At 29.1% G+C, this 144,179-nt stretch overlaps 35 protein-coding genes across 35 annotated transcripts in view; 15 read left to right on the top strand and 20 right to left on the bottom strand.

The window, feature by feature from the left end:
• Positions 1–1,278: 1,278 nt before the first annotated feature.
• On the bottom strand, positions 1,279–4,515 carry PGO_080300 (E3 ubiquitin-protein ligase; the record flags this gene model as incomplete). The annotated part of the gene is made up of 1 exon (XM_028687254.1): positions 1,279–4,515. The coding sequence occupies one exon, from the start codon at positions 4,513–4,515 to the stop codon at positions 1,279–1,281; it is 3,237 nt and encodes a 1,078-aa protein (XP_028543055.1).
• Positions 4,516–8,474: 3,959 nt separating this feature from the next.
• PGO_080310 (RNA-binding protein) lies at positions 8,475–11,123 on the bottom strand (the record flags this gene model as incomplete). The annotated part of the gene is made up of 1 exon (XM_028687255.1): positions 8,475–11,123. The coding sequence occupies one exon, from the start codon at positions 11,121–11,123 to the stop codon at positions 8,475–8,477; it is 2,649 nt and encodes an 882-aa protein (XP_028543056.1).
• Positions 11,124–17,251: 6,128 nt separating this feature from the next.
• PGO_080320 (hypothetical protein, conserved) lies at positions 17,252–17,863 on the bottom strand (the record flags this gene model as incomplete). The annotated part of the gene is made up of 1 exon (XM_028687256.1): positions 17,252–17,863. One exon carries the CDS (start codon positions 17,861–17,863, stop codon positions 17,252–17,254), a length of 612 nt encoding a protein of 203 aa, XP_028543057.1.
• Positions 17,864–20,615: 2,752 nt separating this feature from the next.
• PGO_080330 (hypothetical protein, conserved) lies at positions 20,616–25,099 on the top strand (the record flags this gene model as incomplete). Its single annotated transcript, XM_028687257.1, has 6 exons — positions 20,616–20,704; positions 20,874–23,571; positions 23,892–24,049; positions 24,194–24,298; positions 24,529–24,744; positions 24,928–25,099. The coding sequence occupies 6 exons, from the start codon at positions 20,616–20,618 to the stop codon at positions 25,097–25,099; spliced, it is 3,438 nt and encodes a 1,145-aa protein (XP_028543058.1).
• A 412-nt stretch (positions 25,100–25,511) lies between these two features.
• PGO_080340 (hypothetical protein, conserved) lies at positions 25,512–27,082 on the bottom strand (the record flags this gene model as incomplete). Its single annotated transcript, XM_028687258.1, has 4 exons — positions 25,512–25,844; positions 26,157–26,257; positions 26,443–26,679; positions 26,947–27,082. The coding sequence occupies 4 exons, from the start codon at positions 27,080–27,082 to the stop codon at positions 25,512–25,514; spliced, it is 807 nt and encodes a 268-aa protein (XP_028543059.1).
• Positions 27,083–28,046: 964 nt separating this feature from the next.
• Positions 28,047–29,769, top strand: PGO_080350 (ADP/ATP carrier protein; the record flags this gene model as incomplete). The annotated part of the gene is made up of 3 exons (XM_028687259.1): positions 28,047–28,254; positions 28,467–28,781; positions 29,270–29,769. 3 exons carry the CDS (start codon positions 28,047–28,049, stop codon positions 29,767–29,769), a joined length of 1,023 nt encoding a protein of 340 aa, XP_028543060.1.
• A 1,086-nt stretch (positions 29,770–30,855) lies between these two features.
• PGO_080360 (hypothetical protein, conserved) lies at positions 30,856–31,845 on the top strand (the record flags this gene model as incomplete). The annotated part of the gene is made up of 1 exon (XM_028687260.1): positions 30,856–31,845. One exon carries the CDS (start codon positions 30,856–30,858, stop codon positions 31,843–31,845), a length of 990 nt encoding a protein of 329 aa, XP_028543061.1.
• A 141-nt stretch (positions 31,846–31,986) lies between these two features.
• PGO_080370 (methionine--tRNA ligase) lies at positions 31,987–34,332 on the bottom strand (the record flags this gene model as incomplete). Its single annotated transcript, XM_028687261.1, has 1 exon — positions 31,987–34,332. The coding sequence occupies one exon, from the start codon at positions 34,330–34,332 to the stop codon at positions 31,987–31,989; it is 2,346 nt and encodes a 781-aa protein (XP_028543062.1).
• Positions 34,333–35,660: 1,328 nt separating this feature from the next.
• On the top strand, positions 35,661–39,302 carry PGO_080380 (hypothetical protein, conserved; the record flags this gene model as incomplete). The annotated part of the gene is made up of 1 exon (XM_028687262.1): positions 35,661–39,302. One exon carries the CDS (start codon positions 35,661–35,663, stop codon positions 39,300–39,302), a length of 3,642 nt encoding a protein of 1,213 aa, XP_028543063.1.
• A 331-nt stretch (positions 39,303–39,633) lies between these two features.
• PGO_080390 (hypothetical protein) lies at positions 39,634–40,184 on the bottom strand (the record flags this gene model as incomplete). Its single annotated transcript, XM_028687263.1, has 3 exons — positions 39,634–39,675; positions 39,952–39,999; positions 40,116–40,184. The coding sequence occupies 3 exons, from the start codon at positions 40,182–40,184 to the stop codon at positions 39,634–39,636; spliced, it is 159 nt and encodes a 52-aa protein (XP_028543064.1).
• Positions 40,185–40,806: 622 nt separating this feature from the next.
• Positions 40,807–42,397, bottom strand: PGO_080400 (hypothetical protein, conserved; the record flags this gene model as incomplete). The annotated part of the gene is made up of 2 exons (XM_028687264.1): positions 40,807–41,683; positions 42,318–42,397. The coding sequence occupies 2 exons, from the start codon at positions 42,395–42,397 to the stop codon at positions 40,807–40,809; spliced, it is 957 nt and encodes a 318-aa protein (XP_028543065.1).
• Positions 42,398–43,078: 681 nt separating this feature from the next.
• PGO_080410 (conserved Plasmodium protein, unknown function) lies at positions 43,079–45,343 on the bottom strand (the record flags this gene model as incomplete). The annotated part of the gene is made up of 2 exons (XM_028687265.1): positions 43,079–43,950; positions 45,334–45,343. The coding sequence occupies 2 exons, from the start codon at positions 45,341–45,343 to the stop codon at positions 43,079–43,081; spliced, it is 882 nt and encodes a 293-aa protein (XP_028543066.1).
• Positions 45,344–46,692: 1,349 nt separating this feature from the next.
• On the bottom strand, positions 46,693–51,393 carry PGO_080420 (regulator of nonsense transcripts; the record flags this gene model as incomplete). The annotated part of the gene is made up of 1 exon (XM_028687266.1): positions 46,693–51,393. One exon carries the CDS (start codon positions 51,391–51,393, stop codon positions 46,693–46,695), a length of 4,701 nt encoding a protein of 1,566 aa, XP_028543067.1.
• A 4,288-nt stretch (positions 51,394–55,681) lies between these two features.
• On the bottom strand, positions 55,682–57,763 carry PGO_080430 (hypothetical protein; the record flags this gene model as incomplete). The annotated part of the gene is made up of 1 exon (XM_028687267.1): positions 55,682–57,763. The coding sequence occupies one exon, from the start codon at positions 57,761–57,763 to the stop codon at positions 55,682–55,684; it is 2,082 nt and encodes a 693-aa protein (XP_028543068.1).
• Positions 57,764–59,454: 1,691 nt separating this feature from the next.
• PGO_080440 (Plasmodium exported protein, unknown function) lies at positions 59,455–61,817 on the bottom strand (the record flags this gene model as incomplete). The annotated part of the gene is made up of 2 exons (XM_028687268.1): positions 59,455–61,108; positions 61,297–61,817. 2 exons carry the CDS (start codon positions 61,815–61,817, stop codon positions 59,455–59,457), a joined length of 2,175 nt encoding a protein of 724 aa, XP_028543069.1.
• Positions 61,818–64,985: 3,168 nt separating this feature from the next.
• On the top strand, positions 64,986–65,882 carry PGO_080450 (hypothetical protein, conserved; the record flags this gene model as incomplete). The annotated part of the gene is made up of 2 exons (XM_028687269.1): positions 64,986–65,532; positions 65,743–65,882. The coding sequence occupies 2 exons, from the start codon at positions 64,986–64,988 to the stop codon at positions 65,880–65,882; spliced, it is 687 nt and encodes a 228-aa protein (XP_028543070.1).
• A 1,317-nt stretch (positions 65,883–67,199) lies between these two features.
• PGO_080460 (hypothetical protein, conserved) lies at positions 67,200–69,080 on the top strand (the record flags this gene model as incomplete). The annotated part of the gene is made up of 1 exon (XM_028687270.1): positions 67,200–69,080. The coding sequence occupies one exon, from the start codon at positions 67,200–67,202 to the stop codon at positions 69,078–69,080; it is 1,881 nt and encodes a 626-aa protein (XP_028543071.1).
• An 857-nt stretch (positions 69,081–69,937) lies between these two features.
• PGO_080470 (hypothetical protein, conserved) lies at positions 69,938–71,925 on the bottom strand (the record flags this gene model as incomplete). The annotated part of the gene is made up of 2 exons (XM_028687271.1): positions 69,938–70,087; positions 70,744–71,925. 2 exons carry the CDS (start codon positions 71,923–71,925, stop codon positions 69,938–69,940), a joined length of 1,332 nt encoding a protein of 443 aa, XP_028543072.1.
• A 1,867-nt stretch (positions 71,926–73,792) lies between these two features.
• Positions 73,793–75,448, bottom strand: PGO_080480 (CCR4-NOT transcription complex subunit 5; the record flags this gene model as incomplete). Its single annotated transcript, XM_028687272.1, has 5 exons — positions 73,793–73,863; positions 74,064–74,223; positions 74,353–74,413; positions 74,593–74,740; positions 75,322–75,448. 5 exons carry the CDS (start codon positions 75,446–75,448, stop codon positions 73,793–73,795), a joined length of 567 nt encoding a protein of 188 aa, XP_028543073.1.
• Positions 75,449–78,020: 2,572 nt separating this feature from the next.
• On the bottom strand, positions 78,021–79,464 carry PGO_080490 (DNA/RNA-binding protein Alba 3; the record flags this gene model as incomplete). The annotated part of the gene is made up of 3 exons (XM_028687273.1): positions 78,021–78,130; positions 78,386–78,548; positions 79,414–79,464. The coding sequence occupies 3 exons, from the start codon at positions 79,462–79,464 to the stop codon at positions 78,021–78,023; spliced, it is 324 nt and encodes a 107-aa protein (XP_028543074.1).
• Positions 79,465–83,425: 3,961 nt separating this feature from the next.
• Positions 83,426–85,083, bottom strand: PGO_080500 (hypothetical protein; the record flags this gene model as incomplete). Its single annotated transcript, XM_028687274.1, has 6 exons — positions 83,426–83,482; positions 83,651–83,677; positions 83,840–83,883; positions 84,159–84,225; positions 84,492–84,583; positions 84,948–85,083. The coding sequence occupies 6 exons, from the start codon at positions 85,081–85,083 to the stop codon at positions 83,426–83,428; spliced, it is 423 nt and encodes a 140-aa protein (XP_028543075.1).
• Positions 85,084–86,075: 992 nt separating this feature from the next.
• PGO_080510 (hypothetical protein, conserved) lies at positions 86,076–88,667 on the bottom strand (the record flags this gene model as incomplete). The annotated part of the gene is made up of 1 exon (XM_028687275.1): positions 86,076–88,667. One exon carries the CDS (start codon positions 88,665–88,667, stop codon positions 86,076–86,078), a length of 2,592 nt encoding a protein of 863 aa, XP_028543076.1.
• An 875-nt stretch (positions 88,668–89,542) lies between these two features.
• Positions 89,543–90,361, top strand: PGO_080520 (hypothetical protein, conserved; the record flags this gene model as incomplete). Its single annotated transcript, XM_028687276.1, has 1 exon — positions 89,543–90,361. The coding sequence occupies one exon, from the start codon at positions 89,543–89,545 to the stop codon at positions 90,359–90,361; it is 819 nt and encodes a 272-aa protein (XP_028543077.1).
• A 1,011-nt stretch (positions 90,362–91,372) lies between these two features.
• On the bottom strand, positions 91,373–91,954 carry PGO_080530 (phosducin-like protein; the record flags this gene model as incomplete). The annotated part of the gene is made up of 1 exon (XM_028687277.1): positions 91,373–91,954. The coding sequence occupies one exon, from the start codon at positions 91,952–91,954 to the stop codon at positions 91,373–91,375; it is 582 nt and encodes a 193-aa protein (XP_028543078.1).
• A 1,984-nt stretch (positions 91,955–93,938) lies between these two features.
• PGO_080540 (hypothetical protein) lies at positions 93,939–95,280 on the top strand (the record flags this gene model as incomplete). Its single annotated transcript, XM_028687278.1, has 2 exons — positions 93,939–94,049; positions 94,306–95,280. The coding sequence occupies 2 exons, from the start codon at positions 93,939–93,941 to the stop codon at positions 95,278–95,280; spliced, it is 1,086 nt and encodes a 361-aa protein (XP_028543079.1).
• A 3,637-nt stretch (positions 95,281–98,917) lies between these two features.
• PGO_080550 (RNA-binding protein) lies at positions 98,918–101,051 on the top strand (the record flags this gene model as incomplete). Its single annotated transcript, XM_028687279.1, has 4 exons — positions 98,918–98,935; positions 99,772–99,909; positions 100,321–100,399; positions 100,561–101,051. The coding sequence occupies 4 exons, from the start codon at positions 98,918–98,920 to the stop codon at positions 101,049–101,051; spliced, it is 726 nt and encodes a 241-aa protein (XP_028543080.1).
• Positions 101,052–115,067: 14,016 nt separating this feature from the next.
• PGO_080560 (PPPDE peptidase) lies at positions 115,068–117,020 on the top strand (the record flags this gene model as incomplete). Its single annotated transcript, XM_028687280.1, has 8 exons — positions 115,068–115,266; positions 115,457–115,516; positions 115,744–115,837; positions 115,971–116,008; positions 116,126–116,147; positions 116,340–116,380; positions 116,543–116,634; positions 116,934–117,020. The coding sequence occupies 8 exons, from the start codon at positions 115,068–115,070 to the stop codon at positions 117,018–117,020; spliced, it is 633 nt and encodes a 210-aa protein (XP_028543081.1).
• Positions 117,021–118,885: 1,865 nt separating this feature from the next.
• Positions 118,886–121,158, top strand: PGO_080570 (conserved membrane protein, unknown function; the record flags this gene model as incomplete). The annotated part of the gene is made up of 8 exons (XM_028687281.1): positions 118,886–118,962; positions 119,232–119,304; positions 119,552–119,608; positions 119,829–119,893; positions 120,063–120,163; positions 120,374–120,438; positions 120,638–120,762; positions 120,912–121,158. The coding sequence occupies 8 exons, from the start codon at positions 118,886–118,888 to the stop codon at positions 121,156–121,158; spliced, it is 810 nt and encodes a 269-aa protein (XP_028543082.1).
• A 372-nt stretch (positions 121,159–121,530) lies between these two features.
• On the bottom strand, positions 121,531–122,938 carry PGO_080580 (dynein light chain 2B, cytoplasmic; the record flags this gene model as incomplete). Its single annotated transcript, XM_028687282.1, has 4 exons — positions 121,531–121,659; positions 122,015–122,066; positions 122,198–122,264; positions 122,845–122,938. 4 exons carry the CDS (start codon positions 122,936–122,938, stop codon positions 121,531–121,533), a joined length of 342 nt encoding a protein of 113 aa, XP_028543083.1.
• A 1,812-nt stretch (positions 122,939–124,750) lies between these two features.
• Positions 124,751–127,314, bottom strand: PGO_080590 (Rho-GTPase-activating protein 1; the record flags this gene model as incomplete). The annotated part of the gene is made up of 5 exons (XM_028687283.1): positions 124,751–125,188; positions 125,472–126,319; positions 126,561–126,673; positions 126,908–127,021; positions 127,226–127,314. 5 exons carry the CDS (start codon positions 127,312–127,314, stop codon positions 124,751–124,753), a joined length of 1,602 nt encoding a protein of 533 aa, XP_028543084.1.
• A 4,572-nt stretch (positions 127,315–131,886) lies between these two features.
• On the top strand, positions 131,887–133,918 carry PGO_080600 (RING zinc finger protein; the record flags this gene model as incomplete). Its single annotated transcript, XM_028687284.1, has 2 exons — positions 131,887–132,966; positions 133,151–133,918. 2 exons carry the CDS (start codon positions 131,887–131,889, stop codon positions 133,916–133,918), a joined length of 1,848 nt encoding a protein of 615 aa, XP_028543085.1.
• A 1,737-nt stretch (positions 133,919–135,655) lies between these two features.
• On the top strand, positions 135,656–136,303 carry PGO_080610 (hypothetical protein, conserved; the record flags this gene model as incomplete). The annotated part of the gene is made up of 1 exon (XM_028687285.1): positions 135,656–136,303. The coding sequence occupies one exon, from the start codon at positions 135,656–135,658 to the stop codon at positions 136,301–136,303; it is 648 nt and encodes a 215-aa protein (XP_028543086.1).
• Positions 136,304–137,635: 1,332 nt separating this feature from the next.
• On the top strand, positions 137,636–137,983 carry PGO_080620 (hypothetical protein; the record flags this gene model as incomplete). The annotated part of the gene is made up of 1 exon (XM_028687286.1): positions 137,636–137,983. The coding sequence occupies one exon, from the start codon at positions 137,636–137,638 to the stop codon at positions 137,981–137,983; it is 348 nt and encodes a 115-aa protein (XP_028543087.1).
• A 493-nt stretch (positions 137,984–138,476) lies between these two features.
• Positions 138,477–138,806, top strand: PGO_080630 (hypothetical protein, conserved; the record flags this gene model as incomplete). The annotated part of the gene is made up of 1 exon (XM_028687287.1): positions 138,477–138,806. The coding sequence occupies one exon, from the start codon at positions 138,477–138,479 to the stop codon at positions 138,804–138,806; it is 330 nt and encodes a 109-aa protein (XP_028543088.1).
• A 2,088-nt stretch (positions 138,807–140,894) lies between these two features.
• Positions 140,895–144,179, bottom strand: part of PGO_080640 (transcription factor with AP2 domain(s)) — a gene marked incomplete at both ends in the record, with an annotated part of 4,596 nt that continues 1,311 nt past the window's right edge. The window contains one exon of the mRNA XM_028687288.1: positions 140,895–144,179. This exon is cut by the window's right edge and continues 1,311 nt beyond it. Coding sequence (XP_028543089.1) covers positions 140,895–144,179 — 3,285 coding nt within the window.

Consider the following 144,179-nt stretch of genomic DNA (forward strand, 5'->3'; position numbering starts at 1 on the left):
AATACTCCAGTACAATTTAAACAATTAAAAAAATAAAGCAGTAAAACATGTCAAAATAAAAAATCGTGAACTAATTGAGTATGAAAGTATCAAGGGAAGGGAGGATATATCATTTCAAACAAACTTTAAAAAAAAAAAAAAGCAAGCTCTTATATAAATATATATGCATATTGTATATATATATATATATATATATATATATATATATATATAGAAGTAGTAGCACACACGCATATGGAAATGTTTTTATATTATCATATATCCAACTTCAAACATGTTTTTAAAAGAAAAACAAGTAAAAATAGGGGAAAAAAAAAAAAAAAACAATAATTATGTCATATAATACAATAAAATTAAATTGCACTATTTTTTTCACAGCTTCCAATAGTTTTCATATGTTTAAATATGGGTTTTGTTTTATGTAAAAAAAATAAAATAAAAAAAAAAAAAATTCACATATTTAAAAATATAAACAAAATGAGTTCATTTTTATTTTATAAAAATGAAGGTTGCAGTTTTTAAATGTGTGGAAAGTGATAAAAATATCGAAAGAACAAATTCACAAGACGTACGCCTACATATAGGTATGCACAAATGTATATATATACACATACATACATGAACATACACATACATACATACATGAACATACACATACATACATAAACATACGCATTTGACACTGCGAGTCTATGCAAATGCATCATTGCTGACCGTATACTTATCTCATACTGAGTAAAATATGGTAAAAACAGAGGACTTAAAAAAGAAGTGTGCATAAAACGTACCAAAAAACCTCTATGAACTATCTATCTGTCTATATCTACATATGTATATATGTATGTATTGCATGAATGTACGTATATATTGCATGAATGTACGTATGTATTGCATGCATGTATGTATGCATGTATATTTTAAAATAGAATTATAAACAAACAACATGAGTACTTTTTCTATCCCTTTTTCATTCCTATGGAGTACCAAAAATAAGGAAAAATTATGGTTCTCATTTTGCCCGTCCTCTCTCCAAGTATATGCTAAATGTGCATGTAACAAATTCTTTTCACTACCCCAAACACCAAACACCAAACACGTATACACGATGTATGTTTTGTAAACTTAATATATATATATTTATATAATTCTTGATGAACAATTTGCTTTTAAGCAAAAAAAAAAAAAAAAAAAAAAAATATTCACACATTCACACATTCACATATTCACATATATATGGATCGATATATAGATATATCTCTGTATGGATTACCCTTGGCACTAATCTTCCTTCGTGCTATGAGCATGTTCACTCTTCTGTTCATCACAATTACTACTTTTCCTTTTTCCACTTCCACTCCCACTTCCATTCTCGTTGAGATAGAGGTAGTCCCGCTTTATATTATTTTTTGAAAAATTTGGCACACTAGAACTATCATTTTTTCCAGTGCCTTCAGAATTCATTGAACTCTCATTTTTGTCCTCATTCTCCTCCGTTTGAGGGATATTATTATCGTCTGTATTATTTCCACTGTGATTTGAGTTTTCATTGTTGTCATTTTTTGCTTTATCTTTACTATCATAACCTTTTAGCCAATTAAATTTATCAAATAGATATTTTTTTACAGTGCTTTGTTTTTTCTGGGCATTTTTATTGACATCACTCGTTTCGTCCTTCGTTACATCATCATTACCACCAGCATCAATATTATCATCATCTTTGTTATTGCTTGTCGTTTTATTTGATATTCCAAGAAGGGTAGATACATTGTTCACATCCGTATCATTACACGTGTTGCAATTATTTGGTGGACTTTCATCACTTTCATTGTTTTTGGATTTCTTTCGAATAACTTCTTTTTCAATGTCACTATTATCTCTGCAGTTTCCTCTACTGCTGTTGTTGCTATTACATCCATTACTGTATGATAAATTCACCTTTTCATAAATCCGTTTTTCGTTCTTCTTAGATGTACTCCTCGTGCTTCTACTTTGCAGTTCCTTAGAATCATTTCTTTCATTTTGGCTATTTCCTATCACACTACCATTACCATTTGCACTTGGACTTATGGAATAATTTTCACTTTTGTTACAGGAATCTCCATCAACATTACCCCTTGGACACTCCTTATTTTCGTTACCAAAACTGGTATCACTTGTTCTGCTTATACTATTTACAACGTTTGTACTGCTGAACCCATTTGTACTACTCATTATGCGATTCAACTCGCCATCGTTATCTGTTCTTTCACATAATTCATTAATGTTGCTAATTATATTTGGAGTTAATTCCATTTCCCTTCCATTTACATCCCTATTCATCATATTTCTTATATGTGCATTTGCAACATCAATAAATGCAGATGCCTCAATTCTGTTGGGACCTGTACCAAATGTCGCTGATGTGACAAATCCTGTGGTAGGAGAGAATCCGTTTCCTGTAGAAAACATGCTAGATGTTCCAAATATATTCACAGGGTCGAATACATTTTCTGTTATGTTAAATACATTGGGCATGGTTCCATAAAATCTTCCCCTCATATGAGCATGGTTGAAATTTCCAACTCCAGATGGGTTCTCATTTATGGTACCTCCGCTTGAGTTCTGCCCTGCATTACTACCATTCGGGTTCTGGCCTATGGTACTGCCATTCGGGTTCTGCTCCACGTTACTTCCATTCGGGTTCTGGCCTATGGTACTGCCATTCGGGTTCACATTGACGTGATCATTATTGCCTTTATCATTTTCCTCATTTTTGTTGGATTCGCTACCCTCACCACCCATGGTAGCCGATACATCTGTGTTATTTTCTTCGACTTTCACCTGTCCCTGTTCAGGTATATTTGGACGGCTATTCGCATCCCGGTTGCTACTTACAGGAAATGTTTGTGGAGTACTGATAACTTGATTTACTCTATTTGTTTCATTATTACCAAATATAAATGTGTTAAAAATATTTTGTAAAATGCTTTGTGTTTGAGCTGACCCAAGTCCCTCCTCAACTACATTTACATCGTACTCTTCTGAGAGAGCAACATTGGTAATTCCTTCATCTACACCTCTACTACTGTTGTATTCAATTGAATTCACATTTGGTTGTGTTGTACAACCATTTGATTGAGAATGTGGATCACTGTTCTGATTTTCTATCTCGTGATTATCATTCCTACATGGGGTTGTGGTGGCATCATCATTTCCAGAGATTCTCTCTTCATTAAGATTAGAACTTGCTGCAGCACCATTACTAATATAAGTACTGCCATCAACCTCATTTACTGTATCGGAATTATTAACGGTATTGTTATTCCTAGAAATTTCAGAATTTATTCTTTCTCTTAGTTCCTCTCTCTTACAATTATATTCATGATCGTCTGTTGGGAGTTCAAAGCGACAAGTAGGACAAGAGTTTCTTTCTTTTAACCATGGAATAATACATGAAGTATGAAAAACATGTCTACATCTTTCATTATCTGTTATTCTATGAACTTCGTCATTTTCTTTATATTCTTCTCTGCATATAGCACAGGAATCTAATTCTTCTGCTCTTTCTTTTGTTAATACTTCTAATTTTAAATTCTTTATAACAGCTTCAGATGCTGGTGGAGGGCCATTTCTTGATGGGTCACTTTCCATAATTATTGTTAATACTTGATCCAGAGATATGTTATCAAATGAATTTGTTAAAATATTATCTATCAAGTCATGGAAATTTAATCTTAATGGAGAATTCAATGGAATGTTTGTGATATCAATAGCTCTAGTGATAATTCTTGGGCTTCTTCTCTGGTTTCTGTTCGCTCCACTGTTATTACCATCCCCGGTTCTACTACCATCCCCGGTTCTATTACCATCCCCGGTTCTATTACCATCCCCGGTTCTATTACTATCCCCAGATCTATTAGCACCGCTGCTCGTACTGCCAATGTTTCCATTGTTGTATATATAATTTCTTCCAAAAAAAACTCTACTACCGTGTGCATCATTTCTAGATGTAGGGTCACTATTTGCTCCTGCTGCTTCTCCTTCTGAGGCGAAGGGTGAACCAAAATTCGCAGTAAAATGGATATCTGTATCAGCTGGTCTTAAATTGGTATTGAACATTTGCTGATATATATTTCTAAACATCATCAAATCGCTAAAAAAATTTTCATTCGTTCCAAAAAAATTGTTATTGTTGCTTGTATTCCCTTGTCTATTCCTGTCATTGTTACCTGTATTGACATCAACATTATTTCCAGAATTATAGGTTCTACTGCTAGCACTATCATTTCCATATAGAGTATTTAAATTACTCACAAAAACACTGTTTGCATTTTCTTCATGATTATTTCGTCTATCCCTGCTTGAATTCATGGAATGAAAACTTAGTGGATCATCTTCGTCAATTTTTTCTACAAATCCCACATTATTGCAGCTCTTACATTTTATCTCTCCTCCAGATATAATTTCAATATCTCTTGTTCGTTTCACATTTTCACAACTATGACAAAAGTATTCATAATCGTCAACTTGATTCATAATAATATGAACGTTTTTCTTTCAACAAAATGGATGCTATACATACATACATATATATGTACATATGTTAGACAAAAAAAAAAAAAAAAAAAAAAAAAAAAAAGGACACGAGGTGGAAATGGATCAACAAGAGGCATGTGTCAAGCGCCCCCCCCCAAAAAAAAAAAAAAAAAAAAAAAAAAAAAAAAAAAAAAAGCGAGAAAGACTTGGCCAATATGGTACAATTAATATATTTTTTTACAATTTAACCATGCGATGAGTATATCCTATGGGTACGAGTATGTACACATATGCATTTCGAATTTTCCTCTTCACATATTGCGTTAACATTTTACGTTAACATTTTGCATTAATATTTCGCATTCACATTTCACGTTTTTCACTTTCTGTTGCTACAGTGTCTGCTGAAGCAAAAAAAAAAAAAAAAAAAAAAATACTTGCATATTCGTCAGCGAAGGGGTATAATCACATGAGCAATTTATATTTTCTCCACAATATGTACATATATATATTTATATATGTTCCAAATTTTTCTTAATTAAAAAAAAAAAAAAAAAAATTTACATGAAACAAAAAAAAAAAAATAAAATAATAAAATAATAAAATAAAAATGGGGGAGGAATGTGCGTTGTTTCATTGAATTCTTATCTGTGTACATTCGGAGGTGAGTGTTATGGAAGTGGAAAAACATATGCACCTGTTCGTGTATGCATATATGTTTGTAAAATGTCATACACATATAAAATGCATATATACACGCAACCCGCATGCGTAAGCATGCTTAAGTTCATGTACAATTGGTCAATTGGTCGTATATACAAATACAAACATCAGGATGAAATATACGACATGTTAGTGTTTGTGTTCATATTCAGGAGATGATAGGAAGAGGAAAGAGGGGCGGGGGGGGAGAAGTGAACAGATTTTATATATATATATATATATATATATATGTATATATATATATATATATGTATATATATATATATATATGTATATATATATATATATATATGTGTGGAACCTCTATGCTTAACATGAAAAATCCACAGTATTAGGAATTAATTATTTTGATGTATAAAGTTATATAAAAGCTTTACATAACGTAAAAATGTATATGATCAATTAAATAAGCACATTTGTTTTCCTGTTTTTTTTTTTTTTTTACTTTTGCTCTTTAAAAAAAAAAAAAAAAAAAACAAAAAAAGAAAAAGAAAAAGAAAAAAAAAAAGAAAAAAACAATTAACTTAAATATAACATTATGAAATATTTCTACATATTAATATGTATTATTAACATGCTCACGTAATCTTCATATGTTATTATTTTCTCTAAAAAATGGAAAAAAAAAAAAAAAACAATGCTATAAATAAAATGGAAACAAAAAGGAAACAGAAAAAAAAAAAAAAAAAAAACATATAGGAAAGAAAGAAAAGAACTTAGCGCGTAGAAGTGCAAACGGATTTTTTTTTTTTTTTTTTTTTTTTTTTTTTTTCTTTCACATGTATATGTAATTTATAAGATGCTTTCCTTTTGTCCATATTTTATGCATAACATATATTAGTGTATACATGGACATATATGAATTTTGTATATTATAAGATATGTTTGGATATTTATAAATATTTGCGTTCATGTATGTTTGCATTCACGTATAAGTGTCATATTCATCACACTCACAAATCCATAGCGTCTATGTTGTTCGTGGGGCTGTAAGGCGAGGCTATGTTCAATTCCACTAATGTTAATGTCAACTGAACATTTGACAGAAAAAAGGAAAGGACGATTACTTGCTTTGAGGTTTTCCAGAAATACATATATTCACATAGGTTAGAGGTATTGTACAAATTTTGCTTTTGCTTTTGCTTTTGCTTTTGCTTTTTTTTTTTTTTTTTTTTTTTAATCCTTAAGATGTATCTTATCTTTAATTTTTTTTTTTTTTTTCTACATTCCTTTTCCCCACCCCCTTTGTACCAATTACTCAAGTTCAGAATTGTTTAATATTATACGTGTTAAAATATACATGTTCTTAGACTTTTTACATTTTGTATATACATATTATTCTTCACTTAACGTTTGATTCGATTCTATTTGTCCTTGCCCCACCCCTCACCCCTATATAACCTCATTTCTTATATGGTTCATACAATGTGAGTACATATACTATAGAGAACATATTTTTTACAGAGAAATCAACTCATTATAAATTATATAGACCGAATTGTATTTATACACAAAGCAGGCGTTGTAACTGTCTTCTATGCATAACAGTTATAAATTTTTTTTTTTTTTTTTTTTTTTTCCCTTACAATTACATGTTTTTAATATAATTATACAAATATTTTTGTGTATTCTTCTGGCTTCCTTTCCATGTATTTCTTCCATGCATGAATAGACGACTCATCCACTGTGTATATTATTTCATAAAAAAATATCATATGAACATATAGAAAATTTGTATATCCTTCTTAAAACAAACGAAATGAGAAAAAGAGTCAAAATGCTCATTTTACCACCCATCCACAACCATCTCCACATGCTCATTTGTCACTTTACAAAATTTCCCATGTACACCATGTTCATGCAAATTAAAATATTCATCTTTTATGTATGAATACATTTGCAAGTATCCATGCAATCATTGTGAAGAATTGTAGATATTACGTGCAAATGAAAACAAATTCGACACAAAAAACTCATGATTCTATATGTTATGTACACAAATTGAAAGATGCACTTTTGCACACGATTTTGACATTTCAGCAGTGGTGTATAATATATATATATATATATATGTGTGTGATCCACAACATTTTTCGTCAGCTTTGAGCTATATTTTAGACTCCTGCTGCAACAGTGGATGATGAACACACAGATGTTAACATGTAAGATGGTATTCACAAAAGGAGATCCCAAAAGACACCCTTATCAAAATATTTTTAAAAAATACAAACAATATATATAGCTAGAAAAATAATATAAAAATAAAACTCCACTAAAATTGAGAATTTCCCATACCCATTTGAATGCAGTTTAAGACGCACTTAACCATTATACCTAGCGTGCCTCCATTAAAATGGTTAACAAAAGATTTGAAGCAAAAGAATTTCCAACCTGTTTATGCAGATCTATTTTTGGCAACGTTTATTGTGTTTGAGCCCATATGCCGATTTTTTCTCATTATGTGTGACTGTTAATCAAATATTGTAAAAATTAAAAGGCCCATTTCTTTTCTTCCTCTTTCAGCTTCTTCGTAATGATATGTGCATTTAAAATTTCACACCATAAAAAATGCATATCCATTTTTTTGCATTCTTATTTTCACGTTAGTGTGAATGGATGGAATAGGAAATTTAACTTACTTCTCCCCACCCCCACCCCATCAGGGCCATATGCTGCCATTTTATTTCCTCTCTTTTTTGTGTTCTTTTATTTTTTTTTTTTCATTTCGAAGAAAATGAACCATTGATTTATTTGCAAAGAATGTGGCAAAATGAGTGTGTAATGGTGTGAAAAATTAATTTATTCTTGCACACTTGAAAACTGCATGCATGCATGTGGATTTTTTTTCTGTGAGATTGTGTATGTAACGATCCTTAAAAGGCGTGTAAAAAAAAAAAAGAGGGTAAAAATGAAATAAATGTACATTTAACACATTTCATGCGTAGTACCATACGAGTTGGTAAATACATTTTAATTAATTAAAATTTGTGAAAAAAAAAAAAAAAAAAGAATAAATAAATGACCGAACGAACAAATGAATTAAGTACACACAGCTGCTTCCATTGTCCAAGTGGCACAATAGTAAAAATCTGATTGTAAAAAAAAAAAAAAAAAAAAAAAAAAAAATCAACATAAGTTGTGTACACGACAGAGAAGCAATGCAGAACTGTTTCGTTTTTGTTTGTTTTTTTTTTTTTTTTTTTTTTTTTTGTCTACTCTTGTAGTAATCCCAGGAATTAAGAACCGCTTTCGGTGGAATTTCCCTTATTTATGCATGCCTTTTTCGAAGTTGACCATTTGTCATTGTTCACTTTGTCATCATAATAATTATCTCTTAAATTTCGTGTGGTGCTAGAACCCTGTGAAGCTCTATTAGACCTTTTTCCTCCTCCTTTTCCTCCTTTCTTGCTTCGCTTATGAGACGATACCTGTTTCACTTTCACACTCAAACTTCTACTCTTGCTACCACCTCTGCTTTTGCTCCTGGCTTCGCTTCTGCTTCTGCTTCTACTTCTACTTCTATAGCGGTCAATGCCATCCTTTGAACTGGGACCTGAGTTATTTTCACTCTTACCTATTGCATTTGTCGAGCCAAGCATACTTCCTTCATCATCACTCTTATACATATTTTCTTCTTCATCATCATCACCACGTGTACTTAATTCCCTATCATTCTTAAGTGCATCTTCTCTTTCATTCTCCATCAAATAATCATCTTTTTTGTCTTTTCCTTTTACAAACATTTGTTGATCTCCTACTATCTCAGCTTCACATTCTCTCTCACTTTCATTTTCACCACTTATGCTATTCCTTTCTTGTCTTGCACTAGTCGAAGATCCCTTTCCTCCACCTGTTCTGTATTTGTTCCTCTTTTTGCTACTTCCACGTTGTTCGTTACGTCTCTCGCTTCTCTCACTTCTTCCGCTTCTCTCACTTCTTTCACTTCTCTCACTTCTCTCGCTTCTCCTTTTGGTTCTCAATTTTTCCACCTCATCTAACCCCTTTTTTTCCTCTACTTCTACTTCTCCTTCTTCATCCTTACCATTGTCATTTGACTTCTTATCACTTAACTGGCTCTGCCTAACCATACCTTCATCCTCTTTCTTGTATTCTCGATTTTGCGTACTCATTTCTTCATTTCTTTCCTTTTCTTTCTCTTTTTCTTTATCCTTTGAGTTCCCTTCCCTTCTCTTGTCGTTCACTCCCGATCCTCGTCTGTGTTCTGTGTTCACTTTTCCATTTGGTTGATCACTGTTTCCATCACTAAATCTATCAAGAAAACGATCCTTTCTCCTCTGACCATTCTTATCAACATCATAACCATCTCGATCATACATTCTGTCTTTATCAGAAACATGGTGAGTAGGATAATTTGTGTCTTTCTTGTTAAACTTCATATATAGAGGGGAATCTAAAAATTTCATTACTTCTACAGTAATTCCATTGAACTTTCTACCATTTAAAACTTCTACTGCTTTTTTCACACTTTCATAATTGTAATATTCTATGATTCCAAATTTTTTCCTGTTATCATCTTGAATAATATTTGCATAATTAACTGATCCTACTTCTCTCCCAAAATCTTTCAAATCCTGCCAGCTTGCCTTTTCATCCACATTTTTCACAACAATTCGTAAGGAATTCTTTTTCTCTCGATTTTCATATCTATTAGGGGAATAATTATTTCCATATTTGTGAAAATAATATCGATTGTCATTTCTGTTGTTATGAAAATAACTACCTGCATGGTGTGCTTGAACACTTAATTCTTCTCCCATAAAAAAATGTCCATTTTCTTCTTTTATAGCATCTTGTGCATGTGATGCTTTGGCATATTCTATAAATGCAAATCTTATTTTCCATTGCATATTTACAATGTCTCCATACTTTGAAAATTTTCTTCTTATATCATCTTCTCTTGCATCTGCTGATATATTTCCTACAAAAATCTTACATGGATCTGCTTTCTTATAATAAAAATTTCTCATATCTCTCCCTTTTTCCCTCCTCATCATGCCTATATTGTTGTTGTTCATTCTATAGAAATCATTATCATGTCTATATCTTTGTCTTTCTCCAACTGGTGAATATTTTCTAAAATGCATTCTTTCCTCTTGGTACTCATAAGCCTTGTTATTATTCTGTTCTGCATCTCTCCTATATGCTAACTCCTGTGGGTAGCGATCATTTGGATAGCGATCATTTGGATAGCGATCATTTGGATAGCGCTCATTTGGATAGCGCTCATTTGGAAAACGCTCTCTTGTGTGTCGATCATTCCCATATCTATCATGTTCATATCTATCCTGTGCATTTCTACCCTGTGCATATCTATCTTGTGCATTTCTATCCTGTGCGTGCCTACCTTGATGATTGTAATAATCGCCACTCTTGGGGTCCCATTTCATTTTGTCCTCCTTCTCATACTTCTGCCTCTCCAGACGCTTTCGTTCACCATCTCGATCATCATACACGGTTGCGTTTCTATTTCTCTCTTTCGAAAAATTCCTCTTGGGTGATTTATTATGATATTTGTCACGTGAAATTTTGTGATGATATGGACTAAGACTATGAGTACGACTTCGACTATGACCTCCACGATGATTACCTTCATTCACATGTTCACGATTATGTTGACGATGTGAATGTTGTGCATAATCTTTCCTGTCTCTTGAATAATTTCTACTTCTTTCCATATTTTGCATTTCATTTCTTTTGTTATTATAATTGTCTTGGGAAAATTTCCTATTTCCGCTGTAGTTACGTTCATTCTTTCGATGATCTCCACCACCAATGCCTCCTCTTCCACCAATCATCTTTTCTCTACTTCTAGATGTGTATCTTCTATTTTCTCCCATGTAGTAAGAGTCCTTATTATGCTTCATGTAATAATCTGATTTATCCAAATGATTCTTATTTTCAACTTTCTTCTCGTGTCTATCTTCTTTTTGATAATATTTCTCAGCTGTTTCTTCTTTTCGTTTGGAATTGTTATGTTTACCCATCCTATGTCACACGTGCCTATACACAATCAAACTCTTTTTAAATGAACTGATTGATTCAATTTTTCCTTCCACGGAAGTAAAAAAAAAAGTATGCGATGGGATCAATTAATTCGTATGGCTAAGTAGTAACAAATGTGCGATAATTCTGCGCACCAAATAGGGGCTCAAAATGGGGACCCAAAAAAGGTGCGCAAAAAATGTTCCTTATATATATATATGTGCAAATACTACTAATTTCCCTAGATTCCCTTTGGGTAGCTTTAGAAACTTTGGGGGAATATAAAAGGAAAGAATTATACTACCAATGCAAAGTGAAAAGAGAAGATGCGTTTAAAAATTAGCTTTAAAATAATCTCTTCCTCTAATGGGGTAGAGTTATATGTTTAAAAAAAGGGAAAAAAAAAAAAAAAAAAAAAAAAGAAAAAGAAATAATGTATTATGCTTGCGTCATACATAAATTATGATCCATACATTTATAAGCATGAATTATAGCTTATCCATTTTTACGCATAAATTAGGGCCTCTCCATTTTTACGCATAAATTAAGGCCTATACATTTATTAGCCCTCAGAGAATTTTTTTTTTTTTTTTCCCTCACTCTTATGGCTCAGTGTACAAAAAGTATGTACTGTTTTTTTTTTTTTTTTTTTTTTTTTTTATTTTTTATTTCCTCAAAATGGTGATATTTCTTTATATATTATTTTGTATAAAACTTCCAAATAAAATTTTACACAGGCAAAAAAGGTAAATAAATGAAATAACCAAAAAAAAAGAGAGGGGTAATGAAACATACAAATGTATATAGTATATATACATGTATAAGTATACATATATATATATATATAATGCATATATGCAAATTCTTAATTCAATTGAAACATGTTTTGCTTTTAAATGTTTATCCAAATAAGAAAATAAAATAAAAGTGATTTATATAGGAAAAAAAAAAATAAATAAATAAATAAATAAAAATATTGTATAATAGTAAAAAAAAATAAAATAAAATAAAATAAAGAATAAAAATAAAATCCCTATTGTGCGATTTTTATCCTGCTTCTTCTACTTCATTCTCAATTAAATAAAAAAATAAAAAGTGGTGGGGGTTGGTCCTTGATGTGAAAAAATGGTATTTTATAAAGTGAGCTGATAATATATGTATATATGTGGCAGGTTTTAAAACTGTTTTGAATAACAACGTGCACCATATGAAGATTCCCACACGTATAAAATTACATACACGATAATGCACATGTGGAGAAGGGTATATAATTCTGCACGTACATAATATACGCAGTGTAATTATAACTACACAATAAGGAGTGCTACATCATATTACATGTATGTGTATTATGGATGCTATAATTATATATATATGCACAAAGATTTTTGCTTAGATCCCTATATATGTTCTTTTCCTCCCGTTTTTCTTCCGATATCAGCAAAAAATACATGGCAATAGAATGGATACCAATCCCATACCCATACTTATATGCATGTAAAAAATGTATCAACTTGTGATATGATGAAGCTTATAGCTTTGCAAAATTCTGATCTCTGATAAGTGAGGGTTCTTCTTTCATTTCATTTCATTCCTTTTTTTTTTTTTTTTTTTTTTTTTTTTTTTTTTCCACTTTAATATTTTCTTAATTGCGCTAATTATTTTCATATATAGCTTATTTTTTATTTTACCATTTTTTTCTTTTCTTTTGACTCTTTTCGATGTTTCAGGGGATATGGGGTTATATTTTATGTATGAAACTAGGACGTTCGGACACTACTTTCATGAGCTCATATATCATTTATTGCTTTTTTGTTTGTGTCGTTATCTGGTTGGATTGGGTGAAATTACAAATTATTTCTTCTTTTCTTCTTTCCTTCTTTTCTCACTTTATTACTCACTTTTTTGGTTTTCTCAAAATGGGCCAATAGTGAGAAAACATAGGTATCAGTAAAATAATCCGACGTTATGGACCCCAAAACTTCACCAGTAAGTATTCGACATGTTTCTCTCTCCACATGTACATACATACGTACTACATATATATACTTAGAGCAGCAGGGATGTGTGTTGATTTTTTTTTTTTTTTCTTCTCGTCACTTGCTTAACTTTTTTGTTCATGCCAACCAACCCCTCCGACATACTACCATGTCATGTGGAAAGGCAACTCCAATTAGGGAAAATTGATGATTGAACAATATTTATGCTCATATATATAAAACAATGTGATCGATATATATCTATATACATATTGCACGATGTATATATATGCATAATACATAATTCTGTGCTTGTCATGCATATACATATGAATTCATAAAATAAGATAAAGTTTTCTTTTATTCCTAAATGCAAAAATGTAAAAGGGTAAATAAAAAAAAACCAGTACTCACACTTTTACTACTTCCGTTCCATTGTAACTTTATAAATTATTAACCGTTTATACATAACATATTTGTACATGTATATATAATTACGTTTTGATTATTTTTATTTTATTTTTTTTTTTTTTCTATTTACACCTTGGTTCCCTGCAAAAATAATTTTTTTTTTTTTTTTTTTTTTTTTTTTTATTTATTTTCCCTGATCCATGCATGGTATAATAGAATGTATAATGAATAAATTTTTACACAACTCATCGTGTAACTGTTTTTTTTATCTTCCTTTAGAATTGGCACTTTTTTAAAAATATTTTGCTAAAGGGGTATGTATGCTATATTTGTTACTCTTTCTTCGAGTGTCCTATCCATTTAAATATGTATATGTAAAGCTGAGCACAGTGTTGATGAATTATGTTCATGCGTCTAAGTCTTCCAATTTGTGGTCCAATTTGTGGTCCAAATTTTAGCAACTACAATGCGTTTATGCATACCGTTATTTGCTGCCCAGAATTATTTCAAAAAACTTGGACTTGTAGGCGATAGGTTTGTGCAGGATTGACATGTGTTGTGCATCATCGTACGTACAGAACAGCCATTATTACTTGAATTTCCTTTTGGTATCTCCATCTACCAATGAACACACAGAGTCAGCAAGGAGCTCAATTGAAACTTGTAACTTAAAAAAAAACGTGTTTTACATTCGAAGATTACATAAATGTATATTCTTATACACTCCATTTATAGTATTACACAAATGAATTAAAATAAAAGTATACACTTTGTACCATAGCTTCATACCGAAGTAAAACCACCTTTCACAATGCATTTGCTGTTCCACCTAACTGCACATGAGCACACATGTGTATTGTCATTTTTCATGTCTCATGCCACTTTTTCCCTTATCCGTATTGCATTAACATGTCTGAAATGTTCATATTTTCTGCGCATATTTTCTACTCCTATATATGTTTACATTTTCTACTCCTATTTATGCTTATATTTATGTTTATATCTGTTTCCACACACATGTATGAATTACTTTATGTACGCACTGGCGTTCTAATGCAAAACAGTCTCACATGGGGTGCAAGGGCGTGTAAATAAATGAACAATACTTTTCAATTATATTGCAAAATCATATCAATATCCAACTATCCCAAGCATGATTGGCACGTGTGAGAAAAATTAAAAGAATTAATAATCCTTACATGACTCTAATATTGTGTACTTCAATTCCACACGATTAACTAATTCCGTTTCATTTTTCAGATATGCAATTTTATCACCATTGCAGTTACTTCTGCTACAAACATTTTTCAGTGTTTATTATTCTTAATGTTGCAGAAATGCACTGTAAAATATTTATCAGCTTCTATCGTCTGTTCTTAAATATTCCACTTTTTAAGCAATGTTTTGTTATAATGAAAAATGGATAAACATACGTGTTTTAATACCCCACATGCTTAGTTAGAATAGTAAAACATGTTTAAAACCTTTTTTATGCACAAATTATTCCCAAAAAGAATGATGCATATATATATACATATATATATATATATATATCAGATTTATATCCATCTTGGATTTTACTCAAGTCAATGTCTGTTGCATATTCAATCTGGAAGGGTTGTCTAAGTGAACATCAAAATGCTTACGTGAACGTATGTATATGTATATATCTATGTATGCAATTCTTTTGCACTTTCCATGTACTTCATTATCTGTATCCTTATTTTTTTTTACTTTTATTATACTTATATTTTTTTTTTTTTTTTTTTTTTTTGTGCTTTACTCATATGGTGTCATACATTTTTGGCTTATAATTCTGAACCATTCAGGTAAAGTAAAAAATAAAATAAAATAACAAAATAAAAAAAACTGTACCAGATAAAGTAAAAATATAACCGTAGTTTTTTAGCAAAATAAATAGCTTCTTAAATATAGCCCTTTTTTTTATCCCACTTTCTTTGTCCCCCTTTTTTTTAACATTACCCAGTAAACTCCCATTGCCTACGTATAAAAATACATACACAAACTTCTTACATAGCCATATAAATAAAATACACAATTGTATTCCTTTATATTTGTTCTGTTTTCCTTTATTTTGTCATCATTTTTTTTTCATATACTTTTTTTAATTAACAAAGAAAAACAAAGTAATTCCATTCAAATTTATATGTATCATTTTTCTAAAACGTGTGTGTGATATTGTGCAAATATATAAGTTCATCATCTCCCTTATTTTAAAATTTATATAGCTTTTTCCCCATTACATTTTTAAAATAAACAACATGTTTGAAAAAAAAAAAAAAAAATAAATAAATAAAATAAAATTGAGTATCCATAAATTGTCCCCTCATTACTATACATGTACATATTTGTCTGTATAAACTAAAAAAAACAAAGATTAAAATAGTAATCTCTCCACCCACCCCATCTCATTTTGTGTGTTGTAAAAATTTTCAAATTTACAATAATAAATATATACTGACCTCTTAATAAGTCTTGCAGGTACATATATTAACTTATGTAAATGTGTGTGTATACTGTATATGTTCTTTTATATATTAATGCACAAATGCTTTCTTGTGAGTGTACAATATTCAACTGAATTTCCCCCCCCCCTCCCCTCCTTTTTTTTTTTCCTCAACAAGCTATCATTTATATGTGTCTAAATCTATTTCCTTACTTTTTCCCCTATTTACATATCATCCCATATATTATTAAAAAGAAAAAAAATAAAATATTCCATTATATATTTCCTTATAATAATAATTTCCGTTCCTTTTATCTTTTCAAAAATGTGACCATTTTACAAAAAAAAAAAAAAAAATAAAATAAAAAATAAAAAAGATTTGAAAAGGAAGAAAATTAAAAAAAAGAAAAAAAAAAAAAAAAAAACGCACCCAACAAATTCGTTAAATAAAAAAAAGATAATTGTCTGTTTCTTTAATTAAATATTTCACAACCACCCTATTATGTGCTCTTAAATAACTCTTTAATAAACAGTAAAAGGGAAAGAAGAAATTATAATATTTATAATAACAACATGACAGCAATATAACAAATCCGAAGTAATAACATAAAGGAAGTAAAAAATTAAATCACTGTATTTTTCCAATAACGCCGTATGATTTTTTTTTTCCAAAAAAATTATAATCATAAAAAATATGGTTACGTCAATATCCAATGGGTGAAATTTTCTTTTTTTTTTTTTGAGGGGGGGAAGTGGGTAGGTTTTTTTTTTTTTTTTTCTCATTAAATCCTTTTCCATATTAAATAAAAAAACGTATTTGAAAAAAAAAAAAAAAATCCAATACTTTTATAATTATCAATTCAATAACCTCAAATATATTATATATCAACTAACTAATTAAAATTTTTAATAATCCTAAACACCAAGAAAAATTTATATGCAATTCATGCATAATGAGCTGCACACGCATCCATACTCCCGAAACAATGACTAGGTGGAGTTACTGTAAGCAAGTATCCTCTATTTTATAATACATTTTGTCATATGATATGTACAATACATATAATATAAGATACTAAAATATTTGGCATTTCCCATATTACTGAACTTGTTTTTTTCTTTTCTAGTGTACATTTCAACAACACTAGAATTTTTACGATTTTTCCTCCTCAGCATTGTTCAAAAATTTTTGAACTTCATAAATTTTGACATCTAGAAATTTATCCATTTCTGTTAAATTGTTATAGTGGTTTTCGTGTTCCTTCATTTGTATTAATAGTTTACTTAAAATATCCTTTAGAGAGTTAAACTTCAAGCTTGCATTTAGTTGATTTTCAAAATCTTCCGTTCCTAAGCATTTGTTCATATTAATGTAATCTAAATTGTAATTATTACTCACATTTTGTAGTTTATAATTTAAATCTTGCTTTATTAATTCATTTCTTCTGTAACTTATTTTGTCATTTATTTGAATTTCGTCTGCTACATTTTCAAAGGATTCCTTTAAAAATACTAAAAATTTGTTTGCATATTCATTCAACGTATCTTCATATTTAATATCTTTTACTTCTTTTAATTTTTCTAAAATGTTTGATGCGTTATATTTTTGTTCAAACTTTATATTCTCAGTTCTCATTAACTTTTTCAATAAAATAATATTCTCTTCGTATTTTTTTTCTTCCTCTATTTCTTCTACTTTTTTTTCTGAAGTAATATTCGAAAATAAAAAATTCCAAATGAACTTTAACTCCTCAACAGTTGACATGTTCGTTTATTAATGGAGGAAAAAAAAAAAAAAAAAAAAAAAAATTACATCAAAATCGAAACTGTATAAAATTTCGCAAACTGGCTGTTCCACCGTTTTCAGTCCTTTAAAATTATAAAGGAATTTTTTTCTTCCAAAAGAGCAGTAAAAATGTAAAAAAAATTCAATACATATATGTGTATATATATATATGTATATATATATATATATATATATATATACATATACATAGCATATATACATTCACTCATTGCACACATGATGCTGTAGTGGAAATACTTATTGACGCGTCAGGTGGCAGTTTGTTAAAGGAACCTTTTAAAAGCAATTTTACCACATGCATTTTGCACTGTATATATTTAATTCATGCCACACTGTGTACATACATATGAATTTATATATTAGTAAGCAACACAAATACATAATATATCAAACGTTCTAACATATGTAAGCATATCATATATACTAATGGTAGCACACTTATGCATCATCCTCAATTACAAAGTGTATCTGACTTTTACTTCTCCTTAAATGCCTAATTCATCAAAACAAAAATTACTTTTCCACGGCTTTGCCCATTTTGGAGTGGATATATAGGTGAGAAAAACAAAAGTGAAAATTTTCCCTTCGTTTATATTTTTCCTGCGAAACGATAAAAATATTAAAATTTTCAAATTCTTAGAAAATTTTAAAAACGTCATTCAATATAATTCCAGCAATTTTGTTAAAAAATTGGGGTAATATCAAAGTGGGGAAAAATCCCCAAGTGGCTATATGTGTGACTGCGTCGAAACTTTAGGTAATTTTTATTAACACTGTGTTCATGCTTCTTTTCCTCTCTTGCAAATAAGGGGATCACATATATGTATGTACGTATGTATATATATATATATATATATGTGTTTTTTTTTGTTTTTTTTTTTTTTTTGTCTGCACACATGTATTTATTTGCTTAATTATCGCTTGAGCGACAATAAAAAAATATGATAAGCCCCCACCCCAGTGGACGTCCCAAAATATTTGATAATTAAATTAATAGATTTCTTTTCTTTTTTTTATTTTTTCCAAATGGGTAAAGGGATGCAGGTTTCTATGTTATTAATTAATCACACGTTTCATGTTGTCCCCTTCCACTTACATGACTATGCACAATTTAAAGAGATTTTTTAAATAATGAAGACAAGTTTATTTAAAAATTTCTGTGAAAATGCTGTAATACAAACTTTTACAAATGGGGGAATATATAATCCGTTTTAAAAAAAGAAAAAAAAAAAACAAAAAAAAACAAAACTGTATATGCGTTAATTCATTTAAAAGCTGGGTATATATTTATATATGTGTCCTTGCTAAAGAAACCCAAACTGTGTATTTTTTATATAATAAAAACATATCACAAACACAGGTGAAATAATTTATATATATATATATATATATACAAAATAGTTCTCTTATTCTCCCCATCAGGTTCATTTTTTTGGGAATTACGTAAGATATTATATATACCCATTGGTATGCTCACTTTAGAATTATTGCACCTTTTGCACACAAAATGGCTATTTTTTTTTTTTTTTTTTTTTTTTATAAAACCCATCAATAATATGCACGGTTAATATATTTTTTTCAACCTTTCCTTGTAACCATATGTACGGTTATAGCATATATATTTATTTTATTTTTTTTTTTTTTCTTGTGCTCAAAAATAGCACTTAAATATTTTACGACTTTTTTCCTTAGAATGTTTGATATATATCCTTTTTGTTTTTTCACCAAAGTAGCACAGAACAAAAAGTAAAAGAGCAATTATTACAAACTCATTTTTATTCGAACATATATTTAAATTTTTGTGCATATATTTTTCCGCACACACCACACTCCATTCACATTTATCGTTATCCCAAATCTCCACTTTTGCATAAACACATTATCGTATATTTCTCCCAACCTGTCAATAAGAAAAAGAGATAGGACATATCTCTCTAGCTCAATATATAAAGGATATTATTTTTTTTTTTTTTTTTTTAAAATGAAAACTCTATGTATAGTATGGGGAGGTATGATTATTCTTATAATCTGCACACTTTGGATATATTTCTTTGAATTGTAAAAGAAAAATGAAACTTATTTATATAAGTTCAAATGACCTACAGAACGTATGCGCAGACCTGATAAAATCTATGTGTATTTTTGTATATCACACATCCAAATATGCACATGAATTAATTTCTGACCAGGTCATAATTATTAACTATTTTTTACCCCCCCCCCTTTCTGGTGTTGTTAACACTCGCACACTTTTGCAAAAATGAAAAAAAGGGAAAAGGTCGAGCCACTCATCACGTTTTATAAAACTTAAGCCATTATTTAAGATTTGCATTTATATATATTCTTACGCACATGTAACCATACACATTCTGCATAAAACATAAAATGAAAAGTTTTTCTTTTTAAAAAGTTTATCTCATTAAAAAAAAAAAATAAAACAACCTGCACAACAAAGACAAATTAGTTACAAGTCACTGTGCTTAAGCTTTTCTCTTCATTCTATGAGTAAACTCCCCAAAGTGAAAAACACCCAAGCGGTATAGTAGGAAAAGAAAACAAAATTTTAATATTTGGCGTATACTTTTTTTCTTGCATAAGAAAAATTCCCTTTTTTATGATAACAACGTATTTTTTACATAAATCTACTGTATTTAATTATATGATCTGTACACTAATTTAGAACTTTATTTTTTTTTAATTTTTTTCAAACATGTTGAAATATTTTACGAATGAGTATTATTCTTACTTATCGAGCGGCAAGAAGAAATCTTTCATGGTTGAGAAGGACATTAAAACGAGGTACTAATTATGAAAAAAAAAAAAAAAAAAAAAATGTCGTGTACTGTCTTATCAATCAAATGGCATCATGCAAGAATCACGTAAAGTGTAAACAGGCAATACATCGCCATATTTTACTTTTTCAATTAAATAAATGTTCATGTTGATATCACCCTCTTTTTATACGAAGGACTACGTTCTTCAATAGAGAAGACCTGAAAAATGTATTTGTGTTAGACCCCCAAGACACAACGGCAGGATTGTGTCTGTTAAACATTTCGTTATTTCTTCTAGGGGGATTATCAAAACATAAAGTAAAAGGAGATCTAGCAACAAATTTACAAGGAGGTCTTTTTATTATAAGTTTAATAATTTTTTCAATACAAAAAGCATTTGAGCGATATATCCTGTCCGATATTTTATTTGTTGTACTTTTGTTCATATCTTGTATGTTACCATTTTTATTGTTAGAATTAAATGGATGTTTTAATAATATTGTCTTTTTTCCCATATGTGTAATGTTCTACTTCACTAGATATCACCTACGAAATTTATTCATTTTAGACTCTTTTTTAATTCTTACCATTCTTATAATAAATGTTTCGATAAATTCAAGTACTATAGATATTTACATTTTTTTATTTTTATTAATTGCCTTTAGTCTCAGTATCCTATTTTACAGATATTTGTATTATTTTTCAAAAGTTATATATAACTCTTCAACAAGCCAAAAAAGTATGATTCTAATGTTCCCTTATATAACTGAATATCAAGAAATTTGTTTCTTAAAGCTAGCTGATATTTTACTAGACTTAAACAATTACATGTATATAAAATGGAATATTTTTTGTGAAAATATTCCAAAAGTTCATTTAAGAAATGAAAAAGAAACTCAAAATTTGAGAATGATTTCTAGCAGATTATCAAATAAATTCTACACACTAAAGAACCAAAAAATGTTCTCTATATACCCACCATATTATTGTCTCAAAGTGTTGTATCATAAAAAATTATACTTAATCACTTCTGCTATTGAAAAAAAGAAAAAGGAATTTATGAAATTATATTCTAATGAAAATAAAAGAAATATTCATTTTCTAATCGAAATTATCAACTTGCAAAGAAAGTCACTCGACTCTGACTCTCATCCAGATCTAGCTCATCATCCTAAATCAATAAAACGAGATGAAAAAAGCAAAGAAAAAAAAAAAATACACACGTATCAAAAAAAAGGGATCAACTATAAAGAATTTTCTTCTTTTCAAAACATTACACGGGATAAGCTAAATCAAAATGATAATATTAAAAACGGTACAACTTGCACAAAGGGTTCAGACATGGGAAGGAAAAAGAAAAAAAAAAAAAAAAAAAAAACAGAGAACATCCCACAATCGTATGAACAAATGGGAATTTCCAAACAACATAATCAGGATGTCAGTGCTGTTCACCGCCTAACTCATGGCCATAAAAATAATATTCATAAAAGTGAAAAAAAAAAAGTGGAAGAACGAAAATGTCTAAACGAAGCCAATGAATCAGTGAAAATGTCGCAAAGGGGAAGAAGAGAAAAGAAAAAAATTATAAAAACATATCATAGACAAAATAATTTTGTAGAGGGCCATTTAAAAAAAAAAGCTGATAGTGATGATGAAAAAAAGAAGCAGATGGGGAAAAGCCAAAGCAACGTTGACAACGATTTTATGAATAAAAATTCTAAAACAAATAAGATAAATGTTGAAAATTTAATGGGTCCTTCGGAGAGAAATGTGCGCACTGATATAGATAACCTACAAATGGACACTTCCATTGGTGGAATATTTAGCAATATCATTGCCAAAAAGGAAGCAAAAAATATCACTCCTTATAGGGAAAAAATAAAAAAGAGAAAAGAAAAAAAAAAAAAAATTACTCAGAAAAATGTTAAAGCATGTGAACAAATGTTTGAATCCAAATATGAAGCAGATAGACAGAATGGACATGTTCAAGGAAGCGTAATCTTGCAATGTGACAACATGAAAGTTTTTAAAAATAAAAAGGATAAGAAAAAGACCATAGATAATATCACACAAATGGTGAACAAACATAAGGTCCACACTAAAAATGATATGGAAGCAAAAAATGTAAAGAAAAAATTCATAAAGAAAAAGGAACATGGTTTCGAATTTTTCTTTGCAAAAAAAAATGTAAGAATGGAACATAAAATATGTGATAAGGACATCACAAAGGAGGTAAAAGAAAATGTGAACTGTAATGAGAGGAATGATGACCCTAGTTGTCCTTCCTTCACTGCTAGCGCAAAACATAGACTTAATGTACAACTTGGCGCAAAATTCCGCTCCCACTTAAACGATAAAAAAGTGTATCGTCCAAACAATCAAAATAATTATATGAACATGTACATGAGCAAACAAAACGGGAAAAACGAACGAAACGAGCAAAGCAAAAGTTACAGTGACCAAAGTGCAAATTACTCAAGCAAACCAATGCCAAAAAAAATGGACTACTCAGAAGAAAATTTTTCTTCATCATCTCTCAAATATTATCATGATAACGAATTAGCACCTGAAGAAAAAATAGTTTTTATAAATTTTTCCTGCTTGTTTTATGTGTGCATATATAAAATTAAATTGCTCTTAAAATATATAGAAAATGTCAACTCAGTTGTTCAGGGCAATTATTTCAGACAGGGAATATCACCAAAACAAGACCATCTTTTAGCTTTTGTCGACCAAAAAATTGAACGATACTATATACTTTGGTCTAATTCTGTTGATTTTGTGTACCACGTGGAAAATTACATTTCACATATTATCTTAATTTTTATTTTCCACCTTTCCTCCGTTTTCGTGAGAATCGCTCCTATACAACTTAGCGCATCCTATTCCTTAGTAAGAAATACAGCAGATCAAAATGGGGAAAACACAAAAAAAAAAAAAAAAAAATGAGCCAGTACAAATATTGACCGTGTACCGTCCTTAAAACCTTAACTAATTGGTTCATATATAATTCCATGTAGAAGGCAACTCAAGTAGCTTCTTCTCGAAACGTGAATTTGGAGGCCTTTCCAAAATGCATAAATTGTGCGCAGCTATGTGTGTACCTATGTGTATGTACATGTATATGCTATGTATATATATATATATATATATATATTTATGTATTTTTTTTTTTTTTTTTTTTTTTTTTTTTTTTAAATACCCTTTTTCAGTTCAAAATGGCTAGCTTCTCAACAATTTTTATGACCAGATTTCTACTCACGCCACCAATTTTTGCTCTCATTATTTGGCCGATAATAAAGACCAGATCATTAAATCCGAGAACTATTTTCAAAATTAAAATGCGTTTTTCCCTTTTGTCCCTTTTTATGTAATGAAAAATAACATTCATCAATGGGAACCACCATCAATTGGTCAAAATCCTCACTATACTTACCTGCGTTGTTTATAGGCATCATGTACATGCGTAAATTTTTTTTTTCCTTTTTTTATCCACCTGTTGTTCACTTTCCAGTTTGGTCTTGTCTATATTTGATTACCTTTGGACGATATTTCTAGTTTACAAGAATTTTTGGAGATTAGATAAAAATGTTCTGATGAATCTAGAAAGGACATACAAGTTCGAAATTGTCATTAATTATTAAAACGATTTTTTGAATTTTCCTTCTAGCTGTTATTGTTGCAATGTTGAGCAAGGTTTTGCATTGCGTTACCTGAACTGTTCATATGTTTTTTTTTTTTTTTTTTTTTTTTTTTTTTTTTTCGATCCTGTCACACACACCGACAAGCACATATACATACATAAAAATACACAAATGGTCTCCTCCTCATGTTCCCCAATCTACACAGTTGCAGCATGTTTTCCCTATCTGGGCTATTTTTTTTTGTTCCAATTTTCTACTTTCTAATTATGCAACGCTTAAAATCTATGTGGTATATGTACATCATTTGGTTATCCATAATAAATGTTATATACTGGAGTTTCATGGATGCCTGGCTCTCTGGTTTAAAAATGAATATTTCCCTCATGACTTTAATTGTAATGTGTATTGTATTTATTATAAGGTCAGTGGGGAACATATGCCACCGCGAAATGCATCATAGCACATGCACGGATGTTGTTTTCATTTGTGAAGATTTAATTTCGATCTTTTCATGTCACAATATCTCATTTACGTAATAATTTTCTAATCTGCACACACTTTTTTGCCTTCCCCTTTTTCCCCTTTTCCCCATTTCATTTTACAGACCCTTCGAAATGGTAAAACGGGATATATTTTGCAGGTGTGTTTTACCGTACATTTTATTTCTGGATGATGTTTTATGCACGATCGATTCTGAGAAAAGGCTTAAATATTTGTACTTCCAGAAAGTAGGTGTTCAAGCCAGATCAAATAATTTTGATACTTTTCACGGATAGTCCATGTTAAATATGGGGTTCTACATTTATCTATATGAGTGGTGTACATACACTAGGGAATCTGTTTTTTTTTAAAATAATTTTTAATTTAAAATAACGGGTTGGTCATTAACAAAGAGGAACGAAATGTAAGTGACGTTTGAAGGGTAAAAATAGAGAACAGGTGAAGGATAAAAAATAAGCGATAAAAAATAAGAGGTAAAAAATGAGCGATAAAAAATAAGAGGTAAAAAATATATGATAAAAAAATTACTGATAAAAAATAGTAAACCTTGGAATGAACAAAACAGTGGAAATCCATCAAATGTATAACTGAACTCATTGCTGACACTGATACTGTGGGACACATTGGACTGGATGAGACATAATTCAGCTCATTCAAAATTTTGGAATCAGTGTAAAAAAGGGAATACTAACTCAGTAAGCTTGGGTCATTCTTTAAGTTCTTCAAAATAACAGTATTGTAAACTGGCGCTGAATTGAAGAAGGAATCCACATTTGGATCTACAGAACATTTGCAAGAAAATATCAATTCATACTTTTTTTCATTATGCACTGTCCTGAATGCATTCGATATATATAAATCTTCAAGTCTTATCGAAAAATACAACTTATTAAATCGTTTGCAATCATTGTATAATGGTTGTATTTCTCTTTTATGCTCGTTTGTTATTGCGTAACCCAGATGCAATGGAACTTTATGTAAAACATTTGACGCCTTTATCAGGGTGTATTTTACTCCAATCTACAAAATTGGAATAATCCCACATAACAGAGAGGAGTGGAAAAGAGAGATACGTATGCATATGTTTATATGCGTGCATCTGTGTGTGGGTGGGGGAATATTTACAGGTACACACGCTGTGGGTCTCACAGAATAATTTAAATTTTATTGCTCATGAATTAATGTTAATCAATCTCTACTCATCTGTCACTGCTTTGTTCATTAGGAGTATTCTTGTTCGTGCAATGATATATATATATATATATATATATATATATATATATATTTTTTTTTTTTTTTTTTTTTTTTGTAATTTTATCCTCTCGCTCATACAGTTAACTTGGTGGGAAAGTCACTTTCATCTTTATTTGAGGGAACGCTTATTTCACTCTTGTGCATGAGAGGACTTTGATTGGCTGAGTTTTCCTCCAGCCCTGCATATTATAATAGAAAAAAAAAAAAAAAAAAACAAATATTCATATGAACATGCACATAAAAATTATTCACACAAGTGTGTAAAATAATCCTATGGTTCATTCGAAACTGTAGGGGATAGATGTGTATATCCATGCATATATATCTATGTATGTATCCACGCTTATTTTTTTGGTGTGATTACCAGCGTTGTATAAGAGACAAGTGTGACTCGTTCCCACAGGGTAGTAGAAATATTTTACACTTTCTGCTGAAAGGGTGTATGACAGTATTGTGCTATTGATGATTTTTAATTTTATGTTAAACTTTCCTCCAATTATGATTTTATTATTTTTGGATAAAAATTCAAAAGTGGTAGTATTCTCTTGGATTATATTTATCTCGGGTGTGTACGACGTAGTCCAGAATCCTAATAATACTCCTGTAAGTTTTACGATAACGAGATAATAAAACTGATAAGTGCTATTTATATACATATCTAGAAAAATTTATAAATAAATGGGGAAATTATTATACAAACATATGTAGTATGTAATGTGTACACACGTGTGCTTGTATATTCAAACGCAACTTGTATAAAAAAAAAAAAAAAAAGGATAGAAGTATTAAATACCCCTAATGTGCATAAGCAAATTGGTCATTTTCTCTATTATTGTATGTCTTTCTCCCTTAAGTGTATATTAGAGACCTCCAAAAAAACAAGCCACAAAAAGTAGCGTCAAGTAAACCATATGAAAAAATAGGATTTTCCTCTTCGGTCTATTCTTTTCTGATAGTTCATTTCCATGTGCTCTTTTCCTCTTGTATCTCACTTCTCCTTCCATGCGTGTGTAACCACAAATTCGATGATTAAAAATGTGAAATTTGGATTGGCAAAATAAGGAATGTTCACTGTATCGATCGGTCGTCGATTTGGCCTCGTATTTTGACCACTTATTTTGGCCGCTTATTTTGGCCACTCCTTCGTCTGTTAGTTCGATTGTGTGAGCCTATCATTCATTCTCAAAGCAGGAATGGGGAACATCAAATTTTAGTACCCTTGGTGGATACAGAGATCTAGGAAGGGTATGAACAAATTAGTGGAATTAAAAAAGTTCTGCATGTTCATGTAACAAATCAATCACGCACGTTCTTCAAATGCGTGGGATAAATGGAAAACGAAATAACTGAATTTAGAACAAATGAGCGCAAAAAGTTTTATACATGTATATTTTTGACGGGGAAGTGTGTAAACCTTTAAAGTTGGGATGAAAAAAAAAAAAAAAAAAAAAAAAAAAAAAAAAAGTGATTAAGAGAGGACGCTATACATGCTTGCATACGGAAATATTTTTAAACAGAAAATTTCAAAAATGAGCAGGCATTTAAAACTTTTTACACGTATGTAATGAGTGCTAATCATGTTATTCAAATGCACCATTCCTCATTTTTAATTCACTAAACCTTTGACAACTCCCACAGCTACCCATCACTTGACTGAAAAAACTAAGCACCACTGCATAATTGTAGTATCAGAATGGGAAGAAAATAATAAATAAGGTAAAATAAGGTAAAATAAGGTAAAATAAAGTAAAATGATGTAAAATAATGTAAAATAATAAAAATTGTTAATAAGGAAAATATGGAATGATTATTATAATTTCCTCTTTGCGAAAGAAAATTAGAGACTACGTACCCCCCGAACTGTTTTTTTAACCATTTTAAATTATTATTTTCTGACAATTATTACATTTTTTTCTATAACAGAATAGTTAATAACTTTTTTTTTTTTTTTTTTTTTTTCTTATTGATATGGAAAATTACTATTTAAAAAAAAAAAAAAAAATTAAATATAAAGAATTATTTATAACAACTTTTTTAACTCATGGGGGATCAAATATCATTTCGAAACTTCTCGTTTCTCCCTTGGAGCGAATTGTAATCATTAGACAAACACAGCCTTTTTTTTTTAGAAACATTTTGCTTCATTCTTCTTTTACATACACAAATATAATAAGAAGTAAGTCCTAATAATAACATGTAGTTGTGCAACATTTATTATTTTATATCCTTCATACCATTTTGTATGTGTGTAAAAGGATGTTAGGTCAAATTATATTTCTCCTTTTGACCACATATGACAGATTATATATAAAATACAGCAACTTATTGTATTTGTTCCTTTTTTTTTTTTTTTTTTTTTTTTTTTTTTCCCCCACACCCACACACAAGGTATATATGTCAACCAAGGCTTTACATCCCTTTGGTGGGGATACCACGCAAGCATATGGAACTTTTTGTCATTCAGTTTTTTCAGAATACTTTTTCATGATAAAATAAAGTACAATCTAGCAATAGAAAACAATAAAAATAATTATGTAATGACATTTTCCTTACTATACACCTCAAGTTGTTTTGCAACTCTGATTTCATATCCATTAGATACTATTCATAATTGCATGGCTTTAAATCATGAAGAGATTAAGAATAAAAAGATTACCAACAGGAGCATTTTTTTGTTCATATATGATTTAATACTAAAAAAAAGTAAGAATCACGGGGAATCAGATAAAAATATAAAATAAATAATGAGATAAAAAAAATAAAATAAATAAAGAGATAAACATATAAAATAAATAATGAGATAAAAAAAATAAAATAAATAAAGAGATAAACATATAAAATAAATAATGAGATAAAATAATAATCCCAGGAAAGGGGACATATAAGACATTTTCATTCACCTATCTTACGTGCACGTGTGTGGAATACTACCGAATGGCATCTTCTCAACGTTTGTGCAACACACACATCCGTGTGAATTATATGTGCTCATTTATATCTATCCATATATATATATATGTGTATATACAATCTTTCGCTGCCCATTTCCCCAGGGGGGCGGAGGCTAATGTGTTCGTGCCCTCATATTCAATTTATTATTTTATATATTTATTTATTTACTTATTTACGTATTTATTTTATGTTTTAGTTATTTTATTTATTTTTTTTTTTTCTTCTCTACCACACGGCAGAAATTAAGCAACTGTACGCTGGATATAGCTTTTGTCTGGTAAACTTCATTCCCTATTTACTCATATCTATAAAGTTGAATGAAATTTTTACAAAATACTTTATTGAATTCAATTATTATTCAAAAAATGACGATTCAAAAAAGGATGAAGAGCAAAATTCATATAACAATATGCATGAAGAATATCAAAAATTGTTTAAAAAAACTCCAAACGTTTTTTCTTATATTTTCTTGGGTGTGCTGACAGGATACATATCACAAATGATCACATACCCCCTAGAGACAATACGAAGAAAATATCAGTATCATGTGATATATGAAAAAAATTTTCCCCAAATATTAATGTATCATAAAAACTGGAATAATAAAAAGCCACAAAATTTTATTACAAAATTTTCTAATATGTATAGAGGTTTTTCCTTGCACACTTTTAAATTAATTCCAGAATATTTAATATTCAGTTGTTTTTTTTACTATGTTAAGAATAATATACCTATATGAGTTTGGAACACTAGTGGTACTTCGACAAAGAATGAAAAAAAAAAAAAAAAAAAATGGGTTGTTTAATTTACCTGAACTGTTCATATTTTTTTTTTTTTTTTTTTTTTTTCCCCGTAATTTATGGCAAGTAATAAAAAATTGCTCGTTTGGCTACAAAATCATGTTTGTTCCAGATTTACTATATGTATGTTACATGGTTTTACATAATTCTGATTCTTTTTTTTTTTTTTTTATTTTATTTCCGCTTCTTTACTTCAAATAAATTTAAGTCTTCCTTTTTTTCCTTATTCTTTCCCCCTTTTTTTTGTTTGTTTGTTGATACGTTTTTGCTTATAACATTTTTGCACATAACATTTTGGCAAGTGCTTTTTATGAGTCCCAAAAAAAGTGAGGTAATAAAATTACACATAACATATTGGTTTTTTTTTTTTTTTTTTTTTTTTTTTTTTTTAAATTACCTTTGCATATTCAATATTCCCATAAGGAAGAACAACATTTTTTATGTTTATGCTATCTAGGACAAAATTTCACATTTTTTTGAACATGGCAACAAATTGTAGAGTTCCATGGAGGGATAAACATATAATAAAATATGTTATCTGCTAGTTCCCATGAGAAAAGTAAAAGTGCATAAAAAAAAAAAAAAATGTGCTTATATTTTTGTTCATTTTCGTGGGTCTTTAAGAAAAGAAGAAACGAAACATGTAATTGGGAAAAGGGTTAGAATTAGGGAGGTGTAGAAGAGCCAAAAGAATGTGGCTTTTATATTTTTTCGTGCTGTACTGCACTACACTGTAATGTACTTTTTTTTTTTTTTTTTTTTTTTTTATTCTACTATATTTTTCTCCATTTTTTTCATGTTTACATATCATTCGGTATATTGTAACAAAACAAGGGACACATCATTTCCGTGAGTGTTATGTGAATAACCTTCTTTGTGATATACATACCTGAACGTTCCTCCCCCTCCCCCTTCCAATTTTTTTTTGTAACCTTGTGTGTATCATTGGGAAATGCGTTAAATTCTGTATAATTTTTTTTACATTTTTTTGTTTTCCCGGGTTTCAAATAAATCTATAGAAAAATATGCAGAGGGTCGTTTTCACAAAGGCACGAATATGCAATCTCTTAAAAATGCAAAGGAGACATGGGGGTGGAACTTCTCTGCTAACAAAAATTGGACAATCATTCAATCAAGAGAGTTTAAGAAATGCAAAAATAAAACTAAGCAATTACGGAATGAGTAATTCATATAACCCGATTGGAAAGACAAGTACGAGTGGTGGAGACTGGGGTAGTAGCAGCAGTAGGAGCAACATTTTCCAACAGTTTATCGACATTTTTAAAAAGAAAACAGATAGAGAAGAGGATAACCTCAAAAGTAACGATAAAAATGAGAAAAAGGAAAAAGAATTTTTTGAATATTACATAAAATGCTTAATGAAATATGAAGGGATTTTCACATATCGAAAATTTCAACTATTTCTGAAAGATTTGTGTAACTATTTTAACCTCTTTGGATTGACATATAAATATAAAAAAAAAATGAATCCACAAATGGAAAAATTAAAAAAGCAATATGAAGTTATGAATTCATTTCTACCCTACGAATTGGATTCAGATGATTACAAAATATTTCATGAAGAAAGTAAAAAATATATAGCTGAGTCTTGTAATGTAGATATGAAATTTATTGACGAATTGTTACTTTTTCATGATTCATTGAAAACTGATAGAACATGGTTCTACAGGAGAATAATTCTGAAAAGAGAACTGCCCAAAAGTTTTGAAGAAAGAGAAATTGAAGCTCCTTATGATAGACCCATAACAAAAACTTTTAATTATGGTATTAAAGAATCTTCTTTAGAATATGAACAATATATGCGTAAAAATGGAAGAAAAATCAAATTTAAAAAATGGATATCTAAAAAACATCCATGGTTCAGGAAAAATACTTCTGGCAAAAATAGATGGGCCACACGACCTTACACAAAAAAATTCCCCTATTTATACTATTCCCGAACTCCCAAACATTTGTATCTATCTGTGAATAAACCTAAAGTTAGAATTTCATGATGCTTGAAAAAATCATACAAAAATTTTATATAGAAGAATGCTTCTCCAACAGTTTCTTCTGCTATGGTATTGGGTTGGGTAACGATAATCTGCATTGCATTCTGTTCTAAATATGGGGGAATGAAGAAATGTAATAAATTCTCAAACAATCTTTATCAATTTAGTTAACACAAATTTCTCGGTTGGGTTATCCAACATGTCCAAAGTAATAATCCCTTGGGGAGAGATATTCAAACCAATATTCTGAAAAATGGCTACAGAGGTACGAGGTATAATGGGGTGTAAGAAAACGGAAAAAAATTTTATGCATTCCAAAGTTTCATAAATGATTTTATTAAACTTAATTGAATCTTTTGTATAATTCCATGGCTCCCTATGAACGAAAAATTTATTCACCTTCTTTATGAGTGTCATTAAATTTTCAAGAAAAAGAGGATATTCGAAATTATGAATTAAAGTGATTAATTTCGTTTTGACATTTTCACATTCACGTAAAATGGTATAATGAAAAAAATCATTTTCTTCAATTTTGAAAATATATTCATAACTATTATCAAGACAAAGGGAAACAACTCGGTATAGTAAATTCCCGATATTATTTCGAACAAAAAGTTGAAAAGATTCTAAATGTGTTTCTTTAAAATTTTTATCTTCATAAATGTTTCCACTACCAAAGAAGTAAAGGCGAATAATATCTGGTTCATATTTTTTTAAAATATCAAATGGACTAATCACATTACCTACACTTTTTGACATTTTGACATTCTCGCTTTTTAATAACCCATGACATAATATTTTTTGTGGAAATTTTAAATTCAAACTTTTCAATAAACAAATATAAAAAATTGCATGAAATTTTAAAATATCTTTTCCAATAATTTGCACAAATGGATTCCATTCCTTTTCAAAAATGTTAGAAACAGTGCAATCACTTTTATTTATTTTGTTGGAATGATGCCACCCATTATTCCCATTTGTGTCATTGCAATGGTTTGAACCACGCATCTCGTCGTGAACACTATCATCATCATCCTCCTCCTCACTACACTGTTGCTTTTTCTCCACCATACTGAGAATATCTTCGTGTGAACACACAATTTCTTCATCTTCCATATCTAGCTGGTTGGAAGCGAGAGAAGATTTGTAAGAGGATGCGGGTTTACATGCCGATACTGAACTGCACGTACTTCTGGCATCATCTGACTCGAGCTGAATATGTTCGCTTTTTCTAACTAGCCTTTTCTTCTTAACTTTGTATAGAACAGAAGATACATAAGACAGAAGTGCATCAAACCATACATATATAGTGCCCTTCTGTTCATTCGGTATATTTATTCCCCATTTAGTGTTATACCTACTTATACAAATATTTTTCAAATCATTTTTTATGAAATGAAGAATATCTTTCTGTAAGTAGGTGGGGTAGATAACCGATTTATTATGTTGATAAAAATGAATTAAAAAATTTTGAAACTTTAGAATATTAAAAAAGTAGCAATTTTCTTCTTCAATGTATATAACATTAGGATTATTTATTTTATTTTTTTTTTTTAATTCGAAATCGTTCAGATATTTTTCTTCATTAATGTCGTAATATCCTTTATATACATCTTTGTATATATAGCCATTTTGAATTAAATAATTCCAAACACACTGTACAAAACTTTTGTGGAATTTGTTTGATGTTCTATAAAATATGTCAGTATGCACATATAACTTCTCATTCATCATTTTGTAATAATTACACATATTATTAATATGTTCAATACTTCTTATATTCATTTCTTTTGATTTTTTTTCAATTTTTAAGCCATGTTCATCCATTCCAGAAAATAAAACAACTTTGAACTTGTCTCTTTTCTTACATTCCCATTTTAAGAATCGACATATTGTATCACTCAGGATGTTGCAGTATGCATGTCCTATGTGTGGCTTGTCATTTCCGTAGTACACGGGCGTGCTAACAAAGGCTACTCCGTTTGCTTTTCCACCATTTACCTCTCCAACATTTGCTTCTCCACCATTTGCTTTCCCACCATTTGCCTCTCCACCCTTGTCACATTTATTCGGTGTATTAATCAAACCCTTTGTATCTTTCTCCGTGCTATCACTCAGATTAAGTTCTACTGATGATGCCTCACAAAGATTATTCAATTGTGTGTATTTCTTCTTTAAGTACCCTTTTTCTGTATTTCCAAATGTTAGTTTCTTATCTTGCACATGGGCATTGCTGTATCCAAAAGGTATGTAATCTTTGCCAATCCTTACGTATGCATCACGATATTTACATCTTCTCTTCAGATTTACTTTTCTCAATTTTTTTGTTGCTTCTTTCAATGGGATGTGTTTTAAAGACCATGGTGAAAGGTCAATTTGGTTCACGTTGATAAACGAATAGCAGAAATGTTTATTACTTGTCTTGAATGTATTTATGAGTAACACACTTATGAGGATTATTATTTTAATGGTGGATGGGATCGATTTCATAATTCTGTTCAGAAGTTTAAATGGGCGTATTAATGGTAACAAAAAAAAAAAAAAAAAAGGAACACCTTGCACTCTTAGCACCACACGAAACCGCACATTCGGTTACCTTGTTATATCACTTTGTTATTTTGCTTCTACATCTATTTGCTTCGCTTCTACATCTACTTCCTTCGCTTCTACATCTATTTGCTTCGCTTCTACATCTACTTCCTTCGCTTCTACTTCTATTTGTTTTGCTTCTATTTTGTTTTGGCTTTTTCAAGCGTTCCCTCAAAATCGGGGGTTTCCAATATACCGTGGTGCTTCATGCCTGTGGAGAAGAAATACAAAAATAAAAACTACCAGCTAGCCAAACTCAGAAAATAAAATATATAGAAATAATTGTGCATGCTGTGAGCTATGAACTATGTATTGCAAAAAAGGTATGGGGTTAGAAGTGGGTTTTTCGCCTTTTCCTCTTCTTGCCATAAAAGCTGTTGAAACTACTCTTCTGTCATGTATTTATTCAAAAATAAGTTCTCCCCTCTTGAGCGTTTTTTTTTTTTTTTTCCATTTTTTTATACAAATATGCTCTGAAAAAAAAAAAAAAAAAAAAAAAATCTTTTTTAATTTTGTTTTTTTTTTTTTTTTTTTTTTTTTTTTTTTTTTTTTTTTTTTTTTTTTTTTTTTTTTTTTTTTTTTTTTTTTTTTTTTTTCTTTTTTTTCTCCTTCCCTTTTCTTTTTATTTTTTTTTTTATTTTTTTCTTCTTTTTTTTTTTCTTTTTTTTTTTTTTCTCCGTTTTTGCTATTTTGTTCACCATTGTTTTTCCATATATTTCTCCCTTTTTTTGGGAGACGTCACTATGTTTGTTCATTTTTCCGATAAAATGGAAATCATAAACACTGTAATGTAAATAAAAATATATGCAAAAACTAGCCAAAGGATTGATTCTCAATTTTTGTTGTGGGGGTGAGAAATATATATATGTATATACCACCTTTTGCTATTTCCACATTTAAAACGTTTTCATGATATTTTTTTTTTTTATGAACATTTTTCTACAAATTTTTTTTTTTGTGCATCCCCTTAGCCGTTTCTACCATGCAGTTGTGTTAGGTCACAAATATCCAGAAGCAATTGCAAACGATGTAACAAATCCTGTATACATATGTGAATACATGCACATGTACATACGTACTGCATACATAATACACAGATATATACCTGCAGGGAGCACGCATAGTGACACGTACAGATCGTCACACAGACCTATCTACATTCAGAAAACACAACGGCTTCTTCTTCATAGGGCCTGGGCCTTGCCAAATTTCTCCAAATTTATGAAAAAATGAAAATTCGAAATCCAAAAGGGAAAAGAAAAATAACCTCACTAAACGAACTATATGAACTGGAATATGTAAAAAAAGAAAAAAAAAAAAAACTAAAACAACTGAGTACATTTAGAAGGAAAAAGAGTGAAGAACAAGTGGAAGAAACACATAAAGAAAACAATAAAAAAAAAGAAAAAGTTAACTACTTATTACTTGAAGAGTACAAAAAATTGAAGAAACTCGAGGAGCCGCTTCAAAAAAAGGATAAATTATTAAATCCCCCGGAGACAAAAAATAATTCAGCACATGCAACTTTTTTGGACATTTTGAAAAAAAAAGAACAACAATATGAGGAAAGTGATTCTAAAAATGGACTCATAAATGGACGTATAAATGGATGCATAAATGGATGCATAAATGGATGCAAAAATGGATGCAAAAATGGATGCAAAAATGGATGCAAAAATTCCCATGTGGGCAGTGCCCATTCCTGTGGATACCCTCCTTTAGATAATTCCAAAGAGGGAAAATTTGCCGAAGAAGACATTGTGAAGAATATCCAAAAAAAAAAAAAACCTACAGAAATGACTTCACACTCTGGAAACACAAATTTAAAAGCAGATACACAAAATAATGTGGACTATATTTATATGTCTTTTTTAATAAAAGCTATAAAAAATCAAAGGAAAAGAGAAAGCAAAAGAAGAAGCAATTTCCATATGTCAGACAATTACGGATTTGCAAAAAATGCAAATCCATGGGGAAACACACGGGATGATAAAATAGTTAGCAATCGCGAAGGTTCGAGGCATAGTAATAGCCATGTGGATCCCAATTCGAGCCGTTCCAATTCGCGCAGTTCCAGTTCGAGCCGTTCCAACCAGAATAACCCCCATGTGGAAAGAACCGATCACAATTTGAGCTACTGCATCCTGTACAAAGCTAAAAGCATTTTTAAAAATTACTCAAACGAGTCATACAAATTGTGTGAAAATAAAATGGACTATTTTTTCACCTTTTGCAAAAATGTAGACGATAATTTTATGCACAAATTTTTTGAAAAAAAAGTAAATAGAATTGAAAAGGCCGATGAATTAAGAAAGAAAAAGAAAAACGAAACCATTGAAGAGTCCTATGTGACTTCCAATTTATTTTTGGAAACCAACATTTTCAGAGTTCAACATTCGACAGAGGATAATGAAAGAAGAGAAGAAAAAAAAAAAAAAAACACACACGAATTATTTACAAACAAAGATGTCGAAGTGGATGGAGAGTTTTTTTGCAATGTCCAAATTAAACCCTTTTTCTTTTCAACTTATCATGAAAGAAATTACATAACCAATTATCTCTTGCACATACTTGACACAACCCCACATTCCATTCTGCACAGTGAGAACTACTATAATCTATACGAACCTATAGTCTTGCATTTGAAAAATTATCTTGAATCCTTTGAACACCCCATTGCATACTTTAACAAAGACATATACAGATACCTCAGGGAGTATTACGATGGTGGAACAATGCAGATTGGAATTCCAGAAATTGGGGACTATGATCCAAGCGTGCAGCATAGGGAAAATGACAAAAAGCCTCCAATTGACACAAAGTCTCCAATTGACACAAAGTCTCCAATTGACACAAAGCCTCCAATTGACACAAAGCCTCCAATTGACACAAAGCCTCCATTTGACAAAATTTTGAGTAACGAGTGCAAAGAAGAATCGAAGAAGAAGCATGAGAACAAAAAAAAAAAAACGTGGGACTTGTCAAATATCATGCATGATGAAGAACTTAAGAGCTACTTTCACTATATCAATTCCTATGTCGATGTTTTGTACTCGAATCAAAATATTCTGAACAACCATTTTATAAGGTTGCTAAATAGTGTACACTATTTAAACCACTTAAAGAAAAGGATGAAAAGAAAAAAATATATAAAAAAAAAAATTGAAAAATTAGAAAAATCACAACACGTGGAAAAAGAAAACGTTCAAATAAAAGAAGAATTGTGTGATGAAAGTTTTGCGAAGCCCAAAATTCTCATCCTATGTGGGCTCAGACACATAGCCAAAGAGTACATCGAATTAATTATTAACTTGTTGACCCCTACGGAGATCAGAAATAAAAATAGATTTATTGACGAATATGATATAACCATAGATGAAAAAAAAAACATGAAAGAAATTTTTTTGAAAAAAAAAAAAAACATTGATTATATAAATTTGTATAAAGGTAATAACGATGATTGTTTCAGGTTAGGGATTAAGCTACTTGATGATGAAAAAAAAATACAACTCTACAGTCCATTTTATGACAGTGATATTTTAGTATGTTCACCCCTAGGTTTGGATATAATAATCAAGGAAAATCATGAAGCTATGCATGACAATAACACTGCTGGTCTATCAAGTGATGAATATTCTTCCGATGAAAATGCATGGGGATATGCAGGAAAAAGTAACAATCGAAGAAAAAATAATCGTACCAAAGATAATGCTACTACACACAAGTCTCAAAAATATACAAATCAGAAAAATAAAAAAAAAAAACTTTACGAATACGATTTTTTATCATCCATCGAAATTTTAGTTATAGACCAAGCTGATATCATATTAATGCAAAATATATTGACATTAAAAAATGTGCTCAATTTTGTGAACAAACCATTGCTAAGATGGGGAAATGCAAATATTAACCGAATCCCCAAATATGTAATAAATGGATATGTGAAGAATTATAGACAAACTATAATTACTGCCAGTATATTAGACACAAATTTTATTTCTTTAATTCAGGGGGGATGTAATTACAGGGGGTTCCTAAAACTTTTTATCGGTGGTGGAGAAATGGAAACAGAGAAAGGAGACCAAACGGGCAGAGAGAAAGGAGACCAAACGGGCAGAGAGAAAGGAGACCAAACGGGTAGAGATAAAGAATTCCAAACGGGTAGAGATAAAGAATTCCAAACGGGTAGAGATAAAGAAATCCAAACGGATATAAATAAAGGAGTCGAAAAGGAAATAAAAATGTGGAACGAAAAACCAATTGGCAATGGAATCGACACAAACCATCACGGTGGAAGTAATTTAAATCCCCTAAGTGGGAACGTCTTGCTAAGCATAAGAAATCATTATAACACAAATCAGTATTTTAAAAAAATCGAATGTGATAACATTGTCCAAATGGAAGAGAGCATCATACAATTTTTTTCAACAAACGTAATTGATATCCTGATGAATATTAAGCAGCTCCTTATTTTTTTACCTACCTATATTGAATACATTCGAATATATGAAATTTTAAAAAAAAATGATATTTCTTTTAAAGGTGTTAATGAATATACAAATGAAAAAAAAATTGTAAAAATTCAGAAATTATTTAAATTTGGAAGAATAAATATTCTATTAGTTACAGGACGTTTAATGTTTTATGAAAGGTGCACCTTCAAAGGGGCTAACCATGTCATCTTCTTTTCTCCCCCCAAATTTATTTTTATGTATTATGAATTAATTAAAAATTTAACACCCTCATCTAATTCTTCATCCATTTGTTATTATACAAAATATCACACGTATGAGTTGGAACGAATTGTAGGACAAAAACTTGCTGTGCAGTTGATGAGAGAAAAATCGGGGAAAATTACACTCTTTAAGTGATCAGATAAACAATAGGACGCAGGTTTGCAAGGGCATAGGAAAGTTCTACGTGCACGGAACAGTGTGCATAAAGATATAAAGAGAAAGGAGAATATATGGAAAAAAAATGAAAGAACGGAAGAAAAAAAAAAAAAAAAAAGGCAGAAAAAATGAAGGAAAAAAAAGCATATCTGCCTTAGCCACACCCCTACGAGGTTTCGTTCACACTTTATCCACTTGAAAGGTCCATTTTTTTTGCACCATAAGGTGAACTATTCATTTTGGTTGATTTTAGGCAGATTTTACAAAAAAAAGGGGGGGGGGGGAAAGGAAAAAAAAAACGCTCTACATTTCATTGATTATTTTCCAGTGAATATCCATACTTAGACTTTTTCTGTAACAAAAAGGAAAGGTGAAAATTTTAATAATTTTAAATATGTGCAGTGTGTTGTTCTTCATTGTGACTTGACCGGAATATACATATATATGTACATTAACATGTACAGGCATATGATTTTTTTTTTTTTTTTTTTTTTTTTTTTTTTTTCGCAATGTTAAGTCTCTTTCCACCTTCAGCTCTTTCCTTTTTTTTTTCCTTTTCCTTTTCTTTTTTTTTTTTTTTTTTTTTTTTTGTTTACATTTGCACCTACCCCAAAATGTTCCATTTTACCAATTCACCATAGAACTCAATTTCCAGATCTTCAAGTTTGGACACCATCTTAAAGATAAAAAATGTGCACACATGTGTGAGTGTTAATTAAGACAAATTAAGGGATGAAGGAAAAAAAAAAAAAAAAAAAAAAAAAAAGAATTAGCTATTTCTCCTTTACATACCTTTTGCGCTTTCGCTAGCTGCAGATCATAATCTGACAATATTACTTTTTCACCTGAACGTTCATTCATTTTGTATATTTCAATGATTGTGTATATAAAAAACCAGAAAATAAAAAAAAGTAAAATAAAATAAAATGGAAAAATAAGAATAAGAGTAGGAATAATAAATGGTCCTATTCCACAAAAAGAGGTAATATATTAGGTATATCCAAAATGAAAGATAAAAAAAAAAAAAAAAAAAAAAAAAAAAAAAAAGGTACCTACAATGATGATATATTTTTCTTCCCCTTCGCAAATATGGCTCAAAAAGTTGAAAGGAAAATCTGATGCAAAAAAGCTACAACAGTTATATTGAAATAAGGTAGGTCAGACAAAATATGAAATAATGTGGGGGGAAAAAAACTAAAATGAAATAGTAGAATTAAAATAATGTTAGCAATAAGTGTGGGTAGCCATGTAAAGAGTAATTAAAAAAAAAAATAAATTTAAAAGGAAAAACATAATTCTAAGATATGCTCACAAACCACACACACGCATGTGTAAACTGTAGGACAAGGGGGAGGGGAAAAAAAAAAATACTAGAAGAACTTACTAAATAAGGATCCAATACATACATACGTACCACCTCTTTGTATCCATTCGACAGGTCATGAGAACTTATTTAATAACTGCTTATCTCAGAGAGGAAAAGTTAAAACTCAAAAAGGGTAGACAACTGTATGGCATCCATGTCATGTTTGTCATCATTTTGCATGTTAAAAATTCTAATAAAATTAATATTCTTACATAAAATATGGTGAAAATTTTTTAAACTTTGCAAATTTACCTCTTTTATTAATATATTTATTAGTTTTTTTTTTCTTCTGCAATTGTTAAAATACTCTGAGAATAAATTAATCATCACATAATCATCATCAATTAAATTTTTTTCTTTTCCTTTTTTTGTCTTGTTAAGTACATCATTATCCAAGCTAGTGGGATTTTTTTTCAAATAAAAATCGTTTAAAAAATTATTCAGTTTAGAAATAAAATCTTTTTTGGAATACATTTTATGTTTGTCTATGTATCTTTCTATAGTTACAATTTTGTTAACATAAGAATTGACCTCTTTATCTCCTAAGTATACATTATGTTTTTCTACACATCCTACATTCAAATCTATGCCTTTAATAATATCATTTATTCTATTGTTCCATCTAGAAAGTTGTGAATTATTATACAAATGAAACATCAAGAAAGCGTTATCAAATTTTGTTTTTATTTTTTTTTTTCCCTTTGTTCTTTCATTATTATGACTTAAGTTAATTGAGGAGTAATTCTCTAGCACATATTGAGTGAAAAAGTTACTATCTCCTTTCAGCGTTTTTAAAATAACTAAACACAAATTAATGAATTTTTCAATGTTTCTTTTAGATTTGTCTAATCTTTGAATGTTGTTAATTTCTGTGTCCCTTCTTTCTCCTATGTTTACGCCAACACACTCTTTAATTTTGTCAAAAGAGTAGTATAAATTGAATATCAAAATTTTGAACAGAACATTGATAAGGGATTTTATTCCCTTTTCAAATCTATGAAAGAGGTTGTGGTTGGGGAACAGGAAGCAGTGATGTCCATGCCTACGTACATGTACAGAAATGGGTTCACTAATAGGTACTGCAATAGGTGCAATAATAGGTTCCATAATAGGTACAATAATACGTGCACAAATATGCCCATGGCATGGAAGCACTTCCTCATCCCAAGAAAAAAAACCTCATACAGAATTCAAAGCCGACATAATTCCACCCTACATCGTGCATTTATTCATTTAACAGAAATATGCGCTCACAAAGAAACATTAAAAGTGTTGAAAAAAAAAAAAAAAAAAAAAAAAAAAACATTACATTGCATAGTATAGTATAGCACTGCATTGACTATATATTGTCACAACTTATTCCACTTTTTTCATTTTTCCAAGGGTAAACAAATGAACAATGCATTTTTGAGTATCTATAATCATCATGTCATAATTGCACATGACAATAAGTTTCACTCCCGTGTGAACATATATAGAAGACTTTTTTTTTTTTTTTTTTTTTTTTTTTCTTTTTATACCCTTTATGAACAATGTTCTTATTTTCCATTTTTCCCTCTCACTTTCGTTCTTCCCCATTAGCACGTGTCATCAGTTGGTTGAACTTGAATGATAGTCGATTGGAAGACGCTGCTGGATGGTCATTCTGACAAAATAAGGAAATATGTGCGCGATAAAGTGTAGTGAAGTTGTTGTTTAAAGGACACATGAAGAGTGGAATGGCACACACTTGTGCTAATTTGATAGCATAATCACATATATATATATATATATATATATATATATATATATATATATATATACATAAACACACACGCTAATGTAAACGCAAATGCACACAAATTTACAGGATACAAATTTATATGTCTTATTAAAAAAGATGCCAGTTTGCTAAGTTTCACTTAAATTTTCACTATGTTCTGCTCAAGGATGAAAAAGACCCCTTATTCGCGTAGGAAGAAGGGTCCATCAAAAGCAGATAAAAAAAAAAGTAAATGCTGAATCATGCATATTTTTATTCATACACACATCCCTGTGTGAGTAACATCTTGCACTCTCACTTACATAAACCCAAAGGAGAAAAGTAATACTGTGAACTGCAGGTCGTCACTGATTTTGTATACTCTTTTTTTTTTTTAGCAGATATGCATAATTAAATGATACATCCCCAGTTTGTATATTCATCTACATACAAGAAGGAGAAAAAAAAAAAAATTCTACCTTTAGTGTAGAAAAATGGAAATTCAAAGACTTGCAAAATTTGCTAATATGCCAATTTACCAACACTGCTGTGCACTCCGTGTGAAGCAGAAATGAAGGGGAAAAAAAAAAAAAAAAAAAAGTTTCATTTATGCGAGTTGGATATATTTTTTTCCATTATATACATACTTCAACTATGAGACAATCTTATAGACGGTAAATTGTAATAATAATGAGGTGTTAATGGTAATAAGGTGTATGCATTTGAAAACGAGTCTATCTTGAGCACTTCATCTTTTTCTATAACATAAGTATCATATGGGTAATTTACTGGTATTATGTCGTTATGGGAGAAATAGTTTGAGGGAATTTTTTTTTTTAAATTGTTACGAGTGTGTTTAAAGTACGTATAACCTTTTGAAATTTCACAATGTGTAATGTATTTTGCTGAATTTTCTTCTTTGTGTGGCACGAATTTTATTTCTCTTTTTACTTCTCTTTTTATTTCTCTTTTTACTTCTCTTTTTATTTCTCTTTTTATTTCTCTTTTTATTTTCCCTTTATTATTATTGGTAATGCTCTTACACTTATAATGTGTGCATAATTTGAAAAAAAAAAATTTCAATAACTTCTTCACGTGTAAATTTGCTATTGCCTCAATTTTTATTATTCCATATATTTTTTTAAATCCTTTGAAAAATTTAAGTCTTCCATTATTCTCCTTAACATGTTTCTTCCTTTTAGATTTACAATATAATTCGTTAAATAATTTAACAAAATTTGACTTGATGTTTCGTTCTATATGCCACAACTTAATGCAATCATTTTGTTTTGCGTCCGATTTTAGTTTGTCCCTAATTTGGTTTTTGTCCCTAACTTGATTTTTGTCCCTAACTTGGTTTTTGTCACTAATTTTTATTTTATCAAATGCATATCTTAGCAAGATTTTATGGCTAAAGGCTTTGTTAAGAATTTCGATTCCTCTTCCTGTTTTGAGTGTACTCATAACTAGTTCTTTCCCTTCCTCAAATGTTAGGAAACGTTTTCTCAATTTCGCGCTAACTTTTAACAGGGGGGAAAATCGTCAAATGTTTGGGAAATAAAAAAAATGAAACGTGAAAAAATGTGAAGAAATGTGAAGAAACGTGAAAAAGTGTGAAGAAACGTGAAAAAGTGTGAAGAAACGTGAAAAAATGTGAAAAAATGTGAAAAAGTGTGAAAAAATGTGAAAAAAAAAATATGAATAAACAAATTTGCTTGAGTCTACTCCTTTGAACACATCCACACTATGTCACTTAAGAAGACGTGAGACGAAAAATTGGGTAGCGTACATGCAATTCACATATACAATGTGGAAATGTATGTAGAACTCATGATGGTGCATATATAACTCACGACAGCCTCTGTACACACACACACACACATACCTGTGGTGTATCCTCTAGGGTTCAGAACTCCTTCCATGTCTTGTGTCTTTTTTCGATTTCAAGTCATTTGAAGTTTTTCTAATTGGTTTTTCACCTCAAGGAAGTATTATATATTTCCACACTTGTATGTACATGAAATTCAACTTTGTTTACTTTTCCCATTTTATAAATTGAAAATACTGTTTAAAACTGCTCAGATTAAATCTCTACATAACATGCTTAACTTTAGGTATTTTAAAAAATTGTATCCAAAAGTGAAAGATCGAGAGACAGAAAAATGTGGTAAAATTTGGGTCATTTATTCTCACATGGATGAAAAAAAGGACACAGGCGTGGATATAAAAATTGGACAGAAATTTCAAAAATTATAAAATGGAAAAAAAAAAAAAAAAAAAAAGGTCATTCCATTAGCAAAGCCATGTATATTGTGTTAATCTTTTTTCTTTTTTTTCTTTTTTTTCTTTTTTTTCTTTTTTTTCTTTTTTTTCTTTTTTTCCCCCTTTTTTTTTTTTCCTTAATTTTCCCTTTTCTCGTGTCCCTTTATACATTATAAAAGTTTTACTCATTTTTTACGTTATGATTTATCGTTTTTTTGGAGTTGAAGGATAAAAAAAAAAAAAAATTCAGTTTTCTTCTACACACAACACATGCAACTTTGTTCGAGGTTTGCAATATTCACATGATTGTCTTACATAAATGAACATGTGGTAAAGACTCAATGCAGATAAAAAATAAATAAAAATATATACATAGGTACGTACGTACGTATATATATATATATATATATATATATATATATATATGTAATATGCTCATGGGATGGCCTGCATGGGAAGGAAATTCCTTGCTTGAGAATAAATGCATGCACACATATGTGAGTAGTGTATATATATGTACAAATTTTCTAAAAATAAACTCCACCATTTAATGCATCTTTGTATTCCTCATTAAAAATACAAAAAAAAATTTCATTCTGCGCCAAAATATGTCTCCCTTTTTTCGCTACTCACCAAACGACATCTCTCCATGCGTGTATACGAATTGTATGCTTTTAAAATTTTTGGAAAAAAAAATGTTTACTTTCAACTTACAAATAATATACGTTATTAGAAAAAAAAAAATAAAATAAATAAATAAATAGCCTTGCTTGTGTTTGATTTCTCAGTTATGAATCAAATCGTGTACAAAAACAAAAACAGAGTTTACATAATTTAGCGAGAAAATATCCCATGTCATTATTCTCCCATCTGCTTTAACAAAATAAATGTTTCCAGTTTTGAAATTACCACCCCTCCTCCTCCTCCCACTTTCTTTATTTAAACCAATGATTTCAATTTTAAAGATTCCTTTTCATATCTGGAGTTTTTTTAAAACATCTCTTCACTAACCACAAAAGAATAAGGAGTTACGTTTGACACTCCATTTTATATACTTATCCACATTTTGTGCATAAAAATGAATCCCCTTTTCTCTGGTACTGCATTTTAACTGCTTAACACGTGCTATACATATATGTATTTTCCATAATTTGAATAATCTTTTCATTTTTCTTCTTTTTTTTTTTTTTTTTTTATTCTATCTCTCAAATTCGTGTAACACTGTGTGCAAGTTTAACCGCTTAATCCCCTTCATTAAGAAAATATTCCTCAGGTAAGTGGGCTTAGAAAATATTTAAGTGGTACTTACTCATCATTTTGTAAAATTACATGGACACGTGGAATGGAGGATATTACATAATCTTTCTTCCTGATTTGTTGGGAGGAAAAAAAAAAAAAAAAATAAAAAAATAGCTAATTCTTCCAAAGTGAATGGGAGAAATATTCCACACAACTATCAAGAAAGTACTACTACTTTTCACCCATCTTAACGTTTATATATATAACTTCACCACATGTGATAAATACAGGGAGACCTTATAATCACCCTTTTTTTCTTTAATTCTAAAAGAGTATATATAGAAGGCCCGTAAAGTGGGTTTACTCTGGGTCCTCTTTATACCTTTATATATATATATATTTATTTTTTCTCTTCTTCCTATTCTTCCAATTCTTGTAACAACAAATGATGTTTTTTTTTTTTTTCCTCCCCCAAACAAAAGCAGTATACATATTACAAGAAGCGGCTTCTTCTCCTCATTCTTAATAACAATTTGATGTTTTGATTTTCCTTATGGATATATAAAATTCATCTTCCTCGATACTACTATCACGAGAACTTTTATTTTGTCAGACGTTTCTGTTTTCACTTTTGCCTCTTCAAAATTCCCAAGTTTTTCCCTTTTCTCACCTGCGTAACCAAACGGTTCAGACAAATCCTCCTACACATGTACAGACACCATATTAATACTCGAGTTATATAAGATCCCATATGCATTGTATTATTTGAATCCTTTACACGAGGAGAGATTTTTATGTCTATTATGTTCGTTCTTCACACTTGAATTATCATTATCACCCCTCCCATTTTTACAAAGGGAATGTGGAAACATATCTGCATTTCTCATATATGAACTAATCAAGTCTCCACTAAAATTAGCTTCCAATAAATTAGTGTTCGTATGATTCATATCCATGGTGCTTATCTGATTTGTTCCATCTCTATCATCTCCCATAACACTGTTGTTGTAGTACATAAAATTAGGACTCATAAATTTGTTCCTGTTTCCTGAGTGTGATTGAATCTCATCATACATAGATAAATTATCAGATAAGGAATTTTTATTATTCATGGAATAATCATTAATTTGAGATAAATGACTCATGTTATTTATGTATGAATTTAATACATGGTTTTTTCCTTTTTCTCCATACCTGTTATTCATGTAGCTCATGAAATCTTTATTCATCACGTCATCACTACAATAGCTAAGATTTGACATGTTCATGTCCATAAATGTTTTCTTCTTTTCCTTTTTCAATTTTCCATTATATGCGTTCCTATCTCTGCCATGTTCGCCACCTCCATCACGTCTACCACTTCTTCCACTTCTGCCATCCCCACTACTGTCTTCTCCCCACCCAATGTCATGCATGTATGACCCTGTTGGAAGAAGACCTGCAGAGAATTTATCCCTTCTGTCAAGTCGCTCATGAGGCATGAAATAACTGAAATTTATATACCTCGAAGGTTGTTTGGTAGGGGTTGGAATAAAAATATTCAACGGTTTCAAATTTGATAAGCATCCCTCAACAATTAAATCTTTTTTTTTAAACTGACTTAGTAGATTAATCCAAACAGAATTGACATTTGTAATTGTTTCATTTGAATTGTGTGATTTTTTCAAAATAACATGATGTCTAGATAATACTTTTGCATTACCACATATGATCAATCCATATTTAGCTCTAGTCAAAGCTACATTTAACCTTCTGGGATCATTTAAAAAACCAATACCTAACTTTTTATTCGATCTAACACAAGAGAGTAAAATGAAATCCTTTTCTCTTCCTTGAAATGCATCAACTGATGCTACTTCTATTTCTGCTGAATGTTGATATGAAATGTTTTTCTGAAATAAAGATGTAATATATGCTCTTTGACCTTCATAAGGTGTTATAACACCTATTTGGCTTGGTTTCAAACCACATCTAATTAAAGTCCTAACTAGCTTTTCCATATTCGATGCTTCAGCTCTGTTTAAGTAGCTAGTTCCAGATGCTGACATTTCTTCTAATCCAGTTGAATTGTAAAAGAACATTGGACATTTAGGATTGGGCCATGGAAAATCTTTCAATGGATATTCTCTTTCTTTCAATGTAATACCATTTTGTAAACAACCATCATAAAAAACATAAGATGGAAATTCACTTAACGCTGGGTGCATACGATATTGTACTTCTAATCTAAAAGGTGTAATTCCTAACATTACTAATCTTTCGAATAAACTTTTACCCAATCCTGCATTTGCAGCTTTTTTGCAAACGATTATTGGACCTAGTTGACAATGATCTCCAACTAAAACTATCTGTTTTGCACCTGTAACTAGCGGAACTAAGCTTTCGGGTTCTGTTGACTGTGTTGCTTCATCTACTAATACTTGACTAAAACGGAATCGCTTCAATCTTTTATCCATAGAACCCACACATGTAGTACATATAACATCAGCATCTAACAATATTTTGTATTCTGCAAAAAAAATTAATTTTTTTAATCTTCTTTCATCTTTTTGTGATAATTCTCCTACTTCTTCTTTCAATTCAAGTAACTTGTTTAATTCTTCCCCTACATCTGACTTTAATAATTTCATCTGATTGTGCAAGTACAAATAATCAGCAATACTTGGCACATATTCTCTACTCTTAGCACATAATCGAACCACTTTTAAACCTGTTTTATGTATCCTTACTGATAACTGATCTACTGCAACATTACTTGGAGCTGTAACTAAAACTTTTCCCATCTTACTTTTCGATAAATGGTAAACCAATGTTGCACATGTTAATGTTTTTCCTGTTCCTGGAGGACCTTGAATCAGAGACAGGGGAGAAATTAAACTTTTTTTAATTGCATCTATTTGTGAATGATTTAATGGGGCTAAATTAGGAGCAGAATAGTTAACAATTCGGAGGTTACGTTTCCCACTTATATGATTACTAAGCATGCTTTTGTAATAATTTAATGATTCTTCTGATACATCATGACCTAGTAGTTTATGATATAAATAACCACTTACAGAGTACGAATTTTTTGCAAATTCATTTAAAGCTAATTGCATTCGATCATATGCTGTACTTTTCCAAACAAATTCAACTGTATATCCATTAGTTATATTATACATCCACGGCCCATTAGATGTATTAGATGTTCTTAATTCTAATGCAATTTCTTCTGTATTCTGTATTCTTGAAATATGCCCTTCACAATTCCATACATTTCCATTTGGATAGGTATAAGATAATTTTAATTCATCTCCTGCTACTAATCTTAGTTCACTTTCTTCTTTTACATAAATAAAATGTGCATATCTTTTTTTATTTAATCCTATGTCCCACCTTACACTTACATTTGTTTGTTTCTGTCCCTCCTTTATAGATTTATCATAATCTGCTTCTAACTGAATCAATGGTGCAAATATGGATTGATAATGATATGCATCTTTATATCTTAATTCCACTTTCGCTGGTTCATCATCTAATATTTCTGCATCTAATTCGTTTATATATACATCTTTTTTGTTTTTCCATAATTCTTCCAATTTGTTTACATTATAAGATGTTGTTTTCTTCCCTCTTTTTTCAGCTTCTTCTGCTGTTGGAATGTTTACTAGCCAATCTAATAAACACCTATCTTCAATCACAGGTTGCCATTTACTTAAATCCCAGTCCTTCATCTTTATTAATTCTTTTAAGCTGTTTCCAAAACTACAACTACTGTTACTACTGCTGCCAATGCTGCTACCAATGCTGCTGCCACTACTGCTGCCACTATTGCACTCAGTCCATGCACCGCTCCTATCATTATCTTCTCCCGAGTCTACTTTGTTCTCACTTCCATACATTGAACTTCTTTTTTCATCTTTTCCTTTTTCTACATTCTTCTCACTTTTGCATCTCTTCTCCCCATAGTTGTGCATGACATCCTTCTCATCATGTTCATTGTTGCTCCACCCATTGCCTTCACTGCTTATGTATTCTTTCCTTTTCATCCCATCAATGTCTTCATTCGGTAGGTGCATATGCCCAAGCTCATTTTCATTCTCATTATCATTTTCATCGCTAACGTTAATTCCATAATGTGCATGGAATCTTTCATCAGGTGAATCTTTTTTTTTCTTCTTTTTTTTCCTTTTTTTTTTTTTTTTTTTGCTTTCTTCAAACAGAGTGCCATTTTTTCCAGTATTACGTGGTTCCATTCGGTTCTGTTCCAATTTCTTGTCAGGTCGCTCCTTACCCTTATCGCTCATGGAAATGCATCTTGCCAAACATGGGTCCCTGCAAATGATAACGACAACTCCCTCCTCAGGTGTTGGTAGAAAACCAAGTAAAAACACATTTTTGCATCCACAATTGTAGCATTCCAAAATAGTTTCCCCTAGTAAACTTTTTTTGTGCAATTTAATTTCTTTATGTTTCGATCTCACCAAATGTGTTACTATGTGACTACCACACGTGCCGTAAGATCCATTGCAGAACCATCTACTACATGTGTTACATTGAACTACACTGTCAACAGAATCCATTTCACAGTAACGACATCTATAATATTTTAATGCTCCTTTATCTGACTTGTTCATACATTTTATATCACCACTGTAGCTATACATGTCATCACAGTTACTGTTGGAGTATTCGCTATATTCTCTTGAGTATTTTTTCGAGTCATTAAATTCTTCGTCCTTTTTTTTCCTATCCATTTTGTAATCTTCCCTCGATGTGTTCCTATACTGATTCGATGTGCTCCCTCCGCCCTTGCTTCTTTCTCCCACCGAATAGCCATTGCTCTTGTTATTACTACTGTTGTTCTCACCATTGTTCTTGTTCCTGCTTCTGCTGTTGCTTCTGCTGTTGCTTCTGCTGTTGCTTCTTCTGCTGCTTCTGCTGTTGCTCCTTCTTCTCCTGCTGTTGTTATGACTTTTCTTCTTTCCTTTCTTAAATCTGCCGGAGTTCCATCCATCATAATCATTTTCATCATCCATGAAAATTCCTCCTTTCATTTCACCTTCAAAATCAATATGCTCATCAGCGTCTATAGAACCATGGGCACGATTGCACTTTTGCTCTAATGTAAAAGATGCTATATCAAATGGATATCCATCCTCCTCCGGTAGAGAATCTAATCTCTTTTCATTAGAAATGTTACAAGAACGATGTGTTGGCTTTCTACTTTTCTTATTAATTCTTTGCTTTCCTTGTGTTTTTTCCTTTTTACTTTCTCCTTTATATCTCGTACTACTGTTATCTGATGAATTAACTGTGTCATCTATGCTATTAGTGCCACTTTTTACACCCATCTCGTGAAATTCTTCTGAAATTTTCTTTTCATTTTTTTTTTTATTTTTTTTATCATTCCGGTTGCAGAAATCATAGAAATCATCGAAATCGTTCACATCCATTTGGTTATAGTCGAATGTGCTGTCCATGATTATGCAATATTTTTGCGCCCGCAGAGAATCACTTAAATGGGTGTGCACGTGGAGACTTAATTATTCACTTCGAACTCTGCTACAAACCCTGCTACTAACTCTGCTTCGAATTATTCTTCTACTCGTTCTGAATCCGTTCTCAATTCGGTCCAAATTCGATCCAAATTTGGTCAAAATTCGGGCAAAATTCGTTCGCGTGTCTGTGTGCACTACGCAACTTTTCGATTTTTGTGCTTATTGTATTTGTGTACTATTTTACACACCCGTGCAGCAGTTCACAAATGAATGGGCTTTCGGTCTCAGCGTCATACAAAAAAAAAAAAAAAAAAAAAAAAAAAAAAAACATACATGCAGGAGTGCACAGATATATACGTACATGCATACATTCATACATGCGTACATATATGCATGATTACATTCGTACATACAAGTATAGTTCCTCTTTCACAATATAGCGGGACTTATATCCCTATCAAGTAATTTATTACAAGTTTAGGAATACCTACGGTGATAAGCAAAAGTAAAAAAAAAAAAAAAATAAAAATAATAATAAAATATGCCAATCTACAGGACAGCATAAAAGCACGTGCGAAATGCATTAATTGGAAAACACTTCATGTGCTATTCATGAACGTTCAAAAGTTCAAACGTTCAAAAGTTCAAACGTTCAAACGTCCAAACGTTCAAATGTACATATGTACATGTGTACACGTATGTATACACGTAATTGTACGCGGGTTTATACTTGGAGGCTGTGGGAATTTATCCAGTTTGCACTTTATTCCTTTCGCTCTTATTTTCCTTTAAGGTGCAATAAAAAATGAGCATGGCCTTATGTGTCACATTATATTTTTTTTGATTTTTTTTTTTTTTTTTTTTTTGTTACACATAACACATTTGTGAGTTTATCGATATGGGTAAATGCTTCGTGTATTTTTTTTTTTTTTTTCCCAACTTATTTATTCTCTCACTCATACAAATACATTTTTTATGTATCATCAAAAAGTATCTCCCTTTTGTTCATTTCGGTAGAGAAATATTTTTCTTGTTGAATTTTCTGATAAATACAAAATTGTCATAACAGGCATTAGGAAGGGGTGTAGGAAACAAAATTGAGAACAACAAAGGTTGAGCAAAATTTAAAAATATATTTTTTGAACCATATAAAAATTATACGTTCAGAATATTTTTACGTTTTCATTTCACAGTTACTCAATTTGTGTGCTTAATAAAGGAGAAAAGGGGAGTGGGGGAGGGAAAACAATATATATTTTTTTTTTTTTTTTTCTTTTTACCTTTCACAAGTATTAGGGGAGAGGTATGTAAATAATGGTGATAAATCATACACCTCTTACAGGTACGTATTATTATCATACGTGTGAAAACAGAATTCGTGATGGCAATTAACCCATACACAAGTTCTGCTTAATTTAGTGGTAACGGAAAAGAAATGTTCTTAAGTTTAACACTACCTCGATTATATTAGTCATATAAGCTGATGAATTCCTATATATATATATATATCTGTTTTGCTTTGACTTCTCAATATCATCCCTTTAACCAGGCCTTATAAAGTTCAGCAAACTGATTAATCTATGAAGTTATATTTTCACATGCTTGTTAAGCTTGTGGCGTGGAAAGTATACACAAATATGCACATAAATATGTATATGCATAAATACGTATATACATATGTATACGTATGTATAATTTTTTGTAAAAAGAGAAAAAAAAAAAAAAAAAAAATCTATAAAAGCTCCATTTATCATTCGTGGTTAACTATGCGTGGAAAAAAAAAAAAAAAAAATATATTCATACTTGTACGCACTTGCATCATCTTTTTAAGGTCTCTATATATTTTTGTAATTTATTATATTTTTTAATTTATCATAAGTAAGCAGCTTAAAACGTTCAGCGTTTTTTCCTTATTTTTTTTTTATACTTTATCATGATATGATAGGAAATGTTTACCTCCTATTGCATTCTTTTTATTTTTGCAATGGTGGCAAGTTTATGTGCATACAACCTGGTTATATGTTTTCGGATCATGAGGTTTGGGTCATAAGTTTTTCCATATACCACACAAGTACATACTTACACGTACTTCTTATATATGCATGTTGTACTTTATCATAAACACTTCTTATGTGAAGTGTACGTCCCGCGTCAATTTTTTTTTTTTTTTTTTTCTTTTACTCGAGTCCATCCACCCTATGCATTCTCCAACATTACCAAATGGAAGAAGCGGTAGTATAGTGTATATTTTTTTTTTTTTTACAAAAACGTGCCTTTCCACTTTTAAAGAACGCCCCCTTTCGAGATTTAAAAAGTGCTGCTTTCATTTTGTAGAATTCTTTCTTTTTTTTGTACATTCAAGTTCATACTGTACAGACTGCATTTACAGCATATAAGAAAAAGAAGCAAAGGGGTGAGGGGAGTGGAGAAAATAAGTTCACAAATTTATTTGTATTCAGTTTTAAAACATGTACATAATAAGCAATTGGATAACAGATCCGGTTTGTATATTTACATATACATTCTGTACACCCGTTTGAAGGCATATATATATATATATATATATATATATATATATATACTTCTTTTTTCTTTTTTTTTAAAAAAACATACAATTTCGTATGAACAGACATATAATATGCCTTATTACAATTCTTCTCTTACACATTCTCATTTGTGCTAAAATAATGTGCATATTTCTCACAAATCGCTAGTCTAAAAAAAAAAAAAAAAAATTATTGTGCATAAGCATTTGTAGAATAACTGTATTATCAGCAAGGGAATACACTTAAGTTAAGTGTGTGGGTATTTGCTTAATCATACATATACTTCTCATATATCATAACTGAAAAAGTAGAAAAAATAAATGAGGCAAAAAAAGAGAACATTTTCCTTTCTTGCTTCCTTCTTCCTTACATGAAAAAATTTGCAGACATTAACGATAAGAAGACTGTGGAGGAAAAAAAACAAAAACAAAAACACAAAGCTTAAGTTCTTTCATGCGTAACTGCTTTCATGCGTAACTGCTTTCATGCGTAACTGCTTTCATGCGTAACTGCTTTCATGCGTAACTGCTTTTATGCTTATCTGCCTTCATGCTTAACTGCGTTCTTGCATAATCACACACGCAGACATGCACATGTCAGAGCAAAAATTTATGAACGTTCAGGCGGTTTTACACACATATATGCACATTCACGTGTACATATACGCATGAACGTACATGTAAAAAAAAAAAATATATATTAATCGGTAAGGCGCAGTACCACAAAACACAGGCAACAAGGAACAGCAGCAGGAAATACAACAATACGCAATTTGAAAGAAATAAGTGAAACAAAAATAAAAAAATAAAAAAAAAAGATGATGGAAACAATTAATTCGAAATAGAGAAACAAAGAGAAATCCTTAAAGAGAAGATCAAAACCGTGTAGCCATACCTTTTAGTGTCAATAACTAAATTGTATATGTTCGAAATGATAAGATGATAAAATGATATCTACAATAATTCTGATACTGTATAGTTTGTTTATATGTAACACATTCATTGGAATATTTCTCCTTTGATTGTTTTTCAAGAATTCACCACTTTGTAACTGCACATTGTGAAAAAAGTGGAAGAATTAATTTACCTTTTCTCCTTTTTCTTTTTTTTTTTTATTTATTAAGCAAAAATATGAATGATTAAGTAAAAAGAACAAGACCAAAGTATTCATCTTTCACATTGCAACCTTTGTTACTCATTAAAAAGTATATTTTTTCCCATTTTGCCCATTTTTTTTTCAAGAGCTACCTAATTTGAAAACAAACTCGCGGTTATTTAAAATATGGTAATGGTTGAGAGAACAGTGAAGAACAAAAAAAAAAATAAAAATTGTTGAAAGGTGAATATAATATTCAAAGTATAAAAAAAAAAAAAAAAAAAATGTGCACAAAAAATAAAGCGGTGTGTCTACTTCACAAGTACAACGTAGGAGTAAACGAATTGTATTTTTATGTACATGAAAAAAAAAAAAAAAAAAAAAAAAAAAAGAGTGTTCACATAAAAGCAATAATATGATTATTAAGGTAAAAAGTTATACACAAAATTACGGTTGACATAAAAAATTTTCTGCAAGCATATATCATAACATGAAATATAGATAATTCATATAATGACAATTACAAATCAAATTGCTCAGAGAACAAAAATTTTAACATAAATGGATTTGAATTTTTTTTTAGAGATGTGACAATTTTATTATATGATAATTTTTCTTACGTTATCTTATTATTTCTTCTTATTTTTATGCACCTTTACATGTGCGTCAGCAACAATCTTATTTGCTGCATGTCCTTCTTTTTGTATGTGTGCAAATAATTTATTTCTCGAATAAAAGGTCTGTTTACACATTTTGCATACCAAACTTTTTGCACTTTCTTTCATTTTACAGTTTGAATTACCATTTCCTCTTATGTCTTTATTGTCTTCTTTTTGCTCCGATATGTTTTTTATTTCGTTTTCCTTCCTGTTAATTACCTCTTTTTTCTTTTTCTTTTTTAACAATTTCTTTTTTCTCTTAAAGGATTCATAATCGTCGCTTGAGTCAGTAATGTTTACCTCCTTCTGCTGGGGATTAGCTTCATCCAACTGGTGCTTCACATCTGACACATCCTCTTCTCCTGTCCCTTCTCCGGTCTCTTCTCTCGTCGCTTCCATTTCTGCATATACGAATTTATTTCGATTCCTCCTCTTTCCTCTATACCATGATAATATATCTTCATCCAGATGTGAAGACTCGGAGCTGCTGTTTCCACTCTCTCCTGAATTAATTCCACCTACCTTTCCCCCTTTCTCCTTCTTCGAACTTTTCTTCACTTCTTTTTTGGGATCATCGTCTGTTTTGCCCATTTCCAAATTGTTTGAATCCTTCCCTTCATCCTCCATTTCATCTGACACTTCCCCGATTGAACTTTCTTTCGAATGAACACGGGGATTCCCAAGGTTTGCTCCAAAAATATCCCCCGTTGCATACCTCTTGGCATGCTTTAAAAAATTGTTCTTATGCTTTTTACTCTTTTCATGAGAATTATACTGTTTCATGCTTTTGAAATTTTTTCTGCATACTTCACATCTGTAGATGATTTCCCCATAAGAGTTATCATTTATCACCTCCTGATGGTATTCATAATAAGCTTTATCATTTTTTTTGTCAAACTGATTTTCTTTCGTTTGATTACTGCTTTTATGTTTGTACTGTTTACCATCTAAATCGTTCCCCTTTAGGATGTCTGATTGATTGTGGGTATTACTTTTCTTATTTTCCATTTTTCTTGAGCAAGAATCTGCACTTGATTGGTTTGCTTCTCCTTCTAGTTCTGCTTCTTCTCCTTCTTCTGCTTCTCCTCCTTCTTCTGCTTCTTCTGCTTCTTCTCCTTCTTGTTCTACTTCTCCCTGGTCCTGATCTGTGTGCTCACGTTTCACCTCATTTTGATAAAAAAGTAACTTCCTCCGAAGCATTTGTTCCCTTTTTTGCTTTTCTTTCTCTTGGATTTTTTTCCTTTTCTGTTCTGAAATTTCTACTACCCGGTTTAAGTACCTAGTGTCATGTCTCTTCAAATACTGAATAAGAGATCTTATATTTTCATTATATTCTTTTTTCTCTTTTAAACTTCTTTTTTCTGCAATTTTTTTTAAATTTCTTCTAACATGCCTATTTTCTTGTTCAAAAGTCTTTAAATATTCATATGAATAATCAAATTTTTTAATCGTTGAAAAATTAGACCAGTATTCATAAAATTCATCAATCTCTTTACCACACGATTTGGAATTACCAAATGATGGGGTTATAATTTTCTCTTTTCCATTTTTACCATAATGTCTATTCAATTCATCATTTTCTTCTTTTGTTATTTCTTCAAATAATTTTTTATAAACATTATAAAAACTTTTCTCATTATTATCATCAAATCCTTCATAACAATTGTTGCTGAAATATTCCCAAATATTTATTCCATCTGTGTTACTACTACTTTCGCTGTTATCTTCTCCATCTGTGCTTTCTTGGTTTGTTTTGTTTTCTTTTTTTTTTTTCTTGTTTTTTTTTTCTTCCTTTTCTTTCCCTTCAATTATTTTCACACGATTTTTATCATACCATTTCCTTCTCCTTTCATCAATTAAACATTCATATGCTTCTTGAATTTGTCGAAATATGTTAGTGCATCTCTTTTGTTCATCCTCTGATAAATGTGAATTCTTATCTGGATGATATTGCAGAATTATTTTTTTGTAACTCTTTTTTATTTCCTCAGCACTAGCTGTCTTTTCAACCTTTAATATTTCGTAATAACATTTGCATTTTTCAATATCCATACTTGCTTATTCTTGGGATCTTCATTTGGAATGTTTATAAAAAAAAAAAAAAAAAAAAAAAAAGGGGAAAAACACCGATATTCGTTTTTTTTTTTTTTTTTTTTTTATATCTGAATCTGCTTTTTCTATTTTATGAATGAAACACTACAAGAGGTATGTTCTTTTCCTTTTTAAATCTTCTTTCATATCTTATATTTAATATTCTATGGGATCTTTTCACTTCAAATCCAAATGTGGTGCTTAAGCCACGAATACTCAAACACTAGTTGAATAAATTTCGATCAAATATAAAACAAAGTATCAAAAGCGGCATGTTCACAATATGTGTATATGTAGATATAACTACACACATGTGTTTGCAATTTTTGTTGCCATGTACAAGCAAACCAAAAAAAAAAAAAAAAAAAAAAATTCTTAAAAAATGATGAGAGAAACGGGAGCAATGGTAAACGCTAAGTTTCTCTCACGTATAATATATCTCTCTTCTGATTTGGGCTCCTTTCCACCACTTGAAACTGGCATAACAAATAGAAAAGTTCCCGAACAAGCAAGTTATTTTGTTTTCCTCATACACGATACATTTCTTCTTACATTATCAAGTTATATATATATATATATATATATATACTGCAGCAAAATGGTGAAGTGTGTTCAATTCTTATGACATTAAGTAGGATATGAGATGCGTATACGCTTGATAATTTGCATCTTAACATATTTATGTTTATATTTTTTTTTTTTTTTTTTTTTTCATCTATTTTATCGTAGTGCACTTTCAAAGATATGTCGTTTTCTTCTCGTAAAGTTATTATCTAATTCAATTTTTTATTTATGCCGATGTATTTTTTTTTTTTTTTTTTTGGGGCGCGGTAGGGAGGGGGCCAATCCTCCTGGCTCCAGTGTTCAGTAACGTGTCACTTTGATGGGTCATTTCCTCAAGGACTCTCTTTCTGAATTAATAAAAATTGTTTAAGAATATACATTTGCTAGTGAACAAGTGTTCATACCTAAAAATACACATATAATTATATATGCTGCAAATTTTTTTTTTTTTTTTCAATTTCTTCCTCTTTTTGTTTTTACAGGAAACGGAAAAGTACTATTGGGTGTGTAGCTTCGTCTAAACCCTATGGGATTTCTTACACTTGAGCCATTACATATTATGTGTAAATATAAGAATAAATATGTTTATACATTTATGTAAATTCACATTAATTCATTTTGTGCACGACTCTGCCTGCGCTTATTACCCCCAGAGTCAGTCCATAATTCCCCAAATTGAATGCCAATTAAATTAAATTAAATGTGCCATACATCCTATAAGCTCATCAGCCTCTTTTTCAATTTGGTTGAGTACCCTTTTAGAAATCCCCATATTTTTTAAAATAATATCATTTGCATTATTTGCTTCGAAACGAAAACGAAAACGAAAACGAAAACAAAAAAAAAAAAAGGCGAAGAAAGTGAAAAAAAAAAAAAAAAATTTATAAACAAATAGATATTCACATAATTTTTAAAATTAAACATGTTTGCAATCGTGCTATCATATTTTCATGTGTCGAATTTCCATCTTTTAAATATTTTTCTACAATTAAAGTTGTTATATATATATATATACAGTGAGGGATGGACAAAAAGGCTCATCAAACGGCATCTTCCCATCTCACTTCTCCCTCTACCCTCTTCTCACCTCACCTCGACACAAGCAATTGCTTATTTGCTAACGCGTGGTCAATGACTGATGCATTGACAATGTCGTCCTGCACAATGGTATAGAATTTTTTTTGAAAAGCCACCAAAGAACTGTTCTTCTTGATAGACAAATCGTCAATGGACATGTTCATAAGAACCCGTATTTCTGCTAATAAGTAGCTCAAAACAGAACCCGCATAATAACAAGAAAAGTGATATGGAAAACTTGTTGAATGTATGGAATAGGTAGATGAAATTTTGTAAGGAAAATATTTTTCTATAATATCATAAAAAGGAAGAAGCAATGAGTTATCTTCACTAATATCTTTTTTATTATTTTCCAAACTGTTGGAAAAAAATAAATTATACGGATTTAAGTCATGTATCTCATAATCTATCACAGAATGTGTATAGATGTTAGCTAACCGAGATGAATCAAATTTAATCGATTTAAATATATGCTCATTTATTTTAGAATTGTCATCAACCTTATTTGATAAATTGTATAAGACACTGTAATTATTTGCTAAATGTTCATTCATATGTGAAAAAAATTCAGCATAATCTAATGGCATATTTGAAAATTGATATAAAGAATACCTTCTTGATAATAATAATAAATGATATGCATGCCCAAATTCGTGAAATATTGTTAAAATTTCAGAACTACTGAATAGCTTCTTATCAATTGGCATCGTTCCGATAAATTTATAATCCAATACTACATGTCCTTTGCATATTAAGCATGTATTTGATAAACAATTCATCGATGGAACTTTAAAATAATCCATAAGTTTTATATCCATATATGGTATTATGTACATGTAACCGAGTAATTTTACATCTCCTTCTAGTTCCTTTCGGTAATTTTCTACTCCTAATGGAATTCTTGTTAATAGAGGGGTTGTTCTTGAAGATATGGAACCCCATACCTTATCATTGTTATTTGAATCTTTTAGATTTATTCTATATATGAGACTGCCTTTTGGCCATTTTCTCAAAACTTCTTTGTCTTCAACCATTTCATATGAAAAGTTGTAAATCCTTGAGATAATTCTGATGAAATTTTTCCAAATATGTGCATGCGGGAAGAATGTGTTTACGAAATATTCGTCTGACTTGTTCATAATTTTGTTATAGTAATAACTCCAATCGTGCATGAATAGTTTACCTTTAGATAAATCTTTGCATAATTTGTTACCTCTATCTGCTTCTCTTCCCAGTTGTGCATTTCCAATGCATGCCTTTGAATAGGCCATCTTTACTATGTTTGCATTTATACGTTCATAATCTCCATCCACTTTTTCTTTTACTACATTAAAAAAATCCTTTAATTTGTTGTATTTATCCTTTTCGCTAGTAAAGTGAGACATAGAATATTGAACCCAATTTTTATATCCCAATTTTGTAGCTATGTCATACCTTTTTTTTAATATATTTATTATGTCTTTGTTTAAATTTCCTTTTTTATAAGGACTGTTCAGAAGATCCAAAACCTTTTCCCTTAATGAGGATTCATTTATTCCATTTAAAATGAATTCGTAGTTGTGTTTACTTATGGGGATTCTAAGCTTCTTCTTATCAAATGTGCATTCATGTTTTTTCTTCCAATCTTCATCTATACTTATTTCATGCCTGCCTATTGTTAAGTATCTGCAAAAGTGATAGTGAGAAGTTAGAATGGAGAAAAATTTTTTGATGAGGATAAGAAGAAAAGTTACACTCGAAATTATCTGTGAACTTAAAAAAAAAAAAAAAAAAAATTATCACATGACCCTACTACTTCCATTAACATTATGTACTTGGAAAATATTTGACATAGAAGAAAAATCGATACCAACCTTATCTTAACTCCATTTATTTTCCTCAAGTAGTTGGAACAATCCATGGATAGCTCGCCCACCAATGTGCTAACTGATTTTTCATTTTTTATGTGTATAGTGTAAGGAATAAATTTCCTATCTACAGTTTCAACTCCAATGTTGTGTATATGCTTAGCAATATTTTCCTCAATATATTCAAGGGCTCTCCTTTGGAAATATGAAATTTTTTTTAACTTTGCACATGTTATTAGAAAATAATACAAATTTAAGCAGTTTTGTACAATTATTTGGTTTTTCCTTTTCTCATTTGTTGTTTCTACTGTCCTGGTTATACTAATAAGCTTATGAATTTCTTTTGATGTGAAGAAAAAGTTTATGCATTTTTTGTCTATAGGATAGCTTATTATTTTGGAATTCTTTACATGTTCTACAATTTCTTCACGTAGTTTTCTCTCTTCCACACTACATAAAATTGGAGATATTTTTGAAAAAAAAACAAAAATCCATTTATTTATCAAAAAATTTATTCGCTTGTTCATTTTTAAGCAGCTCATTATATATTACATTATATGTTTTTCCTTTTCTCTGCCTTACTGTGTATTTTTCATTTTTTGTTTAGGGACTGGGAAAAATCAACAGCTATGCTTAATTCTTATTTTTTACTCACACAGCTCATTTCATTTTTCATTCTTATGGTTAGCATAAAAAGTGCTAAAGATTTCTTTAAAAGAACCAGCGAAATTGGAAGTCATAATTTTTTTTTTTTTTTTTTTTGCACAAAATAGCTAGCCAAGAAAAAAAAAAAACCTTAAAAATTTCAACTTTTTTTATTACATGTTAAGGCAAAAGCATGAGTATTTTTATTTTTATTTTTTTTTTTTTTTATAACCTTCACGAGATGTAGCTATGTGGAATTTCCCTGTGAATGATGTTATTTTCATGCAACTGGAGCAAATTTTGTAATACATAAAAAAAGAATGCACAGCTCCATTTGTTGTAATTTTTTAAAAGAACTAATTGAGAAAAACGTTCTTTTATCTCTTAGAACGAATTGAGAAAAATGTTCTCTTAGCTTTTAGAACTAATTGAGAAAAACGTTCTTTTATCTCTTAGAACAAAATGAGAAAAAAATGGTTTTGTCTCCGAAAAAATTAAGGGTTATGACAGGCAAGGGGGGGGGGGGGGAGTACATACCCCCCACCCCATGATCCAACCACTTTTTTGAATTTACATGTGATCAGGTGCAAATATTACATTTATTGGAAGTGTGAAAGAATGGCATTTATTTTCATAAATCTTCGTGGAGAAGTAAACACAGTTTCTCCATCGCGAAACTTAAATTATTCTGCTTTAAAAAAAAAAAAAAAACACACACACAAACATACAAACAAATAAACACACAAACATACAAACAAATAAACACACAAACATACAAACAAATAAACACACAAACATACAAACAAATAAACACACAAACATACAAACAAATAAACACACAAACACAAAAAAACACACAATTGCTCATTCTACCCGCGTATAAATATTTTTATACATCACTGTATGCATGACGATATATGTTCCCTGCAAAATGCTACACTGATGAAGTAAACAAAAACGTGAAGAGGCAAAGAAAAAAAAAAAAAAAAAAAAAAAAATTCATGAATAGAATTGAACTGAATGTTGTCTACTTGGTCTAAATGTATGTGCATTCATATACAACTACACGTATGCTTGTAATTTTTTTTTTTTTTTTTTGTTTTTTTAAAAAAAAATTCTTTCGGTATAATGAATTTGGGCATTCAATATGGTTAATTTTAATAACACATATGTAGAAGAAAAATAGTGATAAATCAAAAGGACATCTATATTGTTTTGTTCTCAGCTTGCACATGGTTGCATAAATTTTTGCTACAATTTTGTACGTTAAAAATCTAGAGATGTGTATAATTAAAATTTTTTCTTTTTTTTTTTTTTTTTTTACATATATAAAACAGTTTTTTTTTTTTTTTTTTTTTTTTTTCTTTTTTTAAACAAAACATATTTACTTTTTTTACGATAATTATCATTATGTTAATTTGTTAATTCAGAATAGAGTCTTTGAATATAGAAAAGGATAAAATGTGTATGATCATGCATGTGGATATTCGAGTTCAGCATGTGCATATATAAATACAAATATATATATAAATACATATATATATATAAATATATAAATATAATGTGCACATAGATAAGCATATACCTGTTAACATCCGTTTATGCCCATATGTGGACAACACTTCCAACTTATTTGTTTATGCAAAAACTTGCTCCGTGGATGTAACAAGGGGGGCGGGGAGAAATGTCAAAGAAAAGGGACCAAGAGCGGAAAGTGCGTCAAAAAATGAAAGGTGTATTTAGACGCGTAATATTAACAATGAAAATATTTAAAAATTATAAAAAAAAAAAAATAAAATAAAAAAGTAAAAAAAAAAAATATATTATATATAAAAATAAAATAATTTCATATCTGACCACTCTTATGATGCAGCAGGAAAAGGTTTGTCTAAAAAAAAAAAAAAAAAAAGTTAGAAGTGGTGGACATGTCGAAAGCTTGACAACCACCAGTGAGACATTCTAAACACGTTAAAAAATGATGAATGAAAATTAAAACAAAAGTATAACAACATCTTTGTTCATAACAAATGTATTATTTGAGGAGACATATTATGTGTGCATTTCTTCAAGTATTCAATTTCACATATTCTTCCTTTTTTTTTTTTTTTTTTTTTTTTTTTTTTTTTTTTTTTTTTTTTTTTTTAAATTTTTTTTTTAAAAAAAATTTTTTAATTTTTTTTTTTTTTTATTTTTTTTTTTTTTTTTTTTTTTTTTTTTTTTTTTTTTTTTTTTTTTTTTTTTTTTTTTGCTTTATCTAAATGATTTGTATAGAAAAAGATATTGAAATTATATCTTTATTAATATTTTATGAATTTTTTTTTTTTTTTTGTCTTCATGCCAACGTCTTTTATTTCAAGAATATTTCGAGTCATTCCTACACCTCCATATTATCGACAACATCCTAATTAGCAATTAATTCTAATTGATTAAAGTTTTGATGGGATGCTTTTCAGACACCTAAAGGAAATCACATAACATATATGTCTCGTTTGTCACATTTGTCACGTTTGTCACGTTTGTCACGTTTGCCACGTTTGTCTCGCTTATCCCGTTTGTATCATCGGCCATATTCATCACAGTTGTCTTACCTTCACAACTAGATTTTTTTTTTTTTGTTTTTTTAAACGGTTGGTGAAATGGGAGAAGAATAGAATTTTATCACATGTATCCAGATCATTGCATAATATTTTACAACATTTTACAGCATTTCATTTTTTTCATTACATTGTATTTTGTTGTGTTTCTCCGTTGCTGACAAACACACGAAACTACCTTTAAGGTGTTCCGTTGAGAATATCTAACAGAACAGAAGCAAGAAAACAAAAGGAGAGCTGCAAATAAAAGGACAAACCTTTTGAAGACCAATCTGAAGGACAGAACAATAGGGGTTCTTGAATATTGGACTGTTTCTTACCCATCAACAATCAAGCACTGACAAAGTGATAAAGTGACAAGGTGACAAGCTGACACACCGATACACCCCATAGGCGCACGTGTGGAGACACAAAGAAACAATTCCACGCATCCATAGGTGTCTTTTGAAAATAAACATGAACGATAACAACGAGAACCTGCTACAATTTTATGATGTTTATAAAAACGGAAGAAATAAATGGGGGATGGGATTAAATAAACTAAATTTCCATATAGATAATTACAAAACGAGCAGAACGAAATTATTTTTATATGTACTATGGAATGTCATTATATTTATATATATTCTTGAATTTTTTTTGAGTTTATTTTTTATTTTCTATGTCCCATATAGTAATATAATAAATAAAATTATCTTTTCCTTCTCAATTCTGGATTCAATTTTAGTTATTATTTTAACAAGCCAAGGAATATATGCATATTCGAATGATAACTCAACCAAATTACATAAATGTGCAAGGTATTTCCATGTCTTGAGTATATGGTGCTTTATAAAACTGATGATCTATGTTTTTCTAACAATATTATCATTTGCCTTACTGAACAGTCCAAACATAAATCATATTTTCTATTTATATGGGACCAAGGGAATTTATTTTAATTATTTCATGGAAATTATCATAACTCTCAATATTGTCAAGTCAGTTATAACCTTTTTCACAGGTACCTTATTACGTATCTGTCATTTTTTAATTTTTCCATCAATTTACATCACTCCATACTGTAGTGTATGGCTTCACACCTACCTGCTTCACTGTGATTAACTTCTAACCAGTTTATGCACTACTTATTTGCTTCTACCCTCTAACCAGCTTAGGACCAACTAAGTTACGTGTACATCCTCCCCCCTCCTTTTTTCCTGCACATGTACAGGACAAAAAATTCAGTACATCTCTAGATGCATTAGAACGTCTACAATCTTGAAAAGTAAAATTCGAAAAGATCTCGAAAAGCAATCCTTCCTATTTGAAGATCATACATACGGGACTTTCATGACAGACTTTAGGGAATAAGCAAAGGTAATTTTTTTTTTTTTTTTTTTATCAAGTTAGCCACAGTAAAAATATACGTATCAACATTTTCATATTGCATATAAGTTTAACTTTCTTTTTCTTTTTCTTTCCTTCCCAATTCACACTCTCAATTGTTTGCTTTTTCTTCTTATGCACTGTGCTTTTTTGTATATCTCTTTATTCACATTTTTGGTTTCTTCTTAATGAAGTGTAACACACAATATATGTAAACATGTGCAACTTGTTTATAAATGCCCATTCCTCTTGTTCAGTTTTGCATGTAGAATTGTTGCATCTTCTGTATATAATACCTTTTTAGGAGGCCCCAATTTTTTTTTTTTTTTTTTTTTTTTATTCTATCTTATTTGAGTTTTTTTTTGTTTTGTTTCTCCCTGGGGGTTAGCAGATATGTATCTCCCTTTGAATACATAATTTTGTGTGTATTTTCTCGTGTGCAGAAAACTTTGCAAGTGACATATCACAATTGGAGTACATTTTTCTGCTGCCTCTTATTGTTATGGTTATTCTACACATGTATGCACCTGTGGCTTGGGGGCCAAAACTTCACCTAATTTTCTTCCTCCATTTTTTCGTTCTCATATAGCTTATAAAAATAACTGCACAATTTTTTTTATTCTAATTATTTTCCTTTTTTTTTTTTTTTTTTTTTTTTTTTTTTTTCCATTTAAAAAATGCCTCTTTTGGAGGATTACCACAATTGGATATTAACTGCTTTTGGAATGGGAGCTAAATTTATTACCTTGATTAGAACAGGGAAACATTTTTTTTTTTTTTTTTTTTTTCTGGACAGGAATAACAATGGTGCATGGAGGAAAGTCCTAATTTATGCTTAAGTCCCATCGGTTGTTAAAAATTAAGAATTACAAATTGAGAATCACAAATTGAGAATCACAAATTGAGAATCACAAATTGAGAATCACAAATTGAGAATCACAAATGGAATGTGCGCGCATGGCATTTATATTTGTGCTCGTTTAGGAGAAAAACAAAACCTGGGAGAAGTCCGCAAAAAATAGAGGAGAGAAAAAAGAATCTTACAAAATTTTGTCAAATTATTAAGGTTATGAAAACGAATGTATATTGCAACCCAGGCAACAATTAACTCTATGTATGCCCACGCAGATCCTTCTCATGTGTATTTTTTGCTTTTTTACTTTTGCTCATGTTAAAAAAAAAAAAAAAAAAAAAAAAATGAAGGTGTGATGGAGAAATGGAAACATCACACACAGCCCATCCATATTGTAATCGAAACATATATAATGTAACGTGAATCATATGAATGCAGATTTCCACACAATGCCAGATTGTATGTGGATAAGTCTGCTCCTGATTGTTATTCTTTTCCAATTTGATAAATCCATTTCAGTTAAAGTTATCCCTCTTGAACCTAAATACATGAAAAAAAAACTCATGTGTAGTTATTACTCTCATGTTGGTTTGAAAAGAATCAAAATAAAATCCAAATCAAAGAACTCCACTCGTAGGAAGTTTCAACAGACTGGGAAGAATATAATCAAACATATACATTGTTGCAGCACACGCAACAAATTGATGAAAAGAAGGAATCAAAAATGGAAGAATAGCCATCAACCACCTTTGCTGGGTGTGGTGAGCCTAGCATCATCGTACTTGTCTTTAATGGTATCACGTCAGTTGCATCTAACACCATCATACTTCTATATAATGAGAATCGGTCCGAATAAAAAACGTAGGAGAAGCGTAAATGAGAATAACAATTCGAGGAAAAAATACAAAGGGAAGGAAATACAAATGATTCTAGCACCAAAAGGTTCGATGCATGAAAAAAAAACGAAAGAAATATTGGAAGATCCGCTGAATAATTACCCTTGGGAAATTAGTATTCCATTTCATGAAACGATAACAAAAGATTTAAGTCCATATTACAATTTTTTAAAATGTGAATGGGCATATATAGATCATAAAAGAGATTCGAGAAGAGCATGTGGAAAAATCGAAGGAGGAGTAGAAAATTATGATGGGAAAGGGATTAAACTAGAAAAAGGAATAGACAGACCAAGATATAATAAAATACCTTATTATGATGATCATGGAACAGAATGGAGAAATATTAATCAAGAAGAATTAATAAATTTTAATATAGATCCTGATGGAAATCAAGATCAAACATTTTTAGAAACAGAAGAAGATTTAGAATATAGACAATGGGGGAACTGGAATTACAATGCATCTAAAGAAACTACTCAGTTAAATTCAGCTTGGAGAGATCCTGTTTTGTCAAAAAGTTTAACAAATTTAATTTACCCTTGGAATCATAAAGCACATGAAAATCATATTATTCCATATGGATTTACAACTCCAGCTTTGTTCATACCAGAACCCAAAATTGAATGGGAATTGGCAGCTAGAGGATTTTTTGCTGGATATTATGAAGATCCAAATTGGCATCGAATAAAATATTATAGACAAATGAAAAAGTTAATTTTAGAATGGGAAGAAATAGGTAATAATAAATACAATTCTAATAACAATCAGATAGACAAAATTAAAATGGAACTATTTGGAATATCCAGTAAAAAGAAGTACCCTTCGAAACATATTAAGTTAATTAATGAACATGCATTGTTAAGGGCAAAAGAAATTGTACTTGATCATTTATTAAATCCAAGTGCTGATCCAGATTATATTACATATTTTCTAGATAGAAAAGAACCCATAGATTATATAGGTGGAGGAAATCATAATTGTACAGATGAAGAAATTAAAAATAAAACTGTTGTTCTTAACATGTGTGTTTATCCAGTAAAACCAAGACATGAAACATATTCCAGTAATATGTCTATCCCAGAAATGGCAGAAATGTATCATTATTATATGACTGAAATCAGAGGAGAAGGAAGATCTCATCAATCATGTGAAGATCCTGTAAATGATAAATATCAATGTTATGAATTACAAAAACAGAGAGACAAATTCCCAGCATTAGTTTCTTTATATAAACCCTTATGGACTAATAAAAAATATGGTGAAGAATTTGGAGATGCTCCTAAAAATGAACAGAAAGTCCGAATAGATCATTTATATACGTTTAATAAAAAATTAAAAATAAAAAAAAAAGTTAAATTGACTAAAGACAAAATGGATTCCTATAACTATGTCGATGATTATGAGCATGTGGATGAGCAGTATGAATTTTAAATCGCCCTGAGACTTTTTTTTTTTTTTTTTTTTTTTTTTTTTTTTTTTTTTTAACACGCTTTATCAAATCGATCATACTGATGTCTCTCATTATTAACTTGTCATTCTTCTTCAGTCTTCCACATTAACTGAAGCAAACCAAAACGTAGTACACACAATGATGGCTACCCCTGTCCCAAGTTATTGCCATATGTCAACTGCATCTGTGTTACACTTTCCCCCTCTTCTTCACTGCATCTACGCTCCCTATATGATCTTTACACAGCCCGTACACCATTTTTAACAGCTAGGAGAGAGGAGCGACCATTCACACACACATCCACACGGACAAGTGCACACACCTTATATAAGTTCCCGTTCTCCTTTTCAAAAATATGCAACAAACATGTGCATATAAATGTGTGAACTTTTTATTATTATTTTTTTAATAAATAGCTTTATTTATTGCGTTCCTAAAGGGAAGGTTATAATTTTTATACAAAAAAAAAAAAAAAAAGAATGCACATGTGAAGAAATGGAAGATTAATTAAAAGACATAGTTAGACTGAAAAATTACCTTATTTGTTTTACTTTTTTTTTTTTTTTTTTTTTTTTTTTTTTTCATTACTTAAATAATATTACAAATCTAAGAATAGAAGGTGGCGTGAAAAAAAAAAAAAAAAAAAAAAAAGACATTTCATAATATTACAATTAAATTTGTATTTTTGTTCATATGATATGAAAACATGTGTGACGTGCACTTCACACGATTTCATTATTCTATCATGTTGTTTCAAACTTATTTTGCTCTTCATCTGCATATAGTATCGTTTAAGAACACTCAGAAAAAGAAATAAAAAAAAAAAAAAATACTCTCACTAAATACCTTGAAACGCCCCGAAACTACATACATAGGAGCAAAGCTTTTCTGTTTCGATTTCCTCCTGAAATATTGGAAGACCTTTCTGAATAACGAAAATGAAGTTCCCTCTGAATTCGATTTCTTTTTCTATTGGGGCATAGAACAACTTTGAAAGGTAAAAAAAAAAAAAAAAAAATGAAATAAAATGGAATAAAGTGGAATAAAATGAAATAAAATGAAATAAAATGAAATAAAATGAAATAAAGTGGAATAATATGATCCAAGCACCGCAAAGATGACCTCGTATCCATCACACACACACAAAAAAAAAAAAAAAAAAAATCCCTGAACAGCCGCACACATGTTACATCCAAGTGAAAAGTAAAAAAAATGAAATACATAGAGTAAAACATAAATGGTCTACTAAATGAATTGCATAAGCTAGGTAAACTGCTCAAACTGCTTTATCACGTCTTAAATTCTTGAGGAGTGTAAATGAGTTTTCTTTTTATCATGTACCCTATTCGCTTACATTACAGAACAAATTTTTTTTTTTTTTTTTTTTTTCTTTTTTTAAGCAATAACAGTGGGAAAAGCACAAGAAGCAAATTTTGCACTCTGGAAAAACACACAACAAAATATGCACTTTAATTCATTAATTTTGAGTTAAAAAAAATGGTTTTCTCACTAAGAAGGAACTAATGTCCACCATCCTTCGTGATATAATATCTCAATTTGGAAAGAAGCGAAACATCTGGCTTTCTCCTCTCTCCTCTCTCTCGATATCTCTATTTATTTTATTTTTCAATTCCCTCAATTTACCTTCTTCTGTTTGGAATCAAAAAATATAACGTCCAGTTTTGGTGGTGGCTGTGCATCAAACGCTGGTAAGAAATACAAGATACCATTGAATTTTGTTTTCATTTTCATAAAATTTATTACACATTCATAGTAAGGTTTTAAATCATTAACATAAGTACTTTGCATTATTTTCGACACATCTTTAAGCAAAATTTGTTTCATATTATTATTTACAAAATAAAAATCAGGTATACTATTTGAAAAAATATAACCCAATACACCTTTCCCTTTTATTGCTGTTTTAGAATAGTGTAATTCTAATTGTCCATTATTTTCATAACTGTATATTAAATATATTCCCTCTCTAACTGGTACCGAAGTTAATTTAACCTCAGGTGGTGGCCCCACGCATGCAGATGACTCGGGTGGAGGAGGTGCTGAAGCCGCTCCAAGAAAACTAAATTTTGGTTTTTTTTTTGGAAATAATTTAGGTTTTATATTTTTAACTACTAAAAAGGAACCTCTTTTGGGCTGTTCATTTTGTTTGTTAAGGTTTAATAATTTTTTTCTTTCTTCTTCTAGCTCTGCTTCGTGTAGAAGTTTCATTCTGTCTTCTTCCTCCAGCATCCTCAATCGTTCCATTTCCATTAAATTTTGTCTTTTTTCTGCTTCTGCATATTTTGCTTCTTCTTCCTGTTGTTTTTTTTTCCAACTTTCATCTTCTAAAATTAATTCATTCAACATATCGTTATCATCATTGCTACCACAGCAGAAGCATAAGAAACACATCCCACCCCTCTCCCTTTGATTTACCTCTCTTTTCATGGGTTCTACTTTTTCTTTCATAACTACATTGTTCATATAATTTTTCCCTTTGCTCTTATTTTCCATAGTATGCTCAGATTTTCTATCTTGTCCCTTTTCATGATGCCCCTTTGCCTTCGATTGGTATGACTTCTCAGATTCACCAGATTTTTTCATTTTTTTTGTCTCTCCACTTTGTTTTGCTTTCTTATCTTTTGCATTTTGTTTTGTGTGTTCCACTCGATTCGGGATTTTCTGTTCGTTGGAGGACATCAAATTTATTTGATTCTTCTTTTGATGTGCTTCTCCTTTTTTTTCCTTTTTCTCGTCTGTCTTTCCTGCGTCCCTTTTTCCTCCATTCTTATTCACCATATTCGAATTCTTGGATTTTCTCCTCATTCTTATTTTTGCTTTCACCTGGAAGGAACAAAAGTAGGTATAGAAATTCAACAGTTGATTGAAGATCACACCCAAGTAAATGTCTAATAATTCACACAAAACAAAAAACTATACAACTGTTGAATAGAAAACTGAAAAGGGGAAATATAAAAAAAAATAAAAAAATAAAACTTATTCCGATAGAACTCCTTTGTAGCTACAATATTTAGTCATGCACCTTTGTACAGTATAAATTAGGATTTTGTAAAAAAAAAAAAAAAATTGATATGTTTCACCAAGACAGCATGCACTTTTATCCTTTTTTCTTTTTTCTTTTTTCTTTTTTCTTTTTTTTTTTTTTTTTACCATACATTACATGTAAGAATAGGTGTAAAAATATATAGGCTTATGTGGAACAAGGGCTAAAGGTGCATGAACTGATAATTTATGACACTTCAAATTATACTTAAAAAAAAAAGAAGAAAGGAAGAAAGATAGAAAAATAAAATTTGTGCTGTGTGATGAGTTACATATCACTTGATGGTTTGTCAACAACATTCATGAATGGATCTTATAAAAGACAAAAGGTGAATTAAGTGGAAATGGAATTATTCAATAAGTGCTTAGTCAAAAAGAACAACGTCTAATATGTAAAAATATGAGAGGCCACAAAATGCAGACTTTTGTTAGATTCAACTTAGAATTTATAAGAGGCATAGGGAGGGGACAAAAAAATTTGTGAATTACAAGACAAAATGAGGAAAATTGAACGAGTTTCAACATCCAAATTTAAAAAAAAAAAAAAAAAAAAAAAAAAAGTTGTTTGCTTTACACAACTTTATACCAATCTTATCTTAGTAATTACCTACATTTTATATGCAAGAAGATTAGATTTAAAAAAAAAAAAAAATCTTCACAATTTTAAGATTTTTTTCTTTTTTACTGATGTGGAACTTATTATAAAAGAAAAATTTTGCATGTGTGTAACAATTGATCAGTAATATATCCTCCACAATGATAAGTAGAATGATGCATGTCCTCTTTTGATGTGAAAACAAGTTACTCTTTAAACATAGACAACTAGTGTAATGAAACATCACTTCCGTCACCCCTCAAGTGTTTGTTTGTTTTTTGATATCCCAACTAAGCAGTTCTATTTACCTAGATTTTGCTTAAAAGGAAAAAGAAAAAAGTGCAAAGGGCGAGAAAAACATTCGCATATGAGCGCACGAGGAAAAAAAAAAAAAAAAAAAAAAAAAAAAAAAAAAAAATGTTAAATTACAAGCCAGCACTACTACAACGCTTCAACCTTGAGCTTATTCCATTTCTCAATTAATTTACAAATGGAAAAAAAGTTATATATGTTTATCACAGAATAGTTCACATTTTCTATTTTGTTCCGTTACATTCCTTTTCATGCGTTCACATTCACACGAGTAAAAGTAAAATATTCCACGTCCTTATGTACTCTTATCAAAATTTTTGAAATCATGTCTAATAGGAATATTTGACAATTTCCTATGAAGAAAAATACCTGAACAAATATTTTCACCTTTACTTCAACACTTGTATAGTTATGAAAATATGGATGTTCCAATAAATAATCAAAAAGATATCTTCTTAGTGTAACGGGAACATCGATCTACATAACATTTTTGATAATGTTAATTTGGTGTCCTTTTTTTTTTTTTTTTTTTTTTTTCCCGTTACAAGTTTATTTAAACGAATAAATTTGTTTATTTATATGTCTTATGATGCTGATGATATTAAAACTGATGAAAAAATGTAAATTATTTGTGCAAATTATGATACAAGTATAGGAGAATTTGTTAAAATAAAGGCCAAGACACTAATGCCTAATTTTTTTTTTTTAAAGGGAGCACCCTAATTATACTGTTATTTCATCTTCCATGTACATGTACTCAAATGAGAACTCTTCCTTTAATTGTTTTGACCAAGCTGAAAAGGGAAAAGTATGAATATACATGCATAAATACATACATATATACTTATGTGTGTGCATAAATATTCTTCCCCAAAATAGAAAAAAAAAAAAAAAATACACATAATATAACTCTCGTCATTTGTATCACTATTGCCTGAACGGGTCATATTATTTTTTTGGCTGATACATGCATATATGGGTGAAAAAATATTACTTGATTCATAGTCAAATGTCAGGTAGGTTCCTTGTTCCATTTTATCATTCAACATACGAATATTATTGTTGTATGGCAAAAACCATGCTTTGTACTTTTTGTGATACTTCCAGGACTTTTTTTTTAATTCTTTTGCTGCCAAATGTTGTTGGTATGTTCCCTAAATGGGGTATAATTAGGAATACATGTTGTTACACTTTTTTTTTTTTGCATTTTTACATTTTTTGTATGCACAACTATTTCACCTGAACATGCATGCAAATGTGACACTTTTTTTGGAGAATTTTACCGGTTGGTAGTAGAATATAAAAAATAGGGTGTCCAGAGGGAGTTTTTCGAAAAGTTGTGGGCTGAACGGGGAAAGGGAATAAGCGCAAGTATGCTCCATACACATGTCACCCCACAAACACATACAGAAAAACACACATATGCACAAGCACAAGCACATGCACATGCGCACACATAAACGCGCGCAAGTTCAAATGCAAGTATACAGGCTGATGCTCAGGTTCCTCCTTCATGTACTCACCTTTGAAAATCTGATAAGGGGGTTAAAGGAAAATATTCACAAGGATTTCCCCATAGCATCCTAGGCATGTATTGTCGGCAGTGATCTCTATCACTTTTCTTTATACAATTTGTGTAACTACTTTCAATTAATTCTTGTAGTTTTAGTGCTACAAACGTTTAGTGAGTAGAAAAAGACATTTGTGATTTAAATGGAGAGTAAAGATAAAATAGGAATGTAATAAGACAAGCATAACAAAAATAATGAATCATACAAAAATAAATATAACTGGCTAAGGATGCACCAAATTTAATGTAACAAAAAATATATTGTGTCTGAATAGAAATATTCATGAATAATCATTTGTGACACTTTTTTTTTTTTTTTTTTTTCTCTTTTTTGCAAATTTCAAAGGAACTATGATGTTTTTTTCCTCTCCACCCCCTGATGAGACATCACGGGTGTTATACCCTTATTCTCATCTAATGGTGCTAGTTTTCTTTTGAAGGGAGATAACAAAAGTAAATACCCTTGTGTGTGAAGCTTCACCATTCGCACCTCGGTGTGTGCATAGAGTACTCTCATAAGTGCATGCAGAAATGTGTAAATATATGAATGCGTGAATTTGTTAATGGATGCATGCATACACACATACGCAAGGATACGTGCACAGATGGAAATATATAAAAATAAACAAGGATGCTATAAGTGATAAAATATACTATAGCTCCTTTTATTTTGCTTCATTACTGTTACACTCCAGCAACTTTTGAGCAGACAAAGATAATTGTGTATCGCTTTTTTTTTTTTTTTTCTTTTCCTTTTCATCATGTTTTGTGAAATCAACTTGGTTTTCGTCATCCCTTTTTTCATACATTGTGTACGGATTTTTATACTGCATACACGTGGATTTTCTATTCCCTCTTTTTTTCAATTATGTGTAAAAGTAGAGAAAGACTAATTTCTACTTTTTTCTCTTCTCCGTTGTTTATGATTGACAAGTACTGTTATGACAAATAAAAGGAACAGAAAACGGAAACAATAAAAGTAGGAAAAACAGGTTGGAAAAAGTTGGAAAAAAGTTGGAAAAACGGTGGAAAAAAGTTGGAAAAACGGTGGAAAAAAGCTGGAAAAATTGGAGAGAACAACTGGAAAAATTCCACTAACCCAAAAATAAAAAATAAAATTAAAAAAAAAAAAAATAAAATAAAAATTACGATAATGTACCCAAAGAAATATCAGTAAGGTCGTAAAAAAATATTTCGACCATTCAAAATAAAGCAATAAATAAATAGAGGGACAAAAATAAAAAACAAAGGGAGTACACATTTATGTAAAGCTTGCAGGATTCACAAATGTAATTTAAAAAAAAAAAAAGAATAGGGGAAATATGTAGAGGGTGTGATGAATAATATATATATCCAAGATGTTAAGGTTTGAGCTAAAAAAAAAAAAAAAAAAAAGGCACATCAGATTGCCACCTAAAAAGAAAACAAAGGGAATAATGTACACATAAATGTCTGAAAGGAAAAATGAAAAAAAAGAAGATGACATGTTCATAGATATAGGATCCAGTGGGGGGGGGGGGGGGTAGATGAGATTGTATTTAATGGATAAAATTAGTGCTACGCAGAAAAGTCTACATGCACACACACAGTAGTTTTGGCACAACATGAAATGTTGCACGAAAATATAAGGAGAGAGACAAACAGATGAAAAGAAAAAAAGGCGAACAGACAACTGAAAAGGAAAATATTCCAAACGGCATTATGAAGAAATAAATTTCCACGCATTTTTCTAAAAAAAAGAGCATATTTCTCTAGTACATTTTAACCTGGTAGTAGCCTATTTTTTCCCTCATCACGTCAATGGCAAAAGGGTACTTGATGTATCACGATGTAGGATGGAAAGAACCAAACACCAAAGTGGGTGTCTAAGGAAAATAGGTGAGAGACAAAATAAAAAGCAATCAAAATGATGTAAAAAAAAAAAAAAAAAAAAAAAAAAATGCAGTTGGAGGATATACATATACGCATACATATATATATATATATATATATATATACACATGCATGCACATCATATGCATGTGTATTGGAATTGTAAAAGCAGTCTCCAAAAGTAAAAATAAACAGAACGTTCCATTTTTGCATAACATTTGTGAATTTACAAGTTTTTACCCTTTATTAATATAACTTTTCTCAATTACATTTATATGTGATTGTCGAATTATCCCCCTTTTTAAAACCATCTCTCCTCCCTTTTATATTCATTTTTTGTTTACACCCTTTTTTTTCTTTTTTTTTTTTTTTTGAATGAATTTAAAAATACGTGTATATGTGTACATATATATATACATACAAGTGGTTAATTTTTAAGATGAATTAAATGGTGTGAATATATATACACACATGTATGTGCATGGGGTTTGTTCTTAGTGTAGAAACGAGATGATATGCATGGGGTGTGTATATATAAATTTATGTATATACGTGCACATGTATACGTGAATTTTTTTGTAACTTTGTAGTTGTATATACATATATATATATTGTGGTATATGCACAAACAGCATAAACGCTTTAAGGTCAATCAAATTAAAAGCTTTCATAAGAATAAATAAAATTATATATGCACGTAAGGTGTGTAACAGCGAAAGGTAATAAAAATGGAAAAGGGCAAAAAAAAAAAAAAAAAAAAAATATATATATTTATATGTATATGTGTAGATATATATACAATATATGCACATGTATACATAAACATCGAAAGAGCAAGATGAATACATACAAAAAAACATGCAACTGCTAAACATTTCTTCTAATTTTTTTTTTTTTTTTTTTTTTTTTTATATTATAAATAAAAAATAACACTCCCTATCGCCTACATATATTACAATTTTATCATTTTTGTTGCTTCCTCTTGATATTCCCCCTCTCTCCCTTGAACTCACAAGTGTTAGGTTTAGCTCGAATACCGATATGTATCTAATTCAAACTATGTCAAAACATTGTTCACGGTGTGTAGCATTATATATATGTATTCTGTGTATAAATGCCCACAACATAATATGAGAAATGATCAATGGGTCAATATGATATATGCTTTAAAAAAAAAAAAAAAAAAAAAAAAAAAAAAAAAATACATGGTAAAATATATCGTCACATATGCTCCATTCTCTTATTTGTTGCTCCCTTTTATTATATTTTATATCTTGTGCAGAACTTATATGAAAATATTTTTCTAATCAAAATTTTTTTTTTTTTTTTTTTTTTTCTTGTGCTTTGATCTGGTACACGTTATGGAAACACTTCTCAACATATATATATTCTCGGTTACTTCAAATTCTACGTATGCAATTTTTTTTGACACTTTTATAAAAATGTATATCCAACACACCCATATCCCCCAGCTAAACTTTCTTATATGGGGTTTTACATTTCCCAAATTTAACTCGTAACAAAATCTGGATGTTTTTTCAATACAATCGTTATTTTTGGTATTCTTCTATTTATTCTATCTGAGCTGAAGTAGGCTGTTGAAATTTTTGTAATTTGTCCTATATACATGCAAGAGATGAAAAAAAAAAAAAAAAAAGTTAGAGAATGTATGGCATGTGGTTCAATGAAGCACATCATTTGGTGCATTGTGGTGTGTGAAGTATGTATAAAAACATATATGAAAATAGGGAAGAGTAAAAACTATAGCATATATTTTTATTCACATATCAATCAGGAATGGAATTTTTTTTAAATAAAAACAAAATAAGGTAAAATAAAATGAAGAGTGTAAAAAAGGTCGTTCGATTACATACCTATGTCCTCCTTTTCCATTATAGATGCAGCACCAATTGCAATTTTTGTGGCACTTCCAAGACCTGTTATTATGACTTCCTCAAATGGGCTCTTATCTTCATTTCCAGTGAACATCCTTTTTCCAATTCGAGCATAAAACGTTGGTTTTTTTGTCATAGAAACCTGAAAATTGGGAAAAATTTAATAATCATCATAGGTGAAAAAAGTGCATATTTGTATATATTTATTTTTTGCGTGTTCATACATGTATGTATGTGCACGGTCAAATGGGGCACCCCCCCTAATGCTGAATTAGCTTTTGATTCTAAACAGGCATAGTGACACACACACGAGGAGGAAGTAAAATGAAACGGGAGAAATGGGGAGAAAAAGGTGAGAGAGACCACCCAAAAAACCACATAAGACTTAGCATAAAAATGATACATACTCTCAGCAGCATAATAGCACATTATACGATGGATATACATATGTGACAACATCAAAGCATAACAAATAAATTGCCTATATTGTTACACAAAAGAAAAACAAAATGAAATAAAATAAACGAGGGGTACTAAAATCTATCACATGCATGTGCATACATATCCGTGCTTGGAAGCATTTTTTTAAGCAGAATAAAAAAGTCACGAAGAACTTAATGGAATGTAGCAATATATGCAGAATGGGTGAAAATAGTTGTATGATATAAATGTGCCGAAAAATGTGTTCCATAAATAGTTCATTGTGTACATACGTATAAATTCGAAGGTGTGGAATAAACTTTTTTTTTTTTTTTTTTTAACTAGCCACGGTATGCGAAATGGGGGAAAAAAAAGAAAAAAAAAAAAAAAACTCCTTTTCCATTCTGGTTAACATGTACATATATATAAATTTTTTGGACTTTATTTTTCTCTCTTCACATATACACATACACACGATCAAATCTTCTTCTATTTGTAGATTTGATTTTTTTCCCTTCCTCCTTAATATATGCATATTTTTCCCTCCTTATTTACTCATTTCACAAATTGACGTTTTTTTTCGTTACCTGGATGGAATTCTCAGCCCTTTCTTGCGATACATCCTCAATACTACCCATTTTATATAACTCCAAAAGTTCGTTTAAGCAAAGCAAACATAAATATGTTTTTTGGTTCGGTGCTTGTATGGTATACAACGTATGGTGCGCTTAGTATGGGGATATATATATTTGTATATATATATATTTGTATATATATATATTTGTATATATATATGTTTGTTTATATATATGTTTGCATACATATATGTTTGCATGTATATAAGTTTGCATGTATATATGTTTGCATGTATATATGTTTGCATGTATATTTGAAGGTATATGCCTCTATATTATGTATTTTATTCAACCGGCTCTTCATACGTACACGTTACATTATATAATGTAATTTGTTTTCAATAAAAAAGAACGTTATATACATATATATATATATATATATATATATGTAAGAGGCGCAATATACATGTATTTATAGATATGTAGATATATAAATATAGCAAGGGATGCATATGCATAACATGCAGTTTTGTGTAAACCCCCCCACCTAAAAAAAAAAAGTAAAAAAAATAGAAAAAGTAAAAAATAACAAAACAAAGAAGCATAAATGAAAAAAAAAATAAACTATAATATAAAATATATACAACCCCCCTCTTTTTTATTTATCTGCTAAATTTTAAAAAAATAAAAAAATTTTAAATGAAAAAGAAAAAGAAAAAGAAGAAAAAGTAGAAGAAAAAAAAAATATATTTAAAATATACTCCGGTGTATTATTTATTTCATAGTTATATATATATATATATATATATATGCATAACGACATATATAAATTTTATATTTGCATTTTACATATCAATAAAATCAATTTACAAAATAAAGAAAAAAAAATTCAAGGCAGAAAAAACACGACGAAGCATAAAGTTGTAATGATGCTGCATTAAATAATGCAAAATAGGTATCACGTAGTATAGCAATGTTATAACATTATGTAGCATTTTATATATATAAATGTATATTTTCTCTCCTATAAAGCATATATGCATATGCATAAAAATATCAAATAAATGAAAAAGTAAGAATTGAAAAATGTTATACATATGTAGTGTATATATAAAATATACAAAAATAAGGTGTATGAACCGCGCGTAGGAAACCAAAACGGAATAAAATATTCGTATATGCATTATGATGATGTATGTATGTGGGGTATGTTAAATAAAAAAAAAAAAAAAAATTTTACGGGAAAGGAATAAAAAAAAAAGCAAAAAAGTATCCATAAAAATACCTAAGCAAATGGCATATACATATTATATATTCGTATAAATTTGTTCATACAGAATTATGCATTTTGAAATACTTTCATATTTCATATTTGATATTTCATATGGCAGTGATAAATAATATATATATAAGGAATAATATATAAGGTCATGCTATATATACCCGCTTTTTTCGTGAGCACGAAAATATAGAGCTGCGAATGTAACCCCAGGTGACATTTCTTTCGTTTCATGAAGGTTCAAAGAAGGGTAAAATTGATGAAGAGTATATTTCTTTTTTTTAATGCCACGTATATATATATATATACATATATATATATACTTAACCGTGTATGTATAATTATACTTATTTATTCTATGGTACTGCCACGACTACAGTGCCCAGGTGTTAAGGAGGGACGCGATACAACAGGTTCGTGCTTTTTTTCTGCTGCATTTTTTTTTTTGTTCCATACCTTTTACCCCATGCATAGAAAATAATTACTTAATGCGAATTATGTCACTGCAAAAGTGCAATACAAAAGTGCAATGCAAAATTACAAAAACACAGGACCGACCGGACCGACCGCGCGGGTGTTGCAGTTTTACGTACAGCCCCTAATGGCACGAATATAAAATTGCTTGTATATATTTAAAATACATACGAAGACGGACCGACTAAGTCAGGTCATACATATGTATATATAAATGTACAACAAGTTATACAAACCAGCGTCATATATTTTGTCATATATTATATATATCCTTTTGCTCGAAATTGAAAAGCACATTGGATCGTGCAGTGTATGTAATCTTTCCGAAAATCTCAACTTTTTCTTCTTTTTTTCTTTTTTCTTCCTTTTTTTTTTATGGCTCTTTGATAAAAACGTCGAACAAGAAAAAGCACCACTAGGTGTCAAGGGGATAATATATATATATATATATATAAAAATAAACGTCAATAAAATTCCCAAAACTTGTCAAAACTAATCATGGAAGGGAATAAAAAAAAAAAAAAAAAAAAAAAAAAAAACAGTTCTGTCGTCCATGCCTTTATACTCAAAATTTATGACAATTTTATTATGACTAAAAAATGACTTTTTTTTTTTTTTTTTTTTTTTTTTTTTGTCATACAGGTAGCTAAAAAAACATAACTTTTAATATTTATTTAATCTGTACATACAACAATTTTTATGCTACATTATATGGCTATATATATAATTCTACCATCCCCCCCATTAAGGCATTGTTAAAGAATGTTCTGACACATGAAAAGAGATAAAAATAAAAGCAAAAACAAAAACTAAAATGAGAAAACAATAATATTGTGTCTCATAAGTTTCATTTGATTGGCCATGGAAAAGTAAGGAACGAGGGGAGGGGTGTAGACTCTTCAGCCACCAGAATTATTATATCTTATTTATGATAACAGTTTTTGCCAAATTTGAAATTTTTTTTTTTTTTTTTTTTTTCTCGTGGAAAGATTGGGAAAAAAAGAAAAAAAAAATTAACACAGTTATTTGGATGTAGGGGCAAAGGAGAAAAGTGGAAGAGTTATTTTTCATTTCCCCAGTTGAAACTAAAAAAAAGAAAAAATTTTCAGATCACTTTAAAAGCACATAGTCCCTTTATTCATACACAGTTCTTTTTCTTAATTTTATATTTTGAAATTCTTTTTCATCTACTTGTTTAACGTAATGATTGCTTCGAAAGAAATTAAAAGGGTAAATCCAGTATACTTTTTATACATCCCAACCGAACTCCCACTGCTTCCTTACCCCCACCTGTCATAGAAGACTGAAACAATTTCAAATACATCAAAATGTGTGTGCATAGTGATTAAAATTTACATGTTCTTAACAGATGATGAACAAGTAAGTATAGCTAAAAGTGTGTAATTTTATTAAAGACAACTTAGAGTATTATTATATTCCCCCAATTAGTTACACTAATAAAGTTATGAAAAAATATATCTTATTTGTATTAGAAAAATAACTAAGCATTATAATTTAATTTGTATTTCCAATACGCCAACGCTTAATAATTCATTGCAACTACAACAGTACATATCCCCATCACCTACATTTATGCACATTATAAAAACTCTACATCAATATGATTGAGAAGCCAAACATATATAATAGTATCTCCTTTTTTGGAACATCCTCTAAACATATCTACTGTTACAGCAGATGAATCGAAATGGTCGTAAACAAAAAGGGAGGGGGGACAATATATAGGGTAGTGTTGTATACAAAATCTTTACACATTTCTATGCAATGACACAGATATTATCTCTCTCTTTTTATGATCACGTGTAAAGATGCAACAATGAAATTTTTAGTTCCATCAATTTCTTGCTACTTATGCGCGTATTATATATGTACTTTGCATTTGTCACCTCCCGTTTTTTCCTATAACATTAGAGGTTAATTTGCTATTAGGCTGCGCGAACGTGGGAGGCTCAAATGAGCAAGTGCCTTCTCAAAAGGGGAAAAATAAAGTAAAAAATAAAGTAAAAAATAAAGTAAAAAATAAAGTAAAAAATAAAGTAAAAAATAAAGTAAAAAATTAAGTAAAAAATTAAGTAAAAAATAAAGTAAAAAATAAAGTAAAAAATTAAGTAAAAATTTAGTAAAAAATTTAGTAAAAAATTTAGTAAAAAATAAAGCAAAAAATAAAGTAGAATAACAAAATAGAGCAAATAGGAAAATTTATTTTTCCCCGTTTTGTCTTCTCGACAAGCCGTACCTCCGCATAACAACTCACTTGAGGGAAAGACTTTCGTAAAATTCTATATGAGTTTCGATTTCACCTAAAAGCTAAAAAGAAGAAATTTCAAATTCGTGTGCTTGTATGTGGAACTGTAGCACACTTCAGAAAATACAGGTGTATGGCATCACCTGAGCGTTTTAGGTGTGTGTATCTGTTTCACTGTTTATGCCATCCTTGGCCCATTTTTAGCCCAGTTTTCTCTCTTTTCATTATACGTTATCTAAGAACTTCTTCTGCTCAATCTGAGAAGGAAAAGAAAATTTGTGTAACCGTTCACTCATGTACTATGCATGTTATACTTAACTTTTTCTACACTCCACCCACACGTATTTAACATATGACAGTTGACTCAATTGTTAGCAGCAGTACAAATTTTTTTTTTTTTTTTTTTTTTGTCAAAGTACTGGCTCGAAGGTGTCCATTAAATTGGTTAAGATATTTGTCACAGCTACAGAAAAAATAAAAGTATAAAAAGAATAAAGAAGACTTTTTTTTTTTTTTTTTTTTTTTTTACACAAATTTGGGAAGATAAATTAAGGCCAACAGCGGGTAGCACTGCTACCTAATGCTTTTCTTTTATCCCTTTAATTTTCCGTTTCATGTTAAGAAACATTCAAAAGAGTTTGCAATTCCAGTCGTCCTCTCAGATGAAGTTGCATCTGCAATTGCAATCGCAATCGCAATCGCAATTACGTGTGAAGACTTCAAAATTTCAAAGTTTACAAATATTTGTAGGGTCATCCATCTCATCTAAATATCTTTTATATAATTCTCCAGGTGAAACATCTTCCTGTAAATTATATAAACATGCACACATTTTTGCGTTTAAGCTTTTATGGATGTGAAATTAGGAAATTGAAAAAGGGATAACGCTTCCAAATGATGCTTACAACAAAGGTTCATGTTTGTAACGACTTTACAATTTGCATTCGATAAATGGTTGAGTATATAAATTGCATAAAGCAAAAAGGAACAAGAATAAGTGCCTAAACTCAAAATTGTTCTTTTTTGAGTGTTTTTTTTTTTTTTTTTTTTTTCAGTGATGGTAACTCTCACCGTCGGTTGAAGAATAATTAATGGCGTATCAACAATTCCTGTCTTTCCGTTTAGTTGTAATTTGAACTCATTTTTCATTTTCCCATCATATGCTGAGGCAAAAGGGTAGGGGAAAAAAAAAAAAAAAGAAAAAAACAAATTAAAAAAAAATCCATAATTCATTATTCAGCACAACAGATTTTATACTTGCAACTATATAACATCCGGTATGAGATAGTAAGTAAATCTAAAATGTAAAAACTCAAAAACTGGATTGCCTTTTTATTTGCATAAGTATTAGTGACCACCTTGATGTCACACTCATTAGGGCTTTGCAAGTGATCCCTTTATTTATTTATTTATTTTTTTTTTTTTATCTTTTTTTACTTCTTTCTTTTTTTACTTCTTTCTTTTTTTACTTCTTTCCTTTTTTGTTGTTTTATTTCTTATTTTTTTTTTTCCCTTTTTGTTTCCTACAGAGATTTATGTTTATGCCGTCACGATGGTTTGTCTTTCCCATGACGATGGACGGATCTCCCATTGGGTTCAGCACAAGGGTTGCGAATTTGCCGAGCATTGCCAAGAAGAAAATTTTTAAAATGGAATTAATCATGTTAATGTGTGGAAATGTCAAGTGAAAGGGAGTATAAACGTGCAACCAAATGTGCACACAATTGTGTAACGAGGTATTTAACCAACTGTTCAGTCAATTGGTTAGCCAACTGGTTAGTCTACTGATTAGCCAACTGTTCAGTCAATTGGTTAGTCTACTGATTAGCCAACTGGTTAGTCTACTGATTAGCCAACTGGTTAGTCTACTGATTAGCCAACTGGTTAGTCTACTGATTAGTCAACTGTTCAGTCAACTGGTTAGTCTACTGATTAGCCAAATGTCTCAAAATTGATCCCTGAAATTTAGCCTAGCTGTACTGTGCCCGCAGAAAATGCAAAAACGTGTGATACTTTAAGACGCACTGGACATGCAAAATTTGAAACAAAAAAGTTAATCAACAAAATTATGCAGCAAAGTTAAGAAGCAAAGTTAAGAAGCAAAGTTAAGAAGCAAAGTTATGCAATAATGCTATACCAATGAACAACCTTTCTTACACTTTTAAAAAAAGCTACTTCCAACATTTTCAAAAAAAAAAAAAAAAAAAAAAAAAAAAAGACATTCACATAGTCAAAATACTAAACAGGTGAACTATTTTTTTACAAAAATAAATTTCCCCTCGGGATATTTCTTCATTTCTAAAGATTACAAAAAGAGATAAGGCATAAGGCGAATCAACGTGCAATTTGATGCAAGTTAAAGGTGTATGTACAGAAAAAAAAAAGAAAAAGAAAAAAAAAAAAAAAGAAATGCATAAAGGGTCCCCCTCCCCCGGGCGGTAGATAAAACGATGCCTCACATATTAACAGCCCGTGCCAAAACATGTAAATCACACAGATGTACACGTTATATATATATATATATATATATATATATATATATATACAAGTTCATATTTACGCATGTATGAACATGCGTGGGCGCAAGGTCTGGCACGCCCCAAGTCCTCTTTTCCAGAGCATCAGGAACCTTTTCCCATATTTTTTTGACCCGTTTTACCTTGCCCGATGTAGGAGATTTTTCCTATTAGCAGAAATGGAACGCACCTTGTCTTCATAAGTCATACATCTCCAGGAATAAAATGGTATTGCTATTATATAATATCCCTTGATTAGAAAGTAATTTATTTTTATTAATACTTCTGACTTAATAAAATAATTATCGTTGTAAAATATTTCATATGGATTGTACAACATATCACAGATTAAAAGAAGCTTATTTTTCTCCCCTTGTTGAATATTTCTCATTTTGAGTTTCTCTTGTTCTGTGCTCGTCTCGTCTAGTTTGATGTGACCATCAATGGTTTCACGTTGTGCATTTACTTCTCCCCTTAGCTTAGTGTTCATAAATTGGGACATCACAGAATCCAATTCTGATGCCTGTGTAGAAGAATAAAAAAAATCACTTGGCTCTAAAAACATATATGCTATATAGTTGTCATACTCAAGTAACGAAATAGTGTAAATATCATCCTTAAAGCTTATCTTCAAATTTTTCGTGAAATTATAAACAATTCCAAATAGTTCTAACGTCAGAATTCTGTTTGATTCTGTGTTTCTCATATCATAAGGATACGTATAGGGAGCATGCGAATCTTTCTCGGTCATTACATCCACTTCAGTAGTGGCTATATCTGCATCTTCTCCAAAGTAGATTCTGTTTCTTTCCCATAGAGTTATGCTTTTATAACAATATTCAACAAAATTATACACACTCTGATCTTCTATAGGATATCCTATCTGTTGATTTTTACATCTCGTTCTAATCAGTGCATAATGTTGTAAACTTTTTTTAAACAAATTGCCATACTTTTGTTTCATCTCATCATTTACTAAGTTAATAATAAAACAAAGTATCAAACTATGATTATCTACATTTTCTGATGTGTGGAAAATAGAAAAATATCGTTTTACCAATTGTTCATAAAAGTCATTATCTTGGTCAATATAAAATATGCAATTTTCTTTAACTTTTCTCGAATTCAGTATACTCATATTTAACAGTGATAAATTCCATATTATTGGCATTTTACGTAAAGACAAAAAAATTGTTATTAAGCTATTAAAATTTATGTACTCTTTTAAAAAAATAATTTCTTTACTTATACAGTTTAAAATTTTTTTTAACATTTTCTCATACTCATTTACACAATTTTGTAACAGAAGATTTACTAGACCTTCAAAAATATCTACACTCAAATAACATACAAAATTAGGGGTTAATTTTTTTTTGAAATTATGTTGCATGTAATAGTTGTTTAATTCCTCTTCTGAAAAATTTGCATTTTCTATTTCGTTTCCACATAAATGGGCTTCTTCTAAATTATTATCTAAAAATTGGCCATGAAATAGTTCGCTACTATTTTTTGTATCTTCAAAAGGGTTATATTCACCTACAAAACGATTCAATAGAATTTGTTTTCCCCATTCATCTTTGATCGGTGGTACATTAACATCCTCATTGTCTTTTTTAACAAATGTTTTACTAGAACTTTCGGTTTTTAAAATATTCGTGCTATTATTTTTTATATGATATGATTTTTTTAAATTTTGCAAAAAGTTGTCACTTACCTTGCCGTTCAGGTAACTTTTCTTCCCATGTGTACGAAGAAAATTTTTCACACAGAATAAAATTTGATCATACATAAATTCTATATTGATATTATTTATGCTAGATAATATATTTATTACCTTAATTGCAACTGAAAATGTTAACTGGGGTAAGTTTACTTTTGTAAAAAAATTATTTATGGTATGTGAGTGAATTCCTAATTTTTTTAATGAAATTATTAAATCCGCCAATTGTACATTACCTAAGTGTGGAATTAATGAAGGCAACTTGTCTTCAAGTATACTATTGATGTCCTTATTTACAAACCCGAATTTGGAGTATACATGTGCGATTTTTATCACCTGTTCAGCATTTAACTTGTTTTGATTTTTTACAAAAATGTCTATGGATGAATGTAAAAGCATGTCTTTTTTCATATCCAGATAAGCAAAAGAAATCAACACATTTAGTAAATTCTCCACATCGAACATGTGGAGTATATTCATAGTTGCAATGGTTATCCTGTTAAAAAGATTTACATCTTTTATTTGAACTTTACAAAAACTTAAACATAAAATTGATAAATTTTGAGGAGTTGCTAAGTTTATTTTATTCAAAAATGAAATGGATAACGATGCATATAATGGGATATATATTAAATTTAGTTTTGCACACAAAAAAGAAATGTCACATATTTCTTTAATTGAATATTTACATGTCTGTACTGATATTTGGTGTAATATATTTTTTATCATATCCTCTTCTTCATTTAATTTGTTATTTATTTCCAAAGATTTTAATATTCTATAACAATCTTTTGCATCAAATGAATTTATTTCGTTCTTTACCCTTTTTTTAAATACTTCATATATACCCTTATTTTCATTTGACAGTCTTAAAATATCGAACGCGTAATTCCCTAAGCTCTTAGATGATAATTTTGCTACATCCTTCTGACTTGGCACAAAAACGCTTCTCTTATGGTACCAGAAAAAAAACACATTCCTTTCTTTTCTTCTCATTCCGCATTTTGTCATTTTTTCAGCTGATCAAAAAAGTGCAGGACTTCTGAAAGTTTGTGGTTTCCCCAGTTAGTGCTTCATTTTTTTTTTTTTTTTTTCCAGGATGGTCAGATATGTAATGTGTAAGGTGTATGGTATAGGCTGGGGTTGTCCCAACAGGAAATGAAAGAAAAAAAGAAAAAAAAAAAAAAAAAAAAAATGATCTACCAGGAAGAAGAAATTATAATGAGAAAAAGGAAGTTCAAAAATGAAAATACAAAACGACACTGAAATGTGTCATTAAATTAGTTCTATGCAACTTCGGGTGTATGTTTTCCTTCCCCTTAAAAAAAAAAAAAAAAAAAAAAAAAGTTGAGAGAAAAGGTCCAAAATCCGATTTATAGAAAAGGTGATACATCCTTAATATTCGTCAAATTGCATTACATATCCCAAATGGTTATAATTTTTTAAGTCGAAATTTCACACTTGTACATCTTATTTATTGTTGGTACATTCGGTACTTTAACTCATCTTGTTAATGCCCCTTTTCCGATCCCACACCGACAAAGAGGAAAACAAAATATACCTTGCCTGTTCATAATTTTTTTCTTCCAAGTTTTTATTTTTTTTTTTTTTTTTTTTTTTGCCTCCTAAATGTTAGCCTAACTGATTTCTATTTGACTTAATCGTAGCTGTAAAGTGTTATAAATATTATGCACGGATATGTATACACATAATATAAGTATTCAAAGTGTGTCATCATGTGCTTATCTCCACATGCTTAATATACTTTCCATAATTCATAAAAAACCTGGTTGACAACAATGTAGAACTTTTTGTTTATGTCATTAGCTAGCTTTTTTTTTTTTTTTTTTTTTTTTTTTTTGTTTTTCCCTCTTAATTTTTACCCAATGGCAGCATTTAAACCTTACAAGTTCATAATTTTTGATAAAAATTTAAGAAATAACAACTTACACAAGCAGATAATTGCACACCTGGATTTGTCAATTCTTTGTGAAGAAATTTATGTAACTGAAAAATTTTGCCACTTAAATTATGAACATTTGAGTAGGAACAAATTAGTGTACTTTTCAGATCACAATTTAGTTGATAAATTAAAATGCCGTCAATATGGATACAAGGTTGAGGAGAAGCATCCAAAATTCTCACCCAGTGAGCATGACTTAAATGTGGAAGACAAATTTGAAATTAAAGTACGAAAAAATGACATAATGAAAGAGAAACAAGAAGAAATATCCAATAACGAAATGTGTAGAAACAAGGAAGGAAATATTAATTCATTGGTTAGTTTTTTTACATTTGATGATAAGGAAAAGAACAATTTTTTCAACACACTAAATTTAAATAAAAAATATGAAGTAGATCATATAAACATTCTATGTTTAAATAATTATAACTTCATTCTTGATATACTTAAAAAAGAGACATTTAAAAATAGAATTTCGATTTTCTGCCCATTTTACATAATTCATAATCATGCCCATAATGATAAGAACAAATCTCAAAACAAAAACGTTACCCAAAAGTTATCGAATTTTTTGTATACCATAGTTAGCGATTTTCTTCCCATCAATTATAAGTATATCCATATGTCCGATCTTGTTAGGGCGATTATTATAAATACCGAATTGTGTCAAGGGAAGGAGCGAAATGATGTGGAAGTTTTGAAATTTATGGATATGATGCAGATCATAGGGAAAGCTCTCTAACAGAGAAAGGAATAGTCATATAATGTTGGATCGAACTTTCAACCTACACATATATATCCTTATCATTTCTGTGCATGAGAGTTACTTCAATTAAGTGGATGACATTTTCCATACACCTCGCATATAATTTAACTGCTTCAAACTGTTTCATAACGCCAGAACGTTTTGCACATTTTAATATTTTTTTTTATCTTAAATGTTAAAATGCTTAATGAACTAGACAATAAACGACCCTCTCAGCCTAACTGCAAGGTCACACTTTAATTATGACAAATGAGGGGATGGGTAGTTTGGGAAAGTTTCGTAAAGGTATGCATTCGCATCATGTCTGGAGGATATATATATATATATATATATATATATGTATATTCATATGCACACAAATGGTTTCACTGTGCTGCACAAATATTATGATAGGGGGGAGGAGGTGGAAAAAAAAGCATAAGGAAATAAATGAATGAACGAATGGGCAGATATATGAAGATGGATAATCCCATACGACATGTTTACATTTAAATTATGAGCATGCAAGTGGAAATCATGAAAAAAAATAATAATAAAATAACGAAATAGTAAAATAATGAAATAATAACATAATGGAATAATAAAATAACGAAATAATAAAATAATGAAATAATAAAATAATGAAATAATAAAATAATGAAATAATAAAATAATGAAATAATAAAATAATGAAATAATAAAATAATGAAATAATAAAATAATGAAATAATAAAATAATGAAATAATAGAATAAATAACTCACCAGCACAATACACGCGCGCTTATACACACAAGTTGGATATTGAACATATATACGTACCAGTTTCAACACAACCTTTTTGTGTCATCAGAATCAGTTTAGCATAAAAAATGGAAAAGACAAACTGTTGGTAGGATTGCAAGCTATGGATGTACCAAGGGGACACAAATAAACTGCTGCTGACGCATGTACAAATCATCCTTTAAGCAAGAAGGATGTAAATGCTGTGGAAAGAAAAAGGATACAAATCAATCCTCAGGTTCTGCCGAATCAATTAATTTCCACTTTCTTAAAACATTAATTAGAGATTTCTCTGAAAAATTATCACCTCCTAATTCGTCAAAACCGATTATGGAATGCTCAGTTTTTCCATTTTGTATGAGCATCAAGGTTGGTATACACCATATTTTTAATCGTTCACAAAGAAAAGGAGATTTCTCTGCATTTATTTTTACAAAATTAATATGTAAGAATTTTTTGGACATACTAATCAATTTGCTATCTAAATATTCACACCTCCATGTTGTATTCCTATAAAAATGACAGCATACATTTTTTGAACTCTTGCATATTTCAAAAAATTCTTTTTCTGATAAAATTTCTTTATATATTCCATGACCTTTTTTTAACAAAATTAAGTTTTCATTATGTTTATTTTTAAGTTCTTGTAGCCTTTTATTTTTTATAAATTCCAGCTCTTCATCATTTTCATCATATATTTTTTTTTCCAGAGTTTCATACCTTTTAATTTCGAGGTCTATTTCGTTTTCCTTATCTCTCAGTGCTTCTAAAATGTGGTTTTCTATGTTTTTTCGCACTTTGTTATTCATTTTTTCTGCTCTATTTTTCTGTTTACTTATTTGTTCCCTCGTTTGTTTGCTTATTTGTTTTTTTTCGTACTTGTTTGCCTATTTGCTAATTTAATTTTTGCGCCTTCGTGTGAAACGAGTTTTTATATTCGCCCTCCACAGAATGTTAATGTGGATTTGAATGTAGATATAATTTACACTTAACCAAATTATGTCCCTGGTTAAGGTTTCATTTCTCTCCTCTTTGCACCTTCGTTGGAGTCTTGAGGGTGGGAAAAACAAAAAAAAAAAAAAAAAAAAAAAAAAATACACACATAAATGTGTACATATGTTTATACACACTTATATACACATTTTTTTCTAGCTTACATGTTTATTCCTTATCATGTCATCACAAACTTTTTCGAAAAATTTCGAGTCTTCAATTTTTCTCTCAACGTGAGAATGCAGAAAAAATTATGCTATAAGGGATAGGTGTAAATGCACACTAAATGCCTGGTGCATATATTTGTTATTATTAACCTTTTTTTTTTTTTTTTTTTTTTTTTTTTTTTTCTTAATATGGTAAATATGTAAACATTGAAGAAACTTGTTCTTTATTCATGTGCATTTCACCTGGTATACTATTCCCTATATTATATTTCTCCACCTCCTTAGTTCATACCTAGTGTATATATTCCTATACTTTTCTCTACCTCATTAACACAGTCCTAGTGTACTCTTCCCCTATACATATATTTCTTTACCTCCTTTGCAAATACATTCCCTCTTTAGTGTTCAACGTGAGAAGGTATGAGAAAACCGAGAAGAAAAACATACACATGTATGAGTTTCCATGATATGGTTAACAAACCCCACTGAATGGTACTATTATACAATAGGACAGAGAAAAAAAAAAAAAAAAGAAAAAAAAAACAATATTTTTCTTTTTTTTTTTTTTTAGAACATTTCCCCGCACAATTTCTACAAAAAAAAAAAAAAAAAAAAAAAAAGAAAAATGGCAAATATAGAAATAGTGTGTTATTAATTTGTTTGATGGTTTTTTTTTTTTTTCCTTAGCTTTTGTATTTTGCTTCTGCTTGACAAAATTATGAAGAAAAAAAAAAAAGCTGACCATTGCTGCTGTTTTATTTTCATGTGGTTCCCCTTGACATTCACTCCATATCAGTTAGTAAAGTCAATCAATCGATTCTCGTTAGGTTTTTTTTTTTTAAAATAAATTTTTCTTCTTTAATCAGTGTCCAGGAGAGGACATTTTTTTTTTTTTTTTTTTTTTCCCAGGCAACATTTTTCTCATTTGGTGCAAGCGTACTGAGGTGTGGATTAATTTATGCTCTTGGGAGAATACAACATTATTGTGTTGGTTTCTTTTTTCCAACTTTGTTTCTTTAACCTATTATCTCATATATTAGTTATTGGCATGGTCTACATTTTTTCAAATTCCTCTTTTTAAATTGTTAGTTAGAAGAAGAGTCATCTTTTCTGACACTTGTGATGTTAAATGAAGGTTTTTTATTTTTTTTTTTTTATTTCATTTTTTTAATGTTTAAGTTATTCGTTATTATATCTTTGCTTAATTGTTGTTCTTCTTCTTCTCCATCTCCAATTTTACTTTATTCGAAAAAATAAAGGGACATATTAATGGGAACTCAACCACGTGGCAAAGCTCCTACAAATTGTAGATTTTTTTGAAAAAGAAAAGAAAATATATAAGAGGCTCCGAAAAAATAGAATTGACGCTGACTTACATTATATATACCAATCCTCACAGAATCTAGATTTACAATAAATGTAAATAGTTACATATATAAAAAATTATATTGTGCCGTACTCCTCTGTTGTTTTTATAAATATAGTCTGCATAAAAACCTGCAGCTATGCTTTGCCAATTTTTTTTTTTTTTTTCACCCAGTTAAGCTCTTCTTAGTTGATATATTCAGATATACATATTTTCCACTTTCAATCCTCTTACATAGTAATACACTTATTAATTAACAAGGACGAAATGAAAGTTGAAAGCAAGAACAATGACCTTAGTGATCCTTTTGCTGCATCACAAATTATAGGAGATAAATTATTACAGGGTTGGACACTTCTGAATGAATGTTGTCACTTGGTAAGTATTTTCAAAATGTGTTTAAGTATTTCACTTGTTTAACTGCTTTTGTTTATTTTATTATTTCACTTTTATCTCTCTTTATATACACATTTACACCTCATATGTTAGTATGGATTTATTCACGTGTATATTTTTTAGTCATTTCATGGTGCATTTGAAAAATCTATTTTTCAACCTCTTTACCAGAACTAAAAATGAATCAAGCATTTTTTTTTTTTTTTTTTTTTAAATATTTATGCAAATTTTTTTGCAGTGCATGGTTACTCCACTCGTAAAGCAGAAAAGTAAAGAAGAACGTTTCTGTGCAAAATGTAATATATATATCTCATTTGACAAATCGAATGAGAAAGAAACAAAGAAGATATGTGAAAAGAAAAATGATCAAGGACACATTAAAAGAGAGTTACCACATCATCAGAATAACCAAGATTTACACTCACAAGCGGCAAATCCAAATGAATTTGTAGATGAAGAGATTGATGTTGCGATATACAGGAATACCCATACAGAGAGCTATGTAAATAACAATGCAAGACCATGTGTTAATGTACGTGCACATAAAAATGCATATGTTGAAGAACAGCCTTGTATTGAATTCATCAAGGAAATAAAAGTGCAGCACGACGAATTCAATGAAATATTAAACAAAAATATTATTTCCACGGATGAAATTGAGAACTTATTAGAATACAAAAATTACATAAAGGAAAGATGTGGATATGACGTTGGCGAATGGTTAAACAGTAAAAAAGGTTACAAGCAAGGGATCGAAACGAGCATTGAAAAAGTTGATCCAAATGACCCAAATGACTTAATTAATAGAAAAATGGGTACGGACCTGATGCAAAATAAAATGGTTGAAAGAAATAGAGAACAGTTGAAAAATGTATTAAACACGAATCATCACGAGAATGAAGGAGATAACAGTGAAAAGCGAGAATATTTACATCACATACAACACACAAAGCATGATTTAAAAATATCAGAAGAAAATTATTTTTCAAAAAATAAAATCGATTCTAATAAATATACCAACTATGAGATGGAATTGTTCATTCTAAATAAAACCAAAGATGTGCTTTTTAAAAAACTGAATAAATACATAGAACAATTAAATAAGAGTGATATTAAAAGTCAGGAGAAGGAACAAATTGACCAAGTCATAACAATTGTTAACATATTAGAAAGAGTGAATGCATTAAAGAGAAATATTCACCCTGTCAGTTAGGAGTTACATATCAGTTGGAAGACCTATAAACCCACACATGCATACATATATGTGTGCACAAGACATATATATATATGTATGAACTATTTTCATGTTCCCATATGGCATATGTACATATATGAAAAACCACAAATAATGATGTAAGCTATTTGTGCGTCATTTAAGCCCCGTATAATAATACATGTTAACCTTTTTTTTTTTTTTTCTTTTAACGTCATTTTGTTTATCTATATCCCTAACTCTTCACCAATTTGAAATGTGATAAATACGTAAATGAACATATATATATATACATAAGGGTCAGGTGAAAATGGGTTTATAAATATATATAACACTTAATCTATACGTGTTTGTACACAATGAGCAATATGCATTTTTTTTTTTTTTTTTCTTCTATTTTTGTTCTTTTTTTTTATATAACTTTATCCCCCACACAAAGATGACATAGTATAGAGACATCTTTGTGTCATTCTTTTTAAGAGATCAATAAGGCCTAAATCAATTTCGAATTTCTTCACATTTTTCTACTACTCAAAAAAAAAAAAAATATATATATATATATATATCCACCCATTTGGAAAGAAGTTGTTAATGTTAGTACAATATATGATGAATTTTTTTTTTTTTTTTTTTTTTTTTGAAAAGTACGAGCAACGTACACATTTTTTTGTGTGCATTTTTTTCATAGGATGCACTATACATTAATTGAATAAAAAAATTTTATACATGAAAAAAAATATATCCGAACTGATTGACAAAATAATAATTCGAAGGAGTGTAAAATGCAAATGTGCGAAAAATCGGATACGACCATACTAGGTAAATTTATGTAAATGTGCATATATATGGTATTTATATATATATCTTTGGAAATACTCTTTTTCCGTGTGGTAAAAGGAGCTATTATCTACTTGACCTACACATGTACATGTGTAGGTGTTTCTATCTGCAGGAGTACTTGTTGTCTCTGTGTATGTATGGCCAAACCGATCAGATCGTCTCCCCTTACGCACATATATTTCTCTCTCATGTTCTACCCTCATGTATTTATATATGTGTACCCTCATATTTGCTATGACAACCCTTTTCTTTGGTATGTCACATTTGGTAAAAGAGGTTGGCCCTCTCGTCCGTATACAACTATCATGTTCCAAAACCTTTTGTGCATTGAGTAAATTCCCTCTTTAGCAAAAACGTAAACATAAGTTATTTGACGACATTCTTGCGAAGATGCTGCGGATGCTTTGTTGGAACACTCTTCAAAAAAAGTAAGAAAAAATGCATAAAAAAGGTACGAAAAAGGGCACAAAAAAAAGGTACGAAAAAGGGCACAAAAAAAGGGTACAAAAAAGGGCACAGAAAAAACATGAAAAACCGGTACTCAAAATAGGTTTGTGAAGTTCACGAAAAATTTATGCACTAAAAGCGTTTGTGCCTTTTCCCTACTAATGTACACAGGGTGAACCCATTCACATATATATTTATGTAAACATCAGATCCTATATTATGAAGAGTACAAGCCAAACTAGGGTGGGTGTGTGGAGGGGAGAGAAGGTATTTTTTCACTTTTTATTTTATTTTTTTTTTTTTTTTCATTTGCTACGCATACGAATTTTATGGTACACGTCGAGAAGAACGCTGAATAGGAGCTATTTTTTCTAAAATATTTCCTACCACCATCATATGTACATACAAGCATTTGTGCATATGCATATTTTATGTTCATACATCTTATGGATTAACATGTTATGAATATACGCACTAAGCATATATGGATATAAGCATATATAATACGCATGTTCTTTTTTTTTTTTTTTTTCTTAGGAAAAATTACGTTCAAAGGAAGCATGCCCGACTTGGCCTTGGCCTTTCCTTTCCTTTCCTTCCCTTTGCACGAATAAAAAAAATACATTTGGAGTATCGAAAAATTTGGTGTACTTGTGCTTTGTATATTTTTCATTTACCTTTGTTTTGTTTTGCTCTTTTTTTTTCTTTTTTTTTTTAATTCTGTATATAAAGCGGTGCAAAAAAAAAAAAAAAACAAAAAATAAATAACGATTTGACGTTATTCAAAATTCACGAACAATTAAATATCCCATCCCCACTGTGTTGTATGTACGTGGCAATTTATATAGCCGTAACACCCCATGTATGTGTCAAAATATATGTAGCATCCATCCATCATATATATTTTATTATAATTAAACATCCTCCTCCTCCTCCCTTGAGTTTAATTATTTTGTGATGGATTTTATGACCTTGCTTCTTCAAAGTGTCTCAAAGTAAATATGAAGTTGTTAGAGCAAGAATGCACCACACTGTATAGTTAAAAAAAAATGTAAAAAAAAGAAACAGCAGCAGAGTAGTAGCAGCAGTAACAGAAGTAGTGGTGAAAGTAACAGGAAAATAACCGAGGGAAAAAAAAGAAAAAAGAAAGAGAATAAATATGCACATAATATATATATATATATATATCATACCCTATATAATATATATATATTTATGTACTTTTATTTGAAAAGTGGAAAGTACTTTTTTTTTTTAACCCAAACATGACACCATATAACAGGGAGCTTCCAGTTATGAATCTTTTGTACACCGTGCGCATATGTATCATATAAATATCAAATAAATACTTATATTGTTCCATATATATATATATATACATATACACGTGCTTAAGCTCTATGTACTAACATTTTACATGACCATCAACGGCGCATAGGCACACCAAAAAAAAAAAAAAAAAAAAAAAAAAAAAAAAAAAAAAAAAACACTTGTTTCCTTGACACATTTTGACACCCCCTTTATTATTCATTTAATTAAATTTTATAATACAAAAACTGAACTGGTAGTATATATAGTGTACTATTATATGTATGTACGCATAACCCAGGAGCCACGGAAAAAATTGCAGAGCTTGAAAAGTTGAAACGTTGGAGAAGTTTAAAAATAAAAAAAATACAAACGAAAAAAAAAAAAAAAAAAAAAAAAAAAGCAAAGCATAGCATAGCATAGCATAGCAAAGCAAAGCAAAGCAAAGGGATATTTATATATACATATTAAAAAAAAAAAAATAGTGAGAAAACTGACATAAAAAATATTTACAAAGGAAATGTATATGTATATATATATATATATATAGAGAGAGTGAGTTACCTAATTAAAGAAAAAATACTTTTGCTTCTTTTTTTTTTTTTTTTTTTTTTTTTATTTTAAATAACTTTACAATCACTTTTGTAACGCCTAAGAAGCATATAATCGTGTTTGATTAATTAATGTATGTATATACATATGTATACCTAAATAAGCGTTCGTACATACACATATATTCATATATATATATATACATATATGCATATTCTCATATGTAAATCAAATCTATAGTAGTAGGGAAAACCAATAAAACTTGCATGTTTTGCAAATTACGAAGATTTTCCCGCAATTTGTATATATATTTTAAGTAGCACATAAAAATAAAAATACGTGAGTATATCTTCCCCACCTCCGACAATTGTATATATATATATATATACGCTTGTACATATAACAATCACACCTGTATACACTTTTGGTGAAGAACTAAAATTCTTTACGTCACTGAAATATTCACTAGAAGAAAAAACTAACGCGCACCATGGAGGAGAACAGCAATGTAAGCCCTATACTCTTTTTCCACTTTTTCATCTTTTTTTTTTTTTTTTTTTTTTTTTTTTTTTTTTTTTTTTTTTTTTTTAAATTTTTTTTTTTTTTTTTTTTTTTTTTTTTTTTTTTTTTTGATTTTTTTTTTTATTATTTTTTTTTTTTTTTTTTTTTTTTTTTTTTTTTTTTGACATACACGTATAAAACCTTCATTCTCTATAGACTACATTTTTTGTTGTCACCAATTAACCGTTGAATGAGTCTTGTTGTTCGATCTTGCAACGTATATATTTTTACGTGCGTGGGAAAAAATGAACAATCATACCTTATGTGTAGTAGTTATGCATTGTTCTTCACTCCCCATACGCATATGTTTATATTAATTTGTGAACCCTACTTTTTGCATACTAATATGTGCATCCTAATTTGTGCATGTGTATAGAAGAGAGGACTTGTTTTTAATTTTCCCTTTGTGTGCATGCTTGAGTTTACAGCTTCATGTAACAAACCAATTTGAAAGTGCGTCCCATCAGACGATAAATGCTTTTGTGGGAAGAGAAAAAAAAAAAAAAAAAAAAAAAGTAGAAAATGTGACGTGCCTATCACAATAAGGAAAGTGTGTGGATGTGTATGTAGTATAAGTGAATTTTTTTTTTTTTTTTTTTTTTTTTTTTCGTTTTTCCAATTTTGGAGCTGATCGAATTTTCAGACTTTTTTTTTTTTTTTTTATCGCCTGATGGGTGAATCAACCTCACACTTCTTGCCATTCACACCTACTCTAACCATTTGATCTATTGTTAAATTTTCCATATTTTTGTTTAATTTTTTCTCTCCATCTTGATTGTGCAGAGCCCAGCTAAAGGTTGCCGTGTTTATGTCGGAAATTTACCATGGAAAGTTACTTGGCCTGTTTTGAAGACTCATATGAAAAAAGCTGGAGATGTAGTGAGGGTTGATATATTTGAGGACACACAGGGAAGGTCAAAGGTTGGTTTAGTGTGTTTAAACATTATCTCTATGTATGCGTGGACCATTAGGATATAAAAAATGACACGTCTTGAATGAATGTTCCTTATATTTTATGCGTTGTGCGTCAATTCAAATTTTTAATCTGTCCAAATTTTCCCATTTTGTATTATGTTTCCCACTCCTTCTATCCCTCCTGGCATATATATATATAGCTGTGTAGCCGTTGTGGTTACTGAATTATTTGTACATATATAGAAATAAAAATATGATATATCATAGTTTTATATATAATGAATGTGATATGAACCCAGTTTATTACTAAAAAAATAAAAAAAAAAAAAAAAAACGATAGATTTTTGGTGTGGATATATTTATGCATGTGGTGCATATATTTTTTTTTTTTTTTTTTTTTTCCATTTATCTATCTAGGGATGTGGAATAGTTGAGTATGCAACATATGAAGAGGCGCAGGAGGCCATAAACAGCCTGAATGATTCCAAGCTGGAAGGTATGTCATTAATATTCTCGTAATGTGTGTGTTACAGTCTTTTTTTTTTTTTTTTTTTACTCTTGTAGTTTCAATACCGACACGTGCTTCATCATACTACTGACGTTCATACAAACAACCCTATGCGCTCTCTTTTACCACATTATTTTTTTCCTCCTCAGATCGACTCATTTTCGTTAGGGAAGATAGAGAAGAAAATTCCGGGAATTATGAAAAGAGAAGATTCAACAATGTAAGGAAAGACAAATTTTATGATCCAAGAAGGAGACGTGACTTTGATTATAGAAGAGATTTTCGAAGAGATGATTTTCGAAGGGATTATCGTAGAGATGAATATAGAAGAGACTTTAGAAGAGATTTTCGAAGAGATGATTTTAGAAGAAGTGAATTTAGAATGTCAAGCAAAAGAAACTGCACATTAATTGTTTATAATTTACCACCACAAAGTACATGGAAGGAATTAAAAGATTTATTTAAAAAGCATGGTCGTGTTGTAAGAGCAGATTTAAAAAATGAAGAAACCTCATCAAAAGAAGTTACTGGAACTGTTATTATGGAGAGTGAATATGATGCAAAGAATGCAATCGACGCTTTGAATTTTTGCAACTTTGATGGGTACATTTTAAAGGTCAATTTCGAAAACACAGAATAGAAAAAGGAAAGAGAAGGAGAATGCGAAATGGGAGAGAGAATGGGAGAATGCGAAATGGGAGAGAGAATGGGAGAATGCGAAATGGGAGAGAGAATGGGAGAAAGCGAAATGGGAAAGAGAATGGGAGAATGCGAAATGGAAGAGAAAGGAAGAAAGAAGAAACCTATTTTTGCTGTAACCTATGTGAGCATATTTCGTATCCCCTTTTTTTTTCTCCTATATGCTGGTGAGACATGCATATGTGCTTGCATTCAACATGTGTGTATATTCACGCTAAAAGGTGCATTTGTTTTGTTATGGGTTCACGTATATATATACACATATATTTCGTGTGCATATATGCGAAGGTATACCTGCCGATACTCATCCAAAAGTTATGAACGTGTTAATGTAAACCTTTTTTTTTTTTTTTTTTTTTTTTTTATGGAGACAATGTTTTATGAAAATGAAAAAAAAAAAAGAAAGAAAAACCACTCACGTGTATTTCTGAGTTCACAACACATATGTATATATATATATGTATGTATGTATATGTATGTATATGTATGTACATACCCACGCGTCTGTGCCGTTTCTTATGCATTACCTACATGTTGCAATTATATGTGTGCGTGAGTATGCACATGTGTATATGTATGTGTGTGTACTATGCACATGTGTATACGTACGTGTGTATGTTTCTTTACACACTTGCATATGTATGTCCATGCGTTCAATACCCATTGTTAAAAACACTATGTTATATTTAATCCAAAAAAAAAATAAAAAATAAATAAAAAAAAAAAAAAAAAAATAAAGAGAAGATAAGAGAAGAGAAAAGAAGAGAAAAGAAGAGAAAAGAAGAGAAGAGCAAAAAAAAAAAAGAAAAAACATGCATATATTTTTTACTGGAGGAAATATATATGTGTAAATATAGATTTTTTTTAATTTTTCGCAACTCATATTTTTGTATTTGAAACTATTCAAAATTTTTAATTCATTTTAAAGGAAAAATTAAAAAAAAAAAAAAATACCTGCAAAGTAAAAATTTTATCATGGTCTTTTTCATAAATTTTTCCCACATGAAGGGTGTATACTTTTAACAAATTTCCAATTTGTGCAAGGAAAATAAAAAATATAGCTTAAACAAAAATACTCTAACAGTGACACCCAAGTGGGGGTGGGCGGGGAATACCTTTTTGCCTATTTTTCTTAAAAGAATACACTGTGAACTTTTTATGAAAATTTTAATATGTTTAATGTGCATTCATTTATTTAATAAGCATATTTGATTAACATATAATTCCAGCTAAAAATAATTATATTAACAGTTATACATTTTTCAAAAATACGTATTCCTCTTATTTATTAATACTATAAAATTTATATGTGAAAGTATAAGTGAAAAGGAGAATATGAACAAATGTGTATGGATTAGTCAAATCAATTTTGATATATATATTTTACATACATTTGTGTTAACATAAAAAAATGTGTGTCCTCATTAATGACAATTCTGAAACTTGCATTGTGAAAAAAAAAAAAACACTACTAATAAACATTTCAAATTAAAATATTCTTTTAATATCTTTTAAAAAATTCAATTTAGCAACCCCATAATTGGTTTATAGCACATTATTATGTTATTTTAGGAGAATAAAAAACTATGTAATACAAAATAATAATATTTACTCCACCATGATGTATTATGTGAACAAATTCATCTAGATATAAAAATAGAAGGTTTTAATTCGTACGAATACCTAGTAATAAGCTAAAAATATGTAGGGACAACCCTTAAATGTTTTTATTAGATATTAATCTCTTAAATTATTTAGCATCATCTTTGGGTAAATATAAATGATTACATTATAGGAATAAAATTAGGAAAAAATAATTTAAAAAGTGTCATTATATTATGCTCGCAGAATATTCCTGAAAATGGACATAAATTAAAGTAATTTATATATAATGTGTTCGTATAAATTTCTATGAAAAGGAATTTTGCAAAGGTGGTATCTTTAGGATTTTATTATATTACGTACATAATATAAAATCAGTAAATGTGAATGTAGTATATATTATGCGTATAGTTTAAACTCACGTTCCATTAGTTCCTTTTCAGTGTTTCAGTAATATTACATTGTTAAATAGAATTACTGTAACATTGATAATTATTATGTTTTATTGTCATAAAAAAAGTTTTTAAAAATAAATCTTATATAAAATATACATGTAATACATATCATCTATTTATAAGAGTATTTAATAAAAAATATGTGTTAAATAATATATTCGTAGGGACTACGGGTTTTATTTAAATATATTTATTTTTAATAAAAATGTTTACGCATTACAATATATTATATAAATGTAATAATATGTTGTTAATTTTTCCCTCTTTGTTGTTTTTAAATAATTACAACTACATTTGAATTATTTAATCGGGTTTTTGTTGTTCAAATTTAATTCTTGGTGGATTTCAATGAAATTGTTCTCACATAAATATTCGTTGATATATTATACTATTTTAATGCATTATTAATCATATCAGATAAGGCTAATATAATAATGGTTTACTAGTTCAAAGGGAGTGTGAACAGTATTTATTGAAATCAAATTATATATTATATATTATATATAATTTTTTCTTTTCATATTTAAATGTTGAATGCAACAAGTGTTTTCACAGTTTCACACATTTTTATGATGTGTATTAGAATATGTCTTGGGTATAGCTCCTTACTATTGTTTTGTCCATATATTTTTTTATTACCCCTTTTAACGACACATATCCTTATATTTCATAGGAATTTGAGTAAAAAATAAATTTTTTTTTTAAGAACGATAGAAAATTTAAAGAAGATTAAAAGGAATTATATGAGTTGGTATAATATGTTTGTAAAAAAAATTTTTACAAAAAAATAAATTAAGAATTTAAAATCATCCTTTTTAAATTGGATAATCGTAATTGTTAACTTTTCTTTACAAAATGTTTACTATTAAGACAGATCTTTTATAGTGCACTAATATATAGCTCTACTATATTTAATATATAAATACTGCATGTTTGTATATATGGATTTGTTTCTTTTCAAATCCATTGCATATTAGACAATATTATACCAATTTTTGTTAAACCACTGAGACATTCTATATCAAATATAAGCATAATTAACATTATAAAATAATGAATACTATTTTGTATTTCGTGTAGATTAATGATTGAATGTCATTAATTTTCACTGTATATGCATTCTCTGCAACTTTTTTCATGTTATCAATTTATGACTCTTAGTTATTTCATTTCATATCATTCATTTTGATTTTTTATATATTTATTATCAATAAATTTCCTTTTTTTTTATACCATATTTAAAGTAATTACTTATATAAACCTATCCGCTACCTACTCTGGATGTTCCAATTCTAAGCGTTTTTTCGTTAACTCTATAATTAGCAAAATTTTTATCAGGAAAGAAAATAAGACAAACATAATTACCTGGTTTGATTATATATATATATATATATATATATATATATATATATATATATATATAAAGGTTCTAAATCATACCATGATCATTTAAATCGAAGTTGATTATAATTGTGTATACTAGACTTTATTATTGTTAACTAAATGTTTTTAAACGGTGATTTAATCGATGTATACTATCATGCAAAAAAATAAAGCTTACACCATATGCAATGTAATTATTTGAGAATTGTAAATATTAACACAAATATATTTTGAAGAATAATGTATTATATTTACCTGTTCATACTAAACTATTATTTACTATACAATAAGAGATAAAGAATGATACAGAACCTCTTATTCAAGCGTATACAATAAAAGGGTGATAACTATCCCTTTATTTTATCTTATTATTCGTTTATATTGTAAAAGGTGCATCAGTAATGGTCTTACATAATATAATATGAGGTAAGGGCTATAAGTGTGGAAGCATATTTGATTATTTAATCCTTTTTCTTTCCATACATATCGATAATAAGTTTATATATTTTACAAACTGTTCACATTTTTTTCTACATTTTTAATGATTCACTTAATGTTATTGTAATTGTTGAAATAATAATATAAATCTTTTTACTCATATCTATCTCCGGATGCACTAGAAAAGACGCATTTGCAGGATGATTTATCCTTACACTGTGAGAAAAAAGTTGGTACTAAATCCAAAACTTCGTAAATTGAATAACAATGTCTATATTACTCACGTTTTACGAGATATGAGTTATTCTATTTATGTAATCAAAGAACCATTCTTGAAAATAATAGCAATATTTCTTACGTATATTCTATCTTTTTCTAGTTAATCTACTTAAAAAAGTTGACCATATTTGTTTGCAGAAATGTTAACTCTAAAATATTAATTTCCTTATTTATTACAGTATCTCATTTCATCTTTTAAATATTATTCATTATTTATATTATTAAAACTTTGAAGTTCAGGCAGCATTTTTTTTCTTTCACCTCTAATTACACAGAAAATGGAAGACATTTTATATATATACTCGTTAATTAAAGAGTATTTTATTTTAAAAAAAAAAGAAAAAAGATAATGCTCAATTAAAGAGATATCTTTACAATAAAAATGTTAACATATACAACTATTTTTTTTCTAGAAGGATAAGACCATTTTAATATACTTGAACTAAATCAGATAATGATATTCTTAAATCTGTATTTGTTTACATGTAGAAACACAATAACTAATAACATAATGGTGTATTATTCATAAGTACAGATTAATTCTAAAAGAGAAAATAATAGCTTACATTTTATAACTTTTTTTTTAATCAGAAACAAATATTTCTTTTTTACTTTAATAACAATAAGAAATGAACAATTCAAATTGTACATTAATGCCATAAGGAATTTATTATATTGGAATTAATCAATTTGCCAGTGTTGTGAAGATCTCTTAATAATGCTTAATAAAATGAATTATTCTTATGTTATCTCAAAATGGACAATATTTTTTTTCATACCCCATAATTGATTTGGTATTTCACTTAAGATATCTTCTATTGAAAATAAGTGTTATAATAATGAAAAGTGTACATTCAATAGATAAAGGATTCTTGATTCTACACTAAAAAATGGAGATATCGATAGCTTCTTTTATTATTCTGTTAACCTTTTTTCACAAATCACTAAGGGTCAGTAATTCATTTTTGCATTTTTAAAAATATGCACAATTAAAAATTTGCAATTTCAAAAAAACAAAGTTATATAATAAAAATTAATAAGAATAATATAAAATAATTTAATTTAGTATATTCTATGAAAAGCAAACTGTATTTCACATAATGTTATGAATTCCGCACTTCTGTTATTAGATGCAGTGGCATTTCATAATGAATCATGGGAATCTCGATATTCTCAAATTTTTGCACACCATAAAAAAGCACATCGCATTACTTATATTTTTAGCATGAAATAAATAAACTATTAATGCTTAACATTTTATAACATACATTAGATAAATCGTTACAAAAAATAAAAAAATAGATTTGATAAAAGGAAACGATGTTTTGTTTCGTTTGCAAAAGGAAACAGCTCATTGTAGTGTAATTTTTTTTTTATTTTTCAAAAAAATGTAATTGCAAAAACACAATGTTATACAAAATCTCGCGCTATCTGCAATTAAAAAATGCAACATAGTTTATTGTGTTTATGTAAAACACATATTGAATATATTTTTTTCGGATATCACGTTTATCTCATTTAATCCTTTTTTAAGATATCATTAATCCGCTAAATATGTTATACTTAAAATGATAATAAATTTCTACATTTATTCTATTTACATATTGCTGAAATGCAATGACGTAGAACCACTGTTTTTATTAAACAAAACAACATAATAATGATACAGCACTTTAAATATTTCAACATTATTGAAGTATAAATTAGCATAAAATTAATAGCATATTTTGAAATATCCCCTTTATTAATACATATTGAAAATGGAATACCATATTCTTCATTCCAAATGGGTGTAAATAAATAATTAAAATGTTTGCTGTGTGTGTAAATTACTTTCTTTATGTTCAAAATTAATTCAAATTTATATTTTACTTATGAACACCAAAAAATTCTCACACGACATAGGCACAGGATGTTATCTAAGTATTTTTATAAAACATTTATACATGCATGCTCATTTATTCATTTGTATTAATTATATCACGAATTGTTTAACCTTTTTTTTTTTTTTTTTTTATCATCCTATATTAATTTGCTACTTGTGGAAACAGTAAAATATTGAAATTATAAATATTCATTCATTATAATTATCATGAAGAAGAACATTTTACGAAATATTCTACCAAGATAACATTCACATTATAACACATGATAATTTCGCACTGTCAAATTTTGAGAAAAGAATTATTTTTTTCAATCTTTCTGTGAAAACTGTTTTAAAATAACTAATCCTGTTTGGAAAAGTACAGCAAAATTCATAAAATTGTTTTTTTATATAGAATTACACGAAAAACATTTTTAATATGGATTGTTCAACCTATAATTAAATTAGGAAGAGCATGAGAAATGTTTCTTTCCCCTAATGAAGGATAATAAATGTGTTTATAATTAACATTCATCATTTAAAATACATATACGTAGCATTAGTAATGATCAATTGTCCATTATTAATTAATCATAATTCAGAAATATTTATAATTTATTTAATGTCTAAAAAGAATGTAACATTTTAAAGTGGATATGCAAGTATACATAATATACTATAAACATGGAAATGCTTAAATAGACATTTATAAAACCGAAGAATTTGATTTTTATAGTCGTGGAGTAAACATGGCACCTTAAATATATAAAATATAAAAGACCTATATTTACGTATTTAAATATTAAATGAGTATTATATGAAAGCAAACACTGTGAACTATATAAAATATATTCAATTGGGAAAAAAATAGACCAATATATTTCAGGATTGGTTATTCTGCTTCAGTGTTTTTAATCTATTAAAAGTGAAATAATAACTCTCATTTGAAAAATTTATGTACAAAATATCCCACAATGTAAAATGTAGATAACAAAAGAAAGGAAAAAATAATGTAATTAACAACAGAACCAATGATTAGATAGCAAGATTACTATATTGAAATAAGAACTAATGTATCTAATGTCAATAAAAAAACAATACGCAATAGATTATTTTCGATATTCAATTCAAAATATTACTTTTCAACCTTATCACTAATCAATTTCCCAATAATATGAAAAATATAGAAGGAAACACTAAAGTAATAGAGTAGTTAACAGCATCATACAATTGAGAATATAAAAAAGAAATAATATTCTCTTTTAATGAATTACAAATTTACAAATATAATTAATTTTAACATAATTTTTTTTATAAATATATTGTATATTTATACGTTTCATGCGCGCTTTAAATCTATGATATATTAGGAAAATATAAAGAATTTATTATATGCAATAAAAATTATAATAAATTAGTATGTTTATAACAAAAGAACAATATTTTAATACGTACTGAATAAAAAATTAGTAGTCATTTATATGTATTTAATTAAATGTAAATTTCCCAAGGATATTATTAAAATGATCTAATATATATATAGTAAGAACTTTTTTAGTCTATTATTACTCTATATATAGTATTCTTTACCGAAATTCTATGTGAGAAGAAAAATATGTTGTATTTATTTTATATTTTTTTTAGTATTAATGGTATAAAAAATTTCCCTTACATATATATATATTAGCTATTTTAAAAAAAATTATATTATAAATTTAAGTATTTGTTTATTGATTATTAATTATGTTAATTTTTTGTTTGATTTTGATTTACATTATAACTCCCTAAATATATAACCCCAGTAGAGCTAAAAACTTGAAGAAAAAAAAATAGACTGACGAGTTGTAAGTAATTATATACTTAATGGGAAAAACCTTTATAGAAAAATAATTTTAACGCATATACAGAGAAAAAAATAAATAGTTAATTAGGAAGCTATACGTATTGTAATTTCTTATACATTTTAAATAAACATTTTATTAATAAATAGATAGTGCAATAATGAAGTAAACATACTTGTAATCCATATACAATTTATTGTCTTTATATGGAACACTATGATGTTCAAAATGTATTAGTACAATAATAATGAAGAAAAAATCTAAATATTCAAAATTTTACTGAACCCCAAAATATATAACTTCACTTCTATGTACGCATGACGACATCTATAAGAAATATGTTACTCCATAACCGAAGAATAAAAGAGTTGTAAGGGAAAATATAAATAACATTAAATATATTAATTTTTTTATTATTCATATAAAAATAATATACACATATATATATATATATATGTATAATTATGAGGAAATATCTTATTTAATTTGTTATTATCACTGGAAGAAATATTTTTGATATGTTTTTATTTTTTTTTTTTTTTTTGTGTACACTGCATAGAAGCCTTACATACATATACTTTACTATCATTTAATTTCTAAACAACTTATTTTGGAATACAGGCACATATGATATATTAATTTAATGCTAAGAATGTTAAGGAAATATTTAAAAGTATATTCGCATATTCCATTATTTTCAGATATACTTTGAAAAATTATAATTGACAATGTTATTAGATCATATGATTTATATAACTGCTCTCACAACGTCCTACTAATATGAGACAAGGCATTAATTTATCACATTTCTTTATGTAATTTTTTATACCTACCTATTTATGATAATATAATGGCATTATACTAAAATAATATATACCTTTGTTCAAATATGCATACGCAGGTAGGTAAATTATTTCCTACCTATATGAATCTAGAGGATAAAACAGGATGGACGGATACAGATGGAAATAGCGAAAAGGGTACGGGTACTGTATCTATTAGTATCATTAAAAGCGGAAATCATAATAGTGAGGATTGTAATGAAAAATTGGGGAAATTTTTAGAAGAATTTTCAAACAAAATTCCTAATTTTGATGAAAATGATAATACAGAGTTATGCGAAAAATGTGATGACCTCGATATGTACATAAATAATATAAAAGATTATTTAAAGGACTGCAATAATGAGAAAAGAATATTAATTAGTACATACCAAGACAAAATAATAAAATGTGAACAAAGCTGTGTTGGAAAATCAAAACATAGCGGCAGCGCCATATCTCATGTTGAAAAAGCTTATGAATTAATATCAGAAACAGAAGAACTCAGTACAGAAATCAAAGATCAAATAGAATCGAAAAGAGAAGATGCTATAACGCATTCAGAATCGGGTCATGAAACATATGAAACAGTGGGATTAGAAACAGGAAAAACGCAAGAAAAAATTTCAAGTATGTCTTTAGGAGAAACAGGACATCAGCAAAACCGTGTTTCATCGTCCCAACATATTGTAAAACCTACTCATTCTACTGAAAATGATGGTAAGGTACCTGAATCACTAGAAGATAGTCAGCCTAATGAACCTGCACAAGAGGAAACAACAGTACACTCTTTATGTTTCCCAGGCAATCCGATAAAAGGAGAATTAGATGATATGGGTTGTTCTACAGGAAGAATGTCTAATCAGACATATGATTCAGGTGATGAACCAACTGAAAATCCTTCATATAGAAGCCTTCATTTGAGTAATTTACCTAACTCAGGATGTGATACTGGGTGTGTTAATAAAATTAATAATCATTCTCCCCCTACAGTTGTTACAGGAAACAGTAATTGTGAAACTGTTCAACCAAGAGAAAATTCCGTAAGGACACTCACTGTTGAAGCTTCTTCTGCGCGAAGTAGCACTCATCAAGGGGACGCAAATAAAGTGGATTCTCGTGGAACGAACATTGGTAGTGCACATACGACTAGTTCTTATGAGGACACAACCCGTGCTGGTATAACAGTTTCGGATCATCGAACTTCTAGTGATATTCATACTAGGCATATATCTTCAGATAATGAAAATGCTCAAGATGAACATCATCGTAGTGAATCCGTTCAGTCTGTAGAAACTCAGGGTGAAGATGTTGCTTTAAAAAATCCTTCTAGTGAAGTAGATGATGAAAAAGATATCAATAATAAAAGTGACGGTAGAAGTAATGGTTACGCAGAAGGTTCTGTCGTCGGAGCTACTGGTAATGAAGATTCTCGTGATCAACATGCAGTAAACAGCTGTCATCACGGAGGCGTTTCTCGTACTACAACACAAGAAGGGTCGTTAAGTGGATTGCAAAATTCGTGTAACCTTTCAATGTCTTCTAGTACACATACTACAAGTGATTCTTCTGGAAATAATGCAGTAGAAAGAATAAAAGATGTGAGCGAACATAATGCTATAGAGCATACTGGTACCACAGGAGATGGTATTAGACTAGATGTATCGGATGGAGAAGAAGGAATACCTTATAAAAATTATATGATTATGATTGTAGTTCCCTTGGCAATTATTTTGTTAATGACACTTCTTGTAAAGGTAAACTAAAACTTGTTGCATTATTAGTATTAGTCCCTTATTTTCAATTATTTATAATAACCAATCTGTATTTTTTACAAACTTCTTTTCTTTGTAGTTCACACCATTGGGGATGCTTTTTACTAAGAAAAAAAGGAAGAAACGAAAACACATGAATGAAAAACTACAGAAGGTACTATTAGATCGTGCACCTGCAAGAGAAACACGTGTCCATTTGGCATATAGCTATTTGTAATTTTAAACACAATGGCCAATAAAATTTTTTTAAAATTTATAAGACCCGTTTGCATTAAATAAATAAAACGATAACACATAATATTGAGTATTTTTATTTTTAAATGTTTAATTTTACTTTGTTAAACTTTTGTAGGAATAACAAAACATATTGTTTTTAAATTTTATTAAAAAAAAATTATATCATTATTTGTATTACAATTTTTTTAGCTAATGTACAGGAATAGTTTGAGCAAATTTATATTAATTTTTTTTTTAGTATAAAACGAAGTCCTTTTAGAATTATATATACCAAAATAATTTTTCGTTAAGTAGGTACATTAATATTGTAATTGGAATTTGGTTTAATCTTTATCGTATTTAACCGTATTATTATTATTATTATTATTATTTTTTTTTAATGTGAAATTAGGATATTATACAATGTTTTCTTCTACATTTTAACATTATTATTTGATTTTCTATTTAAAAACTAAGCATGTGGGAGAGAAAGGGATAAAAGAAAAGAATAATTTTTATTTATTTTTTTTGTTCTTTTAAAAAATGTTAGTTATGCATTATTTTTATAAAACCCTTTTTTTTTTTTTTTTTTTTATTTTTTCTCTTCTTCCCATTTTGATTTATGACATATTCTAAAATGTAGACTTTTTCAAATATTCTATCATTTGAAAAAAAGTGACATATATTGTTAACCTGTGTTGGGATAATTAACTGGGGAGTTAGACATTTTTTCCTCAGTAAAATTTTGTTTTATTTTGTTTTATTTGTGCTCCAATCTTTATCTCCCATTTGTTCGCAATTACGTCAAGAGGCAACTATCCAGTGTGTTTAAAAATGCATAGTTTTTTTATTAACAAGGGTTTACTTTTCAAGTATAGAAAAATTAACAGCATTGACAGCAGGGGGAGAAACACAAAAACGTTTACCACACACTTCTTCATTTCGTTACTGATATATAAGTACATCACTATGTTGTGTGAAGTCATATGTTTTTTTGTTTTTTTGTTTTTTTTTGTTTTTTTTATTTATTTAAATTATTTAAAGCATAATTTTTTAATCCCCTATTATACCCCTTTCAATAAAAAAAAAAAAAAAAAGTGGCTTGAGGAATAATATCGACCCTCATATGAAGCACCACCACCATACACACAAACACTGATACATTTTCCATTGAGTTACTTTTTTTTGTAAATTAATCAAATAAGTGAAATTAATCTTTCGTCATCATTTCCCGTTGGGTGTATAAATTTTGACATTTGGAATTGAAACGTAGATGATGATACACTTTTCTACAATTAGAAAAATGCTCTTAACATCCTACCTACTCCTAATAAAATGAAACTTTGTGCTACCATTCTAGATTTATAGTTCCAATTTTGCCACTTTAAACGGGACGTGTGTATCAAATAAGGTTATTTATGAATGCTTTTGAAAATAGCCACATGTTTCTCCATCAAAGGGAGATGATGGGAGTCGCACACGAATTATCACACTGAATGAAAAGAAATCGCATGTATATATGTGCATATATAAATTTTCTCACGTTATTGTGATGAGATATATAAGATAGAGGGAGGAGAGAATACACCCACACACGTTGTATCCTTGAATTTTGGACATGCACATGCACACAATATTCACTTAAACAATTGTAGTTAAAGGGAAGAGATAACTGAGAGTTGGACTAATAAAAAAAAAAAAAAAAAAAAAAAAAACCAATGTATGCACTTATGCGTATAAAAAGCCTGAATTTTTTTTTTTATTTTTTTTATTTTTTTTATTTTTTTTATTTTTTTTATTTTTTTTATTTTTTTATTTTTCCTCTTGGAATTTCATAACCCTCTCTAAAATGAAAAAGCGCTTTGGTTGGCATATTACGCTTTTAATGATGCTTATAGTTTATAATGTTTTTTTTCACTTTTCTTATTTGTCCCATTTGAAGCATTTTGCTTCTTTTTTTTTTTTTTCTGATTTTTTTCTGACACTCTTCTGTCCTTTTTTTTGTTCTTTTTTCGGATTTTTCTTTGCTTTTTATTATTATTTTTTTTTTTTAGTTTGCCCTTTTTAGTCCCATTTTCCACCTCTTCATTTCCGTGTGCGCCATAGCAAATTTTACGAAAAAACTAAAAAGCGAAAAAAAAATATGAGCAAAAAAAAGGAAAAAAAATGAAAAAAGCAGGGAAAATAGCAGGGAAAAAAGGAGTGAAAAAAGGAGTGAAAAAAACTGTACAAAAAAGTGCACCATGAACTTAACAAAAAAATGCACCAAAAGCTGTACAAAAAAATTGCACAAAAAACTGCACGAAAAAGCGAACAGAATAACAAAATAACAGAATAACAAATTGACAAAATAGCAAAGTGACAAAATAGCTAAATGACAAAATAGCAAAGTGACAAAATGACAAAATAGCGAAATGACAAAATAGCAAAATGACGAAGTGACAAAATGACATAATGACAAAACAAAAAAAAAATAAAGAAAATAACACAACACAGCTTAATAAAGTTGCCAAGTAACCAGGTGACAAAAGGGCAAAGCAACAAAATGAACAAATTTAGCACATGTATAATATCAGAATAAAGCAAAATAAAAGATATTTTACTGCCCTAATTCTTTCGAAACTTTGAAATTCTTTGAAGACATTGTTTTGCTTTGCTATTATTTTGCTATGATTTGTTATAATTTGCTATGATTTGCTATGCTATGCTATGATTTGCTATGCTATGCTATGATTTGCTATGCTATGCTATGATTTGTTATAATTTACTATGATTTGCCATGCTTTGCTATGATTTGTTATAATTTACTATGATTTTCTTTGTTTTGCTATGATTTATTTTTTTATTTAAAAATAAAAGGATAGCCATGGCAAAATGTAATATTGTCACACTTTGACATATATGGGAACAACTTTTTTTTTTTTTTTTTTTTTTTTTTTTGAAGCATACTAAACGTATATAAACAGCTGTACATGTCTTTCCCTTGTGTACCTGCCCATACATACACACAGAGATAAATCAGCTTTTAACACCCCTTTCACAATTGTCATTCCCAAAGGATCACTCACAATTATGCGTATAATCGACACATCTCAGAGTGAGAATATTGCAGAGTAACGATAACCCAACGCACGAACACACATATATATATGTATTTATGTGTATATATATGTAGACATACATTTATTTGTGCTATTAAAAAGAAAAGGAAACTCACGACGCTGTCACAACGTTGTCAGAACAGTGAGGGAGTAAAAAATTAACAAATTTTCTGCTCTTATCAATGAAGAAAAAAAATCGTTCGAAGGCAAGAGAATGTGCAAAGAAAGAAGACAAAAACACCTTACGTGGACATTATGAAAAGAAAGATTCTGTTGAAATCCCTGAACCCGATTTTAATTCCAGTATGGTCTACTTAAACATATATGACTTAGATGCTGTTTCAAAGGTTGTTAACACAGTGGCCAGATCCATGGGAGCGGGTAAGCATTTTTGTTCATCTTAAATGTATATGCACATTCAGGCATATACATGTGTATATATGTACACATTTTTAGTTTCTTTTTTGCATATATCCCCCGCTCATATTTATGTATATATTCTTGTTTATTATTATTTTGTAAATGTTCTCCTGGCCCATCATTCCTTTTCCCAATACCTCTTCCTTTACAGGTGCTTTTCACGCAGGTGTTGAAGTGTACGGGTATGAGTATTCATTCGGTTATATAGTAGGTAATGAATGAAAATAATTTCTCCATAGTTACATTAAATGTTCTACACTTACGAACCCTTATATGTTTAAACGGTTTTGAAACGTAAAAACACACTTATTCAAATTGTAAATTATTTGAAAAAATTATGCACGTTCGTTTTTGGCTTCAATTTTGACGTCATTTTTGGCTTCATTTTTGGCTTAATTTTTTGCTTTATTTTTCACCCTTTTTGCTGCCATTTGATAGACGGAGAAACGGGAGTAACCAAAACGAGTGCCCGCTACCACCCCTACCACGTATATCGTGAGAGCATTCCTATGGTATTTTATATTTTACTGCAGTATTGTTTTACTGCTGTATTATTAGACTACTTTATTGCTTTACTGCTGTATTTTTTTTTATTCGTCTATTACTTCATTTTATTTATTACTATTCTTATTATTTTATTTTATTTTATTTTTTTTTTTTTGTAGGGGTAAAGAACATTTCAAAACTCATACATTAGATATTCGTAGAGTTTTTTTTTTTTTTTTTTTTTTTTTTTTTTTTTTTTTTATTAATTTTTTTTTTTTTTTTTTTTTTTTTTTTTTTTTTTTTTTTTTTTCTTTTTTTTTTTTTTGGATTGGAGATACATATGATATATTGTCACGGTATGATAACATGAGTATATGGACGAAAAAAAAAAAAAAAAAAAAAAAAAAAAAAGCAATTAAAGATTGTGAAATGCAGCAAATGAAAATGGGAACGTCAAATAATATCCCTTTTTTTCACATGAAAGATATATGCTCGTGAACACACACACATACATAATACACGTCCAAAATACCATTCTCCATTTGTAGGAATTGTCTTAACTATGCAGACTATTTCTGCAATTTATTAGGTTAGAACAACATGAAACATTATTTGGATAATATTATACAAGCTTTATGTACAATAAAAATATGTATCCCGTATGTGATATTGTTTTTCCTTCCTTTCCTTTTTTTTCCATGTCGTGTGTCCACATTTACTTCAAGTCGATATGTCTTTTGTATTTTTTCAGATGTTGGCAGTATACCCGAATGGGTCATGAGTTTACAAAAAAAAGTTACATGGGTGAAGTCAAACATAAATGTTGCTGCGTCCAAATTGAAGGTAAGAAAATTTGAGAACCCCTGAGAATTCTTTTATACATATTTCCCTCCTTAACGAGTATTTTTTTTTTTTTTTTTTTGCAAACCACTGAATTTTATATCCTTCGTAAGCGATAGCTTACAGCCCTTGAGTCAACCCATTTACACTTCACACATTCATACATTCATACATACATATATATATATATATGCATATTTGCATATTCACAAGAATAAACATGTACACGGCATATTCATACATATTATTCATATGCGTATGACTGCGCTTATGCCGGCCCTTCTCACTTGTCTTCAAATTAGGAATTGAACAAAGCTGCAGGAATACCAACTGTCATAAATTTTATAAAGAAAAAATACAACGAAAATGGTGGTGATTATCAAGGGTAAAAGAATTTTTATAAAATTTCTTTTTTTTTCCATCTTTCCATTTTTTTTTTTTTTACGTTTTTCCACACCCATTCCCTTCAAAAAATAATCAGAAAATAGTCACACACCCATTGATACAACCATAGTTACATTCAGTGCAAATCTCTCTCTCCTCATTTTAAATCGTTTATTGCAGATGTAAAGTTATTATGAAATCGTAACATTTTTAAATTTAATAAATCATAAAAAGAGAAAAAAAAAAAAAAAAAAAAAAGGTTAAACTATGTATTATCGTTTTTTTTTTTTTTTTTTTTTTTGCCCCTTTTTCCGCTCATTTTTTTTTTTTTTTTTTTTTTTTTTTTTTTTTTTTTTTTTACGCATTTTTATTTGTTTTAATAGTTTTTTTTTTTTTTTTTTTCTTATGCTGATGATTTAAGGATTCATAGATATAGAAAAGTGTACATAAAATATCATATATAAAAATGATGTGCTACATAGCAATGTCCTTTTTTTTTTTTTTTTCTTTTTTAAATGTTGCTTTTTTAAACGAATTTTTATGTTGTGTGTGTATCATTTTTACAGGGTAAACATGTATGAATATGTTTTTTTGTGTTTCTTTTTCTCCCCATGGGATTTGTATACACATATATATATATATATATATATATGCATTACATTAGTAGCGTGTAAAAATTTACGCATTCTTATTTCTTTCTTCACTATTCTTTGTTTTTCCACTTACGGGGAAATACCAAGTGTATTTATATATGCACGTATGCACACACATATATTGCATACATTTATGCTCTTAATATATACTAGAACAACAGTCTTTTATATGAGTAGGATCTATGTAATGAACATATGTATAAAACAACACAACCCATATTCTTCTCATATGATAAAAACATTTATAGTCTTTTTTTTTTTTTTTTTTTTTGGCTTAATATAACAGAGGATATAAAACAAAAAGAATGACTAAAAAAAAAAAAAAAAAAAACAATATAATATAAAATATAACATAATATAATAAAATAAAGATAAAAGCAATAATGAAATGAGCACCACACAGTGGAAAACTAAAAAATGCAGCGAGGTATTTTATTGTTCTTAAGTTCTTTCATCTGGTAAGTAGGGAAAAATGAAAAGGACAGATAAAAAGCACCAAAAATAAAAGCAACAAATTGGGGGAAAGCAGCTTGTGGGTGTATATATCAACAGTTCATCTGAATAACACTACTTTTTGATCAACTTTGTAAAGTGAAAAGGGAACAAAAATGAAATATAAAATAAAGGTTAAAATAACTCTTTAAAAATTGTCCAAGTGATGGATGAATGACATAAAATTATATGTAAACTAACAAAAAAAAAAAAAAAAAAAAAGGAAAGAAACTAAAGGAGCAATTACAATAGAGCAATTTTTCCCTCTGTTACATTATACTACTCATGCAAAAAGTAATTCCCCAACATGTATGTAATATATATGCATTGCATAATATTATAAAAATTGTTCTAAGAATTTTTTTTTTTTTTTTTTTTTTTTTTTTTTGCTGCTTTTATTTTTGATGTTTTTCTTAACCAGTTAGTCTCAACCAAATAAAGTTTTTGTTACGGAGTTTTCCCATTTAGTTAGAGCATCACGAAATGGGGGTTGGGAGGGGAGTATTTATTTTTCTTCATGTCATACTTGTGTTTTTTTTTTTTTTTTTTTTTCATTTTTTTTTTTTTTTTGTATTTTCCACCATGCTATATACACTATAACTAGTACACTTATGGTGCCCACATAACTTTTGATAAACAGTTGTATAAGAGGGAATATATATACTGCTATTATTGTGTACTTTTTTTTACCATAGTATTTTACAAAAATATTTGAATATAAGAAAATGACACTTTTCCACTTTGTCAATTGTTCGTTAACGGCCTTTGCCCCCTACTATATTATATATGATGGATTTAAGTTGTAATATTATTAAATAGACATGAATTGCTTATAAATAAAAAAAAAAAAAAAAATCCTCTCCTTTTTAAAAAGAGATATACAACAAAACTTAATTAGCAACTTTTTAAACCGCCTATATTCAAATTTGTGTATCATTCTGATACATATTTTTTTTACTTTTATCTGTGTAGAAAGACTAAGTTGTATATCAAACATGAACAAATAAAGTACAAACATTTTTATATTTATTTTTAATTCCTCATTATTGATTTTTTTTTTTTTTTTAATAGATCAAAAAATGTTGGATCGACACAATTGTTTGTTCTCGTGTGCTTTTACTATATCATATCGCAATTTTTGAAGGTTACACAGAATAAAATGAGAGAGATAAGGGGTGTGAATATTTGCATTCGGAGATTTGACAGATTTGACAGATTTGACAGATTTGGGGGGAGTAGAATCCCTGAATCTTTTATAAAAATAAAATAAAATAAAATAAAAGGAAATGATTAACGTGTCTACATGAGAGTATATACACGATTACATGCATGTAATGGAGTAATCACATAAACACCATCTATATGTAAAATCCTTTTGTACATTTGTGCAGCTGTTCATCTTGGCGTTTTTCTCAATTGGACTTTTACAGAATATGAACCTTTTTAATGTATGCTCTTGAGCCATAGGCAACTCATAGCTTAGTTGCTTGAGCCTACTTGTACATGCATACACCACAGCATGTGCTTCTAACTATGTACACCATATCATGTGCTTGTGAATATGTACACCAAATTATATGCTTCTAACTATGTACACCACATCATGTACATGCATAAGTTCATATATCACTGCCATTGGTACATTATCACCTGCGAACACAATTTCAGATAATTTTTCAAGAATGTACAAATTTCGCTGATCTCGCGGGACTGTATTACATTTTGTCACACAAGTACGGAAGAAATAAAAAAAAAATTTAATAAATTAAATAGAAAGAACATGTGCAAGTTAGGTTCACTTGTTGTACATTAGCTCTTTGTATTTGTCTCTGTTTTTGCATGTACATCTGGTTTATACATCAAAAATATACACACAACCCCCTGTTATATTACCTCTTGCAGACACATAAACACAATAAACTTGAAAGAGAGAATACTATCTGTAGGACTCAGTTGGGGATTCTACGAATCTATAGCCACAAATTTTTTCCCATTTTTTATTGGTAATATGAGTCGTCGCTTTTACGCTGCTCGTTCTTGTGTGTTGTTCTTTTTTTTTTTTTTTTTTTTTTTTTTTTTTTGGTGTACCTTTTTAATCCACTTAATTTTGGTTTACTATGGATTTGGATTTTTTTCTTCTATTCTTATTGTCCAATTTTTTTTTTTTTTGCCACATTTTTATTATGACATTTCTTTTTTTTTTTTTTGTGCAGGTGGAAGATCAATGGATTTTTCGTTAAAGCACATCTACCGTTCTATATCAGCGAACACGTTTATGGTTAATAAATTTCAGTCAGTATATTCTAATCGCATATGTGTGTCTGTGCATCACAACATTTGTCAAAATTTCACATGTAGCTGAAGTATTCCAACTAGTAGTGTTTTCTTTTCCTGCATCTTTTATGTTTTTCATGAGTTCACTACTTTTTTCTTTTTTTTTTTTTTTTTTTTTTTTTTTTTTTTTCTCCTTACTACAGTTTTCGAACCTTTCAAAAACGTTCTTGCTTTTCATGTGGCTAAGAAATACCCAGGAAAGAAAAAAAATTAACGTGGTGAACATTCTTTTAGCTTATTTTACCTTTTTTTTGCCCCTTGCGAATAAGTAATGCAAAAAACAACAGATGAAGAAATGCACCTATGTATACATACGAAGTAAACATATGTACATCTATATAAAATACACAAACGGCGCACACAACCATTCAACACAACCATTCAACACAACCATTCTTGCACTTTCTCATCCCCAAGAATCATACTTATACAGGAGGAATCCTTTAATAAAAGAATTATAATTCATCTGATTGTGTTATTAGCATTTACCATTTTCTTATCGTTTGTTACAAAATGCATTTTTAATTATAAATCCAGAAATAATGCTGAGTCGTACAAAGAATCGCACATGAGTAACTATGAAAATAGTGATGATAATGATAATGCCGATGAAAATGAAATAAATAAAAATCAAAAAAAAAAAAAAAAAAAAAAAAAAAAGTAGTTTTTTTTTTTTTTTTCACAAATGACTGGAATCATTTAGGATGTAACTCAAGTACGTATCATAACGCTTCTACTATCATTCCACATGAGCATCTCTACCACAAAAGTTGCATAGATTGTGTATACTGTGTAGATTGTCAAGGTGTGTACTTCTCAGTGAACCACAGACCTATTCGAATACATGTTAGGAAGAATGATAATGTGGTATATACATATATATATATATATATATATATCCAGACGCATGTATATTCATATGCATGTACATACGTACCCCTCTCCATGTACTGTGTGTTGACATAGCCCATCCACAAATTCCAGGGATAAGAAAAAAGAACTACTCTTCCAACCCCACATACATGCACACCCATGTTCATTTATTTTTACTGCTATGCATCTCTTTGCAAATTTGCTGAGTAATTAGGGAATAATCACCATAGCTGCATAAAATATATTCAGTGTCTTTTTTTGTTCTAATTCGTAAACTGCTGTTCAAATCATTCTGAGGAAAATTAGAAGGAAGTTGTTAGAAATGGAGAGAAAAGGAGAGATAGAGAGAGAGAGAATGTGGGAATCATAACACAAGGGATATAAAAGCAGAAAAATAACAAAGTACATAAAAACAAAATTACAAATGAATATAGATCGTGTGTTTCACGAATGTTAAAAGTGTGTAGGAATTTTTTTTTTTTTTTTCCCCTCCCACCCCACTCTATATGAAAGTCCATGTATCATTTATTCTGTTCACGACACTCATTAAATTTAGTTTTATATTTATTTAGAGTTATTTTATTATCATTTCGTTTTTTACTTTTACTTGTTTTATTTTATTTTATTTTATTTTTTTTTTTTTTGACCTCTTGAGGAAGCAACTCCTTAACGCACCTTTTTGTTTTTGTTAGCAAATCTCTGTAATTAATTTGAAAAAAAAAAAACACAACGTAAAAGTAGAAAAAAAAAAAAACATAACATGAACAATTTTATCAAATATCCAATGTAATATATTTATATTTTATCTTAAAAAAAATAGAAAAAATTACGAGAATAGGGAGGCTTGTTTGACTGCTTGTTTGTAGGTCACATCTTCATTGTATTTAAGTGGGATACCTTTAAATGTGGTGTAGTAGAAGGTGAACAAATTGCATTCATTTTTTTTTTTTTTTCTGACTATAGAATAGAGGCCATTCTATATCATTTCTTCTATATTTCATTTGTTTCAACTCACTCACTCTAGTTTTGGATGAACAATTTTGCACATGCAACAATCGCACACATCAAGAAGTGATGATTTAAATACCAATTTTTTTTTTTTTTTTTTTTTTTTTTGAGGTGTGTGTGTGTGTGTGGGGATGTATTAATATTCTATCTACTTTATTCCTCTACCATTTGACCATTGGAATTTTTTTCTTTTTTGCTTCCTAATGTCTAATGTGTTATGTTTGCACTTTCTTTACTTTGATTTACTACTTTTTTTTCTTTTTTCCCCATATTCTATTTATATCAAAGGTAAAATACTACTTCATCATAGCATGGCTCACAATATGATCTACTTTTTAAACTCTCAATTTTCACATGTCTATATGTCTGCGCGAAGGCAAAAGATACACCTCTCATACCAATTTGCCCCTTGTTCGCAATGTTTTTTTCTTTTTTCTCTTTTCTATTTTTTATATTTTTCCACACTTACCATCTGAATTGATAAGAACATAAGAAGCTATTGAAGAGTTTCCATTCATCCATGCATTTAGCGATTCACTTATTTCACTAGATGAACCTGCCATTTTGATTTTTCTTTAACATTTGTCATGTACAGATAATTAAAAAGGGGGTAATTATATATATTTACACATATGCATATATATATGTCTATATATGTCGATATATGTCGATATAATAATTATACAGAATAAAAATTGACACAAATTTAAACTTGAAAAGATGGACAATGTACCATATTGGAAATACACACCAGTGATGTGAATATCGAATATACGAATTAAATATTTAAAAAAAAAAAAAAAAAATTAACTGCAACAAATATACACTATTGTCAAGGGAATACATAAATAGGGAATTATTTAAAACATAGGGGGAGGAAAGAAAATTAAATAGAAATAAAAATATTTAAATGATCATAGATACATCTGTGAATCTACATAATCATGTGCATGCACATATTTGTAAATACTCTTATTAGCCACACGTAAGTAATGCTTATAAAAAAGTACACACGTTTCATCATTGATAACCTTTGGATCAAATTTTGCCAAAAAAAAAAAACTCAATAAATACATAACTGAATAAATGCATAACTGAATAAATACATAACTGAATAAATACATAACTGAATAAATGAATAGCTGAATAAATGAATAGCTGAATAAATGAATAGCTGAATAAATAAATAGCTGAATAAATAAATAGCTGAATAAATAAATAACTGAATAAATGAATAGCTGAATAAATAAATAGCTGAATAAATAAATAGCTGAATAAATAAATAACTGAATAAATGAATAGCTGAATAAATAAATAGCTGAATAAATGAAAAGTATGTATGGAAGAAACTAATCATGTTCCCCCAAATAAGTGCTCGTAGACAATTTTTAATAATAAAAAAAAAAAAAAAAAAAAAAAAAAAAAAAAAATACACACACAAAAAGGTATATATGCAAATCCTTATGTATAAAATAAATATGGAAATACTAATTAAATGCACATGTATAATATTCTTTCTCATATTAAAATGAAATTTTTTTGATAAAAATTTATTTTATAATTAAGAAGGAGTGTATATATTATTAGCACGTCATAGTTCACAATTTATTTGGTGTGGTTCTATCCAAAGACGTGCTATATATGAATAAATTTACGTGTAAATTTCTCTAAAATTAAAAAAATTACTTAGTTTTATTGATAATTTTATTCTTCCTTTTCCTAGTATTTTAGATTATTATTATTATTATTTTTTTTCTTATAAAATATAATATGTCAACTATGCCTCTTTCCCTCAATATGATACTCCATTATGTTCTAAAACATCTTACTACACATTTTTTGTTAATCATTTTTTTTTTTTTTTATTTACACATAGGTTAAAGTTAATGTATGTAATTGTTCCTTTGATTATTTTACTCTCTCGTCCGTAGAGGTTTTAATTCGAATTTTTTTTATATTATTAATTAAATATACATCTCTATTTACACAAAAGTTATTTCATTATCTAAGCATGTTATAATAACTGAACTAATTTTACTATGAGGTCTCCATCTTAGATTTCATAATCATAATACATGCTGTCTGGGGTCGAATTCCCGAATTTGTCTAATCATCTCAGCCGGTTGTAAATAATTTCACCCCCTACTACAGTTTTTGCATCAGTTTTTGCATCAGTTTTTGCATCAGTTTTTGCATCTGTTCTTGCATCAGTTTTTGCATCAGTTTTTGCATCAGTTTTTGCATCAGTTTTTGCATCAGTTTTTGCATCAGTTTTTGCATCAGTTTTTGCTTCAATTTCTGCTACAGCTTCTGCTGCAGTTTATGTCTCTACTTCTATTCCACTTTTAAAAAACTGTCAACACTCTTTCACCCATTCACTCCTGCTTCTCATCTTCCCTCTTGAAATTGACTTTTTTTTTTACTTCTACTGAACTGGACGCTTTCTCCTCCTCCGACGCGTCCTCTGATGGTTCCTCTGATGTTTCCTCTGATTCCTCTTCTGATTCCTCTTCTGATTCTTCATTCGATTCTCCATTCGATTCTCCATTCGATGCTTTGCCAGAATTTTCCTTAATCGATTCTCTCTCTTCCGTAGTGTTTTTTTTATTTGCATTTTGCTTTTCTGACGAATTAGATGCACCTTTTTTCACAAGTTCGATAGAATCGCTAGACTCATGATTATTATCCTTATTTTCATCTGACTGACTGCTTGATTCCTGACTTGAACTCACCGATTTGGAATCCTTCTCATTTGTTTCCTCTGACTCGGTTTCATCTGAGCTATCACTATCTGTGCTGTATTTTTGCGGGTTCTACGAAAAAAGAAAAAAGAAAAAAGAAAAAAAATATAATAAAATAAAAAAATAAAATAATAAAAAATAATAAAAAAACAAAGGCATTGAAAATTTTGAAAGCTCAAAATTCGAAGAGTCCAAAAATTGAAAAAAATCAGCACATGAGCATAAACATCACTGACGCGTGAACACAACAAATAGCCATCGGTAGTCCCAGAATAATAGCATCTATATATAGTCATATATAACTCTCCTGTATACATCTTGCATAATTTGTAAATCTGATTGACAAAAAGCTTACGGTTAAAACATCGGGAGAATCTATTATCATTTGAATACATTTATTTGCTAAAGGAATACACTGCGAAAAAACTGCATTTGGAATTTTGGGTCTAAAAAATGTGGGTGCAAATATTTTTGCCAAAGTCTCTGTTGTCATATTATTTTCATTTGAATAAGTAGAAACGGTTTTAAAAAATTTTAAAAGACAGAGTAAACATTCCTTAACACCTGGTTCAAGTTTGTCATATAATTTAAATAAAACATTTCTAATAGCTTTATCTGATGCTGAAACAGTTTTTAAATGATACAATTTTATGAAAGCATCTTTTCCCAATAATCCATGTTTTTGTGTGTCTAAAAAAAGCTTAAATGAGCAGACTAAAGATGGAATGTTATTAAAATCAGTTGTTGGTTCACCATATTGTATATCTCCTATTGTTCCATATAAAGTATTTGCATCTGCTTGTAAATAGAATAAATCTTTAGTACTAACAATTTCTGGTTTCAATAAATGACTCAAAAAATCGACAAGAATAGATGGGATATGTTTAAATTCCATATATTTTTTTCCAAATCTTTGACATAAAATCTCTAAATCGGCACCAAAAATTGAAATAGTTTCTCCTCCTAATAAAATTTCTTCATTTCTTTGAACTATGTATGGAAAATATCTCAAATAATATGTTGGATTTACATTTAACTTTAAAAATAAATCTTCTAATTTTTCTATGTATTCTACTTTTTTCCAAAATTTAGCTGACACAAATGGAGTTACAATTGTTAACAATGTTTTAGACATAAATCCGCTGTGCAAAAGATACAGCTTTTTTAAATTCTTTTTGTATTTCCTCGGAAGCGTATCATACCCTAAAAGGAGCGATGAGGCGAAGAGGAATGAAATGTTGAACGACCATTGCATTAGCTGGAGATTTTACTAATATAAAAAAAAAAAAATTATTAGGAGAAACGGCATAGCATATACAGGTCGTCATATTTGTCACAAGTTTGTCAAAAGTTTGTCACATGTTGACTGCATTTTTGTCGCAACTCAGCTGTAGTTTTCTATGGCCTTTCTCCTTTTTCTCCTTTTTCTCGTTTTCCCGCTTACACTGCTTAGCGTAGGCATAAACTGCATCTGTCAACCAGTTTGTGTGAGTTTCGCAAAGAATCAACACGTAATTTTCCTTCACAATGGGGTCTAATGTCATAATGGAATATCTCCTGTGTGTAGAGAGAACCAAGGTGGAATAGCAACGAAAAATGAGAGGGGAAATGTCCATATATATATGTATATATCATTACTATTATGTGTCTTATTATTGTTTCCAAAGTTATCACAAGATGAAGACAGTGCACGTCTTTTCAAATACTCAAATTCATGTGTCTTATACAAAAATATACACATAAAGGTAAATATCACGAAATGCACACTTTAAAATATAATTATTCACTTACAGTGTTTTTTCAGGACCTGCATCAGAGGAAACTATAAAACAGGGGATCAACAAAACGATATGTGAACCGAATCCATCTTTTCCAATTATCTTCAGTAAATCTGTCTTATGAAGTCTATTAAAAAAAGGTGTTTTTTTGCATATATGTATGAAAGAACAAAAAAAAATATACACACTGGTATAAGAACACATGAGTTACATCTTCATGTATTATGTGAAAGTATTATGCACATGTTATAACATATTCATGTAAAAAAAAAAAAAAAAAAAAATTTATCATACTGATTTATAAAAAAATGTATCAAATGTATATACTTACTCATCAAAATTTTCCGTGTAAGACTTTTTCAACAATTTTTCGTATTCCGCAAGAATTTCTTGAGGAACTTCAGTATCGGAATCTAGCATTTTTCAACAGTCAACTGATGCAATTTAAATTTAAAGCGTGACGTGGACAAAAAAATGGGACAAACTGGGCAGAAAAAAAAAAAAAAAAAAAAAAGCACACACATACACACAAAATAAATGAATAAACAAGCGCATAAAACTAAGACACCTTCTTGTTATACTCATAAAGGATGCTATTTATGTAACACTTGTAATTCTTCCAACCAAATTTAACAAATTTCATTTTAAAATACTTAACTGATGCGATGGTATATCTTTTTTTTTTTTTTTTTTTATATTTGTTCTCCTGCCAAAATGAGAATTCTTCTTTATTGCGATGGATGTGACGAAGTTGGTGTTTGGTACTGTTCTGCAGCAGTTTTATATATTGTTGTAATTATATTCAATTTTATCTCCTCCTTGCGTAATTTTCAAAATAAAAAGCATTAATACCATTAATTGGACGAATAAAAAAAAAAAAAAATCGATTAATTTTGAGATAAACAATTACAGGGTTCATATACACACAAAAGAAAACAAACAAAAAAAAAAAAAAAAAAAAAAAAAAAAAAAAATTTTTAAAATTTTTTTTTTTTTTTTTTATTGAAAAAAAAAAAAAAAAAAAAAAAAAAAAAATTAAAAAAAAAAAAAAAAAAGGATTAAAAAAAAAAAAAAAAAAAAAAAAAAAAAAAAAAAAAAAAAAAAAAAAAAAAAAACACATTTGCATAATTTCAATTTGTTTTTTTTTGTAACTTTTTGTATATCATAAATATGAACAAGAATTAAATGTGCTATTTTATTTTATTATTTTTTTTTTTTTTTAGCAGAGAGGTGTGTGCTAAAAGGTTCATTACAACTTAATGATTTCTTGTACTTTCCTTCATTCGTTAATGAAGAGCTTGAAAAGTGTGTACATGAATCTTCCCTTTCTCATATATATATATACAATCATGTGATGTGTGCATGCTTTTATTATTTTATTTTATTTTTTTTTTTTTGGTGAAGTGAGATAAAAACGAAGAGGTGAAGATTGGATAAATTAATGAAAACTTCAACGAGTAAACTTAAGCATGTTTTTTTTTATTTTCATTTTATTTTTTTTCTCATCGTTTTATGCTCTACTTGACTAATCATGTTATGTTCTTCTCCTTAAAAAGTTCAACGCAATCTTATAACAATATTCCAATCAAATTGTGCTTTTGTAAATCCAAGTTTATGTCTATATCTCCTTTTTGCGGATTAATCATTCGTTCGTTCATTATTTCATCCTTTTGATACTTTATTTTTATTTATTTATTTATTTATTTATTTATTTTATTTTATTTTATTTTATTTTTTCACATATTAAAAACGACAATTTGAGAGTATTTACCACATTTACGTGAGATACAAAATCAAGTTTATTTATTACACGTTCAATTGTACCTAATGAAAAATTTCAAACATTGGCAATGTTATGCGGTTCCAAGGAAGAGAAAATAAGAAAAGGGACAACAACGAAAGTAAAAGAAATAAAGTGTATTTTCCATCTTGCACAAGCATGTATATTTTATTGCCTATTTTGTATCCCCTCAAGCTTTTGTTTTGCAAAATCAGTGTACTTTTTACACGTTGATACATGCCAGAATATTTGTCATATCTATTTATATATATGCATAGACATTCTTTTAAGTATGAGAAATGAGAACCCACGTTTATTTCCGTTATAATATCAAAAAAAAAAAAAAAAAAAAAAAAAAACCTGCAAAATTTAAAAAAAAAAAAAAAAAAAAAAAAAAAAAAAAACCTGCACAAGCTACACACGCAGAATGAAAAAAAAAAAAGAGAATTTTTTTTTTTCTTTTTAAATTGTAATAAATAAAGTATTTATTCTAAGGAAAAAAAAAAAAAAAAAAAAAAAAAACACCTAATAAACAACTTTTCTACTAAACTGACGTTATGCTCATTTTTTTTTTTTTTTTTTAATTCATACATATTTATGTGAAACGGGTTATACAAGAAAATGTTTTTTTTTTTTTTTTTTTTTTCCCTTTTGCTTTGCTTTAGACGATGCAAATATGTATGGCGATTTTTATGAATTGTTCAGGCAAAAGTATTAAAATGGGTACGAAAGTTATGTACCGTAATACACATATGTTACACATGTTCACATTTGGGTGCAAAATGCTCATGAATTATTTTTACTATGAAACGTTGTTATAGTCTAAATATAGGTAGAAAATACTTCTCCAAAGTTTGAAAAGAACGCATATTTTCAAACAATATTTGGAAATAAAAACAAAAAAAAAGTACGACATAGTCACTTAACAATATGTATATATGTATGTGTGTGCAAGTACGCACGAATGGCACACATATATATATATATTATATATATATATATATATACGTATACGTAAATATTGGCATACGTGGGCAGGCTTTATCACTTCACTGTATCACTGTTCATACGTGCGCACATTATGTCTGATGAAGAAAAAATGTACACAGTTGTAGTACTGAATAAACAACGGAACAACAGTGAAAAATAAACAAATTGGAAGTGACATCAAAAGTAGTACATGCATTCAAATGGTTTAGAACAAAATCTTTTAAACCATCTAAATTTTTTTTTTTCTTTTTTTAAGTGTTCACACCTGGAATGTTACTTCTTGTGTTATATTACTCTATTCTCTTTTATACTTCATTTGTATATATTTTTAAGTATTTATGGGGAAAATATATCAAAAATGGAAATTTACACAGCGTCATTTTCGTTCTGTTTCAAATGCGTCATGTACTGTTATAGTCGTCTAAAATGAAAAATTAAAAAAAAAAAAAAAAAAAAAAGTCTCATACATAAAATAAAATTAATTACTGAATTTATAAAATTTATTTCCTAATTTTTTTATTTTATTTAGGTAATATGCATTTTTCGCTTTTTTTTTTTTTTTTTTTTTTCGCGCCATAAATGTTATAGGCAACTGGTGCGTATTTATATAACGGCGTGATTTTATAACAGAACTACACATTTCACTTTTTGATTTTTTTATTATTTTTTCACTCATCACTTTGTTATCTCACTTAAAAAAAAAAAGAATTTTTTAAAAATATTTTAAAATACGCATAGAAACGAAAATTCTAAGGAATGCAAAAGAAAAAAACAAAAAAAAAAAAAAAAAAAACACACAAAATGAAAAATGAAAAACGTTATGCAGAAAAATTAGCAAAAAAATTAGCAAAAAAAATTGGGAAAAAAATGATGGCGAAATTTTACACACAAATATTTTGAACTGTCGGTAGACTCCACAGAAATTTTTTCTAAAACGTTGTTTTCTTTTCTGTCTAACTTGAATTATTTTTTTTTTTTTTTCTTTTTCGTTATAACATATACATGTATATTTATTTTTTTAAAATGAATATGAACACATTTAATGTGCATATTCTTAGCATTATTAGGTAAAGTTTTTTTAGTTTTATTCACTGATACTGATTTAGACTTTGTGACCATTTAAATAGGGAAAGCAATGCAAAAAATGAGGAAAAATAGAGGGAAATAAAGCAAATATCATATATCCCTTTACAACCACCTCCCCGCTGTTCATTTGTAGTTTTTAAAATAAGATATAAATTTCTACATTCATTTTTCTTCTTTCACTCTTTTTTTTTTTTTTTTTTTTCTTTTTTCACTTTACCTTTTTAATCATTTTCATGTTGTTCATTATTTATTTTTTTATTTTTTTTTTTTTTCCACACTATATTAATGTGTTTAATAATATCAGTGTTTTTTTTAAATTCGCATATTAGAGTTGTCTATATTGATATGTGTGGAAGTAAAACAAAAAATTATACTACCAGAAAGTAAAAGGGAAAATATATTGAACAAGTAAGTAAAAAGTTGCTCATGCAAATTTACGAATAAGTATCCGAATGTAGGAAACAAAAAAAGTAAAAAAATAAAATAAAATAACTGAATTTTTACAATACTTTATTTGCACCAGAAGTAGTTTCTTCGTAATGCCCACGTTTTTGTTTTTCCTTATTTTGATTTCCCTTACCGCTCAGACGGAACATTTACCAATGTAGATACTAGAACAATTTTCAAGAATATGCAGTTGTAATTGTACGCGCAGATGTATCTACACTTGTAAACATTAACTGTTTATCTAGGAGGGATACCTAATTTTTGCTCACATAAAAAAGATAATATAATATAAAGTTAAATAGAGCGTGAAAAAAATAATTAGAAAAAAGCTATTCGTTACCCATTTTAGAGAAACTGAATTTTTTTTTTTTTTTAACTATTTTTCGAAATGGTGGTACAAATATAAAAAACAAAATTTGCTCACATAAGCGTAGTCCAAAAAGACACCTGTCTAGTACACACTTGCATATACATGTTTTATGTATATACTTACGTGTGCATGCGCTTATAACACACTCCTTGGAGATTATCATATTCATCACCTTTCGAGATATAGCAAAAATATCCTAATTCCCAAGGCAGAGAAGAGAGAAACTTCAGAAGAATAGCTAGAAAAAGGATAGTAATACGCACTTAGGAGTGAAAGAAAATAAGTGCTGAACATTCATAAAAAGACATGAAAAATAAAAATGGAAAGTTACAAAAGAGATGAAAGTAAACATATGCATTTTCTTAGTAATGTTAATTCGAAGAAAAAATTAAATATCGTAGAAAAAAAACGAATACTGGAAAAAGTGCACATATTGCCCATAAAAAAAAAAACGTCAAATGCAGATGCACTCTATAGAAAACTGAATTTATTAATAAATGAAAAATGTGTTCTGCATGAAGGGTTCATAATTGAAGCAGATGAGGAAAGGAAAAATGCAAGAGATGTTGTGAAGGGAGTAATAAATGAAAATTTTCATGAAACGAGAAAGAAAGAAGATATAACTACTAAGGATAGAAACAAATCTGTATGCACAAATCAATTCGAAAAAGAAAACCTACATAGCACTAAAAATGGATCTACCCTCAAGGATGACCCATGGGAGGTCTCACATGAAAAGAAATTGAACAGCTTCGAGACTGATACATTGTCTTTAAGAGAAGAGAACAATAAAAACACATATAACAATAATCATATGTCCTTATATGACGAATACAAGAACAATCAATTGACAGAAGAAAAATCTCATTATAATGAAAGCGTTTGTTATTACGTTGTTGTAAATTGTATACCTACAAAAGGAATTATTAATCGTGATACTTTAATTTACACTGATGGGAAATGTGTGGACAATTTAAGAAAAATTCAATTAATAATAATACGAGATAAACACTATAAAAAATATGAGAAAAAATTAAAAAGAAAAAATTTTTCTTTAAAAAAATATATATTTAAAAAGGGCAATGAATTTTTTAATGAAGCTATTTCTCTTATTTCATTCCCCTTTGACAGTTTTTCAAGTAAGTATAATATAGAAAGGGTGAATTACCACTCCAAATTGGGGAATAAAAATGAAATGGTTATCACTACAACTGATACTGCTATGAAAGGAAGAAACCTGGTGCTTGAAAAAATTTTGTCGACCTATTTGCATCCCTACTTCAAGAAAAATAGGACTAATCTATTTTACTCTGGAAAGTTATTTATTATAAACAATTTTTCATTCCTTGTTGTTAAGATAGATTCAGATGTTAATGTAGGTTTCGTGGATAGCTCTACGGTTAAGAATAAAATGGATACGTGCGTCTTCTGGTGTATATTTTTTTTTTTTTTTTTAGTTTTGTCTGATTCTGTATTGTTTTATTTTTCATCTTTCATTGTTGCTTCACCTGGTTCGTACATCCCCACCTCATTTTTTTTGTCTTCATTTTTTCTGCCTTCATTTCCACCCCTCATAATCGCAGGAGATATGCTTAAGCGTGGATTCGTATGACCCTTTCAGAAATGTACATATTGTACCTCTGTATGACACATTGCCAACGACATATAATTATGACATATTTACAGATTACATTAAACCTTACATTGAAAGACATTATATAAATTTGTTTTCGATTCACGATACGTTTTTTTACAAAGGTGTACAATTCAAAATTATGGGAATCGATCCAATAAATATAAAAAATGGTAGGGGAAGAATTAGCTGTAACACATTTATATACACTACAGGGTCAATTAAACCTACTTTTTTTGATGTTATTTCAAAAGAATCCATCAATTATATTCAGTGTTTACCCTTAGAATACAAGCCATATGCTGTTTTAAACATTCTGCAACAATTAGATGCAGATTCTTTGTTAAGGTTATTCCCATCAACTAATACAAATTTACAAGAAAATTCAAAAAATGAAGAACTTATATTGAACCAATTGGCTAAATATAAATATATATATAACAATCACAAACAGAACAACAGTAATAATGGTAATATGTTGCAAAATATAGATGCACAACAATCTCAGATTCATAATCATGTTGAAAAAAACACTACTGTAAATACTACTAATAATAACTTAGTAAATGAACAGTGTGCTGTCTGTTTCGAATACTTTCACGATTATGAAAAGTGTATCAAGTTGAATTGTTTCCACACCTACCATTGGAAATGTGTAAAGAATTGGTTCAGATTTAACTTAACTTGCCCTTGCTGTCGACGCCAGATTTCCCTTTAGCAATTCTAACAAAAATGGACAGTGTCTCACACTCCTTGAAGACTTTGGGTTGATAACAAATGATGAGATATTAAATGAGTAAATGAAGACCGTCAAAACTTTCCCTTTTTTTTTTTTTTCTTTTTTTTTTTTTTCACAAGAACATTTGTACTTACACATTGATTATATTAAATTTTATTTTTTCTTTCCCTTTTTCTTTCTTTTTTCACATCGCCCTCTTTCTGACAAAATGAATACCTATACCTGTGGATCGTTTATATATAGAGCCATGTGTTTCTTGTCGTCCCCCGCTCATCCAAACTTCTATCCCCAAGTGGTAAAAGACGTAGAAACAATTAAATCCAAAATGAAACAGAAATGACATAAATAAAATCACATTATACCAGATTAAATCTGGTTACTCCTGTTAAGCCTGGTTAAATCAAATTTGGGCAAATTAGAACAGATGAACAAACGATAACACATGAGACCTCACACCTATCCATCAGTATAACCTCTTAACAAAATTTTCCATCCATTTATAAATGCATACGATACCCCCATGGGGTTATATATCTAAATCTATGGGGTGTGGTGTGTGCGTTGTGGCGTGACTTTTCTCCACATTCAATCTTGATCATCCCAAATATTCACAACCGTAATGCATACATATATATATAAAATAAATAAAATAAAGGTGAAGTCATGCCACATATGAAATTGTTCGTTCTACCCATAACTGTTATGTTCCTATAAAAATGGAAAAAATGGAAAAAATGGCAAAAATGGAAAAAATGGCAAAAATGGAAAAAATGGAAAAAATGGCAAAAATGGAAAAAATGGCAAAAATGGAAAAAATGGCAAAAATGGAAAAAATGGAAAAAATGGAAAAAATGACAAAAATGGCAAAAATGACAAAAATGGCAAAAATGACAAAAATGGCAAAAATGACAAAAATGGCAAATAAAAAAAAAAAAAAACAGGACCACAGAAAATGGAACATTTTCAACCCCACAAAAAATTTTAAGCTAATTATTATTTACTCATCAAATGGTTAAATTTACATACGTATCCTTCATCTCCTTTTCTTTCACTCAAAAAAAAAAAAAAAATAAAAAATAAAAATAAATAAAGTGAAAACACTTTTAGCTCTCTTTTTTTTTTTCTTTTTCTTCAAATGTGATAAAAATGTGCACTGTTTAATTTTTTTTTTTTTTTGTTCAAACATGTACGTGTATATATATTGTGGAAAAAAAAAAAAAAAAAAGGCGTTAATCAAATGAGGGAAGTTTTCAAAAATTTAAAACAAAACAAAACAAAATATTACCAAAATGGGGTATTTTTTACCAATTTAAAAAGAAAAAAAAAAAAAAAAATTAAGAGAAACACAGCATGTCAAAACGATTTATAACTTCTGGATTTATTCCTAAATGAGTAACAAGGGGAACGGATTTAAAACATATCTAAACTCACCCGTTAGCTGCTTCTCCTTAGGGGGAAAATCCAAATGGAGGAATCTTAATAAATGAAAAACATATAAATAAGCACATAAAAAATTTGTGATATGCGTAAAGAGAGTAATGCCACAATGATGCTCATCCTATAGCTTTTTTTTTTTTTTTTTTTTTCCTTCCTTTTTTAATAAGAACAAACCCCATATACACAATTGCTTGTTTAGCCTCTACTCATACAAACTCGTGTAACTAACCAGATTAGTGTTTTCAAGCAGACCCCAATAGAACGTTACACTTTTACAAAATGAACTTTGTGAAAACGCACATTTACAAACAAGAGTATACAAATGAAGGGATAAAAGAACTTGAAAAGGATGCTAGGAGTACAAAAGAAATAGATCAAAATAAAATACTGAAAGAATTACCAGAATTTAAGAGAAATAATCAATTCTTAAGCCTTTCAGAACAATTGGAATTAAACAAAAATAACAGTACCAATAATGTAGTATATGGAAAAGATGATAATGATGGAGAGGGACATATGAATATTTATGCTATGCCAAATTTAACTGAAGAATATGCTGAATATTATGAAAGTTATGCAAAAAATGATAATTATAGTGCTGAAAAAATTAGACAAAGAGAATATGAAGTTGAATTAGAGTTTAAAGAAGCTATAAAAAGTTTTGTTAAAAAAAAAGAATTAAATGAAAAAAAAAACAACTCTGATTTATTCAGGGAGGAAACAAATGTAAATCTCAAAGAGATTAAAAAAAATATTATTAAAAATAAAAAAAAAAATGAAGTAAAATCTAATGTCAAGGCTATAATAAAAACCAAGAAAAAAACTTCCATCGCTTGTCCAGAGAATCATGTGGATATAAAAAAACATACTCCACAAGAAGAAAACAATTCATTATTGATTGGTTATTCGGATTATTCTGATGGGTAGTAAATAATGTGTATCGTTTATGAACATTTTTCTGTAGTTTCTTTGTTTTCATTATTTTTTTATTTTTTTTATTTTGCTACATAGTGGAGAAGAGAGTAACTGTGTTATGATACACTTTTCTTGTTTTATCACTCTGCGTCTTTTTTTTTTTTTTTTTTTTTTTTTTCATAATTTTTTTGATCATTTTACATGTTTTTTTTTTTTTTTTTTTTTTTTTTTTTTTTTTTTTAAATTTTTTTTTTGATTTTTTTTTTTTTTTTTTTTTTTTTTTTTTTTTTTTTTTTTTTTTTTTTTGTTTGTTTTTTTTTTTTTTTTTTTTTTTTTTTTTTTTTTTTTTTTTTTTTTTTTTTTTTTTTTTTTTTTTTTTTTTTTTTTTTTTTTTTTTTTTTTTTTTTTTTTTTTTTTTTTTTTTTTTTTTTTTTTTCTTTTAATTAAACGTTTTGGCACGCAAATTAACTAATAGTCGTGGCCACACCCTATTGATTTGATTCTCAAATTTGCTTAACAGCACATTATTTTATTTTATTTTTTTTGTGTAAACTTTTAATTTATTACCCCGTTATTATGCATAATAAATATTCCACGCTTTCATAGCGCATAAAACACAACATGAACTTTATCCATAAAGTATAAATAATTCGGATAGAAAAAAGACCCGCACAATACACCACAACTTAACATTATAATTTATCCCTCATTTGAGATGCATAAAAAAAAAAAAAAAAAAAAAAAAAGGGACTTGAAAAAAAGTATAAGAAATTTTTTTTCTATTTTTTAATATTTTCACACACGAATGTAATAAGAATTGCTACTGAAGAAGAACGGTCATGGTGCGGCACAACTATTTTACATCACTTTTAAGATAAGTTTCTCTTCACATACATACATACATACATACATAGGTATAAGTGGTCGTCCATTTGGGTACACTTCGCATGGTGACTATACAAGTGCAAAGGACACCTGTATGCAAATTTTAATTTCCTCATTATCATAAACCTATAGGTGAAGGGAAACGTGTTTTGCCTCCACCTGCTGTATCAAATTATAAAAAAATAATATATATATGGATATTCATATGTATGTAGGTATGTATATATATTTTTTTTTTTTTTTTCACCTCGTTCACACACTTTTTAAGCACCTTCAGGAATACTCCAATGAGGATTAAAATATTCCAAAGCAGAGGGTGATAACAAAAATTAATATAACTTCTGCATTATCCTTAAACATTTTTTTTTTTTTTTCTTTATTTTTGATGAAGAGAAAAAAAAAAAAAAAAATCGAAACTTTTCATAATCATTGCAAAACATTTTTCGTGGGTCAGGAAAAATGGTTTTGAAGGATAAAAAAAAAAAAAGAAGAGATTCCACAAAATATATGAACAAAAGGAATTCCGATAAATTACAAGAAAAGGAAAAGAATGACAAATTACAAAATGTCAATGACATAAACGAATTTTACAACGAAAGTGATTTACCATGTTATGATAATAATAACGATATTTTCATTAAAGATAAGGACTTTTTTCACAACATTTTAAAATCTGAAGATGAATTAGTCACAAAGAAGGATCTTAAAAATGATCAAGAGACAAGAGAAAAAGGACAACAAAAAATTCGACACGTTGATTTTGTCGTAGCATCGGTAGCTTTCAGCATACCCCCCGGCATGATTTAGTCTGCACATATGTGTGTATGTATATATTTATTTACATATATACGACACATTAAAAAGACTAAATAAGATTCTCGTAAATTAGTCTCGCTACCATGTCAAGTATGATATCCTAAAGTTTACAAATCTTTTTTGGCCATTTTGCGACATTACCACACTTGAAGAAATACATAAAATAAAAATTTTTTTTGTGTAAAAAAAAAATTTTGAAATATTTTTTAATCACCATCAAGAAGAAAAAACACAACAACAATAGTTACATATATCCATTGTAGCTCTACGGCAGTGTTTTAAATATAAGTACATCTAGCACTAACTTGCGATTAAATAATGTGAAACAAGGAAAGTGCAGCATGAGAAAAAGAGAGAGTATATTCAATGTGTTTACGTACAAATATTCTTATAATTACCCATACGGGAATATATATATATATATAGAAGAAATAAACATATTAGACATATCAGGGAAAGAGTAGATAAAAAAAAAAAAAAAAAAATGATCACACTATGTCGTATGCATTTCCTAAAAAAAATAAAGGATAAATTACCATATGGGGTTAAACAAAGTCAAAATTATAAAGATGCTAAGAAACAAGAAAGGTTGTCACTTGAAGCAAATAGAAAATTAAAAGAAACACGAGGTATGCTCTTAGATGGAAAAAAAAATCTTTTCATGAGTTTAAGACAGAATACCGATATTAACTGGTATCGGGCTGGTCAAATTCTCAAGCATTTAGAAATTCATCAAAGGGCCAAACCAGAAATTACTCCAAAATTAAGAGAAAAAATTACTAACATTGCAAATTTTGTGAAAAAGGGAAGATGAGACGGGGTAGGGGTGGGGGGGGGCTCACGAAATAAAGTATTCAAAATAAAATACAATTCATTAGGAACTTGCACAATTCTATGTTGCATATCCAAACACCATGTCAAACTGAACATGCGTAAATGTGTCGCATGTGTGATAATCCAAGAGGTATAAGTGTTTCATTACCCTTTTTGGACAAAAATATATACACACATGTATATATGTACTCACAACATATGAACACACAAAACATATGTAATGTACGTCAAACCTAAAGGTAGAAATACAAATTCGAGGTACATCAAAAGTTTACATACATTAGAAATAAACAACCTTTTTTAACAACATATTTTCAAGTTACTAATGTGTTTCCACATCATGTTGAACTAATAAGAATCATCATATTTTAATTTATTATCCAAAAGGAATATGTCATACAATACGTGTCTAATTGTAAGAAGGCTTTTTTTTATCTTCTGGAAATATATATTTATAGATGAACAAATGGGCAACGATTTCGGAGAACCCTCTCCCCGGACCCCCCTCAATAAAAAAGAAATAAAAATAAATAATAAATACGAAGTAAAATAAAATAAATGATAAGTAAAATAAAATAAATGATAAGTAAAACAAAATAAATATTAAGTAAAACAAAATAAATGATAAGTAAAACAAAATAAATGATAAGTAAAACAAAATAAATGATAAGTAAAACAAAATAAATGATAAGTAAAACAAAATAAATGATAAGTAAAACAAAATAAATGATAAGTAAAACAAAATAAATATTAAGTAAAACAAAATAAATGATAAGTAAAACAAAATAAATGATAAGTAAAACAAAATAAATGATAAGTAAAACAAAATAAATATTAAGTAAAACAAAATAAACGTATAATTCGTATTATCCTTACATTATTTAATATAATATATAAAAAAAAATTATTTTTGTTTTGGTTCATGTGAAACATGTTTTAATAACATAATAGCACATTCGGTGCGAATTCATTTAATAATATTCGCATATGTAGGTACGTATACATATGCTCATGTATCTAGACTATACTTGTGTACATATATATATATATATATACATGTATGCATGCAAAATGTCGTACATGTGTATATGCAATATATATTGGTACATATGCACATGTACATATCTACATGCACAATTGTTAAGTTTACATTTAAAAAAAAAAAAAACATTAAATACGGTATTTTTTGTAATTAATAAAATATAAGACGCAAAAAAAAAAAAAAAAAAAAGGGAGATATACATGTGAATACTCATGGATTTGCATATACATATACACATACTCATGTATGCAAAAAAAAAAAAAAAACGAGCATTTTTACGAATTTATTTATAAGGAAAAAAATAAAAAGGAATGAAAGGGGAGAATTTTTAATAAAAACATATAAATTCATGCTTTATTAAATTATTTAAAAATCTATAATATGAAATAGAAAGAGATTGTGTTAACGAATGGGAAGGAAACGAAATTTAAGAGACGAATGAAAAGAAACGATAAGAATTTATTGGAAACAACACAAATTATGAGATACGATTAGTGGGGTAAAAAAAAATATATATATATACAAACATACACACATATATGTATATAGTATGTATATATATATATGCATATCAAAAGAACTTCAAACACTGTTATATAAGAATAACAATGTGCAACTATACTAACACGGTAAAAAAAAAAAAAAAATAACAATAAATGGTCAATAAAATGGTATAATGAAATGATAAAAAAAAAAAAAAAAAAAAAAAATTCGTTCTAGGTTTTCCATCAGCCGGTGGTGGGATACACATGCTTCTATGTAATGATTATTACATGTCAAGTCGTATTCATCATATAGAGAAGATCACATTTCAATTTTGTGTCTTTCCCTTGGTACAACTGCTGAGTCCCACACCTTATCAACAAAAATTTTATTCGTTTCATTCCTTTTCACACTTCTACTTCTTATGCTTCTACTTCTTATGCTTCTACTTCTTATGCTTCTACTTCTTACGCTTCTACTTCTTACGCTTCTACTTCTTACGTTTCTGCTTCTTCCCACTTCGGATCTTCTCTCCTCCCATGCTCAGTGCTCCGTCTTTATCTCTGACTTTGCGCTCAAGTAATACATGGAAGAGTTATTCAATTCGTTCGCATTTGAACCAATCATGTTTCCTGCTGTTGCATTTTCACTACCATAGGCATTAAAATTGGAGCTTATATTTTTCTGGCTATATGGGTTGTTAACATAACTATTATCACTATTATTATCGTTACTAGCAGGGTTATCAATATTACCTACTTTATTCATCTCACTCATATAATTTTTTTGATTCGCTAGGTGTTCTTCTATTACCCCTTTATCATCCATAATATCATGCGCTTCTACAACGTTGTTATTATAATTCATACTTGATCCCATATTTATGATAGAAATATTAGAACTGCTACTGGATTTGTTCATTATACTGTTATTAATAACAGGTTCAGAATTAACATTTATATTAGAACCTGCAGAAGTAATGCCATATGTAGCATCTGGATGGTTCGTGTATAGATCATTTGGTGCATTCATATTCAGTTCGTTCGGTTCTACAGATCCCATTGCTGATGTGTAATCCATAAGATGATGATCAAATGTGGTAGTTGGGACTCCTACTTCTCCTACTTCTATCCCTGCTGTTATCACGTTATTTCTAGAATGAGACACATTCATCTCTCTACTCCTACTCTTCAGCATACATTCATTAAGCATATTATAATTCTCTGTGCTATTGTTTCTTAAAATGTTTCCACTAATATTATTCCCTAAATTCTTTTCAACTATTAGAAATGATTTGTTCAACAATTTTGCATTTTCATCATCCAAAATTCCAGACGATTCTGCCATTCCTGCTAATTCCTCTGATGGAAATTTGTTTCCATCTGCGTTAGTATTTATCCCAATTTGATCATTCATGTACGCATTATTGATTACATTCCCCACACAATTGGCCTTAATAGATGCAGCGTTGTTATCATTATTACTACCGTTATTACAACTGATACTACCGTTGCTATAGCTGTTATTATTATCGTCATTATTATCGTCATTGTTTTCATCATTGTTACCGTCATTGTTTTCATCATTGTTATCGTCATTGTTTTCATCAATGTTGTCATCATTATGAATGTTATTATCACATATTCCTCCACTACCAATAAGGATTCCACCATTCGGTAGTAGAGCACCAGGGTGATAATTATTTTGGCTAGCTGGCTCATTACCACATACCACATTGCTCCCATTATTATAGCTATAGCCACAATTACTCAAGATACCATTTTGGGTAGTACCTGGATCCAAGGTGTTCACGCTATCCATACTGTTAAGCATATTGTTTGTAATGTCCATACTGTTATTCAATCCGATATTTGCATCGTTACTGCTTCCATTTACTAAAAGGGTTTCCTCATCATGCATGTTATTCATATCTCCATTTTTCTCAAGGTCATTAGTACTTATGTTGTTCATAATACCATGCTCGTTCATATTTCCTCTGTACGCTTTCATGTTGTTATTAAAGTTTCCAATCTCGCCCATGTTCAAGTTGCCAATATTGTTCAAGTTGTTCATACTGCCCAGAGAATCTACTCCACCTCCTAAACCCGCTGCTGCTCCTACTAAACCGGCTGTTGCCCCTCCTCCCATCACGTCAATATCACCCATAGTGTTCATAGCGCTAACTGCATCGATTTCATTAACCATGTGATCTATCATGCCTGTAGTTCCATCATTCATGGTATTATTAACATATCCCATATTTCCTATAATCACTCCATTAGGAGAATTTGGAATTCCCATGGTGCCATAGTTGTTAGAATTATACACATTATCATTAGAGTCTTCGTTATTTCCATAGGAACCACCTTTATATGTCATGTTGATGAAATTTCTCTGATTATTCATCAATTTTTTAGAATTTACATTAAATATGTTTGTAAGTTCCTGTTCTGTAAAGGGAACACCTTTATATGCACATTTTACAGTATGTACAGCTAAACTATGTGCTTTATTGAATCCCCATTTTTTCAGTAAATATTTGGATATTTTTGGTTCTTTTGAATTCTCATTTTCTAAATATTTTGCGTACCAGGAATATGAAAATGGATCGAATCGAACCCCTTCTACAGGTGTTAATGCACTAGCACGCGCAGTTAAGCTTTCCATTCTTCTTCCTCTGGGTGCTCGTGTCCTTTTTGTAGGAGAATAATCATTTTCACTTTCCTGACAATCGCTGTGTGACATTTTGGTTTGGTGAATATTATTATTACTATTATTGCAGCCCATTCCGTTGTTGCTGTTGTTGTTGCTTCTATTATTACTGCTGTGAGGGTTCATCCCATGTGCGTTAAAATGATGCATCTGGGACATCAGTACATGCCCATTCATGCCTTTACTTGTATCATTTAAATTTTCTTCCTGATCTATAGAATTAATATCCATCATTACATCTAATGTATTTTCAGAATTTAATGTTATCAAATTTCTAATTCTTTTCGTTCTATTTTCTGTAGTTGTTGCTCCAGCTTGTTCTGCCTCTAACCTACATTGTATAGCTAATTCTTTTGCTTTCTCAAAGCCTAACTTTTTAATTGGAAATCTTTTCATTTGAAAATTTTTCCCTATAGACCAATAAGCTAACCAGGACCCCTTCCGATCATTATAAGATACCCCTTTCATTGGTCTAGTACAATTTTTATCAAATGAATCTATGGCTTCCATCAATTCTGCATTATCTCCATTCTTGCATAAATTTTGTTCCATGTCATCTAGTGATAATTGAGAATCTTCGCTTATCTTCCTCTTAGGTGGTCTTCCCCTCCCTCTCTTAATTCCTTTGTTATTTTCATTCTTCAATAAATTTTTCTTGTTCATAGGATCCTGTGTTTTTCCTACCCCAACAATTATTCCTCCACTATTCATTGTTGTACTATTATTTGTAAATGCAGTTTTTACATTGTTATTCATAATGCCCATATTTCCACAAGCGTCACTACTACTAATATTACCAATATTATTATTTCCTGCGATGTTGTTATTAGTCATCCTAGCACTACTACCATCTTCCATCATCATGCCATTGTTATTCTTCATAACATCGTTAGATGCACTGTCTGCTGCTTTCCTACCATGTACATGAAACATAGGTTTACACCTAGCACCTGCCTTTTCTGCTTCTTGTCTAGCTTTAACAGCTAAAATTCTAGCTTGTTCAAAACCGTACTGTTTTACAGAAAAATATCTTCTAATTTCTCTCGTGTTATCATTCCAAGCAGCTAGCCATTGCTGCTTCTTTGGATTAAATCGAACTCCTGGGATCCGAGGCAA

The sequence above is a fragment of the Plasmodium gonderi genome (assembly GCF_002157705.1).
Source record: "Plasmodium gonderi DNA, contig: Chr08, whole genome shotgun sequence".
In the NCBI taxonomy this organism is placed as follows: domain Eukaryota; phylum Apicomplexa; class Aconoidasida; order Haemosporida; family Plasmodiidae; genus Plasmodium; species Plasmodium gonderi.